The sequence below is a fragment of the Trichomycterus rosablanca genome, chromosome 17 (assembly GCF_030014385.1).
Source record: "Trichomycterus rosablanca isolate fTriRos1 chromosome 17, fTriRos1.hap1, whole genome shotgun sequence".
NCBI lineage: Eukaryota > Metazoa > Chordata > Actinopteri > Siluriformes > Trichomycteridae > Trichomycterus > Trichomycterus rosablanca.
In genome coordinates this window covers 15,379,561-15,523,739 of record NC_086004.1, presented here as the reverse complement: position 1 = coordinate 15,523,739, position 144,179 = coordinate 15,379,561, and the positions used below count along the sequence as shown (strand labels likewise).

At 39.9% G+C, this 144,179-nt stretch overlaps 2 protein-coding genes and 1 long non-coding RNA gene across 4 annotated transcripts; 2 read left to right on the top strand and 1 right to left on the bottom strand.

Moving 5' to 3' along the window:
- Positions 1-30,195: 30,195 nt before the first annotated feature.
- Positions 30,196-141,711, bottom strand: katnb1 (katanin p80 (WD repeat containing) subunit B 1). 2 transcript variants are annotated; one of them, XM_063013093.1, is made up of 20 exons: positions 141,626-141,711; positions 126,514-126,665; positions 126,236-126,366; positions 125,980-126,097; positions 125,785-125,885; positions 125,660-125,701; positions 94,628-94,711; positions 94,392-94,507; positions 86,513-86,581; positions 86,257-86,407; positions 49,489-49,673; positions 48,241-48,392; positions 48,062-48,112; positions 47,903-47,961; positions 47,604-47,807; positions 46,747-46,896; positions 38,106-38,182; positions 33,056-33,130; positions 30,682-30,798; positions 30,196-30,555 (listed from the first exon to the last, which is right to left on the bottom strand). In XM_063013093.1, the coding sequence occupies exons 2-20, from the start codon at positions 126,551-126,553 to the stop codon at positions 30,411-30,413; spliced, it is 2,067 nt and encodes a 688-aa protein (XP_062869163.1). In that variant the 5' UTR covers positions 126,554-126,665; positions 141,626-141,711; the 3' UTR covers positions 30,196-30,410. The 2 variants fall into 2 exon arrangements, with proteins under 2 accessions (XP_062869163.1, XP_062869164.1); XM_063013094.1 differs by lacking the exon at positions 141,626-141,711 and adding an exon at positions 141,170-141,381.
- LOC134331614 (uncharacterized) lies at positions 70,025-71,690 on the top strand. The gene is made up of 2 exons (XM_063013095.1): positions 70,025-70,100; positions 71,421-71,690. The coding sequence occupies exon 2, from the start codon at positions 71,421-71,423 to the stop codon at positions 71,652-71,654; it is 234 nt and encodes a 77-aa protein (XP_062869165.1). The 5' UTR covers positions 70,025-70,100; the 3' UTR covers positions 71,655-71,690.
- Positions 141,712-141,832: 121 nt separating the features above from the next.
- LOC134331588 (uncharacterized) lies at positions 141,833-143,859 on the top strand. The gene is made up of 2 exons (XR_010015139.1): positions 141,833-142,278; positions 142,491-143,859. It is a non-coding gene; the product is annotated as an uncharacterized LOC134331588 (long non-coding RNA).
- Positions 143,860-144,179: the final 320 nt, after the last annotated feature.

Genomic DNA, 144,179 nt, shown 5'->3' with positions numbered 1-144,179 from the left:
TGGGGCCAATAAGTACCCCAACCCCAACAAAGCTGCATGGCAGCTACAACGCAAGCCTCAGTGTACCCTGGAAGACCAAGGCAAGCAACACATTAAATCAAATTGTCAAAATCAAACTGACTATTTATTTACATCAAATTAACATACTACTGTATTTACAACAATAAGATGTATTACACAGAGCAGTAATTTATATTGTATTTATAATTGTATTTATATTGTGTATTTACAGCAACAAAAAGTTTTATTGTGCATAGGGAGTATTGCTGTATTTACAATAGGATATACTCTGTCTATAACAATGACATACTATGTTTTACAATAACAGCCTAAATGTACAACAATATTTATGTGTTGCACTGTCAATATAACTTAGTATGTATTAAATTGACTTGCTCTTAGACGTTTTAAAGTCATGTACTATAAAACACTGGCAATTAAATGCTAATTACTTAATTACTTAAGTAATACTTGTCTCTATCTCACTTAGATTTCATATACCTGGATTTCAGCTTGTAAATCTACGTGATTTAGGATTCAGCTGGGCAGTTATAGCACGGATGCTATTGGAAGAGCAGTGAGGAGGAGATGGGTGATTCGAAGAAGGGTCTATAATGTCCATCTTCCTAATCTGCTATGGTTTGTAAACTCATGTATGTTTAGTTATTTGAAAGATTGTCATCTAGAACTATTTATCAAAAGCACAGCAATAAAAAATACCTTCGAATCACTTGTCTCCTCCTCACTGCTCTTCCAACAGGATCTAAAATTCGTAATCTTTCGTGAACTCGCCACCTTTGCACTCTTAGAGGTTGACTTCTTAAACTCCCTGCAATATACGTCTCACCAGCATTTGGTGTCAATGCAAGAACTTCAAGAATGAGATTGTCCAGATCTGTGTTTGATATTGAGGTATGACTGCCATAATCCAAGAGACCCAACTCTCTTCTGTGATTAAATAATGCGCGCACATTTACACAAAGCATCCGTGCTATAGCTGCCCAGCTGAATACTAAATCACGTAGATTTACAAGCTGAAATCCAGGTATATGAAATCTAAGCGAGAGAGAGACAAGTATTACTTAAGTAATTAAGTAATTAGCATTTAATTAAATGCCAGTGTTTTATAGTACATGACTTTAAAACGTCTAAGAGCAAGTCAATTTAATACATACCAAGTTATGGGTACACGAGTTCATGTCGTGGAGGTCTCCCCCCTTCCTGCCATGGGCCCCAGTGCACTTGCCCCCCCTGTAGTTACACCCCTGTTTCTGGTAGATACATTTTATTGTATTATGGTGTATGAAATGTGATGTGTGTGTTTTTTACGTACAGTACTACTGTGTACTTGTTTAGTCAAGTCAAGTCAACTTTATTTATATAGCGCTTTTTACAATATACATTGTCTCAAAGCAACTTTACAAAATCCAGGACCAACAGATACAAAAACCCCTGTTGAGCAAGCCGAGGGCGACTGTGGCAAGGAAAAACTCCCTGAAAATTACAGGAAGAAACCTTGAGAGGAACCAGACTCAACAGGGCCCATCCTTCTTGGGTGGTCTGGAGGATACTTTAAATAAATACACGATTTACACAAATCATACAAACACAGAATTGAATGATCTAAAAGTCATACAGTGGTAATAAATAGATAAATAAACAATTAAATAATAATAGGGTTGTTATCCGCTCTAGTCTTCAATAAAGTCTGTAGTGATTTCTTGTCGTTGCAATTACTCCAGACCCGTCACATCTGACAGGAGCAGCATCGTTGTCCCGGCAGTCTCGATTTTAATCCTTAACCTCGGTGGGTAAACAGGTTTCCATCAGAATGCCCTCGGGGTAAAACAACAGAGAATGTAGTTAATAATGTACAATGCTAGTTGACAAACAGTTTTACAGAGAGTTTTAGACTCCGGCAGCCCTAATTATTACAGCATAACTAAAAGGGAGAGCGAGCAGGTAACAAGGTCATGAAGGCTTTCACAGGACATCAGCGCCCACCTCTCCTACCCAAACCAGAGTGATTGGACAAGAGAGGCAGAACGACAGCGACCCAACATCCCTGATCACCACAAGTTTCTATGACCAAGAACCCCCAAGCTCTGCGCCTTTGTCTATATTAATCAAAAGCCTGAGAAAATAAATATGTTTTCAGTTTAGACTTAAACATTGAGACTGTGTCCGAATACCGAACAGAGGCAGGAAGATTATTCCAAAGTTGTGGAGCTTTGTAAGAAAATGCTCTTCCACCAGCTTTGGTCTTTTTAATTTTAGGAACTATAAGTAACCCTGCATCTTGTGAACGAAGTGGACGTGCTGGGTTGTAGTAATTAATAAGCTCACTCAGATACTGTGGAGCCAGACCATGTAGCACTTTATAGGTTAGTAAAAGTATTTTGTAATCAATGCGAAATTTAACTGGCAGCCAGTGTAGAGATGATAGAACAGGAGTGATATGATCAAATTTTTTAGTTCTAGTTAGCACTCGAGCTGCTGCATTTTGAACTAACTGGAGTTTGTTTAAGGATCTACCAGAGCATCCAGTTAGAAGAGCATTACAATAATCTAACCGAGAAGTTATAAACGCATGGATCAGTTTTTCGGCGTCATTAACAGATAGTATATTTCTTATTTTAGAGATATTACGCAAATGATAGAAAGCAACTCTAGTAATATTATTAATGTGTGTATCAAAGGAGAGATCTGAATCTATTGTGACACCTAAGTTTTTTACATCTGGGCTGGGAGTAACAGAGAACGTGTTTAAGTTTAGCACCAGGTTAGACAACTTGTCTCTTGCAGCTTTAGAGCCAACAAGTAAAACCTCAGTTTTATCTGAATTAAGTAAAAGAAAATTACACGACATCCAGTTTTTTATGTCGTTTACACAATCTTCTATCTTACTGATTGTGTCAGTATCATTTGGTTTGGCTGATATATACAGCTGTGTGTCATCTGCATAGCAGTGAAAGTTTATGCCATGTTTATGAATAATTTCACCTAGTGGAAGCATATAGAGTGTAAATAATAGCGGTCCAAGTACCGACCCCTGTGGAACACCACACTTTACTTTTGTAGTTTCTGAGCATTTATTATTTACATAAACGAATTGAGAGCGGTCAGTCAAATATGATTGAAACCAAGAGAGTGCGAGTCCTTTAACACCTACTGTATTTTCTAGCCTCTCCAGTAAAATGTTATGATCGACCGTATCAAACGCTGCACTAAGATCTAATAGAACAAGAAAAGAGACACATCCATTATCAGAAGACATTAACAACTCGTTAACTACTCTAATTAATGCGGTTTCGGTACTATGGTTGGGTCTAAATCCTGATTGAAATTTTTCATGAATACAATTTTCATTCAAATAAGAACATAGCTGTTTGGAAACGACTTTTTCTAATATCTTTGAGACAAAAGGAAGGTTTGAAATTGGCCTATAATTAGATAAAACATGTGGATCAAGATTAGGTTTTTTAATCAGGGGTTTAATAACAGCACTTTTAAACAATTTAGGTACATACCCAAGGCTAAGGGATGCATTGATTAATGTAAGCAGGGGCTCTACAATAGCTGGGAGTAAATCTTTAAGTAAACGAGTTGGAACAGGATCGAGTATACACGATGATGACTTCGATGATTTAATCAACACAGTTAGTTCATTTTGGGAGATTGGATTAAAGGAATTTAGTTGGATTAACTCGTTACTATTATCACCAATGCTGCTCGGAGTGAGTCCATACTTAACATTGGCAAGTGACACACTCTGACTCTGAAGTCGTATTTTTTCTATCTTGTCATTAAAGAATTTAAAAAAATCATCACTGGTACAGTCAGGTGGTATATTAGATTCAGTTTCATTGACGTTTTTAGTTAATTTGGACACTGTCTCAAAAAGGAATCTAGGATTGTTTTTATTTTTCTCTATTAGGGATGAATAATATACAGATTTAGCTTTTATAAGTGCATGTTTATACTCAGTTAGAGCATCTTTCCAAGCAATCTTATACACCTCCAGTGTAGTGTGACGCCACTTACGTTCTAATTTCCGTGCTGCTTGTTTAAGTGCGCATGTGTGGTCATTGTACCATGGAGCAAGTTTTTTCTCCCTAATCAGTTTAGTTTTGAGTGGGGCTACGTTATCTAAGGTTGTGCGCAGTACGGTCTCTAGGTTTTGAGTTGCCTGATCTAGTTCTTTAGGTTCTGATGCTGATATATTTGGTAATTCTGGTAGGCAGTTTATGAACGCTGCTGCAGTTGCAGATGTAATAGTGCGCTTACATTTAAAACGATTTGGTTGCTGTATATTATTGGACAGGGACACTTCATATATTAGTAGGGAGTGATCAGAGATTAAGTCATTCTGTGGTATAATTTCCAGGTTGTCTATGTTTATACCATAAGTAAGTATTAAATCTAAGGTATGTTTACAGCGGTGAGTGGGTCCTGTTACATTTTGGGTGATGCCTAAAGATTCTAAAATAGAATCAAACGCAATTTTGAGTGGATTACACTTATCCTCATAATGAATATTAAAGTCACCAACAATTAGAGCTTTCTTAGTTGATAAGACTAATTTAGAAAGAAAATCGGCAAATTCGTTAAGAAATTCTGAGTAAGGACCAGGGGGTCGATAAACAGTAACCAGTTTAAACATACTATTTTTATCAGATGAACATTTATTGGTTATGTCAGAGATAAGAACTTCAAACGAGTTTGTTATGGGAGTTGATTTTACAGTAAGACCTATGTCTTTATCATAAATTGCGGCTATTCCTCCACCACGACCGCTAAGACGTGGCTTATGTTCATAACTGTAACCCGGAGGAGATGCTTCATTTAAACCTAGATACTCATCAGGTCTAGCCCAGGTCTCGGTTAAACACAGGGCACTAAGACAATTATCTGTAATTATTTCATTTACAATTACTGTTTTGCATGCAAGTGACCTGATGTTTAGAAGTCCTAACTTTAGTTTAACTTTACTAGGGTTTTCATGATGCTCATTTAGATTAATTTTAATTAAGTTATTATGACATACTTTTTGATTTTGTTTTGGCTTACACCTGCCACGGTAAACAGACACAGTCTCAATGGTTTGTGACCTAAGGATTCCGGGTGACGTCCGATGGCGACTCGCAGACAGTCGGTTAGGCCTTGACAAGTTTATTATTGTTTATTACAGTAATGTCTATTCTATTATTTGAGATTTAAGGGAAAATATACTTGTTTTATAACAAATAAGACCATTTAATACAGTAAAAAGGTTAGGTAAGGGGTGGTTTGGGAGGTCTGGCACGGATTAATTCTATTTACATTATTTCTTAAAATAGGTTTAACTAACGAACATTTTGACTTAAGAACAGCCATTTGGAAACAATTAAATTTGTCAAAGTCAAGTCAAGGGTCTACTGTATTAGAAATGAACTTCCCCCTAAAAAACATAAAAAAATATTTCCCCTAAAAAAAACACCAACAGCTTATTTACCAACTGCTTTTTATAATTACAGTGGGGCCAATAAGTATTTAGTCAGCCACTGATTGTGCAAGTTCTCCTACTTAGAAAGATGAGAGAGGTCTGTAATTTTCATCATAGGTACACTTCAACTATGAGAGACAAAATGAGAAAAAAAAATCCAGGAAATCACATTGTAGGATTTTTAAAGAATTTATTTGTAAATTATGGTGGAAAATAAGTATTTGGTCACCCACAAACAAGCAATATTTCTGGCTCTCACAGACCTGTAACTTCTTCTTTAAGAAGCTCTTCTGTCCTCCACTCGTTACCTGTATTAATGGCACCTGTTTGACCTCATTATCTGTATAAAAGACACCTGTCCACAGCCTCAAACAGTCAGACTCCAAACTCAACCATGGCCAAGACCAAAGAGCTGTCGAAGGACACCAGGAAGAAAATTGTAGACCTGCACCAGGCTGGGAAGAGTGAATCTACAATAGGCAAGCAGGTTGGTGTGAATAAATCAACTGTGGGAGCAATTGTAAGAAAATGGAAGACATACAAGACCATTGATAATCTCCCTTGATCTGGGGCCCCACGCAAGATCTCATCCCGTGGGGTCAAAATGATCATGAGAACGGTGAGCAAAAATCCCAGAACTACACGGAGGGACCTGATGAATGACCTGCAGAGAGCTGGGACCAAAGTAACAAAGGCTACCATCACTAACACACTATGCCGAGAGGGACTCAAATCCTGCAGTGCCAGGCGTGTCCCCCTGCTTAAGCCAGTACATGTCCAGGCCCGTCTGAAGTTTGCCAGAGAGCATATGGATGATCCAGAAGAGGATTGGGAGAATATCATGTGGTCAGATGAAACCAAAATGTAACTTTTTGGTAAAAACTCAACTCGTCGTGTTTGGAGGAAGAAGAATGCTGAGTTGAACACCATACCTACTGTGAAGCATGGGGGTGGAAACATCATGCTTTGGGGCTGTTTTTCTGCAAAGGGGACAGGACGACTGATCCGTGTTAAGGGAAGAATGAACGGGGCCATGTATCGTGAGATTTTAAGCCATAACCTTCTTCCATCAGTGAGAGCATTGAAGATGGAACGTGGCTGGGTCTTCCAGCATGACAATGATCCCAAACACACCGCTCGGGAAACGAAGGAGTGGCTCCGTAAAAAGCATTTCAAGGTCCTGGAGTGGCCTAGCCAGTCTCCAGACCTCAACCCCATAAAAAATTTGTGGAGGGAGTTGAAAGTCCGTGTTGCCCAGCGACAGCCCCAAAACATCACTGCTCTAGAGGAGATCTGCATGGAGGAATGGGCCAAAATACCAGCCACAGTGTGTGCAAACCTGGTGAAGACTTACAGGAAACGTTTGACCTCTGTCATTGCCAACAAAGGTTATGTTACAAAGTATTGAGTTGAACTTTTGTTACTGACCAAATACTTATTTTCCACCATAATTTACAAATAAATTCTTTAAAAATCCTACAATGTGATTTCCTGGATTTTTTTTTCTCATTTTGTCTCTCATAGTTGAAGTGTACCTATGATGAAAATTACAGACCTCTCTCATCTTTCTAAGTAGGAGAACTTGCACAATCAGTGGCTGACTAAATACTTTTTGGCCCCACTGTAAAACAATGTATTAAAAACAGAAACCAATAAAAGCTTTAAAAAAGGCAGGGACAACAGTGGCCAACATCATTTTCGACTTTGAAAGAAAGAGCCAAGAACCAAACTGAAAGAAAAACAGAACCAAATTGGCCATTTGCCAAATGTATGCAGGTTTTGCACTAACTCGGCCAATTACCAAGAGTGGAGCAAACGCAGCAACTTGAAATCCTTAGAAACTGAAAAAACACCAAGCAAACCGATGAACCAAGTGAACTCTCAACTGCATGGACTGCAACGTGACAAGGTGAGATATGGAGCACTCAAGATTGAGAGTTCCAAACTTCACTTTTTCCTCTCACTTCTTCTTACTGCTAAGAATGTGTATCTCACCTTTTTTAAACAGACTAAGAGATGTGTAGTTTGCAGTAGCCAACCTAAGACTATCTGAGATGAATTCTCAATCTTAGACAGAATCTGAGACAAACTCTCTTAAAATCACAAGATTAAATTGGATATCTTTATTGCCTGCCACCATGCAGATCTTTTGTGAGCCACTTGGTGGTTGCTAAATGGTGTTATAAACTTAGCTTGAACATAAGGATCCTAAAAGTGGCTCACAAAAGATATAGCACATATTAAAGTCAATTTTTAATACAGGCTTTTCCAAGCTCACTTATAACTAAAGAGAGACACCTGCATATTAACATATAAATTCAACACTAAAGTCATTAAATCTATATATAAGGTCCTTTACATGAAAACCAGGGTTACAAAATGCACACTATCTACTACAGTGATAGTAACAAGCATCTTAATTTGAGATACAGATACTTTCAACTCTGCAACTTACAACCTCTGTCGTAATGCTGGCATTAGCAAGCATCAGCTACAGCTATCCTTGTCATCTGGACTATTGAGCCATATATTGAGCTATATCCCAGGAAGCGCTCGAACTGGCATCCTTGCTGCGTTGACCCTGGTGTCCTCCGTGTGATTCTTTGTACTATTGTCCCATCTGTGCTGCCTCAGTCTTGTAAGCCTACCCTAACCCGTAATCGCTTGCTCACTACAGCATTATTTAACTGTCGCTTGCTTACTGATAACGCTGTATTACTCAATGATCGCATTACGCATTATAATGTTGACCTACTCTTTCTGACTGAAACCTGGCAACTACCTAATGAGTACATTCACCTGAACACTGCTGCTCCGACTGGATTTAAACATCTCTCTTCCCTAGGGCTTCTGGTAGAGGAGGTGGCTTCTCCAAGGCTATTGATCTTTGTGTCTGTAACTATCTAGAGGTCTCTTCTTTTGAGTACATGGTGGTTAAGATCCTGTGCCCTAGACCTACCCTCCTCGTTCTCATCTACCGTCCACCCAAAAACTCCTTTTCTGATTTTATGTTTGAATTGTCTGACGTTTGTCAGTTCCTTATCTTCCTCTGTAGTTCTGCTGGGTGATTTTAACATTCACCTGGACTCCAATACTGCCGAACTTTTGTCACTATTAAACTGTTTTAATCTACAACAGCACGTTACCTTTCTACCCACAAACATGGACACATTCTGGACCTCATCTGCTCTACCATTGATACTATCAGTAATGTTAAGGGGCATTCTATTGGTGTTTCTGATCATCTGTTCATAACTTCTTGTCTCTCGCTACCTGCTCTCACTCCATCCTCCAAGACTGTACTCACTCTCACTCCACTGTTAAGTCTTTGTCGTTCTCTGCTACTCTACAGTTCTCTAAGTTATTTTCTATTACTTCACAGCTCTCTCTCGACGAGGCTGTTACACTATGCAATCAGTCACTCATACAATTGGGATCCTTGCGCCAGTCAAAAATAGGTTTGTCCACGTCTCTCACTCCTCTCCTTGGTATACCCCGAAGCTACGAACCCTAAAAACTCAGGGTCGACGGCTTGAACGCCTGTACAAAAAATCTAGGTTGCAGGTCCATGCCTTTATCTTACTTCTGAGTTTAAAAAACCTGGTCAGAATTCTTCTCGTCGTTTTTCTATTGTTAATAGGCTTGTACGCCCTCCTTTTGACTCTCCTGATCTCTGTAACTCCTTTCTAACTTTCTTCCATGACAGTGTCTGACATACAGTGGTGTTCAAAAAAATAGCAGTGATTTTTAAAAAGTGAATAAAGCGCAAAATCATTATAATAACTTTTATTTCCATAAATGCAAATGCACTGAAAATACTACACCTTCAATTCTAAATCAAAACATTAACATAATTTAGCCAGTTTGTGTTAATCCATCATAGAAAGTTAAGAAAAATGAATATTAGGCTGTTAAAAAAAATAGCAGTGCCAGCATTTTTCTTTAAAAACTCAAAAAATTTATGTATAAACTGAAATTTTTTTTGAGGTTTCACTTTAATTTAAATTACTGAACTAATATTTAGTGGCATAACAATTGTTTCTGAGATCTGTGTTGCATGGAGTCGATTAACTTCTGGCACCTCTGAACAGGTATTCCAGTCCAGGATGATTAGACTACATTCCACAGTTCTTTCATTTTTTGGTTTTGCCTCAAAAAAACGCGTTTCAGATATCAGCCCACCAGTTCTCTATGGGATTGAAGTCAGGGGATTGGGCTGGCCACTCTATTACCTCAATCTTGTTTGTCTGTAACCAAGATGTTTTGGGTCATTGTCATGTTGAAACACCCATTTTAAAGACATTTCTTCTTCGACATAGGGAAACATGATCTTCTCAAGTATTTTGATATATTCAAACTGATCCATGATCGCTGGTATGCAATAACCATGTGATAACCATGCGAAAAACATCCCCATATCTTCATTTTGTACCACCATGCTTTACTGTCTTCAAAGTGTACTTTGGCTTGCATTCAGTGCTCGGCGGTCGTCTGACATACTGCCTACGGCCACTAGACCAAAAAAGAACAATTTTGCTTTCATCAGTTCACAGATGTTGAGCCATTTCTCTTTGGACCAGTCAATGTGTTCCTTGGCAAATTTGAACCCATTCAGGACATGTCTTTTTCTTAACAACGGGACTTTGCAAGGAGTTCTTGCTAGTAAATTGGCTTCACTTAATCATCTTCTGTACTCCCTGGTAACTTCAGATGTTCCTAATTCTTTCTGGAGGTGATCATTGGCTAAACCTCTGCCATTTTGGCTATTCTTTGATCCGTTCAAACAGTAGTTCCACACTTTCTTCTACGTCTTTCAGGTTTTGGTTGTCACTTCAAGGCATTTGAGATGATTTTAGCTGAGCAGCCAATAATTTGATGTACTTCTCTGTATGTTTTTCCCTCTACAAACAACTTTTTAATCAAAGTACGCTGTTCATCAGAACAATGTCTGGAACAACCCATTTTACCCAATATTTCAGAAGGAAATGCGCTATGACCAACATGTGCAACATTTGCCTACCTTAAATAAGGGCCAAAATTGACACCCGTTCTTGTGCAGAATGAATGACTTCACCAATTGAACTCCTCACTGCTATTATTTTGAACAACCCCCTTTCAATCAATGCTTCGAATACTCAGAATGAGTGGCATGCATGTCCTAATTGTTGTGTTTGTTTTATTTTCATTACTCTACTACTCAAGTACATTTTTTGCTAAGTAGAAATATCACTTCTACTAAAAACAGTGATTTGTCAGGTTAATGATGTTGGACTGCTATTTTTATGAACACCACTGTATATAGTGAACTTTCAATGCCGAAACTGACTTTCAAAGTGCACTGTCTTGCACTTCTATCTCTTCTTCCTGTTGTTCTTTCTCATGCTTTTCCACTGTTGACGCCTGTACCCTAGAGAGAATGATATCTACATCTAAATCTACTACATCATCTCTTGACCCTGCCCCTACTGCTCTTCTCAAACTCTGCTCTTCTACTTTATCTGTTCCTATCTCCTATTGTTAATCTCTTGCTTTGCTCTGGCCCTGGAAACTTGCCATATTCAGTAATTTCAGGCCCATCTCTAACCTTCCTTTTCTTTCTAAAGTTCTTGAAAGAGTAGTAGCTTCCCAGCTACTTGACTATTTGAACACAAACAATTTATATGAAATCTTTTAGTCTGGTTTCTGTCCTCAACATAGCATTGAGACTGACCTTCTTCTTGCTTCTGACTCTGGTCTTGTCTCTATTCTTCTTCTCCTCTCTCTTCAGCCTTTGAAAAGTGTTGCGATTAAGTTGTGACTGGCAGTGAGTGCGGTGTCAAGCTACAGCCAATGAGAACGCAAGATACGGGGTGAGGGGAAACCCGGGGGAGAAGTTGTGTGGGGCAGGAACATAATAGTTTCTATCAGAATGCATTGGCACACACACAAGCTTTACAGTAATTGAGCTCTTATTGTTCATGGAAAGAAGATGAATAATATTTCTTTACCTCCAATTCTCTCTGCAGGACTGACAATCCATGCTGGTCATGTAAACCAATTTTTCCTTCTTCCTTTACACTGCATATCAGTGCACAAACAACTTTTAATTGCTCGATTCTTGCTGAAGTGCAATTTAAACATTGTAACATCATTTTATCCCTTGTCACTTCTCTCACATGTGTTTTCGTGACAAAATGTAGTTTGGGAGACCAGACAGACTTGTCTGTTATTCTTCCTGGTGATAGATCATGTAGTGTGTGACCCCCTACTGCCGATCAACCGTGTAGTGTGAAAACCCTGAGAACCCTTTACAAGAGATCAAGTTATGTAGTGTAAACTGTACAGTAATCTGAACACTTTGAAAGTGGTGTAGCATACGGTTTAATATACTGTAGATGTGTGTGTGTGTGTGAGTTGAGGTGGGTTTGTTTCAGCCAAATGTCTGGCCTTTGTGACATCTAAAGTAATTAACGTCTTATCTCCTGTTATCTGTTAAAAGGTCCAGATGTTTTGATTTTGTCATCTCTGTAATTGATGTGTAAAAGGTATGAAGTCCAGTCCTTTTTGCCAGTTAGTCCAGCAAATAAAGCATCAATAGTTCTTCATCAGAGAGGCTGTAAAAGACACTGGGGTGTTGCCTATGAGGTGAGAGGAGGGTTTTTTAGTTTGTGTAAACATCACTGAATCTTAGCCCTGGTAATGGACCATAAACAAAGGAGTTTCTGAAAAGGCAAGAGATTGTCCTTGTGTTGTCCATAAACCTTGAAATTGAACTTTTCGGTCAGAAAGCAAACTCAGACACAGGAGATTCTTCTCAGCTGGACTGAAGTTTATTGAAGCACAATTGTGGATTCTCACATACAGCATAAAGACATACCGTAGTAAGAATACATAATCAATTTTACATAGGTCTTTTATACTTCCCTTGGTCCCCCAAATCGTTTAACCCTCTCCCCAAGGCAGGACATTCAAAGAAAGAAGAAGGATGTCATAAAACATGTCACAACCTATGTGGCTGTGTCCCAATGTCTGCTACTCTATCTAATTCTGTCCTTGTGATGACGTGATTACGTGTATTCTTAGCATTTTTCTTCATGGTCTTCAGTTTTCTTTTCATGATCATATATGCACGTTTTGTTCTTTTCCGTGACCCAGGTCATACACAGATAGAAAGAACACTTACTGTGTATATGAAAAATATCTTATATGATTTCAAAAGCTCATTACTCATATTTTGCTATCACATTTCATGGGTATCAGGAACAAAATAAGAAAGGCAAAGGAAACACAAAAACATGGGATTGCTCAAAAATTGTTTTAAGAGAGATCACATGTAAAATGCGAAACATCTAATACTTCAGTCAAAACAGCTTCAAAAGCTTTACTGCTACACGTCATTGGCAGTATTCGCTACATAATCAGAAAACACAAAATCAAGGATCAACCCATTTAAGTCCAGCTTCTTCTTTGCCATCTTTGTGTTGTACAGTCATTGTAGTTATCTCTTCACTCAGAATCTATGGTGCTATGATGGACATTGTTCTCTGTAAAGCAGAGCTTAAACATTGCAAAACACAGGGTAAAAGTAAAATGCACAATAGGATGATAACCAATATAGGAAAAACTGTCTGCAAAATCCATCCATTTCCCAGTTGATTACACCATGAGAACCATGAATTGTCTGCAACTGGTGGTACTGCAATGGAGTTTCTCATGTGTTGAATAATGTTTGTAAAATTGTTGTGCTCATCAGAAATATAAAAGCAGCATTATAAAAAAGCATTTCAGCATTTAGCAGATGCTTTTATCCAAAGCGACTTACATTACAGTTACAGTATACAGTCTGAGCAATTGAGGGTTAAGGGCCTTGCTCAAGGGCCCAAAAGCAGCAATCTGGCAGTGGTGGGGCTTGAACCAGCAACCTTCTGATTACTATATATTGATTAATATAGACAAAGGCGCAGAGCTTGGGGGTTCTTGGTCATAGAAACTTGTGGTGATCAGGGATGTTGGGTCGCTGTCGTTCTGCCTCTCTTGTCCAATCACTCTGGTTTGGGTAGGAGAGGTGGGCGCTGATGTCCTGTGAAAGCCTTCATGACCTTGTTACCTGCTCGCTCTCCCTTTTAGTTATGCTGTAATAATTAGGGCTGCCGGAGTCTAAAACTCTCTGTAAAACTGTTTGTCAACTAGCATTGTACATTATTAACTACATTCTCTGTTGTTTTACCCCGAGGGCATTCTGACGGAAACCTGTTTACCCGCCGAGGTTAAGGATTAAAGTCGAGACTGCCGGGACAACGATGCTGCTCCTGTCAGATGTGACGGGTCTGGAGTAATTGCAACGACAAGAAATCACTACAGACTTTATTGAAGACTAGAGCGGATAACAACTCTATTATTATTTAATTGTTTATTTATCTATTTATTACCACTGTATGACTTTTAGATCATTCAATTCTGTGTTTGTATGATTTGTGTAAATCGTGTATTTATTTAAAGTATCCTCCAGACCACCCAAGAAGGATGGGCCCTGTTGAGTCTGGTTCCTCTCAAGGTTTCTTCCTGTAATTTTCAGGGAGTTTTTCCTTGCCACAGTCGCCCTCGGCTTGCTCAACAGGGGTTTTTGTATCTGTTGGTCCTGGATTTTGTAAAGTTGCTTTGAGACAATGTATATTGTAAAAAGCGCTATATAAATAAAATTGACTTGACTTGACTTGACTACTAGTCCAGTACCTTAACCACTAGGCTACAGCTTTGCACCTGTATTTTTAATTTCTCCGTCCAAATAAGTCTATCTGCTTTATATGTTCATGGTCATCTATGCAGTTATGGGTAACCATATCTACAGTGGCATTAGCTCTAAGGTTCCTGCAGTTAGCAAAATACACATGGCCTTTGGTACAGTACAATTATATCTATCAGTGTCATTTGATACCATGCTGTAACTTACTGGTGACGTGAGTCATCTAGAGGACAATGCGTGGCACACCCAACATTCCTGTTTAATGTCCAACACCTCCCTGTGCATTAGGGAGAGTGCACATGCTAAATTACCTCCACATTTAGACAGAGCCTTTTTTGTATTCATGTTAGTATGCAACAACTGTTATGACAGAAACATTAATTAAAATTAAATTAAAATCAAATTAGAATTAATTAAAAGTTATCTTCCACATCATCCTCAATATTATCACTGGATGTTAGGCCCTCTGCTGTCATGGGTTCTAATAGTGGGTTAACTAACTTAATGGTAACTTGCTGGTATATGTCTGTGCCAGGCACCTCTACAGCACACCGATAAATCCCAGCATCATGTACAAAGACATTTTTTATGCTGACCTGTGCTTGGAATGTATCAGGTACCTTGGTAATCTGGACTTTTTTTTTCTAACGCTTGTTACCCCGCGTGTGTGCTATAACTAAATACCAATCTCTTGGCCCACAAGGATCTCTACACAGATACTGTAGTTCTGGCCACATATCCCGATAATTGTCTAGACACAGTGGACTCTTATCCCCAAAATTACATGTGAATGATGTGCCAGTTCCCTTGGTTAAAGTAACTGTAACTGGGTCCACCTAACCGACAGGATTAACACAAATAGTAAAAATGCCCACGTCATTGTAAAGAAAATCCCCTGAATATCAGGTGTATTGTTTTGAATTTGTTTTAATGTGTGTGTGTGTGTGTGTGTATTGCATCAGTGTTTATTTATTAGCTTCCTTATCTTGTTTCTTAACTGTGTCACTGCTCATCCCACAGGCTGTGTTGGGCACTGAGGCGCTAGAATATGGAGCTGTAGGATTGTCAGACAGTGCTGGTGCTTCTTTGCAGTGGCTCGTGTGGACCCAGGAGGCTCTTCCTTCAACCATTACTGCTGTTTGCATGACTTTTTGAAATGGTCCAGTACACCTTGCTTTGTTCCACCTGGTTCGTCTGAACTCTTTTACCACTACCCAATCACCTGGCCTCAGTTCATGCTGTGGTCCATCAGTGGGTTTGGGCAGAGTGTCTTTCACCTGCCTGTGGATAGATTCCAGAGTAGATGAGAAAGTAGTGCAATACTCAAGCATGAATTCTTCCAGCTGACTGATGTTCACAATGGTTTTGGTCTGTTAGGCCCTATGCCATTGTGGAGAGTTCGGCCATGTTTTTGCCTTTCCCTCATCCTTATCTACATGAGGACTACTGGAAGGACTTTAGTTCATGACATGCCAGTGTCAGCGCATCACTTAGCTAATTCGTTTTTTACAGTGCCAATTTCACATACCACAATCCCTCAGCTGGCTGGGTGGTAGGTGCAATGCTGCCTTAAATCAAATTCCAAATACTGACTCAGGTTTTTTAGTGCTCCAGCTACAAATGGAGTACCATTGTCACTAAAAATCTTAGCTGATAATCCCCATCTGGGAATGATGTCTTTAGCAGTGCTTTTACTACTGTTTCTGCATCTTGTTTAGAAGTTGGGTATGCCTCAACCCATTTTAAAAACATGTCAGCTATGACCAAACAATACTTCTTCCCTTCAATGGGCATCAATTCAATAAAGTCTATCAGCACATGATCAAAGCGTTTTTCAAGAAAGGGGTGTCCAGCTCTAGGGACCTGTAAGCCCCTTCCCACATTGTTTGTGACACACACTAGACATTTGCTGCAAAAAATGAACCAATATTTTGTTAGTGCTGCAATCATCTCCCTTTGGACACATGGTCCTTCCCGTGTGTCAACTTGGCATAATACAGGAATATTTCGGCAGACACTGTTTCCTTTATGGGCAACCTTTTTATTGAACACTGTGGAAGAAAATGTTAATTTATACATAACAAACTATGCGTTGCTTGTAATTATATGACTTCCAGATCCTGTCTTTAAACAATTCCTGTTTTCTACCTAAGTAACATCTGTCAATACGGAAGCGTATTGCTGCCACACAGATAAAAAAAAAAAGCTGTCAGTATGTCATTATAACGAGAAAAGGCTGTCGTTATAACGAGAAAGTATGTCGTTATAACGAGAAAGGATGTCGTTATAACAATGTAAAACGTAACTTTTGTATGTATCGTCTTACCAACATTTGGGCTGTAGGTCGATTCAGGTGGCGATTGGGTAGCGAGGCGAGTACAGTTAGAAATTAGGAAGACTCGATGTTCAACAGTGAAACCACTTTTAATAAGGCACAACTGGTTATAGCTACATACAGCTGACAGTAATAACAGACCGAACAGACAGAACCCGCGCTGCTCTCTTCTTGTCCTCTCCTCACACACACATCCGCTCTCACTCAATCTCAGTCTCCTCCCTCTTCAATGTTAAAAGTTGAACTTACACTTTAGTAGCTTAATAATTCTAAACATTAGTTCTAATAACTGTATATAAAATAACCTTTTATATTCCTTTAACAACCTTTAATTATTGCTCTTACAACAAGAAAGGATGTCGTTATAACAAGAAAAGGATGTCGTTATAACGAGAAAATGATGTCGTTAAAACAAGAAAATGATGTCGTTATAACGAGAAAAGTTCATTACCTTAAATGCTGCATAGCTGACAGAAGCGTATCTGCTGATGAAGAGACAGCTTGCACACATGCATGATGCTGTAGCTTGTGTAACCTTGCAGCTTGGCGTGCCGATCAAGATTCTACTTTAGGAAAAGTGCAACAATGTCTAAACGTACTTTATTATTCAACATTTGTCTGACATTCGGCATTCCGATCTAAATAAGTGGTTGAAAAAACACCTAAGACCTTCTTATTTTATGATTTCTTACACGAATGAAAATAGTCAACATACTACAAAAACAATTTTATGTTAATTTAAGTGGATAAGTGCAGAGTAACTGTTTCCTACGTTTCTCAGTTAGTTTTATGACGGTCCCTAACTTGTTAGATGAAGTGGGAGCTTAATAAACGGTTTCATTATAACCTTTCTTTAGATAAATAGACGTAATCTTAAAATTAACACAAAAATTGTTTTTGTAGTATGTTGACTATTTTCATTCGTGTAAGAAATCATAAAATAAGAAGGTCTTAGGTGTTTTTTCAACCACTTATTTAGATCGGAATGCCGAATGTCAGACAAATGTTGAATATTAAAGTTTAGACATTGTTGCACTTTTCCTAAAGGAGAATCTTGATCGGCACGCCAAGCTGCAAGGTTACACAAGCTACAGCATCCTTCATGTGTGCAAGCTGTCTCTCCATCAGCAGATACGCTTCCGTCAGCTATGCAGCATTTAAGGTAATGAACTTTTCTCGTTATAACAACATCCTTTTCTCGTTTTAACGACATCCTTTCTCGTTATAACGACATACTTTCTCGTTATGACATTTTCTCATTATAACGACATCCTTTTCTCGTTATAACGACATACTGACTGCTTTTTTTTTTATCTGTGTGGCAGCAATACGCTTCCGTAAATGTCAGTCATGCTGACTTGTTTGAATGAGGCGCGATATACCAGCGTGATTGACATATTGGGCACCTCTGATCTAGACTCTCTGTCATAATGAATACTGCTAACCTGAAAGCACGGTTTGTTTATTCTCCACCGTGAAAAAGATTCCGACGTTAAAACATTTGTTCTGCGCTTCATTTCTCCGCCAGTCAGACATGCCCCCCTGTCATGCCATTGCGCCCCCACACACTTAAAGAAACGCTGATTTAAGGTAATGAACTTTTCTTGTTATAACAACATCCTTTTCTGGTTATAACAACATACTTTCTCATTATAACAACATACTTTCTCGTTATAACAACATCCTTTCTCGTTATAACGACATCCTTTCTCGTTGTAATGACATACTTTCTCGTTATTATGACATATTTTCTTATAATAACGACATCCTTTTCTCGTTATATTGACATACTGACGGCTTTTTTTTTTATCTGTGGCAGCAATACGCTTCCGTATGTCAACCTGTGAAATTTCCCACTGTTCCACAAGGACATTTGTCTTCATGTATATAAGTGATCGTTCCCTTTCTTGGGATCGCTCAGCTCAAGTTTCTATGTAAGGCTTATCAGTGTGATCCTTCTCTGCAGACAAGAATAAACTTCTTTTTTACTTCCAGTCTTCAAGGTAATTATTTAAGGGTTTTTCCACCACAATTTGGCACCCCAGACAGGACAGTTCGCTTGGATTTGGGCCTGGCGGACAGACATACTTAAGGACGCTCGTGGAGATCTAAAATTTATCTTCATCCTTTACCTAATTTTTTTTGAGATGTAAGGAAGTATTGTCTGATCGTCAGTGGTCTGCCCTACACTACTGTCCATATTCATTTAGGTGAGAAAGAAGCCTTCTTTGTTTTAGTAATAATTTTGGGATTTAATTGTGATTTAGTTAGTTTTGTGGAACTGGGTATATACGTTGCCCCCTAGAAGCAAACCAGAAACTGGATTTCCAGGGTCGAGACTTTTTTTTTTGGACAGAGGTTTTCAACAAAACTTGGATTTACATTGACGAATGTAACTTAGCAGGGCAACGGCGGATAAGTTTAACATGGGGTGTTCAAATAAATGCATGGTCTGCAGCATTAGCAGCAACAGAAAGTACAAGACATGAAGTCAGACGACCACACCAAAAAGGGAGGAGCAGCAAAAGAGAGAGGAGAGGCAGACACTCCCAGTGCACTAAGACTCTTCCCAGATCTTCCAGTGCCTCCACCACTGGCCTACTCAGTGACCAAAGGCCGCATGTCATCTGCTCTCACAGAAGCGGAGGTGTCTACAGACAAAGCCAACAGACATCAAAGACTACTCCGCCCAAGCTTGACAGCAAGATACATTTGCATATGAACGGACTGAGACCCGGGATTTAAAACATGGTCAAAAACACCTATACTATCTGGCATTCAGACAAGCTGAATCTGATTAAAGCACATGCAGTCCATTCTGAAAAGACCATACATCAACAGGAAGATTAAGGGGAAAAAAAGGGAGCAAGGGACCTGCATGCAGCCAGTCTCACCATGTTTCAGAGCATGTCCATGGATTACAACAGGGTTATGGTGGACATATTGACAGTGGCCCCACTACCGGTCTGGATACGACTGCGGGAGGACTGGACATTTTTCAAAGAACTGCCCAAATAATATCAGTCACATGCTCTTACTGTGGCAAGAAAAGACACATAGTCAAGAACTATTCCTACAGTAATGAAGGGGCCAAATAGCTGAATGTCCAAAAGGCAGACTGAAGGGTGGAGTCTGGTGAAGCAGCCAAGTACAGTATCCTGTAGTTGTACACACACACCCCACCACCTGAAACTATCCCAGTGTACTTCATTGTGTGTTCAATGTTCTACATTTCCTTTCACTCACTTACTATGTCCACGGGACACCCAACTGTGAGAACATTTCTTTAAACCACTTGAGTGTATAGGATTGGGAGTATGACACTTATTGCATCTGTGTCTGATTTTCTGTGTGATGAATGGAAAAGCAACCCTGGTGCAGTAACCAAGGTCACTAAATATATTGTAGGTTTGGCTAGAGAACAAGTCAGTAGTTTTTATATCACCAGATGAGCTACATTGCACAGCACATGTTAGTGAAGGATTACCATGCTTGTAATATGGTACAAAAAATGTTTTAGAGAATTTTTCTTCTAGAAAATATCTATTGGTCTAAAACTAGTGTAGCTTGCTCTGTCCTGGTAATAGCTGTCAAACAGATTTGTTTGATGTACTAGGTTCCGTGCCATGTGTTTCGTTAGCAAGGCCTGAACATTGCAAATGGCAAGAATTGGGCCCTGAGCTTTGTGAAGTTGTTAAGTTACACATGTTAAAGTGGGAATTAACCAGTACATTTTTTACAAACCAGAGTTGGCAAAAAAAAAATCCAACCACAGCTGGTAAAAAAAACAAACCAGAAGGAAGTAATTAAAAGGCTTTTAATTACTGTGCATGCCATTAAAACAGTTTAAATTAACAACCAGGACCGTGGAGATTCTCATCTGCACCGCCTTGCTAGGTCTGTTGCCTACAGACATACAACCAAGGTTGGCAGAGGTGCCAAGCCAGTTGTGGGCTAAGTGAAAAAATGATACTGGGTTCGTAAAGGGCCTGTGAGAATGAAACCTCTGATTTAGTTTGATCGTTGTCCTTTTCAAGCACAGTACCCATTGAAACCTGAAGCAGTCAAAGGCATAACATCACATCTTTTATAGATGTATCATTGGGCCTTATCCAGATGACCGGAGATTTCTCCAAAACCTTTAGGTGGTGAATGCAGCAGTGGTACCTAGGGCCCAGGATGTTCCAAATCTGTACATAATTTTGAGTCAGGTACCACAGATTAGTAAGTGGTTTTTGTTGCTGATTGGGCCAATGCATTTCTCAGTATTCCAATGCATCAAGATAAACAATTTTGGTTTGCATTTTCTTTTAATGTTGCCACTTACACACTCACCAGGTTATGCCAAGCTTATTGCGAATCTCCAACCAGATACAATTAGAATATTTGTTCTAAACTGACCCATGGGAAGCACCATGTGTAAAAAGGGGGGATGATTGATTGCATTACTTATAAAACATTGGTTCACTAGAGCCTTTACTTCTTAAGCACAACAATTATGTCTACAATTTTGTAACAACACTGGCAGAGGCCAAGTGATGGAACAAGTGGCACTTCCCAATGCAATGATAAAATGCTCGATTATTGTGCAAATCTGTCTTCTGCTCTGAATATGATCTAAAGCAGATGATTCCAACACCAGCAACAGAGCCACTAAAAGACGTGAAACCAGGAGACTGAGCAGTGATTAAAACCTTCAGAAGGACGAAATGGAATAAGCAGAGGTGGACTGAACCGTCCCAAGTACAGCTGATGACCTACACAGCAGTGAAAATGATGAGCAAAGCCACATGGATTCACGTTAGCCACTGTAGGAGAATTCCAGAGCCAGTGGAATGACAGTCACAGCCAAAAGATCCTGCATCAGTATCGAGATATTCAAGATCCAGAGTTAACTGGAGCGGATCGAATTTGCCAACCAGACATAACAGATAATGGGGAAGAAATTTTATTAGTAAGGACACTTTAAATGCAAACCAATGACACGTGTTGTTGACAGAACTGACAGTCTCGTGTGAAAGTAGTATTAATATAGTTGTGGTACAAGCGTCTAAGCTTAGAGGGACTTCTCAACATAAAAAAGCTTAAACTGTTCCCAGTCCTTCATTTTTAGATACATAAAAAAGTCTTACTGCTCCAGCCTACAGACGACTGCATCAACAACATTCGGAGAGAGATCACGACTGGAAACCAGAGACACAGGATGACATTTTTAATATGGCCGCGAGAGTTGTGATGTTACATGACATATTAATGAAGCAGTAACTTAGTGTTATAGCAGCTGTATTCAGTGTCATTTTTTTACTTGTTATGCCTGTATACTTTAATTTAGTTTTGCCAACTTCATTAATTTAATTTGATTGTCATAAATAACAAAAAGGAGGGAATGTGAAATTTTTTTTAATTTATACATGATGAAAGATGCATTGCTTGTAATTATACAACTTCCAGATCCTGTCCCACAAGGACATTTGTCTTCATGTACAGTGTATCACAAAAGTGAGTACACCCCTCACATTTCTGCAGATATTTAAGTATATCTTTTTATGGGACAACACTGACAAAATGACACTTTGACACAATGAAAAGTAGTCTGTGTGCAGCTTATATAACAGTGTAAATTTATTCTTCCCTCAAAATAACTCAATATACAGCCATTAATGTCTAAACCACCGGCAACAAAAGTGAGTACACCCCTAAGAGACTACACCCCTAAATGTCCAAATTGAGCACTGCTTGTCATTTTCCCTCCAAAATGTCATGTGATTTGTTAGTGTTACTAGGTCTCAGGTGTGCATAGGGAGCAGGTGTGTTCAATTTAGTAGTACAGCTCTCACACTCTCTCATACTGGTCACTGAAAGTTCCAACATGGCACCTCATGGCAAAGAACTCTCTGAGGATCTTAAAAGACGAATTGTTGCGCTACATGAAGATGGCCAAGGCTACAAGAAGATTGCCAACACCCTGAAACTGAGCTGCAGCACAGTGGCCAAGATCATCCAGCGTTTTAAAAGAGCAGGGTCCACTCAGAACAGACCTCGCGTTGGTCGTCCAAAGAAGCTGAGTGCACGTGCTCAGCGTCACATCCAACTGCTGTCTTTGAAAGATAGGCGCAGGAGTGCTGTCAGCATTGCTGCAGAGATTGAAAAGGTGGGGGGTCAGCCTGTCAGTGCTCAGACCATACGCCGCACACTACATCAAATTGGTCTGCATGGCTGTCACCCCAGAAGGAAGCCTCTTCTGAAGTCTCTACACAAGAAAGCCCGCAAACAGTTTGCTGAAGACATGTCAACAAAGGACATGGATTACTGGAACCATGTCCTATGGTCTGATGAGACCAAGATTAATTTGTTTGGTTCAGATGGTCTCAAGCATGTGTGGCGGCAATCAGGTGAGGAGTACAAAGATAAGTGTGTCATGCCTACAGTCAAGCATGGTGGTGGGAATGCCATGGTCTGGGGCTGCATGAGTGCAGCAGGTGTTGAGGAGTTACATTTCATTGAGGGACACATGAACTCCAATATGTACTGTGAAATACTGAAGCAGAGCATGATCCCCTCCCTCCGGAAACTGGGTCGCAGGGCAGTGTTCCAGCATGATAATGACCCCAAACACACCTCTAAGACGACCACTGCTTTATTGAAGAGGCTGAGCGTAAAGGTGATGGACTGGCCAAGCATGTCTCCAGACCTAAACCCAATAGAACATCTTTGGGGCATCCTCAAGCGGAAGGTGGAGGAGCGCAAAGTCTTGAATATCCGCCAGCTCCGTGATGTCGTCATGGAGGAGTGGAAAAGCATTCCAGTGGCAACCTGTGAAGCTCTGGTAAACTCCATGCCCAGGAGAGTTAAGGCAGTTCTGGGAAATAATGGTGGCCACACAAAATATTGACACTTCAGGAACTTTCACTAAGGGGTGTACTCACTTTTGTTGCCGGTGGTTTAGACATTAATGGCTGTATATTGAGTTATTTTGAGGGAAGAATAAATTTACACTGTTATATAAGCTGCACACAGACTACTTTTCATTGTGTCAAAGTGTCATTTTGTCAGTGTTGTCCCATGAAAAGATATACTTAAATATCTGCAGAAATGTGAGGGGTGTACTCACTTTTGTGATACACTGTATATAAGAGTGCTTGTTCCCTTTCTTGGGATCAATCTGCCCAAGTTTCTATGTGAGGCTTGTCAGTGTGATCCTTCTCTGCAGACAAGAATAAACCTTTTTTCTACTTGCAATCCAGTCTTCAAAGTAATTATTTAAAGGTTTTTCCACCACAACACACAGCCAGAATTTTTCCAAACAGCCTTTTTCTGTGGTGAATCATGATATTGGATGTCAGACAGATCAAGACAGGAGTGACTTCAGTCTGTAAACAAACATGTGAGTCAGCAGGCATAGGTAGCTGGGCAGCTGCCCCTGTAAAATAAGGTTATTAGCATTAGAATGTGCAGCACATTTACAGACAGCAATCTGTTTTGGTAATAGGACTGCATCCAGGAATTCTGGAGCCAGAACTCATTAGAAAGCCTCTCTTCCGCCAAATGCAATCAAAATCATGGACACCGAATACAAATTATAAGCCAGTGTAGATGTTAGCAGATTTGTCAGCAGCCAGCTTACAGGCGGCTATCAGAGCATGTAGTTCAGAAGCTTGGGCTGATAGGCTAGATAAAAAGGATGATACAAGAGTGTCATGTGATGTAACTACAACAAAGCCCACTTGATTCTTGCCTGTTGCAACATTCCTGGATGCAGAGCCATCCACAAACAGCTCTAATTTAGCGTTAGGGATTGGAGTGTCCTTCAGGTCTGGGCTAGGAGAAGAAATGAGATAAGTTAGAGCAACACAATAATGTGGTTTACCATCTTTGTTGACTGGCAAAAGGGTGGCAGGATTAAGCACATTGCAACGTTTGACATTGATGCTGGGCATTTCAGGTAACACACTGTAATATTTGATGCCATCTCTGAGGTCATAAATGTGAGATTCTCTCAGTTAAAAGACAAGAAACTGCACGTGGCACCAAGAGGGTTAAATGAGCAAAACCCAAAAGATCGCGTGATGAAACCACAGCTTTCTCAGCAGCTGCGATTGCACGAAGACACAGAGGAAGTCTTGCAGCCACAGGATCAAGCTAACATAAAAAATAGGTCACTGGCCTCAACCAATCGCCATGAGACTGTAAAAGGACAGAGACCATGTGTCCACCTTTTTAATCAACTGTTTGAACAAAGTTACAGTTTGGATCAACCAAACCCAAGGCAGGTGTGCGTTGTAGTGCGGTTTTCAGTTCAACAAAGGCTTTCTCAGCCTCAGGTGTTCATTGAACATGACTATGGGTCTTCAAGTTCTGCCCATGTGCAATGTCGCGTAATGGAGCCTCAAGTATACAGTAGAATAGAATAGAATAGAATAGAGTATGGATTTGGGACATCAGGTGCTCTGGGAATAACAGCCACATTCACGACTTGCAAGTCCTTGACGAATCTGTAGGTGGCGGACTCTCCCGGGGCAGTATGTTTTTTAACTGGGAATCCTGGGGTCCTTACGCCTGAATCTTGACATACAGGTGCTGGTCATAAAATTAGAATATCATGAAAAAGTTGATTTATTTCAGTAATTCCATTCAAAAAGTGAAACTTGTATATTATATTCATTCATTACACACAGACTGATATATTTCAAATGTTTATTTCTTTTAATGTTGATGATTATAACTGACAACTAATGAAAACCCCAAATTCAGTATCTCAGAAAATTAGAATATTGTGACAAGGTACAATATTGAAGACACCTGGTGCCACACTCTAATCAGCTAATTAACTCAAAAACACCTGCAAAGGCCTTTAAATGGTCTCTCAGTCTAGTTCTGTAGGCTACACAATCATGGGGAAGACTGCTGACTTGTCAGTTGTCCAAAAGACGACCATTGACACCTTGCACAAGGAGGGCAAGACACAAAAGGTCATTGCTAAAGAGGCTGGCTGTTCACAGAGCTCTGTGTCCAAGCACATTAAGAGAGGCGAAGGGAAGGAAAAAGTGTACAAGCAATAGGGATAACCGCACCCTGGAGAGGATTGTGAAACAAAACCCATTCAAAAATGTGGGGGAGATTCACAAAGACTGGACTGCAGCTGGAGTCAGTGCTTCAAGAACCACCACGCACAGATGTATGCAAGACACGGGTTTCAGCTGTCGCATTCCTTGTGTCAAGCCACTCTTGAACAAGAGACAGCGTCAGAAGATCGCCTGGGCTAAAGACAAAAAGGACTGCTGAGTGGTCCAAAGTTATGTTCTCTGATGAAAGTAAATTTTGCATTACCTTTGGAAATCAAGGTCCCAGAGTCTGGAGGAAGAGAGGAGAGGCACAAAATCCACGTTGCTTGAGGTCCAGTGTAAAGTTTCCACAGTCAGTGATGGTTTGGAGTGCCATGTCATCTGCTGGTGTTGGTCCACTGTGTTTTCTGAGGTCCAAGGTCAACGCAGCGGTCTACCAGGAAGTTTTAGAGCACTTCATGCTTCCTGCTGCTGACCAACTTTATGGAGATGCAGATTTCATTTTCCAACAGGACTTGGCACCTGCACACAGTGCCAAAGCTACCAGTACCTGGTTTAAGGACCATGGTATCCCTGTTCTTAATTGGCCAGCAAACTCGCCTGACCTTAACCCCATAGAAAATCTATGGGGTATTGTGAAGAGGAAGATGCGATACGCCAGACCCAACAATTCAGAAGAGCTGAAGGCCACTATCAGAGCAACCTGGGCTCTCATAACACCTGAGCAGTGCCACAGACTGATCGACTCCATGCCACGCCGCATTGCTGCAGTAATCCAGGCAAAAGGAGCCCCAACTAAGTATTGAGTGCTGTACATGCTCATACTTTTCATGTTCATACTTTTCAGTTGGCCAACATTTCTAAAAATCCTTTTTTTGTATTGGTCTTAAGTAATATTCTAATTTTCTGAGATACTGAATTTGGGGTTTTCATTAGTTGTCAGTTATAATCATCAACATTAAAAGAAATAAACATTTGAAATATATCAGTCTGTGTGTAATGAATGAATATAATATACAAGTTTCACTTTTTGAACGGAATTACTGAAATAAATCAACTTTTTCATGATATTCTAATTTTATGACCAGCACCTGTAAAACAATCACCCCAGCTTTTAGTAGTGACTCAAATACTGGTTTTATACTGGTTCCCTCAACAGCTTCAGGTTTTAACAAATATTGTTGAAAAGGCCTGTAGTCAGATATTTAAAAAACCTTTTTAACTCAATGTCTGGCTAATTGTGATTTTAATGGTAAAATGATAAAAATGGTAAAATGGTAACAGTCAGTGTATATTTGTGTTGTAGTTTTTTTTCTGTTTATTTATGAATTTGTCTCCCATTTTTCTCCCAATTTAGCTCAGTCAATCTGTCTTCCACTGCTGGGGATCCCTGATTGCATTTGAGGAGGGTATATTGCTGCTCACCCCTCCTCTGACCCGTGCTCAGTCCTAGCGGACCCATTCTTTTCGCCCATGCTTTCTGCACTGGCGCCTCTATCTGCTAACCATGGTCCTTACACAGCGTTTGAAGACCCCATCCCACCCAGCAGCCGCGGTGGCCAATTATTGTCTGCTGTTATTAGTCCTATTTTATCATCTCTAAACTGGCTGCCAATTAAATTCCGCATTTATTCCAAAATACTTTTTCTAACTTATAAAGCGCTACAAGGTCTGGCTCCACAGTATCTGAGCAAATTCATTGAGCACTACAACCCAGCACATTTACTTTGTTCACAAGGTGCAGGGTTACTTATAGTTCCTAGAATTAAAAATATCACAGCTGGTGGAAGAGCATTTTCTTACAAAGCTGCACAACTTTGGAATAATCTTCATGTCTCTGTTTGGGATGCTGGTGGGGGACGTGGGTGCTAATGTCCTGTAAAATCCTTCATGACTTTGTTGCCTGCTTGCTCACCCTTTTATTTATGCTGTAATAATTAGGGGTGATGGTGTCTCATGCTACTCTCTGCAAAACTGACATTTTACTCTTAACGGTTTCACATTTTAACTACATTTTCTGTTGTTTTACCCCGAGGTGGTTCTGACAGAAACCTGTTTACCCACCCCAGGTTGAAGCCTGCAAGTCGAGATGGCCATGCCAACAATGCTGCTCCTGCTAGATATCAGAGCAGTGCGGCTGCGTGCATTAGGAGAGACCTTATCTCTACCATGCAGCAGACTGTCAATTGCCAGGGAGCCACTGACATTAACAGATGTGCACTCCTTTGTTATCGCTGGTAGACTTTTGTGTTCTTCAGTGGTTCTTCATTCCTTCGCTGTATATTTGCAGTCACTTCGGTTAATATTGTGTATTGTGTAAATTGCTAAAATGTAACTGTAAATAGAAATTGTGTGTTAATTCCTGTATATTGCTGTGCACATTCCTTTTTTTCCTGCTGTAAATATTGCACCCCGGCCATCTCCGTCCACTGTACAACATAAAGTAGTAGTAGTAGAACTTTATTGTCACTATAAATTGCAACAAGTACAATTACAGCGAAAATAGCCATCCTTCCGTCCAACATTCAATATGACAAGGGGGGGGGGGGGGGAGACAGGACGGGAAGACAGGATAAGAAACAAGAAATAATAAACACATTGGGAGGATAGGAGATAAAAAAAAACCAGCAACCAGATTGTGCTCCCTGAGGAGCACATTATGGTAACACGAAAAAAAGCTCCTTAAGCACACAAGCACATGTAAACAAAACATAACATAGTCACACAACCAGCCACGGGTAGGGATGAGGGGATCAAGAGTAACCAACTGCGACAAGCAGCCATCTGGTGATTCGCAGCCAAACCAGCGCGCACTACAGACCTGTCCTGCCGTGTTGGTGGAATTAAGCTAAGAGTGGAAAACGTTGGGTTGGGGGTTGGGGAAATAATCTGTCAGTCATTCATTCCCGTAGCAAAAAGTCTGTACAAAGTTCGCGATAAGATGGCGTTTGCAGCAGTTGCTAACCAGAATGAAAAAACAGTCAGGGAGCAGGGGAGGGTAGATACGAGATAACCATAGCAACAGGTCTTCTGGAGGGATTTCCTATCAGCAAGGCCGAAGCTGATAACAGGAGAAGCCGAATAGCAGATAATGACTAGTTGTTTTGTCTGAGCACTAATACAAATTTAACACAAACTCTCAGAATGAATGCATCTCTGGTTCATCTCATTTCGCAAAGCCGTTAGTTTCTCCAAAATGGAATCCATATTGCGATTAATAACCACAGTCTGAGTTCCAACAGCTCTACCCACCATATCAATCAAATTGGGCAGTTTCTGGGGACCTTTGACAACTGACCCAACTTTTTTAATTTCCCGATACAGCAGGGTAAAGCCTAATCCAATCAGCAAAAACCCCACAATCAAAGTTCCGAATAGGTAAACATCCTCTACGTCCTCCAACGAAAGAGGTGCCAGGCACACGACCCTCCACTTCTCCCACGAGTCCATCGCGTATCCTGCCATCTGCGTTCCATCGGGGCATGTGGGTTCCCCCGAAACCGAACTTCTCGATGAGAAGATGGTGTCAATAGCATTCAGAGACCATTTAACCAATTCCATAATTTGTTCTTTGAGGAGCTGTGCTAAGAAAACCTCTGTAGAGTAGAGTAGACGAGACAAGACGATACAGGAGAAGCCAAGCAGGGAAGATAAGGGAGGAGGGAGAAGTGCGACCGTCTTCCACGAGTACGAGAGAGAAGATAAACTCCCTTTATTAACTTACAAAGACATCACTACACTTGTTACGTCTCAGTTTCATCTGTTCGTTATATTATGTTACGGCCTGACCCTATATGGGATGTAACAGTCTTAAGATGTGCAACAGTATAGGGTTGCCATTGTTTCATTTTTTTGTTTCTAAATTCTCCTTGTTCAAAATTTAAAATAGAAGAAATACTAGACATTATTTAATTAAAAATAACACAAAGGAAATTTTAAGTTTTATCTTTTCATCTTTAATGATTTAGACCATTCCTAATTTAAAGCCTGCAAGACATTTCAAAAATGTTGGGACAAGGCTAATGTAAAATTGGAGATTTTATGGAACTATTAAAAACACTTGTTTTATAACTTTTTAGAAGTTAACAGATAACACTTGATGCTATTATAATTGAGTGTAAAAGGAACATTAAGGAAAGGCTCAGTTTTTTACAATCAGGGATGAGTCAAGGTTCTACTACTTTACAAAAAACTTTGTAAGTGAACATCTTTTTTTTTTTAAGCATGATTTAAAGGATTTTAGTAAAATCCCCATCTACAGTCTATAGCACCATTAACAGATTTAGGGAATTCAGATAAATCACTGACACTGAAACAACATGGACTAATGCAAACTGAAAACTGTTTGTGGTCCATCTTTCAATTTGTTTTTGTAAGAAATGGATGTTTTGTTCTGTGGGCCAAAAAAGGAGCATCCTGACTGTTTTAAATGCAGAGTCCAAAAAAATGCATGGATAGGGTGTAAGGTATAGGGTGTGTTAGTACCAATGGCATGGATAACTTCCATCTGTCCATCCAGCTGTAAATAACAGTAAATTAAAATTGAAACTCAAAATAACTAAAAAAATTACTCAAAAATAATTAGCAAATAATCAATGTCTCTTTTTATTTACATGTTTCTGATTGTTGCAACTTTTTAGAAATTGGGGTTATATTCATAAACCAGTAAATTATATTTATGCGTTTTTTTAAAACAAACAAAAATGTTTTGTTGTTTACCTTATAATTTTAAATGCCCTTACGTGAACTTTGTCTATTTAGATACTAAGACAAATCATTGTTTCTGAGATTAAACTACATTATTAGTTACAATGTTTGTTGCTCCAGTGGGGCCATAAGAAGCTGTAGTTCTTTAAAAGTACTGCCGTGGCGACCAGCTTGCTCTGCCCGGTTCTTTATTATGTTACTAAGGTTCTTCAGCTGTTTATAGCATGACTTACACTTCTGATACCTGTAAAACAAAAAACAATGATGTACACATAACCTACAGAAAGACATTTGCATGAATGTAATAAATGGCAAATATGAAAAATATGACACAGTTGCACTGCTGGGACTGCATGAATGTTGAACTAACCTCTCTTCCCGTGTAATGTCTACTCCAACAGATGGAAGTGCAGTTAATGTGTCTGAGATCAATGGCCAAAAACGTTTTAGAATTATCTTCAAAGACATATATCCAGTCTGCACATAACTAGGGATCATAGAAATGGGAAAAGAGCGACAGAGATCAGCATACCTACAGTGCATTAAATTCATGGAATTCAGACAATTACAGTTGTTGGTTTACAGTTAATTTACTAATTATGTTAAACTACAAAATTCCAAGTTTAATTTGAAGATTTTCACATGTGCGCTTTTCTTTTCTTACTTTTTAATCTGGGAGCCACCGACTGGCTCCACTTGGCTGCATGAAAAACCTCGACATCCAAAGGTGTTACTGGCTATCGTGTTACCCTACCAATAACTGCTGCCATGATTAAAAACTTAGTTTGACAAGCCTTTTTATTCTGTTAGCAAGACTTCATCATTCACATCACTTAATTTCTCCATTGTATTATTCTCCTTATTATTCACTAGGACTTTTAAAAAAAAAACCTTAATTTTACTGCCTGCAGTGGCACAGAGAAGAATGCATTTCCCTTTTGAGCCTGGTCTTACTTTTGTGTAAATAAAATGTGCACATCTAAGAGTGTTTTAACAATAAAACAATAAGTGGTTTTCCACCAAATAATTTAAGCTATTTAAAGTCAACTTGGTGTATGCAAACTTCTGACCCACTGGAATTTTTATATAGTAAATTATAAGTGATTCGTCTGTAAAAATTTATTGGAAAACTTGTTGGTGTCAAATACAAAGTAGATATTCTTAACAAATTGCTAAAACTATAATTTGTCAACAGTGGATCAGTGGAGGGGAATATAACTTTTAATGGCTTCATACACTTGACTCCAGGTACATGTAAACTTATGAGTTTAGCTGTAAATGTTTGCACTTACAGCGGGGAAAATAAGTATTGAACGCATCACTATTTTTCCTAGTACATATATTTCTGATGGGGCTATTGACATGAAATTTTCACCAGATGTTGGTAATAACCCAAGTAATCCACACCAATCAAAACAAATAAGTTCATAAATTAAGTTATGTGTAATAATGTGGAATGACACAGGGAAAACGTATTGAACACATGAAGAAAAGGAGGTGCAGAAAGGCATGGAAAGCCAAAACACCAGGTGAAATCTGTCAGTATTTAGAAAGCCATCTTGCAAATTAATATTAGCTGGTTTAGTCCTAATTGATGGCCTATAAAAAGGTTTTTCATTAACAAGGTGTCACACAAGAAGCATCTTGTGATGGGTCAAAGCAAAGAGCTCTCTCAAGACCTTTGCAACCTTATTGTTGCAAAACATACTGATGGTTACAGACGTATTTCTAAACTTCTGAATGTTCCAGTGAGTACAGTTGGGGCCATTATCCAGAAGTGGAAAAATTATCCATAATTTTACCATAAACTGGCCACAACCAGGTGCTCCTTGCAAGATTTTTGACAGAGGAGAATGGTCAGGACCCCCAAAGGACCACCACAGGCGCACGCTGTAAACTGGCTGGTTGTTTGTAGCCGTTAGCTAAGTAACTGTTTAGTTCGCAAACTTAAAAGTTAATCTTGCGCTTATTATTATTGTAGAGTGTCTAGATTTATATTATCGTTTATCTTAAAATAGTGCTTGTTTTTGAAGTCTGTTACCGGGAAACTTGTGCTACCAAACGTAGCGCGTTTATGTTTGTTTGTTTTTGTTTGTTTTTACACCAGCGCATAAACACCTTTTTCGTCCAGAATTAAAGCCGTTTTCTGTCCGAACGAAGCGCGTTTGTTTTTGTACTCCCACGCATAAACACCTTTTTCGTCCAGAATTAAAGCCGTTTTCTGTCCGAACGAAGCGTGTTCTGTTTGTTTTTGTACTCCAGTGCATCAATGCCTTTTTCGTTGGAATTAAAGCCGTTTTCTGTGACTACCAGCAGAAGCACCGGTGAATCCAACTTAAACAGCACTTCAATGCTTCATTTAAAGCTAAGTACATTTTCTCTGTTATTATAGCCCCTGTTGGTGTTCTGTATCCTTGTGTTGAGTGTGCAATGTTCAGTTATTCTTTCTCCGTCGTTAGTAATAATTTTACATGTGATAAGTGTAGATTAGTAGTTAGTTTGACGGAGAAGGTTTCAGTGTTCAGTGAGTGCTTAGATACAGCTGTAGCAGTCCCGAATGCCGCTAGTTCAGGTATAGAACCCCAGACTCCGGCATTAGAGCCCTCACAGCGGGTGACTGGGTGACATCTCAGTGACATAGTCTTAGGGCAAAATATATTTCTCAGAAATATATTTACTGAGAAATATGTTGATGCGTTCAATACTTATTTTCCCCTGTAGTATCTAAATGCACCATTGCTTACCTTTCATATTTACTCTGCAGAAGTTCTTCAATCTGAGGCAAAATAGAGGTGCAGGTATCCAGTTTCCAAACTGACCTAAATGTTTTAGAACCAGGTGCTTTGTTAATAAAAACAACAACAACAATAATCATCAGCATCACCATATTTTCTGTTTTAAATCTTAATTGACTGATCTCTTGAACAAGGGTCATGCTATTTAGTTTTTCACCGTGATGATAATACACAACTGTATATTAGCCAAGCCAGATGACATCCACACAATTAGTAAGACTGAAACTGTAAATACAAAATCTGAATGCCAAAACACTTTTATTCAACATTCCCCATTTCCAAAAAAGTTGAGCCTTACAAAAGCACAAGGAAAACAGTATTTTTAAAACACAAATTTAAAATGTAATGCCTCCAGCAAATAAATAAATAAAAAGTCAGGACAGAGGCATTTTTACAACATGTACATCACCTTTACTATTACCTATACTACTCCGTTTTCCAAACTAATTTATTGAGAATTAAGGATACCAACTGTTGCTGTTTTGCATGTGGATTTTTTGCAAATTCTTGCTTGGTACAAGATCTTCACTGCTCAACAGTCATATGCATCTATAAATTCCAAAATACACCTAAATGGCATAGCAGGTCAGCATAGCAATAGTCATATAGTCTATGCCCGCTGCCCACATATACAAGTGAGCCCATAATTAATTTTGCTTTATCATGTAAATATATATACACACAACCCCGAATCAGAAAAAGTTTGAACCCAAGATATTTCATGTTTTGTCAGCTCAACTTCATTTCATTTGTTAATATACCATTTTAGAACTGCAACACATTCCAAAAAAAGTTGGGACAGGGGCAATTTAGGGCTAGTAATGAGGTGAAAAAACTAAATAATGATGTGATTCCAAACAGGTGATGTCAACAGGTGATTGTAATCATGGTTTGCTACAAATGCAGCAACAACAACAACCTGTACTGTTTCTTAAGACGTACTGCAGGAAGAATAGAAGACAATCAAACCTGAAACACTAAATTGCTTGGTATCCTCGGTGCAAAAACATATTTAAAGTGTGGTGAAAAGGAATGGCAACATTAAAAAGTGGTAAATGCTTTACTGTCCCAACTTTTTTTGGAATGTATTGCAGGCCTGAAATGCAGGAATGTTTGTTTATTAAAATTAAGTTGACCAGACAAAACATGAAATATCTCAAGTTCATACTGTCTGTAATGAAATAAAAGTATATGTAAATGTAAGAAACTTTTTTCTGATTTGGGGTTGTGTGTGTATATATATACAGTGTATCACAAAAGTGAGTACACCCCTCACATTTCTGCAAATATTTTATTATATCTTTTCATGGGACAACACTATAGAAATAAAACTTGGATATAACTTAGAGTAGTCAGTGTACAACTTGTATAGCAGTGTAGATTTACTGTCTTCTGAAAATAACTCAACACACAGCCATTAATGTCTAAATGGCTGGCAACATAAGTGAGTACACCCCACAGTGAACATTTCCAAATTGTGCCCAAAGTGTCAATATTTTGTGTGACCACCATTATTATCCAGCACTGCCTTAACCCTCCTGGGCATGGAATTCACCAGAGCTGCACAGGTTGCTACTGGAATCCTCTTCCACTCCTCCATGATGACATCACGGAGCTGGTGGATGTTAGACACCTTGAACTCCTCCACCTTCCACTTGAGGATGCGCCACAGGTGCTCAATTGAGTTTAGTCCATCACCTTTACCTTCAGCTTCCTCAGCAAGGCAGTTGTCATCTTGGAGGTTGTGTTTGGGGTCGTTATCCTGTTGGAAAACTGCCATGAGGCCCAGTTTTCGAAGGGAGGGGATCATGCTCTGTTTCAGAATGTCACAGTACATGTTGGAATTCATGTTTCCCTCAATGAATTGCAGCTCCCCAGTGCCAGCAACACTCATGCAGCCCAAGACCATGATGCTACCACCACCATGCTTGACTGTAGGCAAGATACAGTTGTCTTGGTACTTCTCACCAGGGCACCGCCACACATGCTGGACACCATCTGAGCCAAACAAGTTTATCTTGGTCTCGTCAGACCACAGGGCATTCCAGTAATCCATGTTCTTGGACTGCTTGTCTTCAGCAAACTGTTTGCGGGCTTTCTTGTGCGTCAGCTTCCTTCTGGGATGACGACCATGCAGACCGAGTTGATGCAGTGTGCGGCGTATGGTCTGAGCACTGACAGGCTGACCTCCCACGTCTTCAACCTCTGCAGCAATGCTGGCAGCACTCATGTGTCTATTTTTTAAAGCCAACCTCTGGATATGACGCCGAACACGTGGACTCAACTTCTTTGGTCTACCCTGGCGAAGCCTGTTCCGAGTGGAACCTGTCCTGGAAACCGCTGTATGACCTTGGCCACCATGCTGTAGCTCAGTTTCAGGGTGTTAGCAATCTTCTTATAGCCTAGGCCATCTTTGTGGAGAGCAACAATTCTATTTCTCACATCCTCAGAGAGTTCTTTGCCATGAGGTGCCATGTTGAATATCCAGTGGCCAGTATGAGAGAATTGTACCCAAAACACCAAACATTTAACAGCCCTGCTCCCCATTTACACCTGGGACCTTGACACATGACACCAGGGAGGGACAACGACACATTTGGGCACAATTTGGACATGTTCACTGTGGGGTGTACTCACTTATGTTGCCAGCTATTTAGACATTAATGGCTGTGTGTTGAGTTATTTTCAGAAGACAGTAAATCTACACTGCTATACAAGCTGTACACTGACTACTTTCATGTCTATAGTGTTGTCCCATGAAAAGATATAATGAAATATTTGCAGAAATGTGAGGGGTGTACTGATTTTTGTGATACACTGTATATATACAGGGGTTGGACAAAATAACTGAAACACCTGTCATTTTAGTGTGGGAGGTTTCATGGCTAAATTGGACCAGTCTGGTGGCCAATCTTCATTAATTGCACATTGCACCAGTAAGAGCAGAGTGTGAAGGTTCAATTAGCAGGGTAAGAGCACAGTTTTGCTCAAAATATTGCAATGCACACAACATTATGGGTGACATACCAGAGTTCAAAAGAGGACAAATTGTTGGTGCACGTCTTGCTGGCGCATCTGTGACCAAGACAGCAAGTCTTTGTGATGTATCAAGAGCCACGGTATCCAGGGTAATGTCAGCATACCACCAAGAAGGACAAACCACATCCAACAGGATTAACTGTGGACGCAAGAGGAAGCTGTCTGAAAGGGATGTTCGGGTGCTAACCCGGATTGTATCCAAAAAACATAAAACCACGGCTGCCCAAATCACGGCAGAATTAAATGTGCACCTCAACTCTCCTGTTTCCACCAGAACTGTCCGTCGGGAGCTCCACAGGGTCAATATACACGGCCGGGCTGCTATAGCCAAACCTTTGGTCACTCGTGCCAATGCCAAACGTCGGTTTCAATGGTGCAAGGAGCGCAAATCTGGCTGTGGACAATGTGAAACATGTATTGTTCTCTGATGAGTCCACCTTTACTGTTTTCCCCACATCCGGGAGAGTTACGGTGTGGAGAAGCCCCAAAGAAGCGTACCACCCAGACTGTTGCATGCCCAGAGTGAAGCATGGGGGTGGATCAGTGATGGTTTGGGCTGCCATATCATGGCATTCCCTTGGCCCAATACTTGTGCTAGATGGGCGCGTCACTGCCAAGGACTACCGAACCATTCTGGAGGACCATGTGCATCCAATGGCGGTGCCGTGTATCAGGATGACAATGCACCAATACACACAGCAAGACTGGTGAAAGATTGGTTTGATGAACATGAAAGTGAAGTTGAACATCTCCCATGGCCTGCACAGTCACCAGATCTAAATATTATTGAGCCACTTTGGGGTGTTTTGGAGAAGCGAGTCAGGAAACGTTTTCCTCCACCAGCATCACGTAGTGACCTGGCCACTATCCTGCAAGAAGAATGGCTTAAAATCCCTCTGACCACTGTGCAGGACTTGTATATGTCATTTCCAAGACGAATTGACGCTGTATTGGCCGCAAAAGGAGGCCCTACACCATACTAATAAATTATTGTGGTCTAAAACCAGGTGTTTCAGTTATTTTGTCCAACCCCTGTATATATATAGATCAGCCATAACATTAAAACCACCTCCTTGTTTCTACACTCACTGTCCATTTTCTCAGCTCCACTTACCATATAGAAGCACTTTGTAGTTCTACAATTACTGACTGTAGTCCATCTGTTTCTCAGCATACTTTTTTTTAGCCTGCTTTCACTCTGTTCTTTAATGGTAAGAACGACCACAGAGTAGGTATTATTTAGATGGTGGATCATTCTCAGCACTGCAGTGACAATGACATGGTGGTGTGTGTTGTACTGGTATGAGTGAATCAGACAGCAGAGCTGCTGGAGTTTTTAAATACCGTGTCCACTCACTGTCCACTCTATTAGACACACTCCTACCTAGTTGGTTCACCTTGTAGATGTAAAGTCAGAGATGATCGCTCATCTATTGCTGCTGTTTGAGTTGGTCATCTTCTAGACCTTCATCAGTGGTCACAGGACGCTGCCTACGGGCCGCTGTTGGCTGGATTTCTTTGGTTAGTGGACTATTCTCAGTCCAGCAGTGACAGTGAGGTGTTTAAAAACTCCAGCAGCTTCTGTGTCTGATCCACTCATACCAGCACAACACAGACTAACACACCACCATCATGTCAGTGTCACTGCAGTGCTGAGAATGATCCACCACCCAAATAATACCTGCTCTGTGGTGGTCCTGACCATTGAAGAACAAGGTGAAAGCAGGTTAAAAAAATATGCAGAGAAACAGATGGACTACTGTCAGTAATTGTAGAACTACAGAGTGCTCCTATATGATAAGTGGAGCTGATAAAATGGACAGTGAGAGTAGAAACAAGGAGGTGGTTTTAATGTTATGGCTGATCAGTGTATATAATGTATGTGTATGAACAAATAAGAAACATAGGTTTTTCTCTTTTGAGAAACTTTTTGTGTATATGAAGATGTGTTTATGCTTACGGTTTGAGGTTGACTATGTTGAGGATGTCCACCACAATGGACAGATCATTTACGTTCACAGCAGAGTCAAGTGACGTCTGAAACATGCATGACAGAAATGTTATTATCTACTCTTTTCTTTTATATGGGTATGAAAAGGTAACTGTTTGATTTTAATTGCCATTGTATATGTCACACTTCATAATTCAATACAAATTAAGTACAGGCATTGGAAACAAGTAAAATCATAACATGTTCTATAAACAATTTCACTACATTGTAAACAATATCACTATATTTGGACAAATTTAACTTCCCACCGTTTTTTATAGAAATGCTTTCAATACCAAACAATGCTGCACTAAAGTTTTATCTATTCAGAGGTAATGGCTCTCCATGTGGTTCAGAACCACTACAGAGCAGGTATTATTTGGGTGGTGGATCATTCTCAGCACTGCAGTGACACTGACATGGTGGTGGTGTGTTAGTGTGTGTTGTGCTGGTATGAGTGGATAAGACACAGCAGCGCTGATGGAGTTTTTAAACACATCACTGTCCCTGCTAAACTGAGAATAGTCCACCAACCAAAAATATCCAATCAACAGCGCCCTGTAGGCAGCGTCCTGTGACCACTGATAAAAGTCTAGAAGATGACCAACTCAAACAGCAGTAATAGATGAGCGATCGTCTCTTTACATCTACAAGGTGGACCAACTAGGTAGGAGTGTCTAATAGAGTGGACTGTGAGTGGACACGGTATTTAAAAACTCCAGCAGCGCTGCTGTGTCTGATCCACTCATACCAGCACAACACACACTAACACACCACCACCATGTCATTGTCACTGCAGTGCTGAGAATGATCCACCACCTAAATAACACCTACTCTGTGGTGGTCCTGTAGGGGTCCTGACCATTGAAGAACAGCATGAAAGGGGGCTAACAAAGCATGCAGAGAAACAGATGTACTACAGTCCGTAATTGTAGAACTACAAAGTGCTTCTATATGGTAAGTGGAGCTGATGAAATGGACAGTGAGTGTAAAAACAAGGAGGTGCTTTTAATGTTATGGCTGATCGGTGTGTATATACAGTATCACAAAAGTGAGTACACCCCTCACATTTCTGCAAATATTTTATTATATCTTTTCATGGGACAACACTATAGAAATAAAACTTGGATATAACTTAGAGTAGTCAGTGTACAACTTGTATAGCAGTGTAGATTTACTGTCTTCTGAAAAAAAAAAAAAAAAAAAAAAAAAAAAAAAAAAAAAAAAAATATATATATATATATATATATATATATATATATATATATATATATATATATATAAAGTAGTCTAGGCGTTCTCTGGTAAACTTTAGTCTTGCCCTGATGTACCGTTCAAATAAAGCTCAAATGTTTGTGTTTAAATATGTTCAAAAAGACAAAAGTTTTCATTGGGAGTCCTAACTTTTTCACATGACTGTATATATATATATATATATATATATATATATATACAGTGTATCACAAAAGTGAGTACACCCCTCACATTTCTGCAAATATTTCATTATATCTTTTCATGGGACAACACTATAGACATGAAACTTGGATATAACTTAGAGTAGTCAGTGTACAGCTTGTATAGCAGTGTAGATTTACTGTCTTCTGAAAATAACTCAACACACAGCCATTAATGTCTAAATAGCTGGCAACATAAGTGAGTACACCCCACAGTGAACATGTCCAAATTGTGCCCAAATGTGTCGTTGTCCCTCCCTGGTGTCATGTGTCAAGGTACCAGGTGTAAATGGGGAGCAGGGCTGTTAAATTTGGTGTTTTGGGTACAATTCTCTCATACTGGCCACTGGATATTCAACATGGCACCTCATGGCAAATAACTCTCTGAGGATGTGAGAAATAGAATTTTTGCTCTCCACAAAGATGGCCTGGGCTATAAGAAGATTGCTAACACCCTGAAATTGAGCTACAGCATGGTGGCCAAGGTCATACAGCGGTTTTCCAGGACAGGTTCCACTCGGAACAGGCTTCTCCAGGGTCGACCAAAGAAGTTGAGTCCACGTGTTCGGCGTCATATCCAGAGGTTGGCTTTAAAAAATAGACACATGAGTGCTGCCAGCATTGCTGCAGAGGTTGAAGACGTGGGAGGTCAGCCTGTCAGTGCTCAGACCATACGCCGCACACTGCATCAACTCCGTCTGCATGGTCGTCATCCCAGAAGGAAGCTGACGCACAAGAAAGCCCGCAAACAGTTTGCTGAAGACAAGCAGTCCAAGAACATGGATTACTGGAATGCCCTGTGGTCTGACGAGACCAAGATAAACTTGTTTGGCTCAGATGGTGTCCAGCATGTGTGGCGGCGCCCTGGTGAGAAGTACCAAGACAACTGCATCTTGCCTACAGTCAAGCATGGTGGTGGTAGCATCATGGTCTGGGGCTGCATGAGTGCTGCAGGCACTGGGGAGCTGCAGTTCATTGAGGGAAACATGAATTCCAACATGTACTGTGACATTCTGAAACAGAGCATGATCCCCTCCCTTCGAAAACTGGGCCTCATGGCAGTTTTCCAACAGGATAACGACCCCAAACACAACCTCCAAGATGACAACTGCCTTGCTGAGGAAGCTGAAGGTAAAGGTGATGGACTAAACCCAATTGAGCACCTGTGGCGCATCCTCAAGTGGAAGGTGGAGGAGTTCAAGGTGTCTAACATCCACCAGCTCCGTGATGTCATCATGGAGGAGTGGAAGAGGATTCCAGTAGCAACCTGTGCAGCTCTGGTGAATTCCATGCCCAGGAGGGTTAAGGCAGTGCTGGATAATAATGGTGGTCACACAAAATATTGACACTTTGGGCACAATTTGGACATGTTCACTGTGGGGTGTACTCACTTATGTTGCCAGCCATTTAGACATTAATGGCTGTGTGTTGAGTTATTTTCAGAAGACAGTAAATCTACACTGCTATACAAGCTGTACACTGACTACTCTAAGTTATATCCAAGTTTTAGTTCTATAGTGTTGTCCCATGAAAAGATATAATGAAATATTTGCAGAAATGTGAGGGGTGTACTCACTTTTGTGATACACTGTATATATACTGTATATATATACAGGGGTTGGACAAAATAACTGAAACACCTGTCATTTTAGTGTGGGAGGTTTCATTGCTAAATTGGACCAGTCTGGTGGCTAATCTTCATTAATTGCACATTGCACCAGTAAGAGCAGAGTGTGAAGGTTCAATTAGCAGGGTAAGAGCACAGTTTTGCTCAAAATATTGCAATGCACACAACATTATGGGTGACATACCAGAGTTCAAAAGAGGACAAATTGTTGGTGCACGTCTTGCTGGCGCATCTGTGACCAAGACAGCAAGTCTTTGTGATGTATCAAGAGCCACGGTATCCAGGGTAATGTCAGCATACCACCAAGAAGGACAAACCCCATCCAACAGGATTAACTGTGGACGCAAGAGGAAGCTGTCTGAAAGGGATGTTCGGGTGCTAACCCGGATTGTATCCAAAAAACATAAAACCACGGCTGCCCAAATCACGGCAGAATTAAATGTGCACCTCAACTCTCCTGTTTCCACCAGAACTGTCCGTCGGGAGCTCCACAGGGTCGATATACACGGCCGGGCTGCTATAGCCAAACCTTTGGTCACTCGTGCCAATGCCAAACGTCGGTTTCAATGGTGCAAGGAGCGCAAATCTTGGGCTGTGGACAATGTGAAACATGTATTGTTCTCTGATGAGTCCACCTTTACTGTTTTCCCCACATCCGGGAGAGTTACGGTGTGGAGAAGCCCCAAAGAAGCGTACCACCCAGACTGTTGCATGCCCAGAGTGAAGCATGGGGGTGGATCAGTGATGGTTTGGGCTGCCATATCATGGCATTCCCTTGGCCCAATACTTGTGCTAGATGGGCGCGTCACTGCCAAGGACTACCGAACCATTCTGGAGGACCATGTGCATCCAATGGCGGTGCCGTGTATCAGGATGACAATGCACCAATACACACAGCAAGACTGGTGAAAGATTGGTTTGATGAACATGAAAGTGAAGTTGAACATCTCCCATGGCCTGCACAGTCACCAGATCTAAATATTATTGAGCCACTTTGGGGTGTTTTGGAGAAGCGAGTCAGGAAACGTTTTCCTCCACCAGCATCACGTAGTGACCTGGCCACTATCCTGCAAGAAGAATGGCTTAAAATCCCTCTGACCACTGTGCAGGACTTGTATATGTCATTTCCAAGACGAATTGACGCTGTATTGGCCGCAAAAGGAGGCCTTACACCATACTAATAAATTATTGTGGTCTAAAACCAGGTGTTTCAGTTATACAAAATGCACAGTGGTCAGAGGGATTTTAAGCCATTCTTCTTGCAGGATAGTGGCCAGGTCACTACGTGATGCTGGTGGAGGAAAACGTTTCCTGACTCGCTTCTCCAAAACACCCCAAAGTGGCTCAATAATATTTAGATCTGGTGACTGTGCAGGCCATGGGAGATGTTCAACTTCACTTTCATGTTCATCAAACCAATCTTTCACCAGTCTTGCTGTGTGTATTGGTGCATTGTCATCCTGATACACGGCACCGCCTTCAGGATACAATGTTTGAACCATTGGATGCACATGGTCCTCCAGAATGGTTCGGTAGTCCTTGGCAGTGACGCGCCCATCTAGCACAAGTATTGGGCCAAGGGAATGCCATGATATGGCAGCCCAAACCATCACTGATCCACCCCCATGCTTCACTCTGGGCATGCAACAGTCTGGGTGGTACGCTTCTTTGGGGCTTCTCCACACCGTAACTCTCCCGGATGTGGGGAAAACAGTAAAGGTGGACTCATCAGAGAACAATACATGTTTCACATTGTCCAAAGCCCAAGATTTGCGCTCCTTGCACCATTGAAACCAACGTTTGGCATTGGCACGAGTGACCAAAGGTTTGGCTATAGCAGCCCGGCCGTGTATATTGACCCTGTGGAGCTCCCGACGGACAGTTCTGGTGGAAACAGGAGAGTTGAGGTGCACATTTAATTCTGCCGTGATTTGGGCAGCCGTGGTTTTATGTTTTTTGGATACAATCCGGGTTAGCACCCGAACATCCCTTTCAGACAGCTTCCTCTTGCGTCCACAGTTAATCCTGTTGGATGGGGTTTGTCCTTCTTGGTGGCATGCTGACATTACCCTGGATACCGTGGCTCTTGATACATCACAAAGACTTGCTGTCTTGGTCACAGATGCGCCAGCAAGACGTGCACCAACAATTTGTCCTCTTTTGAACTCTGGTATGTCACCCATAATGTTGTGTGCATTGCAATATTTTGAGCAAAACTGTGCTCTTACCCTGCTAATTGAACCTTCACACTCTGCTCTTACTGGTGCAATGTGCAATTAATGAAGATTGGCCACCAGACTGGTCCAATTTAGCCATGAAACCTCCCACACTAAAATGACAGGTGTTTCAGTTATTTTGTCCAACCCCTGTATATATATATATATATATATATATATATATACAGTGTATCACAAAAGTGAGTACACCCCTCACATTTCTGCAAATATTTCATTATATCTTTTCATGGGACAACACTATAGACATGAAACTTGGATATAACTTAGAGTAGTCAGTGTACAGCTTGTATAGCAGTGTAGATTTACTGTCTTCTGAAAATAACTCAACACACAGCCATTAATGTCTAAATAGCTGGCAACATAAGTGAGTACACCCCACAGTGAACATGTCCAAATTGTGCCCAAATGTGTCGTTGTCCCTCCCTGGTGTCATGCGTCAAGGTCCCAGGTGTAAATGGGGAGCAGGGCTGTTAAATTTGGTGTTTTGGGTACAATTCTCTCATACTGGCCACTGGATATTCAACATGGCACCTCATGGCAAAGAACTCTCTGAGGATGTGAGAAATAGAATTGTTGCTCTCCACAAAGATGGCCTGGGCTATAAGAAGATTGCTAACACCCTGAAACTGAGCTACAGCATGGTGGCCAAGGTCATACAGCGGTTTTCCAGGACAGGTTCCACTCGGAACAGGCTTCGCCAGGGTCGACCAAAGAAGTTGAGTCCATGTCTTCGGCGTCATATCCAGAGGTTGGCTTTAAAAAATAGACACATGAGTGCTGCCAGCATTGCTGCAGAGGTTGAAGACGTGGGAGGTCAGCCTGTCAGTGCTCAGACCATACGCCGCACACTGCATCAACTCGGTCTGCATGGTTGTCATCCCAGAAGGAAGCTGACGCACAAGAAAGCCCGCAAACAGTTTGCTGAAGACAAGCAGTCCAAGAACATGGATTACTGGAATGCCCTGTGGTCTGACGAGACCAAGATAAACTTGTTTGGCTCAGATGGTGTCCAGCATGTGTGGCGGCGCCCTGGTGAGAAGTACCAAGACAACTGTATCTTGCCTACAGTCAAGCATGGTGGTGGTAGCATCATGGTCTTGGGCTGCATGAGTGTTGCTGGCACTGGGGAGCTGCAGTTCATTGAGGGAAACATGAATTCCAACATGTACTGTGACATTCTGAAACAGAGCATGATCCCCTCCCTTCGAAAACTGGGCCTCATGGCAGTTTTCCAACAGGATAACGACCCCAAACACAACCTCCAAGATGACAACTGCCTTGCTGAGGAAGCTGAAGGTAAAGGTGATGGACTAAACCCAATTGAGCACCTGTGGCGCATCCTCAAGTGGAAGGTGGAGGAGTTCAAGGTGTCTAACATCCACCAGCTCCGTGATGTTATCATGGAGGAGTGGAAGAGGATTCCAGTAGCGACCTGTGCAGCTCTGGTGAATTCCATGCCCAGGAGGGTTAAGGCAGTGCTGGATAATAATGGTGGTCACACAAAATATTGACACTTTGGGCACAATTTGGACATGTTCACTGTGGGGTGTACTCACTTATGTTGCCAGCCATTTAGACATTAATGGCTGTGTGTTGAGTTATTTTCAGAAGACAGTAAATCTACACTGCTATACAAGTTGTACACTGACTACTCTAACTTATATCCAAGTTTTATTTCTATAGTGTTGTCCCATGAAAAGATATAATAAAATATTTGCAGAAATGTGAGGGGTGTACTCACTTTTGTGATACACTGTATATATAGGCTTTGTAGGCAATCATCAATGTTTTAAACTAAAGGGCAGCTACAGGAATCCAGTGAAGAGAACGCAGCAGTGGGGTGATGTGGCAGCATTTGGGTTGGTTAAAAATCAGCCGAGCAGCTGCATTTTGGATGAGTTGTAAGGGTTTAATAGTGGACATAGGAGGAAGTTGGAGTTGCAGTAGTCCAACCGTGAGATTAGTGACTGGACAAGAATCTGAGTGGCTTCCATGGAGAGAAATGTACGAATCTTCTTGATGTTGTAGAGGAGGATCTGGTCACGTTGGCTACATGAGGAAAGAAGGTCAGCTGGTTATTCAGGACAACACCAAGGTTTCGTACATTATCAGATGGTCTGATCTGGGAGTCATCAAGAGAGATGACTAGGTCTTGGGTTGGACATTGATCTCCAGGAATAAGTGACAGCTCTGTCTTGCTGGAATATATATATGTAGATCTCAGATGGACTGATATACAGTGTAAACATGCTCTGTGGTCAAAGTCCACATTTTGGCTTGTTTTCTTAAAAACATGACTAAAATGAAAAGAACAATCCAGACCTTTTCAACAAAAACGGCAAAAACCAACAACTGTCATGGTAGACTTGTATATGTGTGAAGGTACCATTGATGCAAAGGTTTATATTTCGATTTTAGAGAGACGTCCTGCTATCACTGTGACATCTTTTTCCAGGAAGTATGTGGTTAAGACATGTTTTACATGTAACAACAGTGTGGCTTCATAAACACAGAGTGTGTGTGCTTGACTGGCCAGCCTGCAGTACAGATGTGTCTCCTAATGAAAATTGTATGATGTATCATGAAGTGGAGAATCAGACAATGGTGATCACAAACTGCTGAGCAGCTGATAACTGTTATTAAGCAAGTATAGAGAAAAAATACACTTGCAAAACTGCAACAATTAGTGTTCAAAGGTTTCAACCATTAAAAAGTCTTATTAATAAAAATGCTGTTCGATACACAATGTCCAAATAGTTCAAATGCAAGTGTGTTGCAAGCATTAAATGCTTAATGTGTTTATATTTACAAACAACAATACCAATAAAAAATCTTTACTTTTCTCAGTTAAATAAAGATGCAGGAGAATATCTACACAACCCCAAAACCGGAAAAGGCTATCCAGACCTCTAGTCCAAATGCCAGTGTCTGTCATGATATAGGGTTGGGTCAGTACCATGGCAAATGTAATTAATGCATCTGTGATGGCAGCATACATGCAGAAAAGTACAACAACATTTTAGAGCAACATATGCTGCCTTCAAGACCACATCTTTTCAAGGGACATCCATGCATTTTTCAACAGGACAATGCAAAACCACATGCTGCACACATTACAAAGGCATGGGTGTAAAAGAAGAGAGAACAGGTACTTTTTTGGAATGTGTTGCAGACCTGAAATGGATGAATAGATGTATATTTACAAATTAAATTATGGTGACCAGACAAAACTTAAAATTTGTTTGTGTTTAGCTTTAAACATATACTAATTTGGGGTTGCACACACATATTACCTTGATATCACTGGCAGCCCAGACAGAACGCACTGTGTCAAGGTTTTTCTGTCTGCTTGTCAACATCACACACATAGTGTCGTGTCCTTTTTTGATTTGAGTCAAAGCCTCCTCATCTGACATAACACTAGTCTTTCCACCCAGTGCAGGCTGTTGAACACACAAACTAGATATGTTAATGCTTAACCATTTAACTGATAACCAACATACATGTCATTGTTCAGCAATTGCTGTTGGTAAAAAATTTTTTTTAAATTAATTTCAAACAGCTGAGGGTTGATATGAATTGAACTACAGATTTAATGCAGTGGTAAAGATGCAACACTAAACCTTCAGCTTGCATGTAACAGATGTAACATTAAAACATTAAACCCTGCTTACATAAGAGCATGCTGCAGTTGCAACTTACACAGGGAAATATTTAAATGATATCTTATACATTACAAATAATGTTTAAAAATTATTAACTTTGCACATGTGGATCAGTGTGCTGTTGTACAAAAATGATGTAGATATTTTGCATGATGCCCGAGTATGACGGCAGAATATGCCAATGATATAATAACCACACTAATGTTGTCAGCTTTAAAATGCTGCATCTCCAAAGTTTGCTTGGCATGTTTGCATCATCTTCAGCATTGTCCTGTAATTACCTGCTGCTGAATAGTTTTAATCATCATGTTAATGTTACAGTTCTATATAACTAAAAGTTTTGTTATTCAGTAAAGCATAAAGTCTTGTTGACTAACTTGTGAGTTATCAATTTAAGCAAAGTTCTGTTTTTGTTACAATCTATGCATGCCACAAGGCTAGTTTGTTAATAAACACTGATTCAATGAACTGAGAATTTTTCTTACTGGTAAGAAGTCCAAAAAATGGAGGCCAATAGGCTCATTGCGTGTTGTGGGGATGAAAGCCAGACCAGGGTTGAGTTTAGCCGTAGTTTCAACATGCTTTGAGATTAATGCAGTTGCCAAGGAAAAGGGTTGGGGTGGAGCTGTGTTTACTACTGTGGACTCCATTCGCTGAAAAGGTGTAGAGAAAGCAGCGGGGGCCTTTAGCTAAACACACAAATAAAAATCAACATAAGGTATATGAGCATATCACATAAAAAGAGAAACGTTTATGTAAAAATCTTTATACAAGTGACACCTACTCTATCTGACACTGGAGTAATGATCTCTGTCACTATGCAGGGCTTCACCACAAAGCTTCCTAAAAGGGATAGAATATTTATATCCTCCAATTTAAAATAACTTAGACATTGTTTTAAAGCATTGAAGAATTGACACAACAAAAACACAAATTAACTCACCATCTTCAAGTGGAGCAAAAAAAGGTTTATTCTTTTTGGGAGGTGTGCGTGCTGGGCAGATGAAACAAAAAAAATTAAGATACACAAGCATTGACACAAATATACAATAGATGAGGTGGACCATAAAAAGCTAAATATTTCAATACAATAACAATTTATGCATTTTGTAGCTGTCTTACAAATGGCTTTGTGTGGCTGGAAGATCTCTTTATAGTCATCTTGGTTTGTGATTTCTGCACTGCTTGCTTTCTCGTCATGCTCATCCTCACTGCTGAGGTTATGCCTCTCACTTTCAGGAATGCACTTGTCTCCAGTAACATTCTGTTTCATTCTGGTTACACATACACAGTTAAGAACACAGTTTAAAACATAAAAGATAAAGGAGTGTTCTTACTATCTGACTAAAAGACACTTAGATTAACAGTATATACTACTATCCTAGTCTAGCAAAATGCTGTTATTCTGACAAGGTTTCCTTATTTCTCATCAGAATTAGGAATCAATTTAATAACTAAGTAATTATTTAAATAATACTTAATAATCTATTTCAGTAATAATAATAATAATAATCTAATTCATAACAAATCAGCACTATCTGATGGAGTAAAGTTCTTTATTGTAATTAGTAAGTGAATGGAGTTACTAAGTAGAAGTGAGAGTAAAACAAATCTGTAGGTACAAGATAAATGCTGAGAAATTATAAATGATTTTAACCATGGTGGAACCAGGAAAGCTTTAGAATCTAATTGAAATGCCAAACCAACCACTTCACGAAACACAGAAGACACGAGTCTCTCACAGTTGTCTACTGGAGCTAGCAAAGCTACCTCGCGTCGAACGTTTAAACTGGTCGCAACAGAAGAATGAGGTTGAGGTTCTCTCCCAGGTTTGTTACCTGCTAAAGCTTGTGTAAATACTCATATACTTCTAGTCCAGGTTATAAAATTATAAAATTATTATAAAATAGAAGATGAAAGACTTGTGAGATGTAGTCACAAGGTTTGGACCTTTATGAGAGTAAAAGATTTCTGACCAGTGGATCTGTAGTAAGCCACCGTTCCACTAGACTAGATAAAGTATACCAAAGAAAACCAAAACATTTCTTGCCTTGTCACTTTTTCACATCATCTCAGTTTAAGTAGCAAGAAACAAATGATTGAGTCAATTCTCATAACACATAACATAAATTTTGATGTAATCTAAATTTCATCTGAGTTTGAAGTTAAACATAAATCTAGTTATTAATTTTAATTAAAAAAAATTCAACAAACATGTTATTAAAAAAATAACATGTTTGGTTAAACTGGGACTTATAAGATTGTCTAACTTTTAAAACAATTCAGGACAATAAAAAATAATTTAATTTAAGTTCATAATTTGGAATTTAAATACTACATGAATAGACACAAAAGCATTTTACGACATACGTCTGTCTACTGCAGGTTGTGGTTGGTCGCTCGTAATTACGCCGCAGAGTTGTTCCCTTAGAAGTATGGGCTGAAAAAGGCTGGCCATCCTTAATCAGCACTTGGCTCACAGATCCTGGTTTCTTAACACGTTCTAGATCCACAACATACAAACTTACATTCATCTGGTTGCAGGACACTCCAACCTAACAGGGATAAATATCAAGTTAGATAGGAATGAGGAAAAAAAACTTTGGAATTAACTGAGAAGCATATGTTAAAATGTTTTTGATGCAAAACATTTATTATAAAAACAGAAGTGCAATTTGTAATTTTGTAAAACAGTCATTTTTGAAAGATCACAAAAATAACTCTCTCTGTAATTTCCTGTTAAATTTTGATGACAATTTTATTTGTAGTGACAAGCAGCTGAAACAAAGAGAGTACAACCCCAAATCAGAATAAGTTGGGAAATGGAAAACACAAAAAAGAAAAAAAAAACAATGCGTTTCTTACACTTAATTTAACTTTTATTTTATTGCAGACAGTTTAAACCCAATATATTTTATGTTTTGTCTGGTCAATTTCATTTGTTAATATACGTTCATTCCTGCATTTCAGGCCTGCAACATATTTAAAAAAAAGTTAAGATGGGGGCAATTTAGGGCTAGTAATTAGCTAAGAAAAAAAAAACTATGCAATTTTAAACAGGTCAACAGGTGATTGTAATTATGATTTGGAAGCAGTATCCAAGAAAAAAAAGCAAAGGTGATGTCAATTTCTTTGGCATCTGGGATAGATCATCACATACAGTGTATCACAAAAGTGAGTACACCCCTCACATTTCTGCAGATATTTAAGTATATCTTTTCATGGGACAACACTGACAAAATGACACTTTGACACAATGAAAAGTAGTCTGTGTGCAGCTTATATAACAGTGTAAATTTATTCTTCCCTCAAAATAACTCAATATACAGCCATTAATGTCTAAACCACCGGCAACAAAAGTGAGTACACCCCTTAGTGAAAGTTCCTGAAGTGTCAATATTTTGTGTGGCCACCATTATTTCCCAGAACTGCCTTAACTCTCCTGGGCATGGAGTTTACCAGAGCTTCACAGGTTGCCACTGGAATGCTTTTCCACTCCTCCATGACGACATAACGGAGCTGGCGGATATTCGAGACTTTGCGCTCCTCCACCTTCCGCTTGAGGATGCCCCAAAGATGTTCTATTGGGTTTAGGTCTGGAGACGTGCTTGGCCAGTCCATCACCTTTACCCTCAGCCTCTTCAGTAAAGCAGTGGTCGTCTTAGAGGTGTGTTTGGGGTCATTATCATGCTGGAACACTGCCCTGCGACCCAGTTTCCGGAGGGAGGGGATCATGCTCTGCTTCAGTATTTCACAGTACATATTGGAGTTCATGTGTCCCTCAATGAAATGTAACTCCCCAACACCTGCTGCACTCATGCAGCCCCAGACCATGGCATTCCCACCACCATGCTTGACTGTAGGCATGACACACTTATCTTTGTACTCCTCACCTGATTGCCGCCACACATGCTTGATGACCATCTGAACCAAACAAATTAATCTTGGTCTCATCAGACCATAGGACATGGTTCCAGTAATCCATGTCCTTTGTTGACATGTCTTCAGCAAACTGTTTGCGGGCTTCTTGTGTAGAGACTTCAGAAGAGGCTTCAGTTTCAGGGTGTTGGCAATCTTCTTGTAGCCTTGGCCATCTTCATGTAGTGCAACAATTCGTCTTTTAAGATCCTCAGAGAGTTCTTTGCCATGAGGTGCCATGTTGGAACTTTCAGTGACCAGTATGAGAGAGTGTGAGAGCTGTACTACTAAATTGAACACACCTGCTCCCTATGCACACCTGAGACCTAGTAACACTAACAAATCACATGACATTTTGGAGGGAAAATGACAAGCAGTGCTCAATTTGGACATTTAGGGGTGTAGTCTCTTAGGGGTGTACTCACTTTTGTTGCCAGTGGTTTAGACATTAATGGCTGTATATTGAGTTATTTTGAGGAAAGAATAAATGTACACTGTTATATAAGCTGCACACAGACTACTTTTCTTTGTGTCAAAGTGTCATTTTGTCAGTGTTGTCCCATGAAAAGATATACTTAAATATCTGCAGAAATGTGAGGGGTGTACTCACTTTTGTGATACACTGTAGTTGAAACATATCAGATGAATCAATATTCCAGATTTTTGGGAGAAATGGATGCCATGTGCTTCAGACCAAAAACAAAAAAGACCTTACAGACTGTTATCAGCAACAAGCCCAAAAGCCAAAAACCTCCATTAAAAGCAGCTGCAATGGGCACGCAAGCAGCAGAGCTGAATGTCGATGCAACAGAAGAAATGAGCCTGAAGGCTGTGGTATGTGGTACCAGGACAGTGTCAGCAGGTCTTCCAACTTCTCTAAATTGAGGGGTGGTTTGCCCTATAGTGCCCCTCCAGGGGCCATTTCTTTCGTGTGCACACATGCCTGGATGCCCACATAAATCTTTGGTTAAATTCTACAATTTTCGGGTAAGCAGTCAAAAGATTCAATCAGAGTTGTAAAAACGAGCTTCATTCATGGACATTAACTGTACTGTTACTCCCATATTGGGTGCCAGGGTGGCATGTACTGCAGCTGGTAGAGTGGGTGGTGCACAACAGTATGATTAAGTGACTGTGCACTTTAAACATGGCAATATGGCCAAAAGCTGCCAGAATAAAATAAGTAAAATAAGTATAGAAAGTGGCTGTGAACTAGGAACCATGCACATATTATAAATACATTATGGGTAGGGCCCTACTAAATTCTAAGGAAACTGTGCTTTATTTCAAGGACCTTGTTTTTTTTAAAAACTACAGATTTCATGGATTTTTTCGAAGAAGAACATCACGACAGTCGTTAAATAACACTCTCAAATTAAATGATAGAATACATGAAAACTACAATATACAGCACAGCCTACCTTAACAGTAGGGCTGGGCGATATGGATCACATGTTTGGACTTTATACATTATTTTATGTATACAGTGTATCACAAAAGTGAGTACACCCCTCACATTTCTGCAGATATATATAGTATATCTTTTCATGGGACAACACTGACAAAATGACACTTTGACACAATGAAAAGTAGTCTGTGTGCAGCTTATATAACAGTGTACATTTATTCTTCCCTCAAAATAACTCAATATACAGCCATTAATGTCTAAACCACCGGCAACAAAAGTGAGTACACCCCTAAGAGACTACACCCCTAAATGTCCAAATTGAGCACTGCTTGTCATTTTCCCTCCAAAATGTCATGTGACTCGTTAGTGTTACTAGGTCTCAGGTGTGCATAGGGAGCAGGTGTGTTCAATTTAGTAGTACAGCTCTCACACTCTCTCATACTGGTCACTGAAAGTTCCAACATGGCACCTCATGGCAAAGAACTCTCTGAGGATCTTAAAAGACGAATTGTTGCGCTACATGAAGATGGCCAAGGCTACAAGAAGATTGCCAACACCCTGAAACTGAGCTGCAGCACAGTGGCCAAGATCATCCAGCATTTTAAAAGAGCAGGGTCCACTCAGAACAGACCTCGCGTTGGTCGTCCAAAGAAGCTGAGTGCACGTGCTCAGCGTCACATCCAACTGCTGTCTTTGAAAGATAGGCGCAGGAGTGCTGTCAGCATTGCTGCAGAGATTGAAAAGGTGGGGGGTCAGCCTGTCAGTGCTCAGACCATACGCCGCACACTACATCAAATTGGTCTGCATGGCTGTCACCCCAGAAGGAAGCCTCTTCTGAAGTCTCTACACAAGAAAGCCCGCAAACAGTTTGCTGAAGACATGTCAACAAAGGACATGGATTACTGGAACCATGTCCTATGGTCTGATGAGACCAAGATTAATTTGTTTGGTTCAGATGGTCTCAAGCATGTGTGGCGGCAATCAGGTGAGGAGTACAAAGATAAGTGTGTCATGCCTACAGTCAAGCATGGTGGTGGGAATGCCATGGTCTGGGGCTGCATGAGTGCAGCAGGTGTTGGGGAGTTACATTTCATTGAGGGACACATGAACTCCAATATGTACTGTGAAATACTGAAGCAGAGCATGATCCCCTCCCTCCGGAAACTGGGTCGCAGGGCAGTGTTCCAGCATGATAATGACCCCAAACACACCTCTAAGACGACCACTGCTTTATTGAAGAGGCTGAGGGTAAAGGTGATGGACTGGCCAAGCATGTCTCCAGACCTAAACCCAATAGAACATCTTTGGGGCATCCTCAAGCGGAAGGTGGAGGAGCGCAAAGACTCAAATATCCGCCAGCTCCGTGATGTCGTCACGGAGGAGTGGAAAAGCATTCCAGTGGCAACCTGTGAAGCTCTGGTAAACTCCATGCCCAGGAGAGTTAAGGCAGTTCTGGGAAATAATGGTGGCCACACAAAATATTGACACTTCAGGAACTTTCACTAAGGGGTGTACTCACTTTTGTTGCCGGTGGTTTAGACATTAATGGCTGTATATTGAGTTATTTTGAGGGAAGAATAAATTTACACTGTTATATAAGCTGCACACAGACTACTTTTCATTGTGTCAAAGTGTCATTTTGTCAGTGTTGTCCCATGAAAATATATACTTAAATATCTGCAGAAATGTGAGGGGTGTACTCACTTTTGTGATACACTGTATGTCGCCATAACATTTACATTAATATTTTTTTATACCGTATAGAACTCAGTTCTGTAATACATGCAGAACTAATCGTTCATGTTACTGTGTAACTATTACAACATTTAATGCATTTTAATCAGCGTTCTGCTTCATGCACTTTGAAACGAATAACGACTCGTTTTCTTGTTTTTTAACTTTGGGATTTGAAGTGAAAACGAATGACCAAAGGTACACAGAGCTGGAACCTTTTGTCTGGACTTGTTTTCGGCATTCTCTACAGAATACATTATTCTGCTGCTCATCTGACACTGTGAATTCGAACCATCTCCAAATAATTCCAAAAAGAGTCATTATTTTTCTTTTTAGTAAGCAGCTCCTCTTCGATAGCTTCTGTCATGTCTTGATCCGTCTCCATGCTATCGCTGCCTTCAGGAATTACTGGTGAAGCGGTGGGAAGGGGCGAGTTGTGTTCAGTGAGGGAGAGGGGCGGGGCAGGTGAACATGTGCAGAGACAAACTGGGAGAAGAGAAGGACGAACTGTCGGATCTAACTGGAACGCAACATCTATATCGATATAAGTAGAGATGGGACGATCGATCGGCTATGAATCGGTATCGGCCGATTTTTGATCAAAATATGCTATCGGCAATCGGCCGATATTTCCTAAATGTAGCCGATCCGATCGTGTGATATATAAAAGATCACGTTAAGTTAACAGCTCAGTGGATTGATCCAGACTTTGAGCTACGAAGCACCAACCATCACATCAAAATTCGTCAACAATCGTACAGAAACCATCGTGAAAGCTCTTCATGACCTAAAATAACATCATTAACGTTGTGCATCATACATACGATGTAATTTTGCTGATTGAAATATTTACTTTAAAAAGATAATTCAACCCGGTCACATCTGAGTCGATTCTATCAGCACGTTATATAAACTCCTGGTTCACTTTGGTAAATCGTAAGCGGTTCTTACTTGTGATGTAGATGAGAACAGAAAACGTTACAGAGCCAATCAGAGGCAAAAGTTTATTCATTATCAAATTCGTTAGTTCAGGATCATCTGCTGAACTTTTAGGATCATCAGAAAACTTTTAGACGGAAGGAGTCTGACTCGGTTACAGATCTGTGGTAATAGCAGTTTAATTAAGCTTTTAAATTAAGCTTTTTAATGTAAAAGAGTCACACAAACTGTTATGAAGTATCTGGTGTTTATTTAAAACCACGACATTTAATTAATAACAGTAAACACGGAGAGATAACTGAGAAGAAAAACTTACGCTTCGCATGAAAACGAATCGACTCATGAATCACTTAGCGACACTAAACAGATCATCTCTTAAAGGCACAAACACACACACGCGCGCTGTTGCGTTTGTCTCCGGTTTATCTTCACTGTGAGGCTCTTTTTAAGTTTTTTTTTCAGACTGAACTGGATAACATTAACCCCCCCCCCCCCCCCCCCCCCCCCGATCGGAATCGGCTATCGGCCGATCGCCCTGAAAGGAGATCGGAGATCGAAATCGGTGCCAAAAACCCTGATCGGTACATCTCTAGATATAAGCGATATTGTCTTATCCTATATCGCGTATGAAAATATATCGATATTTTATAAAATCATGTGACATGTCCAGAATAGCAGTGAGTTTGTTAAGAGTCTTCCTTTCAACCACCACCTCAAAGTCATCAAAAGGGCAGCCCAAGAAAGAGCCAGTCCTCCTGATTAGTTTGAGCTTATTTGCATCCTTACTTCTGAACAGGAACTAGGTAGGACGTTTTCCACAGCACCAGTACCCTTTGCTATTAGACCTGCAAAGCCCCCTCTGCCTCAGATGACCACCTTTTCATTTTTCTCTCCGTTAAAGGCTGCCTTAAAACCACAGGCCGGTATGTTGGTGTCAGTAAGACCAGACTGTGGTCAGATATTTCCAGTGGAGGTAGGGCAGATTAATTGTATATATCCTTTACATTTGCATACAGAGGACCATGCACTCTATTCTCCCTGGTTGCAGTTATCAAACGGGTGGAAATTTGGTAGTGTAATGGAAAGTGAAACATGATTAAAATTTCCTGTAAAAGTAACGAATAAAATCGGATGCCGAGTCTGAAGTCTTGCAATAGCCGAGAGTATGATGTCACACCATGTCAGCAGCGGCTGTTGGTGGTATGTAAGGTCTTAGGCTAGTCTCACAGTGAGCCCAGTAAAATGTGCAATTGGAAATATGAACAGGTACTCTCCTTATCTGACAAAACAGCTGCCATTTAAACCTGCAAACATCCAAAAAAGTATGTTTCTGGGGCTGGTGGGGTACCCACCATAGTTTTGTTCGAAGTTATTCGACCTATTATACACCTATCCCTCAAATCAGGGACAAATGTCTGAAACTGAAAAAAATTTAAAAAGACAAAACAAACCTGAAACCAAAACAATAAGATCTAAAACTAGAAACGAGTAAGATCTGAATCTGCATAAAAACTAACAGAAAACTATAAGACCTTAAATATAAAAATAAACCAGAGAGTGAAAAAGAAGAAAAAAAATATTTTAAGAAATTTAGACTTGAATCAAAATTATATTTATCCTAGGAAAAAACATTTTAATACACTTTTATTTTAAATATACTGTTGTATTTTACTGTTTTTTTCAGCTTCAAAGTAGCTAAAATAAAACCATTTACAATAATTTACAGTTGTAACAGTCATGGGTGGCATAACCAATTATTAGGTTTAGGGGGAGAAACTACTTTTTCCACATGTGTGATACAGGTTTAGAATATATCTTTATCTTCAATAAATGAAATTATACTTTTACATCTGCATTTTTGTTTGTCTTTGTCTTGTATTAATATTACTTGGAAGATCCAAAACATTTAAGTTAGTACCAAAAGTATTTACCCCCCACATACATACATAATTACACACAAACACATAACTAACAAAAAGTACTCTTCCCAACACATTCAATCATGCATAAACAGAAACACATAAGTAACCAACAGTTTTCACCGCCCACACACACATAGACTGTATTTCCAGAAGTAGACACCTAACGATGAGCCCGTCTGACATCCCATTTCAAAACCATGGGCAGTAATATAAAGTTGACTTTGAAAAGCAGCTGTAACAGCCTTCCAAAACTTTGGAATATGTCTGTGGGAATTTGAGCCCATTCAGTCAAAAGATATTTTTAGACACTGATGTTAAACAAAAAGATGTGCAGCTGTTGATTCTGTCTGCAAAAAATCTTTTTACAGGCCAGCAGCAGTTTCCACTGAGGACCCTGCTACTCAGTCCGTATTTGCGGCTGCAGTGGCGATAATGGTAAATTCCGAGCATGCTTTCCATACCACATAATTATGTTCAGTTATGCACTCAATACTTGGTTGGGAATCCTTTTGCAGAAATGACTGCTTCAATGCGGCGTGGCATGGAGGCAATCAGCCTGTGGCACTGCTGAGGTGTTATGGAGGCCCAGGATGCTTCGATAGCGGCCTTAAGCTCATCCAGAGTGTTGGGTCTTGTGTCTCTCAACTTTCTCTTCACAATATCCCACAGATTCTCTATGGGGTTCAGGTCAGGAGAGTTGGCAGGCCAATTGAGCACAGTAATACCATGGTCAGTAAACCATTCACCAGTGGTTTTGGCACTGTGAGCAGGTGCCAGGTCGTGCTGAAAAATGAAATCTTCATCTCCATAAAGCTTTTCAGCAGATGGAAGCATGAAGTGCTCCAAAATCTCCTGATAGCTAGCTGCATTGACCCTGCCCTTGATAAAACACAGTGGACCAACACCAGCAGCTGACATGGCACCCCAGACCATCACTGACTGTGGGTACTTGACACTGGACTTCAGGCATTTTGGCATTTCCTTCTCCCCAGTCTTCCTCCAGACTCTGGCACCTTGATTTCCGAATGACATGCAAAATTTGCTTTCATCCGAAAACAGTACTTTGGACCACTGAGCAACAGTCCAGTGCTGCTTCTCTGTAGCCCAGGTCAGGCGCTTCTGACACTGTTTCTGGTTCAAAAGTGGCTTGACCTGGGGAATGCGGCACCTGTAGCCCATTTCCTGCACACGCCTGTGCACGGTGGCTCTGGATGTTTCTACTCCAGACTCAGTCCACTGCTTCCGCAGGTCCCCCAAGGTCTGGAATCGGCCCTTCTCCACAATCTTCCTCAGGGTCCGGTCACCTCTTCTCGTTGTGCAGCGTTTTCTGCCACACTTTTTCCTTCCCACAGACTTCCCACTGAGGTGCCTTGATACAGCACTCTGGGAACAGCCTATTCGTTCAGAAATGTCTTTCTGTGTCTTACCCTCTTGCTTGAGGGTGTCAATGATGGCCTTCTGGACAGCAGTCAGGTCGGCAGTCTTACCCATGATTGCAGTTTTGAGTAATGAACCAGGCTGGGAGTTTTTAAAAGCCTCAGGAATCTTTTGCAGGTGTTTAGAGTTAATTCGTTGATTCAGGTGATTAGGTTAATAGCTCGTTTAGAGAACCTTTTCATGATATGCTAATTTTTTGAGATAGGAATTTTGGGTTTTCATGAGCTGTATGCCAAAATCATCAGTATTAAAACAATAAAAGACCTGAAATATTTCAGTTGGTGTGCAATGAATCTAAAATATATGAAAGTTTAATTTTTATCATTACATTATGGAAAATAATGAACTTTATCACAATATGCTAATTTTTTTAGAAGGACCTGTATATGGTCAGTTGCTTTTAATGGAGTAAGCACACACTGGTGGAACCGGTTATTATAGTGCTTGCAAAGCACTGTACTCTTAAACATTATGCTTATTACAGCAGTGTCTTGATACCTGTGTTATTATAGAGCTAGCAAAGCAATTTAATATCACTCATACTTTTTATTCTTATTATTGTATTGCTTACAAAGCACTACATTGTTTTAGACACGATAATTATTTGATAGTCTGATTATTCTTATTTTTAGTATAACTGCAGTAGGCAATCACACATGCTATCCAATAGTGTATTAAGTAGTGTGATTACAGTAGTAAATCACATTATTGTTATCTGCTAGTCTGGAGTATTGTTATCCAACAGTATATTATTCCTCTTCTTTTTTCCTCTTCCTTTTCTTCCTCTTTTCCTGAAAGATTTTTGACTGCTAACTTGTCCAGCGGTTTTTGAGATATCAACACAGGAACAACGCCAAAATGTTCAGTCTCTTCAAGAAAGATGCTTGTATACAGCTTTTGGATATGCCCATTTGTTCAACTGCCACGTCTGTTTTTTTTTTATCCCCTTTGTTGTCCCACTCACTCAAATTCATTTTTTAAGTCACATTTCCTCACATATGTAGTGGTGCCTTCAAACTCAACGTCAACTGGTTCTGGGACTGGTGTTGAGTATAAAAGGTGTTGAGTTTCAAGGTATTTTTTTCCCCCATAAAGATGTATAGGAAACCTGTTAATGTGTTCCATGGTCCCGTGGACATATATTTTAGGCTTATGTAAAATAATGGGGTAGGTTTTGACACTTATACACTGAAAATGACACAAATATAATCTACAACCCCAAATCAGGAAAAGTTGGGACAGCATGGAAAATGCAAATAATAATAATAAAAAAAAAAAAACACAGAGCTTCTTACATTTACTTTGACTTTTATTTTATTGCAGACAGGATGAACCTGAAATTTTTCATGTTTTGTCTGGTCAACTTCATTTCATTTATTAATAAACATTTCAAAAAAAGTTGGGACAATAAAGCATTTACCACTTTGTAATGGTTTCTTTTCACCACACTTAAAAGACCTTTTGGCACTGAGGATACCAAGTGATTTAATGTTTTAGGTTTCATTTTATCCCATTTTTCCTGCCAACACATCTTAAGATGTGCAACAGTACAGGGTCGACGTTCTCCACACATTCTCTATTAGAGACAGGTCAGGATTGCAGGCATGGACGTCCCTGAAAAAGATGTCTTGAAGGCAGCATATGTTGCTCTCAATGTACTTTTCTGCATTAATGCTGCCATCACAGAAGTGTAAATTACCTTTGCCAAGGGCACTGACACAGCCCCATACCATGACAGATCATGGTTTTTGGACTTGTTGCTGATAACAGTTTGGATGGTCCTTTTCGCCTTTGGCACACAGTGTCCATTTTTTTCAAAAAAAATTCATTCATGTGACCACAATACATGTTTCCACTGTGTGATGGTCCATCCTAGATGCCTCAGAGCCCAGAGAAGTCGACACCACTTCTGGACATGGTAAACATAAGGCTTTTATGCACAGTAAGGTTTTAAGGAGCATTTGTGCATGCAACTCCGTATTGTAGTGCTTGACAAAGGTTTGCTAAAGTAATCCCTTGCCTATTTGGTTATATCTGCTATTGTTGAGTGGCGGATCTTGATGCAGTGCCGTCTGAGGGATCGAAGATCACAGGCGTTCAGCTTAAGCTTGCGCCCTTGAATCATTTAATGATGTTATGCACTGTAGAGGGAGAAATATGCAAATCCCTTCCAATCTTTCTTTGAGGTTCATTGTTTGTAAACATTTCAATAATTCTCACGCATTTGTTGACAAACCGGAGATCCCCTGGCCATCTTTGCTCATCAAAGACTCAGCCTTTCAAAGATGCTGCTTTTGTACCAAACCATGATTACAATCACCTGTTGACATCACATCATTATTTAGTTTTTTTACCTCATTACTAGCCCTAAATTGCCCCCGTCCCAACTTTTTTTGGATTGTGTTGCAGGCCTGAAATGCAGGAATGAATGTTTATTAAACCGTCTGCAATCAAATAAAAGTCAAATGTCAATGTAAGGAACACTGCATTTTTATTTTATTTGCATTTTCCATACTGTCCCAACTTTTTCTGATTTGGGGTTGTAAAAACACAAATAAAAAGCTGATTCTTACAATTTCTCAGAATTCTGAGCTATAACAAGTTTAAAAGTGAAAAAGTGAGGAAAATCCAGCTAAACACATAAATGTGGACACTTTCAGAGTGAATCTGATGGTTATTCCACACAAATGCGGTTTCGTCTCATGCACACTTTGATGAGGTATTACCGCACCGCTCAAGCCGAGCACTGAACAAAGTGACTGTTCATTGTTAGATTGAAATAAATAAATAATAAAAAAAAAAAAAAACTGAACACTTTGAGTTTAAGGAAAACGTAGAGTTTAAGGGTACAAATTTCTCGACGAAGGGCGTTAAGTTTCAAAGAATTTGAGTATAGGGGACGTTGAGTTACAAGGTACCAATGTACATTCACTAGTGTGATGCAAAGTTTTTGTCCCCACATACACACACACACAATCATGACGTGAGCAAAAGTACTGACACCCAAATACATGCACATACGCACAAACACATACACACACACACACACACACACAATCATGACGTGAGCAAAAGTACTGACACCCAAATACATGCACATACGCACAAACACATACACACACACACAGTACACATCGACCAAAACTATGTCTACACATTCACCTGCATGAACAAAGTATTTTAATGCCACTAACTACATGCTTGCACACACACACACACACACACACACACACACACACACACACACACACACACACACACAGTGACCCACCTGAGCAAAGTATTCACACATTCACCAACATTGCTGAACAGTATTGAACACACACACACACACACACACACACACACACACACACACACACACACACACACACACACGCACAGTCACACGCATGACCAAAAGTATTCAGTGGCTACCAACTACAGGGGTTGGACAAAATAACTGAAACACCTGGTTTTAGACCACAATCATTTATTAGTATGGTGTAGGGCCTCCTTTTGTGGCCAATACAGCGTCAATTGGTCTTGGAAATGACATATACAAGTCCTGCACAGTGGTCAGAGGGATTTTAAGCCATTCTTCTTGCAGGATAGTGGCCAGGTCACTACGTGATGCTGGTGGAGGAAAACGTTTCCTGACTCGCTTCTCCAAAACACCCCAAAGTGGCTCAATAATATTTAGATCTGGTGACTGTGCAGGCCATGGGAGATGTTCAACTTCACTTTCATGTTCATCAAACCAATCTTTCACCAGTCTTGCTGTGTGTATTGGTGCATTGTCATCCTGATACACGGCACCGCCATTGGATGCACATGGTCCTCCAGAATGGTTCGGTAGTCCTTGGCAGTGACGTGCCCATCTAGCACAAGTATTGGGCCAAGGGAATGCCATGATATGGCAGCCCAAACCATCACTGATCCACCCCCATGCTTCACTCTGGGCATGCAACAGTCTGGGTGGTACGCTTCTTTGGGGCTTCTCCACACCGTAACTCTCCCGGATGTGGGGAAAACAGTAAAGGTGGACTCATCAGAGAACAATACATGTTTCACATTGTCCACAGCCCAAGATTTGCGCTCCTTGCACCATTGAAACCGACGTTTGGCATTGGCACGAGTGACCAAAGGTTTGGCTATAGCAGCCCGGCCGTGTATATTGACCCTGTGGAGCTCCCGACGGACAGTTCTGGTGGAAACAGGAGAGTTGAGGTGCACATTTAATTCTGCCGTGATTTGGGCAGCCGTGGTTTTATGTTTTTTGGATACAATCCGGGTTAGCACCCGAACATCCCTTTCAGACAGCTTCCTCTTGCGTCCACAGTTAATCCTGTTGGATGTGGTTTGTCCTTCTTGGTGGTATGCTGACATTACCCTGGATACCGTGGCTCTTGATACATCACAAAGACTTGCTGTCTTGGTCACAGATGCGCCAGCAAGACGTGCACCAACAATTTGTCCTCTTTTGAACTCTGGTATGTCACCCATAATGTTGTGTGCATTGCAATATTTTCAGCAAAACTGTGCTCTTATCCTGCTAATTGAACCTTCACACTCTGCTCTTACTGGTGCAATGTGCAATTAATGAAGATTGGCCACCAGACTGGTCCAATTTAGCCATGAAACCTCCCACACTAAAATGACAGGTGTTTCAGTTATTTTGTCCAACCCCTGTACATGCTTTCACAAACACACACAGTCACCTGTCTGAGAAAGTATTCAGACCCACACCAACTGCATGCTTGTGCACACACACAATTACCTGCCTGAGCACAATTATTTACACCCTCAACAAATACATGATTGCGCACACACAATCACCTATTTGAGCAAAAGTATTCACATTCCCACCAAATACATACACAGAATATTACAAATCTTACCAAAAGTATTAACCCCCCACATACTTTGCTCAGCTGCAATCACACCTGCATTAATATTATTATTAATAAGACGAACGGATAACAATAATAAATTGCAGTAGACAATCACACTACTGTTATTCATTAGTGTGACTGCAGTAGGCAATCACACTATTGTTATCCATTAGTCCTATTATGTGATAGCTCAGTGGTTAAGGTACTGGACTAGTAAACAAAAGGTTGCCGGTTCAAGCCCCGCCACCACCAAGTTGCCACTGTTGGGTCCCTGAGCAAGGCCCTTAACTCTCAATTGTTCCGCTCATTGTGTAAGTCGCTTTGGATAAAAGCGTCTGCTAAATGCTGAAAATGTAAATGTAAAATGTAAATATTATTATTATTATTGTTGTTGATATTATCATAAATATTATTATTTCACCCGTTTTGGCCGGCTTTCTTCATCCGAAATCGACGCCAGTCCAACTCCAAAAACGGCCATCACATTGATGACACCATAGTGTCTTTTTATATCCTGTTTATATCCAACATACTTGTGCACAAACACCTGCATGGCCAAATGTATTTTGACCCCGCCAAATGCATGCTTGAATATACACAGTTAATTCCCTGAGCAAAAGTATTCATACCCCCACCAACTACATGACCAAATGCATTTGGACACCACCAACTGAGTGACCAAAAGTATTCTGATCCCACCAACTACATGCTTGCACACACACATCTGCCTGAGCAAAAGTATTTAATTTCACATATTTCATCAAAAGTATTCAACCTCCCACATATTTTACCACTGCTGAGCTGCAATTACTCTTGCCTTTCCATTAAAAAATTAACATATCTAGTTATTATTGTAATCTTACCCATTTTTGTCTGGCTTAGTCATCCCCAATTTTTGAGATATTGACACTGTTACACCTCTAAAACATATGTCCCGTTGACGACACCATGGCTTGTATAAAGCGCTTTTGGATATTTGTGGCCATTTCCCAGAATTGCCCATTTTTTATCCCCTTTTTGTCACTTTTTAAATGCACATCAATCTACTGTACTTCTGCAACAGATAGATACTGTTTCAGATATGCTATCTTAGGGAAGGCCATCCAGCCTCGCCCACATACAGTATCTCACAAAAGTGAGTACACCCCTCACATTTTTGCAAATATTTTATTATATCTTTTCATGGGACAACACTATAGAAATGAAACTTGGGTATAACTTAGAGTAGTCAGTGTACAGCTTTGTATAGCAGTGTAGATTTACTGTCTTCTGAAAATAACTCAACACACAGCCATTAATGTCTAAATAGCTGGCAACATAAGTGAGTACACCCCACAGTGAACATGTCCAAATTGTGCCCAAATGTGTCGTTGTCCCTCCATGGTGTCATGTGTCAAGGTCCCAGGTGTGAATGGGGAGCAGGGCTGTTAAATTTGGTGTTTTGGGTACAATTCTCTCATACTGGCCACTGGATATTCAACATGGCACCTCATGGCAAAGAACTCTCTGAGGATGTGAGAAATAGAATTGTTGCTCTCCACAAAGATGGCCTAGGCTATAAGAAGATTGCTAACACCCTGAAACTGAGCTACAGCATGGTGGCCAAGGTCATACAGTGGTTTTCCAGGACAGGTTCCACTCGGAACAGGCTTCGCCAGGGTCGACCAAAGAAGTTGAGTCCACGTGTTCAGCGTCATATCCAGAGGTTGGCTTTAAAAAATAGACACATGAGTGCTGCCAGCGTTGCTGCAGAGGTTAAAGAAGTGGGAGGTCAGCCTGTCAGTGCTCAGACCATACGCCGCACACTGCATCAACTCGGTCTGCATGGTCGTCATCCCAGAAGGAAGGTGACGCACAAGAAAGCCCGCAAACAGTTTGCTGAAGACAAGCAGTCCAAGAACATGGATTACTGAAATGCCCTGGGGTCTGACGAGACCAAGATAAACTTGTTGGGCTCAGATGGTGTCCAGCATGTGTGGCGGCGCCCTGGTGAGGAGTACCAAGACAACTCTCTCTTGCCTACAGTCAAGCATGGTGGTGGTAGCATCATGGTCTTGGGCTGCATGAGTGCTGCCGGCACTGTGGTTCATTGAGGGAAACATGAATTCCAACATGTACTGTGACATTCTGAAGCAGAGCATGATCCCCTCCCTTTTGGAAAACTGGGCCGCATGGCAGTTTTCCAACATGATAACAACCACAAACACACCTCCAAGATGACAACTGCCTTGCTGAGGAAGCTGAAGGTAAAGGTGATGGACTTAACCCAATTGAGCACCTGTGGGGCATCCTCAAGTGGAAGGTGGAGGAGTTCAAGGTGTCTAACATCCACCAGCTCCGTGATGTCATCATGGAGGAGTGGAAGAGGATTCCAGTAGCAACCTGTGCAGCTCTGGTGAATTCCATGCCCAAGAGGGTTAAGGCAGTGCTAGATAATAATGGTGATCACACAAAATATTGATGCTTTGGGCACAATTTGGACATGTTCACTGTGGGGTGTACTCACATGTTGCCAGCTATTTAGACATTAATGGCTGTGTGTTGAGTTATTTTCAGAAGACAGTAAATCTATACTGTTATACAAGCTGTACACTGACTACTCTAAGTTATATCCAAGTTTCATTTCTGTAGTGTTGTCCCATGAAAAGATATAATGAAATATTTGCAAAAATGTGAGGGGTGTACTCACTTTTGTGAGATACTGTACATACTTCCATACACCCTAGTAACAAAAAAAAAAAAAACTCTTACAACAACCTGTTAGCATTTGCACCCTTACCAAATACCACATATCTCACCAACATTATTTAACACCCAACACATACTCTCTAAGTGCTGTGCAGCAATTACACTTTTTTTTCAGGAAATGCACCACTCTACTTAACATTAATAGTGTGACTGCACTTTTCACCCACTTCTTTCACCCATTTACTCCCATTCATTCACCATAGCAACCACCTAAAATATCTTTTATTACAGTTTATTACAGTGGTACCTCGAAACTTAACGTCAATTAGTTCTGGGAGTAGCGTAAGTTTAAAAAGCTAAAGATAATTTTTTCCATAAGGATGTATGGAAAATCTGTTAATGCATTCCATGGTCCTGTGGAACTGCATATATTTCAATATATGAATATTATATTATATATATTAATAATAATATTTATAATATAATATTATTTATTTAAAGTAAAACAGACAGCATAAATGTGAACAAAGCAACTGTCGCGCACACTTCGAGTTTAGGGTAAAAGTCGAGTTTAAAAGCACACATTTTTCAACGAAGGGCATCGAGTTTCAAAGATTTCGAGTTTAGGGAACGTCGAGTTACAAGATACTACTGTACAGATACTACTGTACACTACTGTGTTTTTCATAAGCAAGGCAAGTGTTCTAACTGTTGCAAACATTTTTATGACCTACACAGCCAAGTATTTTGCGTTTGTGATGGATTAACTCTGCCCGCTTTGCTGCTATTGTCTATGCCATATTGTCTTTGCTTTGTTGACTTTATTCAGAAAGACTGACATTACTGAGAAAGAAGCACGAGCTGGGTGAAAAAAAGATTCATTTACATTTACATTTTTGGCATTGAGCAGACGCCTTTATCCAAACCGACTTTCATTACAGGTGCAGTATACAGTCTGAGCAATTGAGGGATAAGGGCCTTGCTCAAGGGCCCAACAGTAGCAACCTGGCAGTAGTGAGGCTTGAACCAGTGACCTTCTGATTACTAGTCCAGTACCTTAACCACTAGGCTACGGCTTGCCCCCGTAGTGTAATGCTAGAAGCCAGTCAACAAACACGTAAATTAATGTTTAGAGATATTAGGCTACAGGGTGTTGGATCAACGTAATTCTATGAGCAGTTGGCGTAACTCAAAAAGACTAATGCAAAACGTTGCCTTAATTTTTTTTGTTGACCCAATGTTTCATTGTGCAGCTTGATTTATTTCATATTCATTCAACTTGAAAATCTCTGTTGATGTTGACAGTTATTAAGTTATGTTATTTAAAAATGCTTTTTACTAATTTATGAAAAGCTAATCCACCAAACTTAAAATATTGTGTTGGATCAACGCAATTCTACGAGCAGTTGGCATAACTCAAAAAGACTAATGCAAAACGCTGATTTTATTTTTTTTGTTTTGTTTTATTTTTCAGAGTGTATGGCATTACACACATAATTCCATATGAGCAACAAATTATGCACTTCCACCAACTATGTGCTTGCACACAAATAAACACATATCTGAGCAACAGTATTCATACCCTTTCCCATATACATACTTGCATACACCCTAGGAACCAAAAGAACACTATAGCAATCACCTACCAGCAACCACCAGAAACACATTTAGCAACCAGCAACCATTTAGCAACTACTTAGTAACCGTTGTAAACTACAGTATGCGTTGTCAATCACATAGCTACACCTTAGAAACAGCATAAACACACCATAACAATTAACCCGTTATCATAGTAACCACCCAGCAACACCTTAGCAACAATCCCCTATAGCCTACAAGCCACTTAGCAACACCTTAGAAACCACCCAGAAACACCTTAGTAACCACTTAATTCACCATGGCAACTGTCTAGCAACATCTTAACAACCACCTAGCCACAGCTTAGCAACCTTGGCACACCTTGGCAACTGTGTTACAAAACCTTAGCAGCCAGCCAGCAACAATTAGCGTGTTAGCATTTAAACCACCTCCACAGCAACCATCTAGCAACACCATTTTGCACAATATTAGTCATTGCCTAGCATCCCTTTACAACAACAACTTCTTACCAAAGTAACTATCTAGCAATACCTTAGCAGCCACTTAAGAAAACTTGTAACAATCAAAAAGTACACCTAGGCAAAAACTTGCACACACATAATCAACTGTCCGGCCAGTAGGTAAAGGAGGATGAGGACTGATAACAGTTTGATTGCTTTGGCTGCACAAAGCTTCTCAGTGACAACCACAAGAGCTGTTTATATGGCATGTGCTGCCTTGAAGCCAGACTGATACTGATCATGGAGGTCATTCTAAATAAAAAAAGGGATAGCTGATTGTAGACAGCCCGTTCAAGAATTTTTTGATAGAAAAGAGAGAAGTGATAATGGTCTGTTGTTGTTTATGTTTGTGATGTCTAGTGTAGGTTTCTTAAGAAGGAGGGTGACCTGTGCCTTTTTGAAGGTTGTAGAGACAACACCCAATGTTAAGGAGTCGTAGTAAAGTGGGGTGACAGTGAGGTCAGGAGGTGAGGAGGAATGGCTAAAGACCAGGTACAGAAGATTGCCTCCATTGTGTGTCAGAGAGATGTTATTGAAGATGAGGTCAAAGGATGAAAGGAGAAAAAAAGAACGAGAAGACTGGAGCTTGAAGGAAGGTTAGATGAGTCCCAGGGACTCAGAAGAATATCCAGCTCTTCTATGAAGTCTCGCAGCCTCTTCAATTCAAAGGATATGTTAAGATGAAGAAGGTTATCAGGGGTAAAGTAAGATGACGCAAAGGCTGAGGTTAAGTCAGATTTTTGTACAGCTGTTTGACGTTCCAGAACCCACCTACCACCACTGTTTGAGATTGCAGTAACAGTTGGGAAAGATTAGGTTACTGGCATTACCATGATGTGACCAAGTCTGCGAGGCCTGTGAGATATAAGCACTAGTATGAGTAAGTAGCACATGCTGCAGTGGAGAAAACCTAGAAAACTAAGAAGTAAGAGTAAGTACTTACCTACTAACTAAAAGTTGTTTTGTTAGGAAATAATAGATTATGCAAGACAGTGATATTATAAACACTTAGAACTGGTTAAAATTAGACCAATAATCAATTTATACTAAGCTAAGCCCTGCTCCCAATTGATCAGAAACTAGTTCTTACAATAGACACCTGAAACCAACTAATCAGCAGAGACCTTACCACACAAAATACTACATAATCAGGAGAAATCACAGACGAGTCTGTCTGGTCTCCCAAACTGTTTTGCCACGAAAACACACGTGAGTTTGTTTGTTTGTTTATTAGGATTTAAACTTTATGTTTTTACACTTTGGTTACATTCATGACAGGAAAGATGTTACTCATTACACAAGATTCATTAAATCACAAGGTTATATCAAACACAGTCATGGACAATTTAATATCTCCAATTTACCTCACTTGCATGTTTTTGGACTGTGGGAGGAAACCAGAGCACCCGGAGTAAACCCACGCAGACACGGGGAGAACACGCAAACTCCATACAGAAAGGACCTGGACCGCCCCACCTGGGGATCGAACCCAAGACTTTCTTGCTGTGAGGCGACAGTGCTATCCATTTAGCCACCGTGCCGCCCAAACACACGTGAGAAGTGACAAGGGGTATAATTATACCAAGTGTGAGATGTGTTTTTTCTTTACAAAAATGAATGTTAGTTACTTACACAGTAAGATTCTAGCAGTTAAAACAATAAGTATGTTTAACCCTTTACAGCCGGCCCATTCAAATTTCGAAACAATAATTTCGATGGCTTGAAGCCTTATATCTCCGCCGTCCAATCACTGATTGTAAATCTGAAAACTGCCCCAGGTAGCTGACAACCCAGGCTAAAAGGCAATGTTATTGGTCAAGCGGTTTGTGTCGTGGCTGGTTTGCATATTTAATGAGAAGGCGGAGAATAAATTTTTTTCATTCGCCCCGCCCTCACACGGAGCGCTGCTGAGACAGTCGACTGGATAACAACACAGAAAGAGAAATTCTGTCAGTGAAATAAGGTAAGATTTATTTTAAAACTGTTTATTAGTGTTATTACTTTTCATTTCTACTCAGAAAACTTGGCTTTAATGGTAAAATTGTAATATTATTAGTGTTTACGCTTCGGAAAAGCCGAGGTGATTCTGAGAGTTGCGTTCTAAGTTTAGTCAGTCAGGTGCTCTGCTCTCCTTTCTGAATCGATTGTAATGTTTTTTATGTCCATCTAGATGGAAATAAATACGTGTGGAGAGTTTATCAGATACCTTTTTAGTCTCGTTTGTTTAGTAGTTTGTAAAGTATGCAGCAGTTTTACACAAATAAGTGATTAGTAGTGAACCTAAGCTAAGCTAAGCTACCGGAGCTGTTTGTTGCATCCTGCAGCCATGTGGTTTGAAAAGGCTGCTAAAGGCTGCTCTCAAACTCCAAAGTTAGATTTTATGCATGTAATCTTGAAATCAGTTATAGCTTACTTGTTTTACTTCAATACTGTCTAAAGTCTGCTTAGAAATCACCTTAGCTTTGCTCATAATATCATTACATTTTGCATTGCATGCATTTAGCATGACTGGCTAAAGTAAGCTGAGGCAGAAAGCATAAAGGTGTGGATAATATGTCAGTCTGGGCAATTTATAACCTTTATTTCCATGGTATATTTTATCTGTGGTAATTTGTACTTATAACAGAGAAATATTATTTTATCTATAAAATATTTCTGTCAAATTTGCATCATTTTCTAAAAAATTGCTGCATTTATTTGAAAGAGACTAAAGTATGCTATGCTACCATATAGGTGCATATAGGTAGATAACAAGTCAGTCTGGGCAATTTATAACTTCTTTTTTTACCATAATATATTTTTTTCTGTGGTAATTCTTACTTGTATCAGTGAAATATAGTTTTATCTATAAAATATTTCTGTCAGATTTGCATAATTTTCTAATGTATTGCAAGAGATATTTGAAAGGGACTAAAATATGGTATCAAACTTTTTTTGAAAGCTTTTTTTGAAAGCATACAGGTGCATAACATTTCAGTCTGTGACTATTTACAACATTTTAAATATAACCATAGAATCAAGTTTTGTCTTGTATTTATTGCTCCTCTTAGATAATTATTGTTTCATGTGTAAACCATGTGCCAGATTTGAGAAACTTTTGTCATATGTATTGGTTCAGTGTACTTGAGTTTACTTCTAAACATGAGCCTGTGGACATTAGCTTCTCTGGCAAAAACATATAGAGTATTTGTGATTGAATTCTACATATATGTAATTATTTTTTAAAATAACATCACTGTCACCACCTTTATTCACTGTAATCTCTTTCTTTTATTATTCTGAGATGGATGGAGACAAGGCTCAATATTCACGCCTTATGGAGTCTCTGAAGAGGAGACAGCGGCTAGGCCCTGACGAGCTTAGACTTATTGCTGAACATGACAGCGATGAAGATCATGAAGGCATGACCATTGAAGAGGAGGACTTCATGGACATGGAGCTCCTGGATGAAGGGGAAGAAGAGGATGAAGAGGAGCAAGATGAGCAGAGGGATCAACCAACAACCTCCTATCGGTAAATGCATGTATTCCAATAGTGTGTATTTGTAAATGTGTGTGTGTACATACTGTATATGCTGACAATAAATGTCAGCATTTGCACCCACACACACAATCAGGGCTGCCAACAAAAAGTTAAAATTAACAAAAGAGTACAAACTGAGATTATGATTTTTACTAATGTTTGCTTTCTTTTATGGGTTTGGTTAGTCTTTCTTGTCCCATGTCAGGTAGGAAGCGGAAACGCTTTCCTGACTCTGTATCCTTTCCTTCCTATGCTGATGTAGACACAGAAGCACCAAAGCCCATACCATTTAATCCCTCTCGTCCAGTAGGCATAGATCTGGGAAGTGTGCGTAGGGCTGTATGGTCAGCCACAAGTACCTTGCGTGAAATAGACTTCTTCAAGTTGTTTTTCACGTACACCATCGTTGCCGAGATTTGCCAGTTTACAAACTCTAAGGGGTGGGAGCTTGTACTGAATAGGCCGTCTTATGCGAACCATCATGGGGCATGGGAAGAAGTGACCCCGGATGAATTCTACCGGTTTCTTGGGCTCCTTATTTACATGGGTTTCACGTCCCTGCACAGCATTCACAGATATTGGGGAACCAAATCTCTTCAGGGTTCATGGGCCAAGTTATTCATGTCCCGTGACCGTTTCAAGGAATTGATGGCAGCCCTCCATGTTGTAGATCCTGCCACAGAAAATAATCTTGATCATCTTAGGAAGTTGCGTTACCTGATGGACCACCTCAAAACCAAGTGTCAGCAGCTTTTCCAGGCTAATGAAAATCTGAGCATAGACGAGAGAATGGTAAAATCAAAAGGTCGATCAGGATTCAAGCAGTATATGAAGGGCAAACCTACTCGCTGGGGTTTCAAATTGTGGGTAATTGCAACTTCAAATTCGGGATATACCTTAGACTTTGATGTTTACACAGGCAGTCTTGATGGGCGCATAACTGATTTGGCTATAAAAGTGATCGAAGACCTTGTGCAACCATTTAAAAATCAAGGTCACACAGTTTGGTTTGACAACTTCTATACATCACCAACTGTTATGGTCTGACTTAAGGAGTGGGGAATCAATGCTTGTGGGACATGTAGGATTAATCGTAAGAAATTCCCAGTGGATTTCAAAGATGTCAAGAAATGGGAGCGGCAAGCTAACCGTGGTGATATGAGGTGGTGTAGAATTGACGGAAATGTCTTAGTTGTTCAGTGGAAGGACACACGAGCAGTTACATGCCTCTCTAATTTCCACAATGCTAATGATTCATCAGAGGTTTCTAGGATGGTAAAGAATGGTGCCACGTGGGACAGGAAAGTAATCCGTCAACCAGCTGTAGTAAAGGACTACAATAAACACATGGGAGGTGTTGACAGATCTGATCAAATGTTAAACACATACAATCTGCTTCAGAAAACTCAAAAGTGGTGGAAAACACTTTTCTTCCATTTTGTGGACATAGCCGTCGTTAATAGTTTCATTTTGTTTCAGGACTGGCATCATTCCAATCCAGCATCACGTTATGGGTTTAGTTCAGCAGGCTACAGCCAGATAAACTTTAGGGAAAATCTGTCGCGCCAACTTGCAGACATTTCTGTCGATTCAATTTTGCCATCTCAGCTTTCAGTAGCTCCAACCACTTCCTCATCGTTTTACGTCACCCACATTCCTCAGATAGAGCAAGTATCAAGAAATTGCTGGCTTTGCTACAAAAAATTCAAAAAAGAAAATAAAACAAATATTGCATGCATGGCTCCTGAGTGCCAAGGTAGAAGATTTTGTTTAGTTGGCAATCGAAACTGTTTTCAGTCTTGGCATTCTAGCAAAGGAGTTTCGCAGTTAGACCTACACAGGGCTTCTGTCTTCTACTGTCTCATCCTTCCTCAATCCCTGTGTTTGTGTATATGTTCTTTGTTTCTCTTTCTCTTCACAGGTCAAAGTTCAGTGTGCATTGTTCATTGGAAGGAGGTAATTTGAGGTAATTATCCATTGTGCATTGTCTGTTAAATATTTTGTAGTGAATTTTTGGCAAAATGGCTTAGATGAGATTTGATATCCTGTTGCCTCAAAACTGTTTACTGAATTGTTCAATGATTATCCTGAACAAATAATTGCTTTTTCTTGTATTGTTGAATTGGATTATTTGAGAGTTTGTTTTATGGAGTGATGTTCTTCAATAGTGCTGAACTATATTGTATTGTTGTTTTGAAATTATTTATAGAATGAGAAGTGTATATAATTCTAATAAAAATCTTTAATGTTTTTGAACTATACACTGTTGTTAGAGTGCTTATTTTGTCAAATACATTTTATCTGCTGTCTTATTTCAAAAATATGGATGTTGACAATTTAGTAATAATTAAGAAAAAAGTACACTTTCATTGGTTTATAGTGTATGCTGACATTGGTAAAAAGTGAGGTAAAAAAGGAGCTACACGAACATTCTAAATTGCTAAATGACACCTTCTGCTAAATTGATCATAACTTTTGAATAGAAGATGATAGATTCAAAATTATTTTATTGACAAATGGCTCACAAAATTGCAAAAATTTCATATGTTCTATATTGTTCTCTATATTGCACAGAAATGTGTTAAAAATGTAAGTATTTATGAATTAAATAAAAAACGAGAGATTTTTTTAGGTTGATTTTGAAGGTTTTTTGTAAACATTTATTATATTACACTTGAAAAACATTGTGTTTCATATAATTTTAAAGAACTGATTCTCCTGGTTATAATGGTGTGTGTATATGCAGGGTTTTTTTTCATAAAAGTACACTTTCATTGGTTTATAGTGTATGCTGACATTGGTAAAAAGTGAGGTAAAAAAGGAGCTACACGAACATTCTAAATTGCTAAATGACACCTTCTGCTAAATTGATCATAACTTTTGAATAGAAGATGATAGATTCAAAATTATTTTCTTGACAAATGGCTCACAAAATTGTTTTATATTTAATTATATTTATAATTATTTCATATACTCTATATTTTTCTCTAAATTGCACAGAAATGTGTTAAAAATGTAAGTATTTATGTATGAAATAAAAATTGAGAGTTTTTTTAGGTTGATTTTGAAGGATTTTTGTATAGATTAGTTTATATTACACTTAAATAACCATACTGAGTTTTATATCATTTTAAAGAACTGATTCTTCTGGTTATAATGGTGTGTATATATAGTCTATGCTATGTACGGTATTTACACAATAAGGTTTTTTCTATGACCATGTTACATAGTGTCCGAAAATGGATTGTTCCACTCTGGCATGAAAGGGTTAAACAAGAAGCTTACATTAACCAGGAGTAGAAAATGTAAACAAATGGAAGACAGCAGCACTTAGCAATAGAATACCCTAGCAACCACTTGTTTACCGGTAAGCACTTAACCATACTTAAGCAATCATATGAAACACCCCAGCAAACAGCTGGAGCACCCTAGCAACCACGTTTGTTGCCATAGCAACTACACAGCGATAACTTAGCACCCTCATAAAAAAACTCCAGCAACCATTTAGAATACCACAACTAACAGCTAGAATTACCCTCTGGTAAACCATAGCAACCAATTAGCAGCATTATTGCAACTCCCTGGAATATCATAACAACCAGTTAGCCACTCAGACAGGATTACACTTTTTAACTCTTTGTAACATAGTGCAAACAAAACCTTAGCAGCCAGCCAGCAACAATTAGCGTGTTAGCATTTAAACCACCTCCACAGCAACCACCTAGCAACAGCATTTGGCACAATCTTAGTAATTGCCTAGCATCCCTTTAACAACAACTTCTTACCACAGTAACTATCTAGCAATACCTTATCAGTCACTTCAGAAACCAGTTAGCCACTCAAACAGGATTACTTCTTTAACTCGTTGTAACACAGTGCAAGCACTATCAGGGCTCTAGAGTGCGACCAATTTGATCGCACATGCGACCTAATTTCTCAATGGTGCGACTAAAAAAAATCTGAGGTCGCACCGGTACGACCAGCCGTTCAAGGGGAAAAAAAGTCTCCGCTACTCTGAAAGTCTCCCTGTGGTACAACAGACACACATCAGGCCCAAATCATGGTCTAAACCAATCAGAGACAGTGAAGGGCGGGACAATATTGTAGCGGCGATATGTGAGCGACATTCAGCTCAGCCAATCAGAATGCAGCACCAGGTTTATACATGTGCGTTTCGACGTTCAGTTTTGTATATGAGACTCGCCGGACAGTCCCAGCATTAAAGTTCGGTTTCTGGAGCTAGACAGTGAAGTCTACCTTGTCGTGTGCTTTTATTCCCACACCTCCATCACCACACAGCAAGAGACCTGTAACATCCCGGACAGTGGTGAGCCGACCCTCTAGTAGCAATAGGCTAATGCTAGCGGTAAAGTGCGGCGATAGCGAAAGTAAAAACACCACAATATTTTCGTTAAGTAAAATATAAAAATAACTAAAAGACAGTGAAATATTAGAATAAGTGTACCGCAGTAAGTGCACCGCAAGTGATTTTGGGAATCTGTGTAAAAGATCCAGTTAAGCCGATAATATAATGCACTGTATTTAAGATTACACTCTAACACTCTAGAGCCCCATACACACACACACACACACACACACACACACAAATATATACAGTGTATCACAAAAGTGAGTACACCCCTCACATTTCTGCAGATATTTAAGTATATCTTTTCATGGGACAACACTGACAAAATGACACTTTGACACAATGAAAAGTAGTCTGTGTGCAGCTTATATAACAGTGTAAATTTATTCTTCCCTCAAAATAACTCAATATACAGCCATTAATGTCTAAACCACCGGCAACAAAAGTGAGTACACCCCTAAGAGACTACACCCCTAAATGTCCAAATTGAGCACTGCTTGTAATTTTCCCTCCAAAATGTCATGTGATTTGTTAGTGTTACTAGGTCTCAGGTGTGCATAGGGAGCAGGTGTGTTCAATTTAGTAGTACAGCTCTCACACTCTCTCATACTGGTCACTGAAAGTTCCAACATGGCACCTCATGGCAAAGAACTCTCTGAGGATCTTAAAAGACGAATTGTTGCGCTACATGAAGATGGCCAAGGCTACAAGAAGATTGCCAACACCCTGAAACTGAGCTGCAGCACAGTGGCCAAGATCATCCAGCGTTTTAAAAGAGCAGGGTCCACTCAGAACAGACCTCGCGTTGGTCGTCCAAAGAAGCTGAGTGCACGTGCTCAGCGTCACATCCAACTGCTGTCTTCGAAAGATAGGCGCAGGAGTGCTGTCAGCATTGCTGCAGAGATTGAAAAGGTGGGGGGTCAGCCTGTCAGTGCTCAGACCATACGCCGCACACTACATCGAATTGGTCTGCATGGCTGTCACCCCAGAAGGAAGCCTCTTCTGAAGTCTCTACACAAGAAAGCCCGCAAACAGTTTGCTGAAGACATGTCAACAAAGGACATGGATTACTGGAACCATGTCCTATGGTCTGATGAGACCAAGATTAATTTGTTTGGTTCAGATGGTCTCAAGCATGTGTGGCGGCAATCAGGTGAGGAGTACAAAGATAAGTGTGTCATGCCTACAGTCAAGCATGGTGGTGGGAATGCCATGGTCTGGGGCTGCATGAGTGCAGCAGGTGTTGGGGAGTTACATTTCATTGAGGGACACATGAACTCCAATATGTACTGTGAAATACTGAAGCAGAGCATGATCCCCTCCCTCCGGAAACTGGGTCGCAGGGCAGTGTTCCAGCATGATAATGACCCCAAACACACCTCTAAGACGACCACTGCTTTATTGAAGAGGCTGAGGGTAAAGGTGATGGACTGGCCAAGCATGTCTCCAGACCTAAACCCAATCGAACATTTTTGGGGCATCCTCAAGCGGAAGGTGGAGGAGTGCAAAGTCTCGTATATCCGCCAGCTCCGTGATGTCGTCATGGAGGAGTGGAAAAGCATTCCAGTGGCAACCTGTGAAGCTCTGGTAAACTCCATGCCCAGGAGAGTTAAGGCAGTTCTGGGAAATAATGGTGGCCACACAAAATATTGACACTTCAGGAACTTTCACTAAGGGGTGTACTCACTTTTGTTGCCGGTGGTTTAGACATTAATGGCTGTATATTGAGTTATTTTGAGGGAAGAATAAATTTACACTGTTATATAAGCTGCACACAGACTACTTTTCATTGTGTCAAAGTGTCATTTTGTCAGTGTTGTCCCATGAAAAGATATACTTAAATATCTGCAGAAATGTGAGGGGTGTACTCACTTTTGTGATACACTGTATATACATATAATTTTAAATATACACACACATATAAATAGATAGACACACATACATACACACATTTACTCTATTATTATTGTTATAATTTTTATAATAGTGTACTATAATTAGACTATAATACTATAATTAACTGTAAAGACCATGGGAAGACCATGGCCGGCAATAGTGTATTTGAGACTGGTTCTAATACATTTCGAATTGAAAGGCTGAAAAGCACAATGCATCTATAAAACACATTACGTGCCCCAATAAATGCACTGCCCAAGTGTCCCCTCTCCCCACTGCCTTTCAGCGGCAGGCAGCAGCAAACAGATCATCAGACGAGGCCATGTTGACCATATTGTTAGTTAATCATTTACAAGTCAATATTGCCTATATGGACAGCGAAAAAAAAGTGAACCTGTAAAACTGCGGTGTTAAATGCGATGCGGTCGAAAATTAGGGTGCACCTAACTTTTGTGCTGGTGCACCTAAGAAAAAAAGTTAGGCGCACCAGTGCAACCAGTGCAAAAAGTTAGTCTAGAGCCCTGACTATGTAGTCCCTTTAGAAAAGAGTAAAGAGAAAAGACAGAAAAGATATGCTAGGCAATTACTAAGATTTGCAAGACTATTTATCCTTCTACTTTCATACAACTGTGCAATTAATATAGCCTAAACCGCTTAATGTACAAAATCGTTCAAACATCTATGCGTTAAATATTACACCATGACCTGTGCTATGCATTTTTAAAGATGATATTTACTTAAGTAAAAATTTCTCATTACAATGCAGAAGGAATGTTCAGAATACAAACATAACTACATACCTAACCAAAAGTAATAAATCCCCTACATACACACATGAATACACACTAACATAATTAATACAAAAGTATTCAACCCCACACAAACATACTAACATACACACAATCACATAACTGATCAAAAGTATTCAACCTGATTTTCTAAGGTATAAATGTATGAAGACTTAGGGTAATCTGCACTTACTTAAAATTACCACTATCAACGAGAAAATAACTAAACATTACACACTTGGAAACAGAGCTGTTGCATAAGCCCTTATTCAAGTAAGATACTTAGAATGATTGGTTAAAGTGCTGTTTGGAATGGGTCCTCTAAGGCAGGGGTTTTCAACCTGACATTACGAGATTTTTTTTTTTTTTTTTTTTTTTTTTTTTTTATCTAAAGCAATTTATTTTCACCCTCAGGAGACATATTTGATTAGTCTCGCTGACCACGCACACACGCATGTTTAATGTTATTCAGTTCAGTCTGAAAAAAGGACTGTTGTACTGTTATTAATGAATGCTGCAGTTTTAAATAAACACCAGCTAATATAGAACATTTTGTGTGACTCGCTTTCCTTACTATGGAGGACGAAAAATGACATGAGTATAAATAAATAAATGCACAAATAAATAATGCAATAAATAAATAAATAAACTAATAAATACATTTTTGTCATGAAAAAGGACATATTTAAATAAAATGGCTTGAATCTATTTCTATATTTCCATACATCAGATTTTATTTGGGCTGTTTCTGTATTTCTACATTTATTTATTTATACATTTATTTATTTCTGTATTTATACATTTCTGCATTTATTTATTTATTTCTGTATTTCCACATTTCTGCATTTATTTATTTATGTATTTCTGTGTCTGTACGTTAATAAGGTAGGCGGTCCTATCCCCACTCTACAGCAGGATTGGTTAGCGAGTTGCAATCGATTCGACTCTGCTACTAATGCCTTGGCCCTATACAGCGGCTGCGTTCCAGGCTGGCGCATTGCTAGCAACAAGCTACAAGTTGTCGATGTTCATTCATTTTAAGCAGTCCTATGTTACTGATGGCGATTTTTTTACGAGTCACTGCAAATGATTTAAGATCATTAGCGAATGATTTTGAGAGCCACGTGCCAAATGACTACCTTCTGTTTCATCTGGAAAAAGTAACTGATGGTTTAGTTCAGCTCAGTGCTGATATGGATGTGGACATTGACCTAACTGTGTTAGACAGTCTTCAAGAAGTCGCCGCCAACTTCACATTCTCTCAGAGACAGAGGAAGCGAACGTTGGACGTCCATCCAACATTTTACCTGCGCATATAATCACAGCGGTCACGCCATCCGCACTTTAAAAAAGCTCGCTCACGCTACTTGCGCTTTATTTTTTACTGCGCGTCTAAACCGTATGTAGGTAATACAGCTGCGAAGATGAAATTCATTTTCATTCATTTCATTTTCAGCATTTAGCAGACGCTTTTATCCAAAGCGACTTACACAATGAGCTGAACACAATGAGCAATTGAGGGTTAAGGGCCTTGCTCAAGGACCCAACAGTGGCAACTGGCCACTGAAATCATCTCTTTACAGCTTAATATACATTACTACCGAGTTCTGATGCACATAAAGTGTAGCAGAAACAAAAGTGTGTTGCAATCTATGTATAGAGCAATCTAAAAAGTTAGAAATTCAGACCTCTTTTATGAAAAAAGTGTGTATTTGTTTGTGTACAGACCGCCATTTAAGATCAATACAATTAAATTAACAAATCAAATTGTTATCAAGTGCCACCCATACTGTCATAAAGAACACTTAGTCTAGTACTCATGGTGTGATTTTGGGACATTTTTACTGTAGGAATCTGAAATAATGGGATGGCAAACTTATATAAAGTGTCTATTCAGTTGTTTTTAAACCACTTTTTGAAGACCAATAAAAAAAGAAAATCAAATGTTTATCAAATGCCACCTCTAGATTCATGAAGTACATTTAGTCCAGTACTATATATTTAGACTTTGGGATAATTTTACTGTAGAAATTTGATATAATAAGGTGGCAAACTTGTAATTAGTAACTGGAAATCAACACATGAGCACTACGATAAGTGTTCATCGTGGTTATTGGGGTGTAATTTTACACTTTACATAAGTTTGCCATCACATTAAACCAGATTCCTACGGTAAAATTGTCGCAAAATAAGTAAATAAGTACTAGAGTAAGTGTTCTTTTTAAATGTTGAAGTGGCATTTGATAACAATTTGCTTGTTTTTATTGATCTTAACACAACCGAATAGACACTTTATGTATGTTTGCCATTGCATTACTCCAAATTTCTAAAGTAACAATGTAAAAAAAAAAAATACAACATAAGTAATAGAGTAGGTATTCTTCGTGATCACAGTAGTGCCATGTGAAAACAATTTGATTTGCTAATTTTATTGATCCTCAAATAGTGGTCTGTACACAACCAAATTGACATTTTACATAAGTTTGTCATACCATCAATTCAAAATCCTACAGTATAATTGTCCCAATGTAACATGGTAAATATTAGAGTAAGTGTTTTTCATGAAATTATGGGTGGCACTTGATAATTTGATTAGTTAATTTTATTAATCTTCAACAATTGGTCTGTAGAAAACAGAACTGACATTTACACAAGTGTGTTATCACATTACTCCAAAGTCCTACAGTAAAAATGTCCCAAAATCACACCATGAGTACTAGACTAAGTGTTCTTCATGACAGTATGGGTGGCACTTGATGATAATTTGATTTGTTAATTTTATTGGTCTTTAAATGTGGTGTAAACTGAACTGAATTGACATTTTACATAGGTTTGCCATGCCATTATTTCAAATTCCTACAGTAAAAATGTCCCAAAATCACACCATGAGTACTAGACTAAGTGTTCTTTATGACAGTATGGGTGGCACTTGATAACAATTTGATTTGTTAATTTCATTGTATTGATCTTAAATAGCGGTCTGTACACAAACAAATACACACTTTTTTCATAAGAGGTCTGAATTTCTTACTTTTTAGATTGCTCTATACATAGATTGTAACACACTTTTGTTTCTGCAACACTTTATGTGCATCAGAACTCGGTAGTAATGTACAGGTCCTTCTCAAAAAATTAGCATATTGTGATAAAGTTCATTATTTTCCATAATGTAATGATAAAAATTTAACTTTCATATATTTTAGATTCATTGCACACCAACTGAAATATTTCAGGTCTTTTATTGTTTTAATACTGATGATTTTGGCATACAGCTCATGAAAACCCAAAATTCCTATCTCAAAAAATTAGCATATCATGAAAAGGTTCTCTAAACGAGCTATTAACCTAATCATCTGAATCAACGAATTAACTCTAAACACCTGCAAAAGATTCCTGAGGCTTTTAAAAACTCCCAGCCTGGTTCATTACTCAAAACTGCAATCATGGGTAAGACTGCCGACCTGACTGCTGTCCAGAAGGCCATCATTGACACCCTCAAGCAAGAGGGTAAGACACAGAAAGAAATTTCTGAACGAATAGGCTGTTCCCAGAGTGCTGTATCAAGGCACCTCAGTGGGAAGTCTGTGGGAAGGAAAAAGTGTGGCAGAAAACGCTGCACAACGAGAAGAGGTGACCGGACCCTGAGGAAGATTGTGGAGAAGGGCCGATTCCAGACCTTGGGGGACCTGCGGAAGCAGTGGACTGAGTCTGGAGTAGAAACATCCAGAGCCACCGTGCACAGGCGTGTGCAGGAAATGGGCTACAGGTGCCGCATTCCCCAGGTCAAGCCACTTTTGAACCAGAAACAGCGGCAGAAGCGCCTGACCTGGGCTACAGAGAAGCAGCACTGGACTGTTGCTCAGTGGTCCAAAGTACTGTTTTCGGATGAAAGCAAATTTTGCATGTCATTCGGAAATCAAGGTGCCAGAGTCTGGAGGAAGACTGGGGAGAAGGAAATGCCAAAATGCCTGAAGTCCAGTGTCAAGTACCCACAGTCAGTGATGGTCTGGGGTGCCATGTCAGCTGCTGGTGTTGGTCCACTGTGTTTTACATTTACATTTACAGCATTTAGCAGACGCTCTTATCCAGAGCGACTTACAGAAGTGCTTCCATAGTGAACATTTCATTCCTTAAGTTTAGATAGACAACAGTCGAAGAACACAACTCTGCTAAAACCTGTTAGAACCAAAGTGCCTTTTTTTTTTCTTTTTTTTTTTAAATGGAAAAGATTGGAATAAAGTGTTAGTAAATAAGTACAAATCAGCCTATCACCCAGTGTTTTATCAAGGGCAGGGTCAATGCAGCTAGCTATCAGGAGATTTTGGAGCACTTCATGCTTCCATCTGCTGAAAAGCTTTATGGAGATGAAGATTTCATTTTTCAGCACGACCTGGCACCTGCTCACAGTGCCAAAACCACTGGTGAATGGTTTACTGACCATGGTATTACTGTGCTCAATTGGCCTGCCAACTCTCCTGACCTGAACCCCATAGAGAATCTGTGGGATATTGTGAAGAGAAAGTTGAGAGACACAAGACCCAACACTCTGGATGAGCTTAAGGCCGCTATCGAAGCATCCTGGGCCTCCATAACACCTCAGCAGTGCCACAGGCTGATTGCCTCCATGCCACGCCGCATTGAAGCAGTCATTTCTGCAAAAGGATTCCCGACCAAGTATTGAGTGCATAACTGAACATAATTATTTGAAGGTTGACTTTTTTTGTATTAAAAACACTTTTCTTTTATTGGTCGGATGAAATATGCTAATTTTTTGAGATAGGAATTTTGGGTTTTCATGAGCTGTATGCCAAAATCATCAGTATTAAAACAATAAAAGACCTGAAATATTTCAGTTGGTGTGCAATGAATCTAAAATATATGAAAGTTTAATTTTTATCATTACATTATGGAAAATAATGAACTTTATCACAATATGCTAATTTTTTTAGAAGAACCTGTATATTAAGCTGTAAAGAGATGATTTCATCTTAGCAGCTGTATTACCGTATAATACGGTTTAGACGCGCAGTAAAAAATAAAGCATAGGTAGCGTGAGCGAGCTTTTTAAAATTGCAGATGGCGTGACCGCGGTGATTATATGCGGAGGTAAAATGTTGGATGGACGTCCAACGTTCGCTTCCTCTGTCTCTGAGAGAAAGTGAAGTTGGCGGCGACTTCTTGAAGACTGTCTAACACAGTTAGGTCAATGTCCACATCCATATCAGCACTGAGCTGAACTAAACCATCAGTTACTCTTTCCAGATGAAACAAGGTAGTCATTTGGCGCGTGGCTCTCAAAATCATTCGCTAATGATCTTAAATCATTTGCAGTGACTCGTAAAAAAAAATCGTCATCAGTAACACAGGACTGCTTAAAATGAACGAACATCGACAACTTGTAGCTTGTTGCTAGCAATGCGCCAGCCTGGAACGCAGCCGCTGTATAGGGCCAAGGCATTAGTAGCAGAGTCGAATCGATTGCAACTCGCTAACCAATCCTGCTGTAGAGTGAGGATAGGACCGCCTACCTTATTAACGTACAGACACAGAAATACATAAATAAATAAATGCAGAAATGTGGAAATACAGAAATAAATAAATAAATGCAGAAATGTATAAGTACAGGAATAAATAAATGTATAAATAAATTTAGAAATACAGAAACAGCCCAAATAAAATCTGATGTATGGAAATATAGAAATTTTATTTAAATATGTCCTTTTTCATGACAAAAATGTATTTATTAGTTTATTTATTGCATTATTTATTTGTGCATTTATTTATTTATACTTACGTCATTTTTCATCCTCCATACCTTACAGATGGGAGCCTTAATTAAACTGGCTGTTACCACAAAACAGTAACCAAGTCAGACTTGTTCTGTCCATGGAGCTAAAAGTTAGCTCACCTGAGTTTTCTGTCAGTCAAAGCAGATTATCCTGAACTAGTGAACTTAGCATTGATGTACTTTTGCCTCTACTTGGCTCTTAAAGTAATGTTTTCTGCTCTCATCTACATCAAAAGCAAGTACCGGTTATGATTTACGACTAGTTGAATTTCTATAATGTGCTCAAAGAATATGTTCAGCCGTCGCAGTAAAAAGGATATAGCTATCAATATTTAAATTAGCAATATTGCATCGTATGTATGATGTGCACAACGTTAATTATATTATTTTAGCTTGTCAAGAGCTTTCGCAGTGGTTTCTGTGCAATGGTTGATGGGGGGGCAGTGCGGGGGTATGGGTGGGGGGGGCAGTTCAAGGTCTGCACACGAAGGGGGGCACATGTTCAAAAAGGTTGAAAACCCCTGCTCTAAGGGTTTTGCTGGTAATCTCAATAACTTTAATACCAGACCGAAAAGCATGTTAATGCAGTAGAGAAAAACTAAAAAAAAACTTGGCTAGTTCAGACACCAGTAGCATGAGATTCTCTGCAACAGATTTCAAACAAGGCTAACATTATCTATTTTTAGATAATAATAACAAGTGCAGGATATAAACTAAAATGTATCTAGCTAGCGGCTAATGGCTACAAACAACCAGTTACAGACGAGTTACCAATTAACTAATGTTTGCATGACTTTTTCCTCTTAAACTTTCTCAGACGATTAAGCATAGATAACTAGAATGCTTCTAAAACATAAACAGCGACAACACTGTAAGAATGTAACTCCTAGAGAAAATTTTTTACAAATAAATAAAAATTAATCACTATATTAGTTCACATAATTTTTCACCCCAAGAACACAGAGCTAATCTGCTTATGTTAGGGTTTTCAGGGGTTTGAACTAAACAAGGCAATCAGTTAATACTAAGCAAAGCTCGGTTAACCTAAACAGCCATACGTTCTAAAAGGCTTAGTTTAATAATAATTGTAAAGTTTTTTCCATTTCAAATGAGCATATTTCTCATTAAGTAAAATGCTTAAACCACTATCATAGACATCATATATATGACATCTTATTTTTGGGACAATGCAATAAAAAATTAAGTTTCTGTACTAGTTGACACTTCATATTGTTTGCCATCTCAGCAACACAATGACAAAGTCAACTGGCCTATCTTTTAATGTCAGACGCATAATGTTTAAGTAACTTATTAATGTCCCTGGTTTTAAACATATATTGAACATAAAACAGACTGTAAGTATTGTTCTTCATTTAGTATGATGCATGTATATGCATATTTTATGCACCTTTCATCAAATTTTCTGCGTTTTGATGAAAAAGACAAACCATATCTATTATAAATTGAAGCATTTAGCCAAACTGTTAGTCTTATTTAGCCATACAAATTTTGACTACCAAGCTCCCCCGCTTCCCTCGATTTAAAGTAATTTACAGGATACGCAAAAGCTACGTAGTCTTAATGATGCTAAATAATCTTATGATTAAAATATTTGCTTAGATAATTTTAAAGAGTTAGTCTGAATTTTATCAATACAGAAACAAAAGAAACAAAACAGAATACAGAAATCTAAAAAGCACAATATCCATTTATTTAATGAGAATAAAAAAGTAATTACTGTCTGAAAGTAGAATACCATTTGATTGCTGCAGATGGCAAAGTCAGTCACTTTTCCCCAGCCCACATGTACCATATCAAAGCAGCGATCTGGCTCCCAGCCATATACACGCAACATGTCATCAGAGCCACTGTACAGGCAGCTCCCATCAGGACTAAACAAAACACATCTACAAAGACAAAAAGAGAAAGACTAAATGGTAAACTGCAAAGATATGGCATATTGGGTAAATGTGTTTTATTTTTAAATAAATTTCAAAAATGTCTATTTAAACCTTGCAGGTGTGTCGCTCTCTGATGAGCCAATTATCTTGAATTTTTCCAAATCCCACAGCTTAATGGTCCTGCCAAAATAACATTAAAAACGTAATTAGTTTTTTTGTTACACAGTAAAAAAACAACTTCATGTGAATGTAATTAATTAAATGCTTGTTATATGCCCTACAATTTCTGATAAATTGCCTATGTAAAAATAATTTTTTTAAGGCTTTTTTTTTCAACTTAATGTAATTTTTTTACATTTCTATTTATATATAATATAATTAAATTGAACAGGCAAAATGTACAAGTTATTCCTTTTTTACTTTTGTGAGCTAAATAAGGGTTTAAAAGAATTATCTATACTTGAAATGGGGCAAATGTATAGGGATGCCTACAAATGACATCCTATTCTAAATCCATAGGCATGAATATGGATTTGGTCCCCCTTTGCATCCAGAAACGCATTTGTGGGGTCAGACACTGAAGTTAGGCAAGAGGGCCTGGCTCGCAAATCTCTGTTCTGCTTCATAGCAAAGTTGTTGGACTGGGCTGAGGTTTAGGGCTGGGCGATATGACTAAAAAACTCAAATCTGCTCGAATATCGATATGCTTTAGAGAAGTGGCGATATATGATACGATATGATTAAAATATTAAATGATATGATGAGAACATTAAAGTATTAAAGTATCAGTATTTATTTGTAACACCAAAAGAGCATGCTATTATAACTGTACTTATCATTTGGTATTTCTAGGTTATATTTAAAATAATACACTGCCTGGCCAAAAAAAAGGTCACCACCTGGATTTAACTAAGCAAATAGGTAAGAGCCTCCCATTGGATAATTACTGCATGGGTGATTATGTTTCAGCTGGCAACAAGTTATTTAACCCTAACTGATGCAGTGAGTAGCTTCTCATTTGTTAAACAACCATGTAGAAAGACACATCCTGTGGTCGTGGAAAAGATGTTAATCTGTTTCAGAAGGGTCAAATTATTGGCATGCATCAAGCAGAGAAAACATCTGAGGAGATTGCTGAAACTACTAAAATCGGGTTAAGAACTGTCCAACGCATTATTAAAAAGTGGAAGGACAGTGGGGAAACATCATCTTTGAGGAAGGAATGTGGTCAGAAAAAAATCTTGAATGATCATGATCGGCGATCACTTAAACGTTTGGTGAAATCAAATTGTAGAAAAACTACAGTAGAACTCAGGGATATGTTTAATAGTGAAAGTGAGAGCATTTCCACACGCACAATGCAAAGGGAACTCAAGGGATTGAGACTAAACAGCTGTGTAGCCTTAAGAAAACCACTTGTTAGTGAGGCTAACCTGCAAAAACGGCTTCAACTTGCTAGGGAGCATAAAGATTGGACTCTGGAGCAATGGAAGAAGGTCATGTGGTCTGATGAGTCCAGATTTACCCTGTTTCAGAGTGATGGGCGCATCAGGGTAAGAAGAGAGGTGGCTGAAGTGATGCACCCATCATGCCTAGTGCCTACCGTACAAGCCTGGGGGCAGTGCTATGATCTGGGGTTGCTGCAGTTGGTCAGTTCTAGGTTCAGCAACGTTATGTGCCCAAAGAATGAGGTCAGCTGACTACCTGAATATACCGAACGACCCGGTTATTCCATCAATGGATTTTTTCTTCCCTGATGGCACAGGCAAATTCCAAGATGACAATGCCAGGATTCATCACGCTCAAATTGAAAGAGTGGTTCAGGGAGCATGAAACATAATTTTCACACATGGATTGGCCACCACAGAGTCCAGACCTGAACCCCATTGAGAATCTTTGGGATGTGCTGGAGAAGACTTTGTGCAGTGGTCCAAATCTCCCATCATCAATACAAGATCTTGGGGAAAAATCTATGCAACTCTGGACAGAAATAAATGTTGTGACATTGCAAAAGCTTGTGGAAACGATGCCACAGCGAATGCGTGCCGTAATCCGCTAAAGGCAGTCCAACAAAATATTAGAGTGTGTGACCTTTTTTTTGGCCAGGCAGTGTATAAAGTCATAAGACAATTGCACACCCAGCATACAGTTTGTAACTTGAGTAAGGTCCATTGCTTCTAACATTAAGACAATTCTGTAGGCCCTACTTAAATAAAAAGTAGTTTTTGTACAAAAAAATTAAAGATAATAAAACAGTAAGCAATATAAGATTAATATAAAAAGGAGCAGGGAGAGCTTTTTAACTGAGCCGTTTGTTTCTCCACGCGTTATTTAACTAGCTCAGCAAACTGCAGTGGATGATGTTTGAGATGATAAAATAAATGTGTCATGCTGCTACTTTTAATTACAATGTTTTACCATAAATTACGCATAATTTGCACAAAACTTTACTATGTTGCGCATCATCCCTGCAGAAACCAAACACACACAACCGACCCATGTACGGTCCTTTTTAATTAGATTTACGTTTTTTTCCATTGTTGACTGATTTAACATTGCGCCCGGTTCTTCAGGAAAAAATAGTGGCAACACGGTGAAAATGTTGAGCCATGTGTTAGCAAAGAAAAAGGCTGTGAGACCATGAACAAGTAAGATAGACCTTACTGTGCGCGATAAACATAGTAAAAATTGCTACAGCGGCATACGCGTGTGCGCATGTGTGAGCGGGCATAGAGAGAGCAAGTTGCATAGTTCTTTTGTGAGGTTTTAACCGTACTCACATGGTAACCTGGGCATCCGAGGCATACTCGATTTAACAAATATGGTCATTTTCAATATTGTGTAAAAAATACTATCGGATGTATCAATATTTTGTGATATACCGCCCAGCCCTAGTAGAGGACAGGGCTGTGTGCAGGTCAGTCAAGTTCTTCAACACCAAACTCACCCAACCATGCCTTTATGGACCTTGTCCCAGTTCTTTATTTTAACCACTTGTAAGAAAAATAATTTGACCATTAACCACTAAATCAAGCAGCTTACCAAATTCATTTGATTCAAATTACTTTTACTTATGGGTGATATAGGTTTTAAATCTTTATCTTCAATAAATGTAATGACCATATAAAAGCTGCATTTTGTGTTTACTCAGGTAGTCTTAATCTTATATTCAATTTAGTTTAAACACACGCACACACACACACAAACACAAACACACAAGATAAACCAGAGACATTCACTTTCAGCAAACCGGAAGTAGTGCAGGATTTCAAAGTACAAATTTACTTCCAAAAGTGTTGAAAAAAGATAACAAACTTAAATAAACACAGACAGTAATGGTTTGCAAATACTAACCTGTATTCAATTAAAAACAACTCAGACACGATTTGTAGCGTTTTAACTGATTACACACATTTTAATTTGGATGGCTGAAACACATACATTTTGTTATCATACAAAAACTGAGGACACCAATTGCTGTAAATGTGAAAGTAGAATTTCTTTTCTTATGATTGCCCAATAACACATTTGACCAGCTTAACAGTACCCCTCACCATTAATGAAGCCTTCCCAGATGTGCAAATTAGCCATGGTACTGGCATTAACACACCCCTACAATATGTTAATTCATTAACAATTTTGTGTGTTTCTTTGCCATTCAGGATGCTGGTGTGGGCAATCGTAGAGAGGTAGTGATTCCTGACTTGATGGTATACCTCTCTGAGAATGCTGAGAACTTCATTACAAATTACCAGGTTAGTGTGGTACATGTGTTAAGTCTTTGGAGGTGCAGTCATTAGCATGTAATGAGAAGACCAGTGGGGAAAAGAATTTGCAAGCAATATCATATAATAAGTTTTTTCTTTTTGTTTATTTTAGGACATTGAACTCAATCCTAATGACCTGAAACACCACACACTGCAGATGGCAGTCCTTCAGAAGTAAGGATTGTTTTGGAGGGTGTGCAATTGGTTGCAAAGTAAAATCAACACATTTTTACAGTGCACTAAATAAAAATGTACTTGCATTTGTAGATTCAGCACAAAATGTTACTAACATTACACGCACATATGTTTTCGGATTATACTCCAATTTTGTGAATTGCACTTAAAGAAAATGTAGTTGTTAAACTGTTGGACTTTTTACACACTTAACCCATTCTCGCTTGTAAATGCCATGCATAATTCTTTTATACATGATAGCATTACCCCCTTTACTTGTTTACTTTCCAGTCTTACACTGCCTCTGTACATTTTTCTGCGCTGCAAACATTACATTAGATATTAGCATATATTTACAAAAAAATCAAGTTAATAAAAAAGAAAAGTTTACATCCCTTATGTTGCATGTACATGATGGTTTACAATACATGTAAATAATAATAATAATACATTTTATTTGTAACGCACTTTACATTTGAAAACAAATCTCAAAGTGCTACAGAAAAAAAAAAGAAATATAAAAACAAATATAAACATAGCATTATGAGACATACATCATAAAATCAGCGGTTATCTAACAGTCATAACATCTGTTAAAAAGAAACGTTTTTAGACCCTTTTTAAAACTCTCAATCGTCTGTGGTGCCCTCAGATGGTTGGGAAGGGCATTCCATAGACGAGGAGCAGCAGAACAGAAAGCCCGATCACCCATGGTACTTAGTTTAGTTCTGGGAATGTGGAGAAGATTTGATTTTGCAGAACGGAGCGATCGCGATGACATTTTAGGGGTAAGAAGTTCTTTCATGTAGGGCGGTGCATTTCCATAGATGCACTGATATGTAAGGAGAGAAATTTTATATTCTATCCTTGCAGAGACAGGGAGCCAGTGGAGTGAATGAAGGATAGGTGTAATGTGCTCGTGTTTCCGTACTCTCAGCAGGATCCGTGCAGCACTATTCTGGATATATTGTAATCTCTGGAGACTCTTGGTAGAAATCCCGATGAGAAGTGCATTGCAGTAATCCAGCCTGGAGGAAACAAAAGCGTGAACCAGCTTTTCAGCATCTGAGACGGTGATGGTAGGACGAAGTTTGGCAATGTTTCTGAGATGATGAAAGGAGGTCTTGCATAGATGTTTAATATTGGCTTCAAAAGTGAGTTGAGGGTCAAGTTTTATGCCAAGATTGATAACAGTTGAAGAGGGAGAAATAGTATGACCAGCCAGTGTAATACTGGTTATAGGGGATGACTGGGTCTGGAGTGAGGTGCCAACCAACATCACTTCAGTTTTTGCACTATTTAGCTGAAGAAAGTTGTGTTTCATCCACAAACTTATCTCCTTCAGGCAGGCAGAGAGTATTGAAAGAGATGCTGATGAAGATGATGATGTGGGAGCAGCAGAATGGAGGGAATTTGTGTCAATTTTCATGTAAAGTTGTATATCATCAGCGAAGCAGTGAAATGAAACTCCATAGCACTTTATAATTTGGCCAAGGGGAAGCATGTATAGGGTGAAAAGGACGGGGCCCAGGACTGACCCCTGGGGGACTCCGCATGTCACAGCATATGACTGGGACCTTGCATTTCCAATAGAGATGTACTCTGTTCTGTCGGTAAGATAGGACTGAAACCAAGCCAGAGCAGCATCAGCGAGTCCAATGGTGTGGTATAACCGGCGTAAGAGCATACCATGGTCAATGGTGTCAAATGCTGCCGATAAATCAAGGAGGACAAGGTGAGCCAGCGTCAGCCATCATCAGAAGGTCATTGGTAACTTTAACCAAGGCCGTTTCTGTGCTATGAGCAGAGCGGAAACCAGACTGAAATTTTTCAAAAAGGTTGTTGTGTTTAAGGTGATCCTGGAGATAAGTGTCAACTACTTTTTCCAATACCTTAGAGAGAAAAGGAAGATTGGAGATAGGCCTATAATTTGCCAAAACTTCAGGATCAAGTGCTGGTTTTTTTAGAAGTGGTCTAATTATGGCAGTTTTTAGAGAAGGTGGAACATAGCCAGCTTGGAGGGAGTAATTTACTACAGTTGTAATCAGAGTACTTATAGTAACGGTGTGCACTTTTACTAGAGCAGTAGGAAAGGGGTCCAGGGCACAGGTGGAGGATTTCATCTTCCTGATAATGTCTTCAATCTGTTGTTGTGAGACTTCTGGGAAACAGTTAAGGGGCTGGGAAACCTCTGCCTGTGTATAAAAAAAGAGTCTGCACTTGTAGAGAGTTGGTGCTAGAGAGATCAGAGCGGATTGAGTCAATTTTTGTTTTGAAATAAGTCAAAGTTATTACAGCGCTCTTCTGTAGCTGTAGTGATTGCGGGGACCTGTGGGTTGAGGAGATGATTGATAGTGGAGAATAACTGTTTAGAATTCCCTGGACTGTTGTTAATGATGCTTGAATAAAATTGTGAGCGAGCCTCTCTAAGGGACCTTGAGTATGCCTTCTGATGTTCCCGATAGGCCAACTTGTGGACGGTGAGACTGGAGGCTTTGCAGCAACGCTCGAGGGCACGCCCAGCTGTCTTCATTTTCCGTAGTTCATTAGTGAACCAGGGGGCTGAGCAGGAGAAGGTGACTGTCTTGGTTTTAACAGGGGCATGGAGATCCAAAATGTTGCTTAGTGTTCTATTATAGAAATCCACTGCATCACTGACTGATGTAAAGTTTCCAGGAGGATTTGAATGAAGAAGATGCCGTAGATCAGCTGTCATGGTTTCTTGGTTAATATTTTTCAAATTCCTAAAACAAATTTGGCGTTTGGGCCTAGGGAGAGGTGCAAGAAATGGCAGATCCATAGACACCACCTTATGATCGGACACACCCAGATCAAAAACAGATAGTTTGTTGACAGTGGTGGAACCAGTAATAACTAAATCAAGAGTGTGCCCCCTAGTATGCGTGGGGACATTAACAAGCTGCTTGAGATTAAAACAGTCAATTGTTTGCAGAAATTCAACTGCTGAGCAACAGGAGGGTGTGTCAACATGAATGTTAAAGTCCCCTAGTATTATAATGTTGGCAGAAGAAGTACAGAATGATGAGAGAAGGTTGTACATCTCAGAGAAGAAAGAATGGTTATATTTAGGAGGTCGATAAATGAGCAAAATTGTCACAGGGAAAGGGGGTTTACATCTGAATGCCAAACATTCAAAAGAAGACAGCTCGGGTATAGGCAAAGTAAACAGATCCAAATCACTCCGGTAGATAACAGCCAGGCCACCACCACGACCAGTGCTCCGGGCTTTCTGAAGATAACAATAGCCAGGAGGACACGTCTCATTTAAAACAGAAAAAACCTCTGGTTGATGCCAGGTTTCTGTGAGACACATTAAATCCAGATATTTGTCCAGGATATGGTCGTGTATGAAATGAGATTTGTTTGTTAATGATTGTACATTAAACAGTTCAATTTTGAGATTAGATGATGCAGTGAATCTCGGTATCGGTCGAAGCAGATGAAAATCCACTCCGCGTTTCCCATCCCACTCCATGGACAGCGTTGTCATGGAGACCACACCGCTACTAGTGTGCAAGGCAGCAGTGCTCTGATGACGAAACAATCTTTCTCCGGGAGCCCCTGTGAATATAACGAGGCCGGCGAAGGAGTCCAAGCTGTTTGATGACTAGAATACACGATGGAGTAGTGCAATTGTTGAACTTCATCAGCTGGTCAACGGAATAGTTCAACATTGTGCCGATTCCAGGAAAACTCATCCACCGTTCGCCACCAGCCACAGACGCGATGCACAGTAGAAAGAACAAAAAGTATCAAAAGAACAAATAAAAGTATCAAAAGTAACATAAAAAGAAATAGAGCCACATGAGTGTGTAAAAAGATGAAAATGAAAGAAAAAAACGATAAAAATACAATAAAATACGGTAACTGTAGCGGCAGCCAAATGCGCCAGCGTCCACCATCACCATGACAACCCAGAGAGAGTCAATAAATCAGTAAATGACAGTTTATATATCACCAAGTGTTTCAGATTTGTTTTTGTACATTGCTGCAAGTTTAAAATGTAAATAAATAATAATAGTTAATACCTGTCAATACTCCCAGAAGCCAAAAGGTACTCATTAGGATGGAACTGGACAACATTAACTGCTGATGTATGTGCTGTAAATTCTGTAATCATCTTCCCAGCTGTTAGATCCCATAGCTAAAGTAGAAAGCAAGAAAAAGGTTTTATTTAAAAAAAAAAAAAAAAAAGAAGGAAAAAAAAAAAACACAGCCTACATGGTAAATACAAACAATTATACATTAAATACAGTTTGCTTGCCTTAACTGTGCTGTCATCACTGGCTGAAGCAAGCCACTTTCCATCAGGACTAAATGCTAGACAACGTATTGCTTGAGTATGACCCTTTAACACAGCAATGTAAACAAACAGAAAAGATATTGAAATTAGTAAACAAAGTACAAAAAATGTGGTGGTGCAAGTGGAAAAAAAAAACATACAACAGAGGAAAATATATGGGGGTATTGCAGAAGAATTAGCTCAAGATATGATCTGGAAAATGATGGTTCTTTCAATAATTTGAAGTCACTTTCCAATAGTTTTTAGATCAGAATAACCAGTTTAAGGATTCAGCCAGTGGTTTATGGATATGTCTTGATGCATGCTCAATAATCCAGGTACACAAATCCATAAAGTTGAATAAGTTTATCTAGACACAGAGTTTGGTGTGGAGATACGTTTTGTCACTCATCCAAGTAACTTAGTCAGTCTGAGCTCGGTCTTCATGCAAATCAACTTCATATAGGGTATTCACCACCAGCTTAGACTGAAGGATGAGTGACGGTACATATCTCCACACCAAACTCTGTGTCCAGATAACTGATTCAACTTTTGCAGGCTATATTTCATGTTTTTTTTCTGCTGAAAAAAACATTTCATTTGTTAATATACCTCCATTCCTGCATTTCAGGCCTGCAACTCATTCCAAAAAAAGTCGGGACTTGGGCAATTTAAGGCTAGTAATGAGGTGAAAAAACTAAATAATGATGTGATTCCAAACAGGTTATGTCAACAGGTGATTGGTTTGGGACAAAAGCAGGATCCAGGAAAAGTCTTTGATGAGCAAAGATGGCCAGAGGATCTCCAGTTTGTCAACAAATGCATAAGAAAATTATTGAAATGTTTACAAACAATGAACCTCAAAGAAAGATTGGAAGGGATTTGCATATTTCTCCCTCTACAGTGCATAATATAATTAAAAGATTTAAGGAATCGAGAGGAATTTCAGTACGTAAAGGCCAAGGGTGCAAGCTTAAGCTGAACGCCCGTGATCTTCGATCCCTCAGATGGCACTGCATCAAGAGCCGCCACTCAACAATAGCTGATATAACACATGGGCAAGGGATTACTTTGGCAAACCTTTGTCAAGCACTACAATACAAAGTTACATGCACACATGCCACTTAAAACCTTACTGTGCAAAAAAGAAGCCTTATGTTCACCATGTCCAGAAGGGCACGAAGGCATTTAGGATGGACCATCACACAGTGGAAACGTGTATTATGGTCAGATGAATCAGCATTCCAGGTCTTTTTGGAAGAAATGGACGCTGTGTGCTCTGCGAAAGACGAAAAGAACCATCCAGACTGTTCTCAGCAACAAGTCCAAAAGCCAGGCTCTGTCATGGTATGGGGCTGTGTCAGTGGCCTTGGCAAAGGTCATTAACACTTCTGTAATGGCAGCATTAATGCAGAAATATGCTGCCTTCAAGATGTCATGTTTTCCAGGGACGTCCATGCATTTTTCAACAGGACAATGCAAAACCACATGCTGCACACAAAGGCATGGCTGTGTGAGAAGAGGGTACGGGTACTGAACTGACCTGCCTGCAGTACTGACCTGTCCCCAATAGAGAATGTGTGGAGAATTTTGAAATGAAAAAATGCGACAACGATGACCTGTTGCACATCTTAAGACATGTTTGCAGGAAGAATGGGACAAAATAAAAGCTGAAAAACTAAATCACTTGGTATCCTCGGTGCCAAAACGTCTTTTAAGTGTGGTGAAAAGGAATGGCAACATTACAAAGTGGTAAATGCTTTACTGTCCCAACTTTTTTTGGAATGTGTTGCAGACCTGAAATGCAGGAATGGATGTATATTAATATATGAAATGAAGTTAAGCAGACAAAACATGAAATATATCAGGTTCAGACTGTCTGCAATGAAATAAAAGTCAAAGTAAATGTAAGATACTCTGTTGTTTTATTATTTGCATTTTCCATGCTGTCTCAACTTTTTCTGATTTGGGGTTGTACTTTAGAAGTGCAAATTTTTTTGTTCTGTCAACAACAGCAAGTCATCCATGCCCTGTAGTAACCAAGCATTCACACATTCAGTCAGACAGTCATGTGGAAGCAGCACAATGTCTAAAATCAGACAAGAATATGGTTAAACAACTTGTTCTTTTCTGACAGAAAAACAACTCGATGAAGTCTTCTTTTCTTACACTTATCTATGCTTGCCAGAATTTAATCACACAAGATGTAAAGAATCCAAGGGGTCGATTTTTATTAGCTCTTGGTGCAGCATTTGATACTGTATTATGTTTTAAAAGATAGGCTAGAAAATACAGTAGATTTATTATTATTAAAACTGATAGGATTGTGTAACCAAATGTTGTTACTTTGTTCTTCCTTCTAATTCAGATTCAGATAAGTTGTCTAACCTGGTGTTAAACTTTGATGCTTTCTCTGACACCCAGCTCATTTAAAAAAAAAAATGGGTGTAACAATTGATTCAGACCTCATGGTCTGTCCCACCTGCTAACGGGGGTTTATCTGATATATAGGAATATCTAATGATGCTTGGTGTGAGACCTTTTAAGAAAACCCCAAAACATCAGTCAGATAAAATATATTGAGGCTGCACCACAAAATGCAAACCACTCATTAGCAGTAAGAATCAGAAGGCCAAAATGAAATTTACAAAGAAGTACAGAGATTAAGGTGCAAAAGTTCTGAAACAGAGCTTTATGGACTGATAAAACCAAGATGAACCTTTACCGAAGTTATGGAAAGGCCAAAGCGTGGAGGAAGAAAGGATCTGTTAATGATTTAAAACTCACAAGCTCATCTGTAAAACATGGTATGGGCTTGCATGGCTTTTTCTAAAACAAGCTCATAATTTTGATGGTATAACTCATTTCGGTAGCAGCAGAAAGATTTCACAAGTTTACAGAAACAAGGTTTGACAATGTACAGAGAAACACATACAAATTATTTGGGAAGAACTTTATATTGGGATTATATACAGTGTATCACAAAAGTGAGTACACCCCTCACATTTCTGCAGATATTTAAGTATATCTTTTCATGGGACAACACTGACAAAATGACACTTTGACACAATGAAAAGTAGTCTGTGTGCAGCTTATATAACAGTGTAAATTTATTCTTCCCTCAAAATAACTCAATATACAGCCATTAATGTCTAAACCACCGGCAACAAAAGTGAGTACACCCCTAAGAGACTACACCCCTAAATGTCCAAATTGAGCACTGCTTGTCATTTTCCCTCCAAAATGTCATGTGATTTGTAAGTGTTACTAGGTCTCAGGTGTGCATAGGGAGCAGGTGTGTTCAATTTAGTAGTGAGAGCTTCACACTCTCTCATACTGGTCACTGAAAGTTCCAACATGGCAAAGAACTCTCTGAGGATCTTAAAAGACGAATTGTTGCGCTACATGAAGATGGCCAAGGCTACAAGAAGATTGCCAACACCCTGAAACTGAGCTGCAGCACAGTGGCCAAGATCATCCAGCGTTTTAAAAGAGCAGGGTCCACTCAGAACAGACCTCGCGTTGGTCGTCCAAAGAAGCTGAGTGCACGTGCTCAGCGTCACATCCAACTGCTGTCTTTGAAAGATAGGCGCAGGAGTGCTGTCAGCATTGCTGCAGAGATTGAAATGGTGGGGGGTCAGCCTGTCAGTGCTCAGACCATACGCCGCACACTACATCAAATTGGTCTGCATGGCTGTCACCCCAGAAGGAAGCCTCTTCTGAAGTCTCTACACAAGAAAGCCCGCAAACAGTTTGCTGAAGACATGTCAACAAAGGACATGGATTACTGGAACCATGTCCTATGGTCTGATGAGACCAAGATTAATTTGTTTGGTTCAGATGGTCTCAAGCATGTGTGGCGGCAATCAGGTGAGGAGTACAAAGATAAGTGTGTCATGCCTACAGTCAAGCATGGTGGTGGAAATGCCATGGTCTGGGGCTGCATGAGTGCAGCAGGTGTTGGGGAGTTACATTTCATTGAGGGACACATGAACTCCAATATGTACTGTGAAATACTGAAGCAGAGCATGATCCCCTCCCTCCGGAAACTGGGTCGCAGGGCAGTGTTCCAGCATGATAATGACCTCAAACACACCTCTAAGACGACCACTGCTTTATTGAAGAGGCTGAGGGTAAAGGTGATGGACTGGCCAAGCATGTCTCCAGACCTAAACCCAATAGAACATCTTTAGGGCATCCTCAAGCGGAAGGTGGAGGAGCGCAAAGTCTCGAATATCCACCAGCTCCGTGATGTCGTCATGGAGGAGTGGAAAAGCATTCCAGTGGCAACCTGTGAAGCTCTGGTAAACTCCATGCCCAGGAGAGTTAAGGCAGTTCTGGGAAATAATGGTGGCCACACAAAATATTGACACTTCAGGAACTTTCACTAAGGGGTGTACTCACTTTTGTTGCCAGTGGTTTAGACATTAATGGCTGTATATTGAGTTATTTTGAGGGAAGAATAAATTTACACTGTTATATAAGCTGCACACAGACTACTTTTCATTGTGTCAAAGTGTCATTTTGTCAGTGTTGTCCCATGAAAAGATATACTTAAATATCTGCAGAAATGTGAGGGGTGTACTCACTTTTGATATACAGTGTATCACAAAAGTGAGTACACCCCTCACATTTCTGCAAATATTTTATTATATCTTTTCATGGGACAACACTATAGAAATAAAACTTGGATATAACTTAGAGTAGTCAGTGTACAACTTGTATAGCAGTGTAGATTTACTGTCTTCTGAAAATAACTCAACACACAGTGAACATGTCCAAATTGTGCCCAAAGTGTCAATATTTTGTTTGACCACCATTATTATCCAGCACTGCCTTAACCCTCCTGGGCATGGAATTCACCAGAGCTGCACAGGTTGCTACTGGAATCCTCTTCCACTCCTCCATGATGACATCACGGAGCTGGTGGATGTTAGACACCTTGAACTCCTCCACCTTCCACTTGAGGATGCGCCACAGGTGCTCAATTGGGTTTAGTCCATCACCTTTACCTTCAGCTTCCTCAGCAAGGCAGTTGTCATCTTGGAGGTTGTGTTTGGGGTCGTTATCCTGTTGGAAAACTGCCATGAGGCCCAGTTTTCGAAGGGAGGGGATCATGCTCTGTTTCAGAATGTCACAGTACATGTTGGAATTCATGTTTCCCTCAATGAACTGAAGCTCCCCAGTGCCAGCAACACTCATGCAGCCCAAGACCATGATGCTACCACCACCATGCTTGACTGTAGGCAAGATACAGTTGTCTTGGTACTTCTCACCAGGGCGCCGCCACACATGCTGGACACCATCTGAGCCAAACAAGTTTATCTTGGTCTCGTCAGACCACAGGGCATTCCAGTAATCCATGTTCTTGGACTGCTTGTCTTCAGCAAACTGTTTGCGGGCTTTCTTGTGCGTCAGCTTCCTTCTGGGATGACGACCATGCAGACCGAGTTGATGCAGTGTGCGGCGTATGGTCTGAGCACTGACAGGCTGACCTCCCACGTCTTCAATCTCTGCAGCAATGCTGGCAGCACTCATGTGTCTATTTTTTAAAGCCAACCTCTGGATATGACGCCGAACACGTGGACTCAACTTCTTTGGTCGACCCTGGTGAAGCCTGTTCCGAGTGGAACCTGTCCTGGAAAACCGCTGTATGACCTTGGCCACCATGCTGTAGCTCAGTTTCAGGGTGTTAGCAATCTTCTTATAGCCCAGGCCATCTTTGTGGAGAGCAACAATTCTATTTCTCACATCCTCAGAGAGTTCTTTGCCATGAGGTGCCATGTTGAATATCCAGTGGCCAGTATGAGAGAATTGTACCCAAAACACCAAATTTAACAGCCCTGCTCCCCATTTACACCTGGGACCTTGACACATGACACCAGGGAGGGACAACGACACATTTGGGCACAATTTGGACATGTTCACTGTGGGGTGTACTCACTTATGTTGCCAGCTATTTAGACATTAATGGCTGTGTGTTGAGTTATTTTCAGAAGACAGTAAATCTACACTGCTATACAAGCTGTACACTGACTACTCTAAGTTATATCCAAGTTTCATGTCTATAGTGTTGTCCCATGAAAAGATATAATCAAATATTTGCAGAAATGTGAGGGGTGTACTCACTTTTGTGATACACTGTATATACATACAGTGGGGAAAATAAGTATTTGATCCCCTGCTGATTTTGTAAGTTTACCCCCTTACAAAGACTTGAACAGTCTATAATTTTTATGGAAGGTTTATTTTAACAGAGAGAGACAGAATATCAACAAAAGATCCAGAAAAAAAATTTAAATAAAGGGTTTAAATTAATTTGTATTTAATTAAGGGAAATAAGTATTTGATCCCCTACCAACCAGCAAGAATTCTGACCCCCACAGACCGGTTATGTGCCCATGAGGCACACAAATTAGTCCTGTCCCTGTATAAAAGACTCCTGTCACAGAATCAGTTTCTTCCTTTCAAATCTCTCGACCACCATGGGCAAGACCAAAGAACTATCAAAGGACGTCAGGGACAAGATTGTAGACCTGCACAAGGCTGGAATGGGTTACAAGACCATCAGCAAGAAGCTTGGTGAGAAAGAGACCACTGTTGGTGCGATCATTCGAAAATGGAAGAAATACATGATCACAGTCAATCGCCCTCGCTCTGGAGCTCCATGCAAGATCTCGCCTCGTGGGGTAAGAATGATTCTGAGAAAGGTAAGGTCAGTCCAGAATTACACGGGAGGAGCTTGTCAATGATCTCAAGGGAGCTGGGAGCACAGTCACCAAGAAAACCATTAGTAACACACTTCGCCGTAATGGATTAAGATCCTGCAGTGCCCGCAAAGTCCCTCTGCTCAAGAAGGCTCATGTACAGGTCCGTCTGAAGTTTGCCAATGAACACCTGAATGATTCTGAGAAAGCTTGGGAGAATGTGATATGGTCAGATGAGACCAAAATTGAGCTCTTTGGCATCAACTCCACTCGCCGTGTTTGGAGGCAGAGAAATGCCCAGTGGGGATGGTGTTCTTGGGGTCATATCCAGCATTTCTCTGCTCCCAGCTCCCATGAGATCATTAACAAGGTCCTCCCATGTAATTCTGGACTGACCTCACCTTTCTCAGAATCATTCTTACCTCACGAGGCGAGATCTTGCATGAAGCTCCAGAGCGAGGGCGATTGACTGTGATCTTGTAATTCTTCCATTTTCGAATTATCGTGCCAACAGTGGTCTCTTTCTCACCAAGCTTCTTGCTGATGGTCTTGTAGCCCATTCCAGCCTTTTGAAGGTCTACAATCTTGTCCCTGACGTCCTTTGATAGCTCTTTGGTCTTGCCCATGGTGGTCGAGAGATTTGAAAGGAAGAAACTGATTCTGTGACAGGAGTCTTTAATACAGGGACAGGACTAATTTGTGTGCCTTTTGTGCACATAACCGGTCTGTGGGGGTCAGAATTCTTGCTGGTTGGTAGGAGATCAAATACTTATTTCCCTTAATTAAATACAAATTAATTTATAACTTTTATTTAATGTTTTTTTTCTGGATTTATTGTTGATATTCTGTCTCTCTCTGTTAAAATAAACCTTCCATAAAAATTATGGACTGTTCAAGTCTTTGTAAGGGGGTAAACTTACTAAATCAGCAGGGGATCAAATACTTATTTTCCTCACTGTATGTATATATATATATATACAGTATATATACAGTGTATCACAGAAGTGAGTACACCCCTCACATTTCTGCAGATATTTAAGTATATCTTTTTATGGGACAACACTGACAAAATGACTGTGTGCAGCTTAAATAACAGTGTAAATTTATTCTTCCCTCAAAATAACTCAATATACAGCCATTAATGTCTAAACCACCGGCAACAAAAGTGAGTACACCCCTAAGTAAAAGTTCCTGAAGTGTCAATATTTTGTGTGGCCACCATTATTTCCCAGAACTGCCTTAACTCTCCTGGGCATGGAGTTTACCAGAGCTTCACAGGTTGCCACTGGAATGCTTTTCCACTCCTCCATGACGACATCACGGAGCTGGCGGATATTCGAGACTTTGCGCTCCTCCACCTTCCGCTTGAGGATGCCCCAAAGATGTTCTATTGGGTTTAGGTCTGGAGACATGCTTGGCCAGTCCATCACCTTTACCCTCAGCCTCTTCAATAAAGCAGTGGTCATCTTAGAGGTGTGTTTGGGGTCATTATCATGCTGGAACACTGCCCTGCGACCCAGTTTCCGGAGGGAGGGGATCATGCTCTGCTTCAGTATTTCACAGTACATATTGGAGTTCATGTGTCCCTCAATGAAATGTAACTCCCCAACACCTGCTGCACTCATGCAGCCCCAGACCATGGCATTCCCACCACCATGCTTGACTGTAGGCATGACGCACTTATCTTTGTACTCCTCACCTGATTGCCGCCACACATGCTTGAGACCATCTGAACCAAACAAATTAATCTTGGTCTCATCAGACCATAGGACATGGTTCCAGTAATCCATGTCCTTTGTTGACATGTCTTCAGCAAACTGTTTGCGGGCTTTCTTGTGTAGAGACTTCAGAAGAGGCTTCCTTCTGGGGTGACAGCCATGCAGACCAATTTGATGTAGTGTGCGGCGCATGGTCTGAGCACTGACAGGCTGACCCCCCACCTTTTCAATCTCTGCAGCAATGCTGACAGCACTCCCGCGCCTATCTTTCAAAGACAGCAGTTGGATGTGACGCTGAGCACGTGCACTCAGCTTCTTTGGACGACCAACGCGAGGTCTGTTCTGAGTGGACCCTGCTCTTTTAAAACGCTGGATGATCTTGGCCACTGTGCTGCAGCTCAGTTTCAGGGTGTTGGCAATCTTCTTGTAGCCTTGGCCATCTTCATGTAGCGCAACAATTCGTCTTTTAAGACCTTTCAGTGCCCAGTATGAGAGAGTGTGAGAGCTGTACTACTAAATTGAACACACCTGCTCCCTATGCACACCTGAGACCTAGTAACACTAACGAGTCACATGACATTTTGGAGGGAAAATGACAAGCAGTGCTCAATTTGGACATTTAGGGGTGTAGTCTCTTAGGGGTGTACTCACTTTTGTTGCCGGTGGTTTAGACATTAATGGCTGTATATTAAGTTATTTTGAGGGAAGAATAAATTTACACTGTTATATAAGCTGCACAGACTACTTTTCATTGTGTCAAAGTCTCATTTTGTCCCATAAAAAAAGATATACTTAAATATTTGCAGAAATGTGAGGGGTGTACTCACTTTTGTGATACACTGTATATACAGTGGGGTCAAAAAGTATTTAGTCAGCCACTGATTGTGCAAGTTCTCCTACTTAGAAAGATGAGAGAGGTCTGTAATTTTCATCATAGGTACACTTCAACTATGAGAGACAAAATGAGAAAAAAAAATCCAGGAAATCACATTGTAGGATTTTTAAAGAATTTATTTGTAAATTATGGTGGAAAATAAGTATTTGGTCAATAACAAAAGTTCAACTCAATACTTTGTAACATAACCTTTGTTGGCAATGACAGAGGTCAAACATTTCCTGTAAGTCTTCACCAGGTTTGCACACACTGTAGCTGGTATGTTGGCCCATTCCTCCATGCAGATCTCCTCTAGAGCAGTGATGTTTTGGGGCTGTCGCTGGGCAACACGGACTCCACAAATTTTCTATGGGGTTGAGGTCTGGAGACTGGTTAGGCCACTCCAGGACCTTGAAATGCTTTTCACTCCTTCGTTGCCCGAGCAGTGTGTTTGGGATCATCGTCATGCTGGAAGACCCAGCCACGTTCCATCTTCAATGCTCTCACTGATGGAAGGAGGTTTTGGCTTAAAATCTCACGATGCATGGCCCCGTTCATTCTTCCCTTAACACGGATCAGTCGTCCTGTCCCCTTTGCAGAAAAACAGCCCCAAAGCATGATGTTTCCACCCCCATGATTCACAGTAGGTATGGTGTTCTTGGGATGAAACTCAGCATTGTTTTTCCTCCAAACATGACGAGTTGAGTTTTTACCAAAAAGTTTCATCTGACCACATGATATTTTCCCAATCCTCTTCTGGATCATCCATATGCTCTCTGGCAAACTTCAGATGGGCCTGGACATGTACTGGCTTAAGCAGGGGGACACTGTAGGATTTGAGTCCCTCTCAGCGTAGTGTGTTACTGATGGTAGCCTTTGTACTTTGGTCCAAGCTCTCTGCAGGTCATTCATCAGGTCCCTCTGTGTAGATCTGGGATTTTTGCTCACCGTTCTCATGATCATTTTGACCCCACGGGATGAGATATTGCATGAGGCACCAGATCAAGGGAGATCATCAATGGTCTTGTATGTCTTCCATTTTCTTACAATTGCTCCCACAGTTGATTTATTCACACCAACCTGCCTAGTGCAGGTCTACAATTTTCTTCCTGGTGTCCTTCGACAGCTCTTTGGTATTGGCTATGGTTGAGTTTGGAGTCTGACTGTTTGAGGCTGTGGACAGGTGTCTTTTATACAGATCAAGAGGTCAAACAGGTGCCATTAATACAGGTAACGAGTGAAGGACAGAAGAGCTTCTTAAAGAAGAAGTTACAGGTCTGTGAGAGCCAGAAATCTTGCTTGTTTGTGGGTGACCAAATACTTATTTTCCACCATAATTTACAAATAAATTCTTTAAAAATCCTACAATGTGATTTCCTGGATTTTATTTTCTCATTTTGCCTCTCATAGTTGAAGTGTACCTATGATGGAAATTACAGACCTCTCTCATCTTTCTAAGTAGGAGAACTTGAACAATCAGTGGCTGACTAAATACTTTTTGGCCCCACTGTATGTATGTATGTATGTATGTATGTATGTATGTATGTATGTATGTATGTATGTATGTATGTATGTATGTATGTAGGGCTCCTTTTGCCTAGGTTACTGCAGCAATGCGGCGTGGCATGGAGTCCATCAGTCTGTGGCACTGCTCAGGTGTTATGAGAGCCCAGGTTGCTCTGATAGTGGCCTTCAGCTCTTCTGAATTGTTGGGTCTGGCGTATCGCATCCTCCTCTTCACAATACCCCATAGATTTTCTATGGGGTTAAGGTCAGGCGAGTTTGCTGGCCAATTAAGAACAGCGATACCATGGTCCTTAAACCAGGTACTGGTAGCTTTGGCACTGTGTGCAGGTGCAAAGTCCTGTTGGAAAATGAAATCTGCATCTCCATAAAGTTGGTCAGCAGCAGGAAGCATGAAGTGCTCTAAAACTTCCTGGTAGACCGCTGCGTTGACCTTGGACCTCAGAAAACACAGTGGACCAACACCAGCAGATGACATGGCACTCCAAACCATCACTGACTGTGGAAACTTTACACTGGACCTCAAGCAACGCGGATTCTGTGCCTCTCCTCTCTTCCTCCAGACTCTGGGACCTTGATTTCCAAAGGTAATGCAAAATGTACTTTCATCAGAGAACATAACTTTGGACCACTCAGCAGTCCTTTTTGTCTTTAGCCCAGGCGAGACGCTTCTGACGCTGTCTCTTGTTCAAGAGTGGCTTGACACAAGGAATGCAACAGCTGAAACCCATGTCTTGCATACGTCTGTGCGTGGTGGTTCTTGAAGCACTGATTCCAGCTGCAGTCCAGTCTTTGTGAATCTCCCCCACATTTTTGAATGGGTTTTGTTTCACAATCCTCTCCAGGGTGCAGTTATCCCTATTGCTTGTACACTTTTCTCTACCACATCTTTTCCTTCCCTTCACCTCTCTATTAATGTGCTTGGACACAGAGCTCTGTGAACAGCCAGCCTCTTTAGCAATGACCTTTTGTGTCTTGCCCTCCTTGTGCAAGGTGTCAATGGTTGTCTTTTGAACAACTGTCAAGTCAGCAGTCTTCCCCATGATTGTGTAGCCTACAGAACTAGACTGAGAGACCATTTAAAGGCCTTTGCAGGTGTTTTGAGTTAATTAGCTGATTAGAGTGTGGCACCAGGTGTCTTCAATATTGTACCTTGTCACAATATTCTAATTTTCTGAGATACTGAATTTGGGTTTTCATTAGTTGTCAGTTATAATCATCAACATTAAAAGAAATAAACATTTGAAATATATCAGTCTGTGTGTAATGAATGAATATAATATACAAGTTTCACTTTTTGAATGGAATTACTGAAATAAATCAACTTTTTCTTGATATTCTAATTTTATGACCAGCACCAGTATATATATAATTGGGAGGGACAGTGGTTGCCTAGTAGGTAGAGCTTAAGCCTGCTACAGGGGTGCCGTACAATGGCTGACCCTGCGCTCTGACCCCAGCTTCCAAACAAAAAAAGAATTTCATTAAACTGTACACCTGTATATGTATATATAACAAATAAAGGCATTCTATTTTATCCCATTCTATAGCAAAATAATGCAGCAAGACAATGATCCAAAACACACTGCCAAGTCAACAACAGAAAAGTGAAAGGTTTTAGACTGTCCAAGACACTAGACCTTAACCCAATTGAGCATACAATCAACACAAACAAACAACAACTTAAAGAGGCTGCAGTAAAAGCTTGGAAAAGCATGCCAAAAAAGATTTCTTTTTTATGTAGGTCATCAAGACTTATTGCAAGAAAGGAAAAATTTCTCATATTAAGTGTTATTAATTTACTTCAGGATGTGTAAAACATATCCAAAATAAGCATATAAATTGATAACGGGTGAGAATATCATGACTGGGAATAAAAAGAGAATTAGTCTTTGAAAGCAAAGATAACGGCTCACCACTTTGGGCCAAAGTTGATCAGATTTCCTAAAAGAAATAATCATAAAAATAATTGAGGTTTGTTCAAAATCTACAATACATAATGGTGTGGAAAACTTTCAGAAAATCTGGTGAGATCTCAGTCCGTTTACGTTAAGACTGGAAATAACTGTTAAACGTGCTTGTCCCTCAAGACCACAGATGATAAGATAAGATAAGACTTTATTGATCCCCTTAGGGAAATTAACTTGTTACAGCAGTATGAAAACAGGAAAAACAGAAAGAAATACAACTAAGTAAAAAATATTGCACACATAGTGTGTAGTTATTTACTCTAAAAAAAATCTAAAAAATAATATATACATTAGAAATATGCAAAATATATTAGGTTATTGCACTTATTGTAAATAAATTACATATTGCACTTGTTATTACACCATGAACATGAAAGATTAAGTATGAGTGATATTATTATATATTATTACTGTTGTAAGCTCTGATGGCTGTGGGAATAAAGGACCTGCGGTAGCGTACAGATCATGCTACTGTGATACATATATTCACGTGTTTAGGATTGATTGCAAAACCAATGCCACTTAACAGTCTGAAGCTGCATTAAGATACAGAATAAACCACTTTAAAGCAAAAAGAAAGCTATCAATTATATGCAGAAATGCTGTAGGGTTCTCTATGCCTGATCTTAAATTGACTGAAAGACAGAGGAAAAATGCTGCCAGGTAAGTTGATGGTTCAACTTTTTTTTTTTCCAGGAAAAACAGATGTCAAGCTATGGGAGCCAAAAACGAAAAGGACCATCGTTTTATTACCAGTAAAAAGGTACATACGAAAAAAAAAAACAATCTGTTATGGTATGGAATGAATTGGTGATGAAAATGTGTGAAAGTATCATTGCCTTGGAGGCGCATATTGTGTGTATATACATACACATACATACACAAGGTTTTTGTGATGGGTAAAAATAAAAAACTTACAATAATGTGGTCTGATTTTTAGACCTCACCCCCACCCACAAAAATGTTTTTTATTTGAATTGTACAGATCAAGTGCAGAAAACATTTTGAAATGATTCATATGTACTACTCAAAAGAGATAGGAGAAACCACAGAAACCACATTAGATTTCGCTAAACATATAGAACATTCAAGACAAAAAACTTTACTGTTAATAATTTAGCAAGAAGTTGAGAACAAAATGATATAACAACTGTGGCACTACTTAGCAGTGTTGGAAGCACTAATACATAATGCCCCACAAATTCATGATTTGATTCAGGACTGGGAAATATGAGGGACAGTCATTAATGCCTTTATCATCCAAGAACTACCTACACACTCTGACCAAACAAGACCAGGCATTGTCCTGCATCACAAGGAGCCCAGACATGGCACCAGTGTAATAGCTCTGAAGACTTCATCCAGATACTTAACAGCAGTCAGGGTACAGTTGGCTATCACATGGAGGTTTGTGCAACCCTGCTAGGACATGCCTTCGCAGACCATCACTAACCTACTGCCTAACTGGTCATTCTGTATGATGTTGCAGGCAGCATAACATTCACCATGTTAGTTTGGCCAGAAGCATGAACACCAGTTCAATTTTGAAAAGCTCTGGCAATGCACCCCCTGTTCGTCCTCACACAAAAAGAGCAGATATCAGCCCTGCTTCTGGGTTGATGTCCTTATATGGCCCTGTTCAGCTCTCCATGTATAATGGCACATGCCCTGGTATCTCCTCCATACCGCAGCATACGGACAAACACTACTAGACTATGCAACAGCTTCATTCCACAAGCCAACAGACTCCTGAACTCAAGTCTAAACTGATGGACCCTGAGACACACACACACACACACACATATATATACACTGATCACCCATAACATTAAAACCACCTGCTTGTTTCTACACTCACTGTCCATTTTATCAGCTCCACTTACCATATAGGAGCACTTTGTAGTTCTACAATTACTGAAAGTAGTCCATCTGTTTCTCTGCATGCTTTGTAAGCACCTTTCATGCTGTTCTTCAATGGTCAAGACCCCCACAAAACCACCACAGAGCAGGTATTATTTGGGTGGTGGGTCATTCTCAGCACTGCAGTGACAATGACATGGTGGTGGTGTGTTTGTGTGTGTTGTGCTGGTTTGAGTGGATGAGCAATGCTGATGGAGTTTTAAAATGTCATGTCCACTCACTGTCCACTATATTAGACACTCCTATCTAGTTGGTTCACCTTGTAGATGTAAAGTCAGAGACGATCGATCAATCTATTGCTGCTGTTTGAGTTCATCAGCTGTCACAGGACGCTGCCCACGGGGCACTGTTGGCTGGATATATTTTTGGTTGGTGGACTATTCTCAGTCCAGCACTGACAGTGAGGTGTTTATATATATAAAAAAAAAAAAAAAAAAAAAAAAAAAAAAAAAAAAAAAAAACATCAGCATTGCTGTGTCTTATCCACTAATACCAGCACAACACACACTAACACACCACCACCATGTCAGTGTCACTGCAGTGCTGAGAATGATCCACCACCTGAATAATACCTACTCTGTATTGGTCCTGACCATTGCAGAACAGCATGAAAAGGAAGCTAACAAAGCATGCAGAGAAAAAGATGGACTACAGTAAGTAGTTGTAGAACTACAAAGTGCTTCTGTATGGTAAGTGGAGCTGATAAAATGGACAGTGAGTGTAGAAACAAGGAGGTGGTTTTAATGTCATGGCTGATCAGTGTAAATATATACGGTATGTAATGTGTATGTATATATATATATATATATATATATATATATATATATATATATATATATATATATATATATATATATATATATATATATACAGTGTATCACAAAAGTGAGTACACCCCTCACATTTCTGCAGATATTTAAGTATATCTTTTCATGGGACAACACTGACAAAATGACACTTTGACACAATGAAAAGTAGTCTGTGTGCAGCTTATATAACAGTGTAAATTTATTCTTCCCTCAAAATAACTCAATATACAGCCATTAATGTCTAAACCACCGGCAACAAAAGTGAGTACACCCCTTAGTAAAAGTTCCTGAAGTGTCAATATTTTGTGTGGCCACCATTATTTCCCAGAACTACCTTAACTCTCCTGGGCATGGAGTTTACCAGAGCTTCAGGTTGCCACTGGAATGCTTTTCCACTCCTCCATGACGACATCACGGAGCTGGCGGATATTCGAGACTTTGCGCTCCTCCACCTTCCGCTTGAGGATGCCCCAAAGATGTTCTATTGGGTTTAGGTCTGGAGACATGCTTGGCCAGTCCATCACCTTTACCCTCAGCCTCTTCAATAAAGCAGTGGTCGTCTTAGAGGTGTGTTTGGGGTCATTATCATGCTGGAACACTGCCCTGCGACCCAGTTTCCGGAGGGAGGGGATCATGCTCTGCTTCAGTATTTCACAGTACATATTGGAGTTCATGTGTCCCTCAATGAAATGTAACTCCCCAACACCTGCTGCACTCATGCAGCCCCAGACCATGGCATTCCCACCACCATGCTTGACTGTAGGCATGACACACTTATCTTTGTACTCCTCACCTGATTGCCGCCACACATGCTCGAGACCATCTGAACCAAACAAATTAATCTTGGTCTCATCAGACCATAGGACATGGTTCCAGTAATCCATGTCCTTTGTTGACATGTCTTCAGCAAACTGTTTGCGGGCTTTCTTGTGTAGAGACTTCAGAAGAGGCTTCCTTCTGGGGTGACAGCCATGCAGACCAATTTGATGTAGTGTGCGGCGTATGGTCTGAGCACTGACAGGCTGACCCCCCACCTTTTCAATCTCTGCAGCAATGCTGACAGCACTCCTGCGCCTATCTTTCAAAGACAGCAGTTGGATGTGACGCTGAGCACGTGCACTCAGCTTCTTTGGACGACCAACGCGAGGTCTGTTCTGAGTGGACCCTGCTCTTTTAAAACGCTGGATGATCTTGGCCACTGTGCTGCAGCTCAGTTTCAGGGTGTTGGCAATCTTCTTGTAGCCTTGGCCATCTTCATGTAGCGCAACAATTCGTCTTTTAAGATCCTCAGAGAGTTCTTTGCCATGAGGTGCCATGTTGGAACTTTCAGTGACCAGTATGAGAGAGTGTGAGTGCTGTACTACTAAATTGAACACACCTGCTCCCTATGCACACCTGAGACCTACTAACACTAACAAATCACATGACATTTTGGAGGGAAAATGACAAGCAGTGCTCAATTTGGACATTTAGGGGTGTAGTCTCTTATGGGTGTACTCACTTTTGTTGCCGGTGGTTTAGACATTAATGGCTGTATATTGAGTTATTTTGAGGGAAGAATAAATTTACACTGTTATATAAGCTGCACACAGACTACTTTTCATTGTGTCAGTGTCATTTTGTCAGTGTTGTCCCATGAAAAGATATACTTAAATATCTGCAGAAATGTGAGGGGTGTACTCACTTTTGTGATACACTGTATATACAGGGGTTGGACAAAATAACTGAAACACCTGTCATTTTAGTGTGGGAGGTTTCATGGCTAAATTGGACCAGTCTGGTGGCCAATCTTCATTAATTGCACATTGCACCAGTAAGAGCAGAGTGTGAAGGTTCAATTAGCAGGGTAAGAGCACAGTTTTGCTCAAAATATTGCAATGCACACAACATTATGGGTGACATACCAGAGTTCAAAAGAGGACAAATTGTTGGTGCACGTCTTGCTGGCGCATCTGTGACCAAGACAGCAAGTCTTTGTGATGTATCAAGAGCCACGGTATCCAGGGTAATGTCAGCATACCACCAAGAAGGACAAACCACATCCAACAGGATTAACTGTGGACGCAAGAGGAAGCTGTCTGAAAGGGATGTTCGGGTGCTAACCCGGATTGTTTTCAAAAAACATAAAACCACGGCTGCCCAAATCACGGCAGAATTAAATGTGCACCTCAACTCTCCTGTTTCCACCAGAACTGTCCGTCGGGAGCTCCACAGGGTCAATATACACGGCCGGGCTGCTATAGCCAAACCTTTGGTCACTCGTGCCAATGCCAAACGTTGGTTTCAATGGTGCAAGGAGCGCAAATCTTGGGCTGTGGACAATGTGAAACATGTATTGTTCTCTGATGAGTCCACCTTTACTGTTTTCCCCACATCCGGGAGAGTTACGGTGTGGAGAAGCCCCAAAGAAGCGTACCACCCAGACTGTTGCATGCCCAGAGTGAAGCATGGGGGTGGATCAGTGATGGTTTGGGCTGCCCTTGGCATTCCCTTGGCCCAATACTTGTGCTAGATGGGCGCGTCACTGCCAAGGACTACCGAACCATTCTGGAGGACCATGTGCATCCAATGGCGGTGCCGTGTATCAGGATGACAATGCACCAATACACACAGCAAGACTGGTGAAAGATTGGTTTGATGAACATGAAAGTGAAGTTGAACATCTCCCATGGCCTGCACAGTCACCAGATCTAAATATTATTGAACCACTTTGGGGTGTTTTGGAGAAGCGAAACCAGCATCACGTATTGACCTGGCCACTATCCTGCAAGAAGAATGGCTTAAAATCCCTCTGACCACTGTGCAGGACTTGTATATGTCATTTCCAAGACGAATTGACGCTGTATTATATATACAGTGTATCACAAAAGTGAGTACACCCCTCACATTTCTGCAAATATTTTATTATATCTTTTCATGGGACAACACTATAGACATGAAACTTGGATATAACTTAGAGTAGTCAGTGTACAACTTGTATAGCAGTGTAGATTTACTGTCTTCTGAAAATAACTCAACACACAGCCATTAATGTCTAAATGGCTGGCAACATAAGTGAGTACACCCCACAGTGAACATGTCCAAATTGTGCCCAAAGTGTCAATATTTTGTGTGACCACCATTATTATCCAGCACTGCCTTAACCCTCCTGGGCATGGAATTCACCAGAGCTGCACAGGTTGCTACTGGAATCCTCTTCCACTCCTCCATGATGACATCACGGAGCTGGTGGATGTTAGACACCTTGAACTCCTCCACCTTCCACTTGAGGATGCGCCACAGGTGCTCAATTGGGTTTAGTCCATCACCTTTACCTTCAGCTTCCTCAGCAAGGCAGTTGTCATCTTGGAGGTTGTGTTTGGGGTCGTTATCCTGTTGGAAAACTGCCATGAGGCCCAGTTTTCGAAGGGAGGGGATCATGCTCTGTTTCAGAATGTCACAGTACATGTTGGAATTCATGTTTCCCTCAATGAACTGCAGCTCCCCAGTGCCAGCAACACTCATGCAGCCCAAGACCATGATGCTACCACCACCATGCTTGACTGTAGGCAAGATACAGTTGTCTTGGTACTTCTCACCAGGGCGCCGCCACACATGCTGGACACCATCTGAGCCAAACAAGTTTATCTTGGTCTCGTCAGACCACAGGGCATTCCAGTAATCCATGTTCTTGGACTGCTTGTCTTCAGCAAACTGTTTGCGGGCTTTCTTGTGCGTCAGCTTCCTTCTGGGATGACGACCATGCAGACCGAGTTGATGCAGTGTGCGGCGTATGGTCTGAGCACTGACAGGCTGACCTCCCACGTCTTCAACCTCTGCAGCAATGCTGGCAGCACTCATGTGTCTATTTTTTAAAGCCAACCTCTGGATATGACGCCGAACACGTGGACTCAACTTCTTTGGTCGACCCTGGCGAAGCCTGTTCCGAGTGGAACCTGTCCTGGAAAACCGCTGTATGACCTTGGCCACCATGCTGTAGCTCAGTTTCAGGGTGTTAGCAATCTTCTTATAGCCCAGGCCATCTTTGTGGAGAGCAACAATTCTATTTCTCACATCCTCAGAGAGTTCTTTGCCATGAGGTGCCATGTTGAATATCCAGTGGCCAGTATGAGAGAATTGTACCCAAAACACCAAATTTAAAAGCCCTGCTCCCCATTTACACCTGGGACCTTGACACATGACACCAGGGAGGGACAACGACACATTTGGGCACAATTTGGACATGTTCACTGTGGGGTGTACTCACTTATGTTGCCAGCTATTTAGACATTAATGGCTGTGTGTTGAGTTATTTTCAGAAGACAGTAAATCTACACTGCTATACAAGTTGTACACTGACTACTCTAAGTTATATCCAAGTTTCATGTCTATAGTGTTGTCCCATGAAAAGATATAATAAAATATTTGCAGAAATTTGAGGGGTGTACTCACTTTTGTGATACACTGTATATATATATACAGTGTATCACAAAAGTGAGTACACCCCTCACATTTCTGCAGATATTTAAGTATATCTTTTCATGGGACAACACTGACAAAATGACACTTCGACACAATGAAAAGTAGTCTGTGTGCAGCTTATATAACAGTGTAAATTTATTCTTCCCTCAAAATAACTCAATATACAGCCATTAATGTCTAAACCACCGGCAACAAAAGTGAGTACACCCCTAAGAGACTACACCCCTAAATGTCCAAATTGAGCACTGCTTGTCATTTTCCCTCCAAAATTTCATGTGATTTGTTAGTGTTACTAGGTCTCAGGTGTGCATAGGGAGCAGGTGTGTTCAATTTAGTAGTACAGCTCTCACACTCTCTCATACTGGTCACTGAAAGTTCCAACATGGCACCTCATGGCAAAGAACTCTCTGAGGATCTTAAAAGACGAATTGTTGCGCTACATGAAGATGGCCAAGGCTACAAGAAGATGGCCAACACCCTGAAACTGAGCTGCAGCACAGTGGCCAAGATCATCCAGCGTTTTAAAAGAGCAGGGTCCACTCAAAACAGACCTCGCGTTGGTCGTCCAAAGAAGCTGAGTGCACGTGCTCAGCGTCACATCCAACTGCTGTCTTTGAAAGATAGGCGCAGGAGTGCTGTCAGCATTGCTGCAGAGATTGAAAAGGTGGGGGGTCAGCCTGTCAGTGCTCAGACCATACGCCGCACACTACATCAAATTGGTCTGCATGGCTGTCACCCCAGAAGGAAGCCTCTTCTGAAGTCTCTACACAAGAAAGCCCGCAAACAGTTTGCTGAAGACATGTCAACAAAGGACATGGATTACTGGAACCATGTCCTATGGTCTGATGAGACCAAGATTAATTTGTTTGGTTCAGATGGTCTCAAGCATGTGTGGCGGCAATCAGGTGAGGAGTACAAAGATAAGTGTGTCATGCCTACAGTCAAGCATGGTGGTGGGAATGCCATGGTCTGGGGCTGCATGAGTGCAGCAGGTGTTGGGGAGTTACATTTCATTGAGGGACACATGAACTCCAATATGTACTGTGAAATACTGAAGCAGAGCATGATCCCCTCCCTCCGGAAACTGGGTCGCAGGGCAGTGTTCCAGCATGATAATGACCCCAAACACACCTCTAAGACGACCACTGCTTTATTGAAGAGGCTGAGGGTAAAGGTGATGGACTGGCCAAGCATGTCTCCAGACCTAAACCCAATAGAACATCTTTGGGGCATCCTCAAGCGGAAGGTGGAGGAGCGCAAAGTCTCGAATATCCGCCAGCTCCGTGATGTCGTCATGGAGGAGTGGAAAAGCATTGCAGTGGCAACCTGTGAAGCTCTGGTAAACTCCATGCCCAGGAGAGTTAAGGCAGTTCTGGGAAATAATGGTGGCCACACAAAATATTGACACTTCAGGAACTTTCACTAAGGGGTGTACTCACTTTTGTTGCCGGTGGTTTAGACATTAATGGCTGTATATTGAGTTATTTTGAGGGAAGAATAAATTTACACTGTTATATAAGCTGCACACAGACTACTTTCCATTGTGTCAAAGTGTCATTTTGTCAGTGTTGTCCCATGAAAAGATATACTTAAATATCTGCAGAAATGTGAGGGGTGTACTCACTTTTGTGATACACTGTATATATATATAAAATAAAAATGATGTATATGGAATGAAACTGATATATATGGAATGAAACTCGATATATATTGAATGAAAACTGATATATATAAAATGAAACTCAATATAGTATATGAAATGAAACGATATATATGGAATGAAAACTTATATATATAAAATGAAACTTGATATACATGGAATGAAACTCGAAATATATGGAATGAAAACTGATATATACAGTGTATCACAAAAGTGAGTACACCCCTCACATTTCTGCAAATATTTCATTATATCTTTTCATGGGACAACACTATAGACATGAAACTTGGATATAACTTAGAGTAGTCAGTGTACAGCTTGTATAGCAGTGTAGATTTACTGTCTTCTGAAAATAACTCAACACACAGCCATTAATGTCTAAATAGCTGGCAACATAAGTGAGTACACCCCACAGTGAACATGTCCAAATTGTGCCCAAATGTGTCGTTGTCCCTCCCTGGTGTCATGTGTCAAGGTCCCAGGTGTAAATGAGGAGCAGGGCTGTTAAATTTGGTGTTTTGGGTACAATTCTCTCATACTGGCCACTGGATATTCAACATGGCACCTCATGGCAAAGAACTCTCTGAGGATGTGAGAAATAGAATTGTTGCTCTCCACAAAGATGGCCTGGGCTATAAGAAGATTGCTAACACCCTGAAACTGAGCTACAGCATGGTGGCCAAGGTCATACAGCGGTTTTCCAGGACAGGTTCCACTCGGAACAGGCTTCGCCAGGGTCGACCAAAGAAGTTGAGTCCACGTGTTCGGCGTCATATCCAGAGGTTGGCTTTAAAAAATAGACACATGAGTGCTGCCAGCATTGCTGCAGAGGTTGAAGACGTGGGAGGTCAGCCTGTCAGTGCTCAGACCATACGCCGCACACTGCATCAACTCGGTCTGCATGGTCGTCATCCCAGAAGGAAGCTGACGCACAAGAAAGCCCGCAAACAGTTTGCTGAAGACAAGCAGTCCAAGAACATGGATTACTGGAATGCCCTGTGGTCTGACGAGACCAAGATAAACTTGTTTGGCTCAGATGGTGTCCAGCATGTGTGGCGGCGCCCTGGTGAGAAGTACCAAGACAACTGTATCTTGCCTACAGTCAAGCATGGTGGTGGTAGCATCATGGTCTTGGGCTGCATGAGTGTTGCTGGCACTGGGGAGCTGCAGTTCATTGAGGGAAACATGAATTCCAACATGTACTGTGACATTCTGAAACATAGAGCATGATCCCCTCCCTTCGAAAACTGGGCCTCATGGCAGTTTTCCAACAGGATAATGACCCCAAACACAACCTCCAAGATGACAACTGCCTTGCTGAGGAAGCTGAAGGTAAAGGTGATGGACTAAACCCAATTGAGCACCTGTGGCGCATCCTCAAGTGGAAGGTGGAGGAGTTCAAGGTGTCTAACATCCACCAGCTCCGCGATGTCATCATGGAGGAGTGGAAGAGGATTCCAGTAGCAACCTGTGCAGCTCTGGTGAATTCCATGCCCAGGAGGGTTAAGGCAGTGCTGGATAATAATGGTGGTCACACAAAATATTGACACTTTGGGCACAATTTGGACATGTTCACTGTGGGGTGTACTCACTTATGTTGCCAGCCATTTAGACATTAATGGCTGTGTGTTGAGTTATTTTCAGAAGACAGTAAATCTACACTGCTATACAAGTTGTACACTGACTACTCTAAGTTATATCCAAGTTTCATGTCTATAGTGTTGTCCCATGAAAAGATATAATAAAATATTTGCAGAAATGTGAGGGGTGTACTCACTTTTGTGATACACTGTATATAATTAAACTATATATATATGGATGAAACTCGGTATATATAAAATGAAACTCGATATACATGGAATGAAACAATGTACAGTATATGGAATGAAAACTGATATATATAAAATGAAACTCAATATATATGGAATGAAACCAGGCCCCCCCCCCCCTTAGTTTTTAACTTCAAATCCTAATATTAAAAAGGTTTTAGTTTTCTTTTGTTTCAAATAACAAACACAAATTGATAGTAATAACGTGACGACATGTCCCCCGTTCTGACTTGTGTCTGACATACTTTTTCCATGCCCTTGTAATTCACACAAGAACTATTTATACTTAATAAAACAGCTATTCTAAGAAAAAAGGACGTTGTTTTCTAACGTCTCACCGTCATCACAATATTAAAGTATACAGTACTTTAATATTAAAGATAGAGCAAATATATGCACATCAAAAATACAAACACAAAAGTCAGAACAACAGGGGACGCGCCGTCATTATTACTATTACCGTTATTATTACTATTTCAACATGTGTGCTTGATTTCAGCGCATGCACGCGCTTGAGCGTTTATTTCTGGTTGAACTGATGAAACACAAAATGCTGATTTCGGAAAATTAAAATACAAGCCGTTTATCAATTTGTGTGTGTTTGTTATTTTAAATGAAACTGAAAACTGATACCTTTTAAATTTTGGGATTTGAAGTGAAAAACTAATGACAAAAGGTACATGGTAGGGGTGGGCGATATAATATCGTTCACGATAATACTGGTATAGTAGTAAATTCGATATGGTTTTTGCCATTGTTAGCAAACGTGCGTCACTCGCTCTCAAGCACGTAACAGTGAAATAATGGACAGAGAGTAGTACCGGAGTTAGCACTGAGGACAAACTAGTCCCTAAAAGCCGAGCTACATCACTAGTGTGGAAGTTTTTCAGATACAGAAGGTCGGACAAAACGTGCAAAAATACTGTAACAACAAAAGGTGGAAACACATCAACTTTATTTCAGCACCTAAAGCAAAAGCACCCGTGTGAGTACAAGGAGTGTCAGTCACTGCGTGAGTCTGAGAATGATGTGAGGCCAAAAACTGTGTCAGTGAACGAACATAAAATACACAGGTTATTATCTGAGAACGTTTAAAACACAAAAGCACTAAGCGGAACGCTTTCCTTCGCGTATGAGCATGGAAACTGAATCACTGAGTCAATGAGTCACAAACGACTCTTATCTATGGTAATGATTCATTAGTTTTGCTCACTCCGGTTCAAGAGATTCAGATGTATAAACCAATCAGAGCTTCGGATTCAGATTCTGGGCGGAATTTCAAGCTCTCTTTTCATTGGTTGCTGTATAATTGACAGATATTCATTTTGCAATGATAGCAAAGCATGATCAAATATTAATCTGAATTTTTTTCGATGCTCATTTATTTGAAGTAAAACTGACAGTATAAATGTGATTGTGAGATTCTGCTGGTTTGTTTAATATAAATGTTGTCAATATGAATACAAACACAGCCTGTAATAATACAAAAAACACTGTAATTAGTCAGAATTTATCAGAACTAGGGTTGGGCGGTATGACGGTATTACGGTATACAGCGATATTCAAAAATGGCGACGGTATTTTTTAAATGTGAAGCGCCAAATTTCTGCTTCAGGTTTACCTTGAAAACTGAGACTTTAGGACATGCGCGCATCCACAGTAAGGGAGGGGTGGGAGGGGTAGGCGGTTGGAGCTCTGATTGGCTGTGGGGTGCTCACTGGTGTAAGCTGATAACACAGAGAGACGAGTGAAAAGCCACACTGGCTAGCGTTAGCTGTGAGCTAACAAGCAGAAACTGAAAAATCAACATTTTTTATCAGTTCAACCGGAAATTAACACAAGCGCGTGCATGCGCGGACATGTACTTATTTACTAAATATATCTTCAGTGTAAATCGAGCACAAGGGTTGAGAATAAGGAGCAAACAGTAATAATGTTACGCCCAATCCGCTGTTCTGACTCTTGTCTGCCATAGATTTTCCTGCCTACAGTGTATCACAAAAGTGAGTACACCCCTCACATTTCTGCAAATATTTTATTATATCTTTTCATGGGACAACACTATAGAAATAAAACTTGGATATAACTTAGAGTAGTCAGTGTACAACTTGTATAGCAGTGTAGATTTACTGTCTTCTGAAAATAACTCAACACACAGCCATTAATGTCTAAATGGCTGGCAACATAAGTGAGTACACCCCACAGTGAACATGTCCAAATTGTGCCCAAAGTGTCAATATTTTGTGTGACCACCATTATTATCCAGCACTGCCTTAACCCTTCTGGGCATGGAATTCACCAGAGCTGCACAGGTTGCTACTGGAATCCTCTTCCACTCCTCCATGATGACATCACGGAGATGGTGGATGTTAGACACCTTGAACTCCTCCACCTTCCACTTGAGGATGCGCCACAGGTGCTCAATTGGGTTTAGTCCATCACCTTTACCTTCAGCTTCCTCAGCAAGGCAGTTTTCATCTTGGAGGTTGTGTTTGGGGTCGTTATCCTGTTGGAAAACTGCCATGAGGCCCAGTTTTCGAAGGGAGGGGATCATGCTCCGTTTCAAAATGTCACAGTACATGTTGGAATTCATGTTTCCCTCAATGAACCGCAGCTCCCCAGTGCCAGCAACACTCATGCAGCCCAAGACCATGATGCTACCACCACCATGCTTGACTGTAGGCAAGATACAGTTGTCTTGGTACTTCTCACCAGGGCGCCGCCACACATGCTGGACACCATCTGAGCCAAACAAGTTTATCTTGGTCTCGTCAGACCACAGGGCATTCCAGTAATCCATGTTCTTGGACTGCTTGTCTTCAGCAAACTGTTTGCGGGCTTTCTTGTGCGTCAGCTTCCTTCTGGGATGACGACCATGCAGACCGAGTTGATGCAGTGTGCGACGTATGGTCTGAGCACTGACAGGCTGACCTCCCACATCTTCAACCTCTGCAGCAATGCTGGCAGCACTCATGTGTCTATTTTTTAAAGCCAACCTCTGGATATGACGCCGAACACGTGGACTCAACTTCTTTGGTCGACCCTGGCGAAGCCTGTTCCGAGTGGAACCTGTCCTGGAAAACCGCTGTATGACCTTGGCCACCATGCTGTAGCTCAGTTTCAGGGTGTTAGCAATCTTCTTATAGCCCAGGCCATCTTTGTGGAAAGCAACAATTCTATTTCTCACATCCTCAGAGAGTTCTTTGCCACGAGGTGCCATGTTGACTATCCAGTGGCCAGTATGAGAGAATTGTACCCAAAACACCAAATGTAACAGCCCTGCTCCCCATTTACACCTGGGACCTTGACACATGACACCAGGGAGGGACAACGACACATTTGGGCACAATTTGGACATGTTCACTGTGGGGTGTACTCACTTATGTTGCCAGCTATTTAGACATTAATGGCTGTGTGTTGAGTTATTTTCAGAAGACAGTAAATCTACACTGCTATACAAGCTGTACACTGACTACTCTAACTTATATCCAAGTTTCATGTCTATAGTGTTGTCCCATGAAAATATATAATGAAATATTTGCAGAAATGTGAGGGGTGTACTCACTTTTGTGATACACTGTATGTAAGAACTATTTTTTCCTAAATAAAAGCACTATATTAAGAAAAAAGAATGTCTCACCTGTCGTGTAATGTGAATTATAAAATATATTGTCTGGTGTGTAGGGAAGAGATCGGATTTGTACCGTTTCTGTGCTCGAGTTGTTTTGCACGGAGCTTGTGTGACATTTAAAGTGTGCGTTCTCGTTAACCACTCAAATGTTTGGACTTTGAATTATTTTAACATTACTTTACACACCGTCATCGCATCGCATAAACATTTACATTCATATTTTACACACACACCCCCCCCCCCCCCCCAACCCGCCCAACCCACTACAATGTTTTGTGTTTTTAAGATAACTTATAAACAATATAAGGTAAAACACTGGTAGTGGCCTGCCATTGTACTTTAAGTTTACATTATATCGTATCGTAAATCGCCACTTCTCAAAAGCATACCGAGATATGAGGGTTTTTTTTTAGCCATATTGCTCAGCCCTACTCAAAGTGATGCTTAATTTAATGAACATTTAGTAACATGCAGAACAAAAGTGTTTTTAAAAAAAACTTTTTTAGTTTTCATTCCATATTTAACAAGTTTCATTATATATACTGGTGCTGGTCATAAAATTAGAATATCATATTTAAGTTGATTTATTTCAGTAATTCCATTCAAAAAGTGAAACTTGTATATTATATTCATTCATTACACACAGACTGATATATTTCAAATGTTTATTTCTTTTAATGTTGATGATTATAACTGACAACTAATGAAAACCCAAATTCAGTATCTCAGAAAATTAGAATATTACTTAAGACCAATACAAAAAAAGGATTTTTAGAAATGTTGGCCAACTGAAAAGTATGAACATGAAAAGTATGAGCATGTACAGCACTCAATACTTAGTTGGGGCTCCTTTTGCCTGGATTACTGCAGCAATGCGGCGTGGCATGGAGTCGATCAGTCTGTGGCACTGCTCAGGTGTTATGAGAGCCCAGGTTGCTCTGATAGTGGCCTTCAGCTCTTCTGAATTGTTGGGTCTGGCGTATCGCATCCTCCTCTTCACAATACCCCATAGATTTTCTATGGGGTTAAGGTCAGGCAAGTTTGCTGGCCAATTAAGAACAGGGATACCATGGTCCTTAAACCAGGTACTGGTAGCTTTGGCACTGTGTGCAGGTGCCAAGTCCTGTTGGAAAATGAAATCTGCATCTTCATAAAGTTGGTCAGCAGCAGGAAGCATGAAGTGCTCTAAAACTTCCTGGTAGACGGCTGCGTTGACCTTGGACCTCAGAAAACACAGTGGACCAACACCAGCAGATGACATGGCACTCCAAACCATCACTGACTGTGGAAACTTTACACTGGACCTCAAGCAACGTGGATTCTGTGCCTCTCCTCTCTTCCTCCAGACTCTGGGACCTTGATTTCCAAAGGTAATGCAAAATTTACTTTCATCAGAGAACATAACTTTGGAACACTCAGCAGCAGTCCAGTCTTTTTTGTCTTTAGCCCAGGCGAGACGCTTCTGACGCTGTCTTGTTCAAGAGTGGCTTGACACAAGGAATGCGACAGCTGAAACCCATGTCTTGCATACGTCTGTGCATGGTGGTTCTTGAAGCACTGACTCCAGCTGCAGTCCAGTCTTTGTGAATCTCCCCCACATTTTTGAATGGGTTTTGTTTCACAATCCTCTCCAGGGTGCGGTTATCCCTATTGCTTGTACACTTTTTTCTACCACATCTTTTCCTTCCCTTCGCCTCTCTATTAATGTGAGCCCTGTGAACAGCCAGCCTCTTTAGCAATGACCTTTTGTGTCTTGCCCTCCTTGTGCAAGGTGTCAATGGTTGTCTTTTGAACAACTGTAAAGTCAGCAGTCTTCCCCATGATTGTGTAGCCTACAGAACTAGACTGAGAGACCATTTAAAGGCCTTTGCAGGTGTTTTGAGTTAATTAGCTGATTAGAGTGTGGCACCAGGTGTCTTCAATATTGTACCTTGTCACAATATTCTAATTTTCTGAGATACTGAATTTGGGGTTTTTATTAGTTGTCAGTTATAATCATCAACATTAAAAGAAATAAACATTTGAAATATATCAGTCTGTGTGTAATGAATGAATATAATATACAAGTTTCACTTTTTGAATGGAAATACTGAAATAAATCAACTTTTTCATGATATTCTAATTTTATGACCAGCACCTTTTGTTATTGACCAAATACTTATTTTCCACCATAATTTACACACGCACACTCACACGCACACGCGCACACACACACACACACACACACACACCCAAATCAGAAAAAGTTGGGACAGCATAATAATATAAAAAAAAAAAAAACCACAGGGTTTCTTACATTTACTTTGACTTTTATTGCATTGCAGACATGATGAACCCGAGATATTTCATGTTTCGTCTGGTCAGCTTCATTTTATTTATTAATAAACATCCCTTTCAGGCCTGCAAAACAATTCCCAAAAAAGTTGGGACAGTAAAGCATTTACCACTTTGTAATGTTGCCATTCCTTTTCACCACACTTAAAAGACGTTTTGGCATCGAGGATACCAAGCAATTTAGTGTTTCAGGTTTTATTTTGTACCGTTCTTCCTGCAAACATGTCTTAAGATGTGCAACAGTACAGGGTCGCCGTTGTCGCATTTTTCATTTCAAAATTCTCCACACATACTCTATTGGGGACAGGTCAGGACTGCAGACAGGCCAGTTCAGTACCTGTACCCTCTTTTTCCGCAGCCATGCCTTTGTAATGTGCGCAGCATGTGCTTTTGCATTGTCTCGGGCAGTGACACAGCCCCATACCATGACAGACCCTGGTTTTTGGACTTGTTACTGATAACAGTCTGGATGGTCTTTTTCATCTTTGGGCCAGAACACACAAAAAAAAAAAAAAAAAAAAAAAAAAAAAAAAAAAAAAAAAAAAAAAAAAAAAACTGGAATGCTGATTCATGTGACCACAATACACATTTCCACTGTGTGATGCTTCATCCTAGATGCCTCTGAGCCCAGAGAAGTTGACACTGCTTCTGGACATGGTTAACATAAGGCTTCTTTTGTAGACAGTAAAGTGGCATTTGTACGTCACTCCGTACTGTAGTGCTTGACAAAGGTTTGCCAAAATAATCCCTTGCCCATGTGGTTATATCAGCTATTGTTGAGTGGTGGTTCTTGATGCAGTGCCATCTGAAGGATAAAAGGTCATGGGTGTTTAGCTTAAGTCTGTGCCCTTGGCCTTTACGCACTGAAATTCCTCCTGATTCCTTGAATCAATTAATTATATTATGCACTGTAGAGGGAGAAATATGCAAATCCCTTCCAATCTTTCTTTGAGGTATTGTTTTTAAACATTTCAATCAAATTTTCTCACACATTTGTTGACAAACTGGAGATCCTCTGCCCATCTTTGCTCATCAAAGACTCAGCCTTTCCAGGATGCGCTTTTGTGCCAAACCATGATTACAATCACTTGTTGAAATCACCTGTTTGGAATCACATCATTATTTAGTTTTTTCACCTCATTACTAGCCCTAAACTGCCCCCGTCCCAACTTTTTTTGGAATGTGTTGCAGGCCTGAAATGCAGGAATGGAGGTATATTAACAAATGAAATGAAGTTGAGCAGACAAAACATGAAATATCTCACGTTCAAATTGTCTGCAATCAAATACAAGTCAAAGGGGTTGTAGATGATTGGCCATGTGGAATATAGTTATTTAGCATAAGACGGTTACAACATGAAAACAGAAATGTATGATAAAACATTCTATTGGATTGCTTTTTGCTGTTACAAATAACACTCAAGTCACAGTATAATTGGAAAAACCCTAATAAAAAACATTGTTAAATGGTAGACTATTAGCCTTCACACATATACAAAACAGCTTCAAAAACGGAACTGGTTTAAATTAGCCTTCACACATATACAATCACCATTAGGAGACAACATAAGAACTTACCTTATACCTGAACACACAGCCTTTCCTCCTCACATCCCATAGCTATAAAGAAAAACAAGATAGTGATACACCATACGAAAACAATTTAAAGTTAAAATCTACAAGGATGTAAGTGTGAAAGAGACCTTAATATTAGTATCCACAGAACCAGAGGCCAAGTATTCTCCAAAGGGGTGAAAGTCTACACTGCAGACATTAGCCTTGTGACCAATCAATGTACGCAGTACTAAAAACCAAGCATACAACATTTGTAAACTTAATAAAAGTTAATTTTCTTATTTTATTTCATTTCTCAATACAACAACCAACATTAAACACACTTTTGACAGCTTCCAGGTCCCAGACACGCAGAGAACCTGACTGAGAGCCAGCTACCACCTGCTCCTCTGAGGTACTAAAATGAACACACTCCACCGGACTAGTGTGGCCCGTCAAACTCTATGCACAAGGACAGAAAAGAATGCCAAATTGTAAATCTTATAACAAATTCAATACATAAAACAAATTAAAAATAGGTACTAATTTAGTCATTAGCATTCTATGGTATAAAAATGTGATCTTGAGGTAGAGCACTACCATAATGCAATTAGATTTGTTGACAGCCCAGATGTTAACGCGGCAGTCCTCTCCCCCAGTAGCCAGCAAGCGACTTGATGATTTACCCAATGCCAGTGAAGACACATTACTTGGGTGGGCCACCATGTCTTCTAAGCATAACATAAAGTATTTGTTAATACAAACAAAGGCCAACATTAAACAGATGAAAAGTTTAAGTGTAAAACATTTTAATATTTCAGATTGAGAACTAACCAACTAAATACTTATAATAGCCAAGTATGAAAGGATGTACTCACGTAGTTTCCATGAAATAGTTTTCATGCCAGCCAGAGCCATTGTGAATATGAAAGTAATCTATGATGAACAATGCCTTGTCTGCTTTATACTAAATTGAATATTTTGTCATTATTGTGCAAATCAGTAGTCAGTTAACACTCCCTTGTCATCTCTGTAAATAAAATAAAAAAATCTTAGATATGAAAAATACAAAAAACATAATTTTTAATTTTAGCTATAAACTCTTTACAACAAACTAATTTATAACTAATTTGCTTTGTTTTTATAACAAGTACAACAACAGTGTTTTACATAATCAGTCAAAAAAAATCTACCTTGTTTGCATGCATACCCATTTATATTTACAGTACATCAAAATCAGTGCACATACATGTATTTAATATGGCTTAGAACATTAAAAAGAATAAATAATTTTTAGTAGAAATGATCTAGAAAAATATTTATAGCTTCACATTTACTGTGTGTAAAATACATTATATTTACCTTAAACTTGTTTAGTGTACAAGTTCATTGTTTTTTTTGTTTTTTTACCCCTTTTTCTCCCCTTTTAGCGCATCCAATTGTTCAATTAGCATCATGCTTCCTCTCTGTCTATGCCGAACCCTGCCCTGACGGAGGTGATTGAAGCTAACCCGTATCCCCTCCGAAACACGAGCAGCAGCCAGATGCATCTTTGCCACCCACACATTGACGAGTTTGGCGCCACCTAGCGTTGCATGCGGAGAGACACACCCTAAGGGCACCCTCTCCCATCTCTGTGTAAGCGCCTCCAATCAGCCGGCAGAGAACGCAATCGCATTCTGACAGAGAGAGACCCACATCCGGTTCTTTGTCCCACCCCCCACATGAGCAACCGGCCAATCGCTGCTCATATAGCCACTCAGCTTCGAACCGGTAAAGCAAGGCTGGATTCGATACCACGCTCTCAGAATCCAGCCCTGGTTGCAGCGCGTTTCTTTTTACCGCTGCGCCACCTGAGCGGCCCCAAGTTCATTGTTATGTTGGTAATTTGTTGCTTGGTAGTTTATACAATTATTATGACAATAAATACAATATGTTTAAATGAAAATGTCCCTACATGATCTACAGAGGTAAAAAGCAACCCACAACAAAAGTACATTAATGCACACTAGGGATGAATTGGATGAACACTTTGCATTACCCATTAAACAACAAGCTTATGAAATCCCATCAAAATAATGTTGTGTTTCATATCAACAAGTCTTTAAGTAAATGAAAAACATGAATGAATGTTGTGAGCAGAAGTAGCTAAGGATTTTAAATGTAGTTATTATGAAAAGTAGGCAGTAAGCAGTATAATAATAATACGTTTTTCTGTTCGGGTTGGAATGGCAGAACCTTTTCTAAATGACAATGCAAGCAATCAGCTTGTGCATGTGCACTGAGGGTGGACAATAAAAGTATACATACAACAATCAGTACCTGCCAAGGGGTGGGACTAAGACATGGGCCAAATTGTGATGGCTAGACAACTGGGTTGGAGAATCTGCAACAAGTCTTGTGGGGTGTACTTCCACAAAACTTGTGCTTGGTACCTACCAGACTGCATCACAGCTTGCTACAAACCAGTAAATGTGCCCATGCTGACCTCTTGTCCATCACCAAAGGAAGTGTTTTACAACATGTGGAATGGTTTGGATTTTATGTTATGGGTGATTTAGTGAAAACTAGTTACCACATATTTTAATTTATTTTCTATATTTAACCAATTTTGTTTGCAGCACTTTTGAAATAAAGTGTTTCTGAATGCTGCATTCCTGGTTATGTATTTGTGTTCTCCCTTATTGCTGTTGTGTTCTCAGTTTTTGTTTGCTCTGTAAATGTTGTTGTGTGTGATGTGTGTGTGGGGCCACCATAATCATCTGTCTTCTATGACTTGACGCTGCTTCCAGCTTGACACTTTCCATAATCAAACAAGTAGAGCTGCGTTTTAGTGGTTCTTAAATTACATATGACCATTTTACAGTAGACCCCTGAACATTTTTCCATCACTTAACAACCAAGGACTTCATAGCCGGACTACAGAACGCATGCCACTCTTGATCAAAAAGCACAGAAATGGTTGACTGAAGTAAACTAGAAGGAATTTGGTTAGACCTGCAAAATTCTAGGGAGCAATGAATAACAACTTGAAATGTTTTGCCATATGGATCGGAGGTTTGTCTGGTGCAAGAAAGGTAAGGCCTATGACAAAAAAAAAATACTATCTCCATGGTCTGTCATGGAGGTGGATAAGTAATGTTTTTCTGTGGCATGAACTGGCAATCTTGACTGTGTGACTAGCATCAGGGATTCACTGATATAGCAAGGCATTATGAGAAGTTATGAACTGTTGTGAAATTGAACCTTGGTGTTAAATGGTCTTTCCAGCAAGACAATGATCCCAAGCACACATAGTCAAACATGGTGGTGGACGGTCGGAGTCAACTTGTTTGTGATGTCACGTGTTTTGCGAATGGGGTTAATAGATTGATGGAATCCAGTGTATATAGGCACAGAAAAGTTACCAGTCATTATCTAGCAGTTACTAACAAAGATATAAAAGGATATTCAACAAATGACATTAAACATTTTTTATGCTACTAAATTAATAACCTTATATATTTTGACCAATATTTTATAAGAAAACTTAAAACATACAGATAATTCAAATTAAAAGATTTTTAGTTTGTTCATTAGGATTTTAACATCATGTTTTACTCTTTGGCCACATTCATGACAGGAACAGTAGTCACTCATCACACAAGGCTCATCAGTTCACAAGGCCATATCGAACACAGTCCTGGACAATTCAGCATCTCCAATTTACCTCACTTGCATGTCTTTGGACTGTGGGAGGAAACCGGAGCACCCGGAGGAAACCCATGAGGACACAGGGAGAACATGCAAACTCCACACAGAAAGGACGCGGACCACCCCACCTGGGGATCGAACCCAGGACCTTCTTGCTGTGAGGCGACAGTGCTACCCACTTAGCCACCGTGCCACCCTTCTCTTAAGTTTTATCATGAAAAAGAACTTTTAATTTAGTTTTAGAAATCACTAAAATCCCAAGACTGTTATAATGGCAAATTATATAATTGCAGCATTAAATTCCATAAAATCCACAATTATTGGCACTCCAGTTAGGGCTTAATGGTTAACATATAACCGTCCAATTCCGATTTTGCCTGATTTCTATGTAGGGCCCTACAAAATTTACAGGAAAAGTTGCTTAATTTCACAGACATGGTTTGTTAAAAATCTAACAAACTGTCGTTAAATTACACTCATAAATTGAATGATAGAATAAATGAAAGCTACAATACAATTAAATGTAAACCTAGAACATCCAGTGACTGTTTCAAAGTTGAAAATTCTCATCCATATTTTTACACCACCACCAACACCACCAACGTCCACAGCGTCCACAGAACTGAATTGGGAGTTTTCCAAACTCAGTTACCTAGGTAGTGTTTTTGGCCGCTTTAGAGCTAGACATCTTGGACATTTTGACTAAGCAATTGCTAAATTAATTGGTGTAGGGTTGATAGGACTGCCTTAAAGTGCAAATTTACCAGTAAATGTATGACACTTAAATGCTTTGTGAATGAAAAATGTTAAATCGCTAATCACAAACCTGACATTTTGAATTTCATAGCAAATTGCATATTACACGAGAAACGGCTAATTTCACGGTCTGTGACGAGATTTTCATGGCCGTGAATTAGGTAAGGCCTCAATTATAGGACAAACCTTTTCTTTTCACAAACTCACAAATAAAATAAAGAGCTAAATTTTTTACTTTTCCAAAAGAAAACAAGTACACCAGGTAATACAAACAAAAATCAGGATTGTAGCAGGCTGCATGTGTGGCATGATAGGAGTTTAAACAATTCTTGTAGCGCAAAGTGCATCTTGAGCTCTGGTAATGTATCAAATTTCTAAAGCCTGTGTCATTGACTACAAAAATGTTTGGTTTTTCAGTGCCATGAATTCCTTTATTTACCTTGTTACTGCTTTCGTCTTGTCATTGCAAAGGAAAAAATAGCAGGGACTGTTGGCTTGTGCCTGGGTCTGCGCTCTCGCTAGCTTTAGATTTAACGTCTTTGCATTTGTTCACTTTGTCAAATTCCACATATTCAGCGAGGTGATGCTGTTTATTAAATTAGTTGTTCCGAATGACTTCAGTGTTGTTACTCCACTGCCTACCTTCGCTGTGTGTGTGTGCATGCACGTGTAAATGTGGGCAGCACAGAATCGGTTATATGAGACTAATTGGCCTGTCACCGATTATGGTCGATCACACTGAAAATCAGCCAAATCGGTGCATCTCTAGTATAAACCAAAAATATTTCATGTTTTGTCTGGTGAACTTCATTTCATTTATTATCATCCATCCTTGCACTTTAGGCCTGCAACACATTGAAAAAAGCATTGGGACAGTAACTTATTTACCACTTTGTTGTTGCAATACCTTCTCACAATACTTAAAAAACTTTTTGGCACTGAAAATACCAACCAATGTTAATAAATAAATGAACAAGATGTCTTTAAAGCAAGGTATGTTGCTCTAAAACCATACTTTTTCCGCATTAATGCTGCCATACACAACCCCATACCATGACAAACCCAAGCTTGTTGCTGATAACATTTTGGGTGGTCCTTTTTGTCTTCGTTCTCATTTATTCAAAAAAAGCAATACTGAAATACTGATTCGTTTGACCACAATAGGACTTTCCACTGTGTGATTGCCCATCCCAGATGCCTGAGCCTAAAGTGACCAGAGAACTTGGCGCCACTTGCACATGGTTAACATGGTTTTTTGCACGTAAAGTTTTAAGTGGCATTTGTGAATGGAACTCCGAACTTGATTAAGGTTTGCCAAAGTAATCTTTTGCCCAGGTGGTCATATCAGCTATTGATAATTGAGATTACAGGTGTTCAGCTTAGGCTTGCACACTTGCCTCTTAGGCACTGAAATTCCTCCAGATTATTTCCAGCACTATAGAAAAAGAAATATGCAAACTCCCTCCAGTTTGTCTTTGAGGAATATAGTTTAACATTTCAATCATTTTCTCACACATCTGATGACAAACTGGAGATCTTCTAACCAACTTTGCTTCTTAAAGACTTTTGTGGAAACTTCTGTATTTTAAATCATGATAACAATCACCCATCAACATCACCTGTTTGGGGGAATGTGTTGCAGGCCCAAAGTCATCTGAGATAAAAACTAAAGACATGTTCTCCACGTTTCAACTTGTTTTGGATAAAATGCACCCAAGATGATAAAAACTACAAAAAGTGCAAAAACAGCATTTGATAACATGGTGGTGCTTCAGCTCCCATGGTATGAGTGGTCATATATGTGAAGGCACACTTGATGCAGAGGCCTATATTGGTATTTTGGAGAGACATGCTGCCATAAGGATAACATCTTTTTTCAGAAAGTCAGGTCTATTCTAGTAGGACAATGCCGGGCCTTACTCTGCACAATTTACAACAGCAAGACTGCATAGACACAAAGTATAAGTGCTTGACTGGCCTGTCTGCAGTACAGACCTGTCACTGTCTAAAGAGGAGAATCAGACAGCAGCAACACATACTGTTAAGCAGCTTAGGTATTGTATACAGTAAGAAATTTCCACTTGGAAAACTGAAACAATTAGTATCTTAAATTCCAAATGATTAAAAAATATAATGAAAAGAATAGATGATGTGATGCAGTGGTAAACAGGCCTATGTCCCAGCTTTTTTGAGCGTTTTTCAAGCATTAACTTCTACAGTAGCTTATATTTAACAAATAGAATTAAAGTTTGTCATTGAAAACACTGAAAATTTTTTCTTTGTCTCTTTTTCTTTTAAACAAAGGTGCAAAAGGTTGAATTAAATTAGAGATTTCTGTTTTTATTGCATTGTTGAAAGTGTCCCAACCTTTCTGGAAAAGGGGTTTGTAATTTTATCTACTCTAGATGCAAATGATTGTTGTCACAAAAAAGAGGTGGTCATTTTATTAGAATAAATATAGGAAGCATTAAAGTGCCAGTTTGAAAATTCTATTGGATTGAATTAGGGCTGCTACTAATGACTTTTTTCTATCAATAAATCTATTAAATATTTTACAGATTAATCAATTCATCTAAATAATAAATTTTTCTCTAAAAATTCAGCATCTCTTTAAGCTTCTTTTATTTTAACAACAAACTGTATGTCATTAATACGGTACAAAACAAAAGGTAAACAGGGTTTATAAATAGTGCAAAGCTATAGTTTTAAAGTGACACCAGCATAATCAAAATGAAGGCTTCATATTTTAGTAGTGCAATGCAAAAAATCCAAATTTCTATTAAATCTGTAATCAAATTCAAATTAGTTTTCCATATTAAACAAAGTGCAACATATTAGAGTGCAAAACTCAATATTTAAACTGACACCTCAAACATCATAAAAATAAACAAAATGATGGGCAACTCCCAAAGTCTCTTTTCAAGTTTGTAAAGTCTGCATATTTAACAAAGTGCAACGTAACATGCACTTTTGAGTACATATGTGTATATACAGTCATGTGAAAAGTTAGGACACCCCATGAAAACTTTTGTCGTTTTGAACATATTTAAACATATGGACATTTGGGCTTTGTTTGGACAGCACTGAGAGATGGAGCTTATATAACTAAACAACTAAAAAATTACTTTTAAACATAAGTTGTAGGGCTGGGCGATATATCGAGATTTTATAATATATCGATATATTTTCATACGCGATATAAGATAAGACAATATCGCATATATCGATATAGATGTTGCATTCCAATTAGATCCGACAGTTCGACTTTCTCTTCTCCCAGTTTGTCTCTGCACATGTTCACCTGCCCCGCCTCTCTCCCTCACTGAACACAACTCGCCCCTCCCCACCGCTTCACCAGTAATTCCTGCAGGCAGCGATAGCATGGAGACGGATAAAGATATGACAGAAGCTATCGAAGAGGAGCTGCTTAGTAAAAAGAATAATAATGGCTCAATTATTTGGAGATGGTTCGGATTCAAAGTGTCAGATGAGCAGCAGAATAATGTATTCTGTAGAGAATGCCGAAAACAAGTCCAGACAAAAGGTTCCAGCTCCGTGTACCTTTCGTTTTTCACTTCAAATACCAAAGTTGAAAAACAAGAAAACGAGTCGTTATTCGTTTCAAAAACCAATATAAACATACAAGCGCATGCACGGGCTGACATGCACGTTAGTTTATACTGGAGGATATCCCGACGTCTGAGACTAATTTATTTATTTATCTTCTATTATAGTATTTCTTGTTCTCGGCCAATAAACATCCAAAAATTTATAAAATTGCATGAACTAACTCTGCAGTAAACAAGGAGCAAACAGCAATTAAACAACAAATAAATCTGTTAAATAATGATAAAGTGCATGAAGCAGAACGCTGATTAAAATGCATTATATATTGTAATATTTACACAGTAACATGTACGATTAGTTCTGCCTGTATTACAGAACTGAGTTCTATACGGTAAAAAAATATATTAATGTAAATGTTAATGTTGTGGCGACTGATGTAAAACAATGTATAAAGTCCAAACATGTGAGGGGGGGTTTAACGAGAACGCTATATTTAATGTCACACAAGCTCAGTGCAAAACACGCAAGCTCACACAAGCTCACACAAGCACAGCCGGAAACGGTCAATTTCTGTTATCTTCCCTACACACTCGCTCCCTGCGCCCTATAGTACACTTAACATTCTTAAAGGGCCAGACAATATATTTGTAATTCACATTACACGACAGGTGAGACGTGAGACGTGAAACTTTTTCTTACAATAGTTATTTTTTTTCTTAAGGAAAAATAGTTCTTGTGTGAAGCTTTCCCAGCATGAATATTAATAAAAGTGCCTGTAAAAAATTTGGAACATGTAGCTTCACAGAAGTGTCTTTTTGTTATTACCTTATGGGATGAAAAAATATCGAGATATATATCATATATCGCCATTCAGCTAAAATATATCGAGATATTATTTTTGATCCATATCGCCCAGCCCTAATAAGTTGTATAATGTAATGAACAAAAATGGACATTTATTGTGAGGAAAAAGTTAGGACACCCGCACATTTATTACTACTTAAAATGTCTAAAATTAGAATCCAGTGCACCACATCAGCTGCAATGATTAGACCATCGTTAGAGGACATTGGAGTTTTAATTAAACCTCAGACATTAGTTTGGTTTGCTCTTGATTGTTGAAGTGAGTGTTATCACCATGGTGAGATCTAAAGAGCTCTCTGAGGCCTTCAGAAAGAAGGTTGTAGATGCATATAGAGTCTGGGAGGGGATTTAAAAGATCTCAAACCAATTAGAAATCAGCCATTCCACTGTATAGTGGACAGCAGACAGCAAGATGTGTAAAGAAGTCTCCAATAGCCCTACAGGTAGCTCTTGCCACAGTTGATGTCAAGGTACATGCATCTACCATCAGAAAGAGACTGCACAAGTTTGATTTTCATGAGAGATGGCACAGAGGAAACCCTTGCTAAAGTTTGCCAGAGAACACCTAGACAAAGACCAGCACTTCTGGAACAATGTGCTTTGGGACAGATGAATCCAAAGTTGAATTATTTGGGCACAGTAACAGAAGACATGTTTGGCGCAAACCAAACACAGCATTTGGGCACAAGAACCTCATACCCACTGTGAAGCATGGAGGTGGAAATGTCATGGTTTGGGGCTGCTTTGCAGCAGGACCTGGCAGGCTCTCCATTATAGAATCCACAATGAACTCTTTACTGTATGAGAGGGTGCTTGAGGAAAATGTAAGACCATCTGTCCAAAAACTGAAGCAGAGGTGGACCATGCAGCATGACAACAACACAAAACATTCCAGTAAATCCACCAAGAAATGGCTCAAACGAAAGAAATGGAGAGTTCTGGAATGGCCAAGTCAAAGTGTGGATCTTAATCCTATTGAGATGCTGTGGAATGATTTGAAACAGGCTGTGCACGCAAGCAACTCCTCAAACCTCACACAGCTGAAGAAATTCTGCATGGAGGAGTGGGAAAAATTTTCTCCCAGTCGATGTCAGAGATTGGTAGATGGTTATAGAAAATGTCTAATTGAAGTTATTTCAGCCAAAGGGGGAAATACCAGCTATTAAAGCATAGGGTGTCCTAACATTGTCCTCACAATAAATTTTTGTTCATTACATTTTACAACTTGGGTTTAAAAGTATTTTTTTCAGTTTCATTTGTTTAGTTACATAAGCTCCATCTCTCAATACTGTTCAAATGAAGCTCAAATGTCCATATGTTTACATATGTTCAAAAAGACAAAGGTTCTCATGGGGTGTCCTAACTATTTTACATGTATATATACAGTGTATCACAAAAGTGAGTACACCCCTCACATTTCTGCAAATATTTCATTATATCTTTTCATGGGACAACACTATAGACATGAAACTTGGATATAACTTAGAGTAGTCAGTGTACAGCTTGTATAGCAGTGTAGATTTACTGTCTTCTGAAAATAACTCAACACACAGCCATTAATGTCTAAATAGCTGGCAACATAAGTGAGTACACCCCACAGTGAACATGTCCAAATTTTGCCCAGTGTCTATATTTTGTGTGACCACCATTATTATCCAGCACTGCCTTAACCCTCTTGGGCATGGAATTCACCAGAGCTGCACAGGTTGCTACTGGAATCCTCTTCCACTCCTCCATGATGACATCACGGAGCTGGTGGATGTTAGACACCTTGAACTCCTCCACCTTCCACTTGAGGATGCGCCACAGGTGCTCAATTGGGTTTAGTCCATCACCTTTACCTTCAGCTTCCTCAGCAAGGCAGTTGTCATCTTGGAGGTTGTGTTTGGGGTCGTTATCCTGTTGGAAAACTGCCATGAGGCCCAGTTTTCGAAGGGAGGGGATCATGCTCTGTTTCAGAATGTCACAGTACATGTTGGAATTCATGTTTCCCTCAATGAACTGCAGCTCCCCAGTGCCAGCAACACTCATGCAGCCCAAGACCATGATGCTACCACCACCATGCTTGACTGTAGGCAAGAGACAGTTGTCTTGGTACTTCTCACCAGGGCGCCGCCACACATGCTGGACACCATCTGAGCCAAACAAGTTTATCTTGGTCTCGTCAGACCACAGGGCATTCCAGTAATCCATGTTCTTGGACTGCTTGTCTTCAGCAAACTGTTTGCTGGCTTTCTTGTGCGTCAGCTTCCTTCTGGGATGACGACCATGCAGACCGAGTTGATGCAGTGTGCGGTGTATGGTCTGAGCACTGACAGGCTGACCTCCCATGTCTTCAACCTCTGCAGCAATGCTGGCAGCACTCATGTGTCTATTTTTTAAAGCCAACCTCTGGATATGACGCCGAACACGTGGACTCAACTTCTTTGGTCGACCCTGGCGAAGCCTGTTCCGAGTGGAACCTGTCCTGGAAAACCGCTGTATGACCTTGGCCACCATGCTGTAGCTCAGTTTCAGGGTGTTAGCAATCTTCTTATAGCCCAGGCCATCTTTGTGGAGAGCAACAATTCTATTTCTCACATCCTCAGAGAGTTCTTTGCCATGAGGTGCCATGTTGAATATCCAGTGGCCAGTATGAGAGAATTGTACCCAAAACACCAAATTTAACAGCCCTGCTCCCCATTTACACCTGGGACCTTGACACATGACACCAGGGAGGGACAACGACACATTTGGGCACAATTTGGACATGTTCACTGTGGGGTGTACTCACTTATGTTGCCAGCTATTTAGACATTAATGGCTGTGTGTTGAGTTATTTTCAGAAGACAGTAAATCTACACTGCTATACAAGCTGTACACTGACTACTCTAAGTTATATCCAAGTTTCATGTCTATAGTGTTGTCCCATGAAAAGATATAATGAAATATTTGCAGAAATGTGAGGGATGTACTCACTTCTGTGATACACTGTATACTGATCAGGCGTTGGTTCCCCTTTTCAGGTATATACTGATCAGGTGTTGATTCCCCTTTTGCTGCCAAAACAGCCCTGACCCGTCAAGGCATGGACTCCACTAGACCACTAAAAGTGTGCTGTGGTATCTGGCACCAAGATGTTAGCAGCAGATCCTCCTGTAAGTGGCAGGGCACATTATCCTTCTGAAAGAGGCCACAGCCATCAGGGAATACCGTTTTCATGAAAGGGTGTACATGGTCTGCAACAATGCTTAGGTAGGTGGTACGTGTCAAAAAAAACATCCACATGGATGGCAGGACCCAAGATTTCCCAGCAGAACATTGCCCAAAGCATCACACTGCCGGCTTGCCTTTCTTCCCATAGTGCATCCTGGTGCCATGCGTTCCCCAGGTAAGCGACGCACACGCACCCGGCCATTCACGTGATGTAAAAAAAAACGTGATTCTTCAGACCAGGCCACCTTCCTCCACTGTTCCGTGGTCCAGTTTCGACACTCACATGCCCACTGTTGGCGCTTTCGAGGGGTCAGCATGGGCACCCTGACTGGTCTGCGGCTATGCAGCCACATACGCAACAAACTGTGATGCACTGTGTATTCTGACACTTTTCTACCAGAACCAGCATTAACTTCTTCAAGTTTCAGCTACAGTAGCTCGTCTATTGGCCAGCCTTCTCTCCCCACGTGCATCTATGAGCCTTGGCCACCCATGACCCTGTTGCCGGTTTACCACTGTTTCTTCCTTGGACCACTTTTGATAGATACTGACCACTGCAGACCGGAAACACCTACAAGAGCTGCAGTTTTGGAGATGCTCTGACCCAGTCGTCTAGCCATTACAATTTAGCCCTTGTCAAACTCACTCAAATCCTCAAATCGCATCAACTTTAAAGATAAAATGTTCACTTGCTGCCTAATATATCCCACCCACTAACAGGTGCCGTGATGAAGAGATAATCAGTGTTATTCACTTCACCTGTCAGTGGTCATAATGTTATGCCTTGTCAGGGGGGAGGGGGTGATATTTATATATATGCTATAGCCTGTAAATCATTTCATTTTCCTTGTACTACATCGATGTAAAAATACATCTACACCAAGCTATAACCATTTTAAGGTATATGTTTTTAAGTAGAATATTAATACTATATTAATAGTTCCTGTGACATGCAGTGATAAAATAAAACTGTCACAGCACTTTGAATTTGAGGCCTAGTGTTTTTCTGATGAGACATTTGACAACACGGTAGTGATGTGAAAAGTAGACTGTATTTAAAATGCGCCACTATCATATGCTTAATGTATCTCTTTTTAATGGTCAAGTAAAGAAGTGTGGGGGACTTTTCCCCACAAAAGAAACCCAAGTCCATGCACACCCCAGATGGCTGCTGAGCTTTCTAACAGCATCCTTCAGATGATTGTTAAGACAAAAGAGTATTACTTAAACTGCACCATTTTTTACTGTAAAACATTTTTTTTTTATTTTGGACTGGTGGTATTTATCCCAAAAGTGACTTTACAATGTTGTTGCTAAATGTATTGCTCTATTAGGGCTGCAACGATTAGTCGACGTAGTCGATAACGTCGACTATAAAAATTTGTCGATGTGGAATTTCATTGTCGACTAGTCGTTATTGATGCAATGCACTAAAGGAACTGCAGGGGGCGCAGCATCGCTTCCATGGCGCAGCGGGGAGTTTATGAAGACAGAGAGGCAAAGATAGAGAGACTGAAACTTTCTAAAGTATTTCAGCCAAAATAACCCAAAGAAACGAGCTGGACGCAGACACTACAGAGCAGAGTTATGGTTTCACGCCGGCACTGCGGTGAAACGCCTTGCAGCTGTGATGAGCAGCATTATTACGGTAAGTTTTTACACCGCTTTGTGCTTTAACCAACGTAGTTAATGTTTGTTAATGCTAGAGTACTTGTCGGAAAACTATCTAAGAGTTCGCTATTTTTCAGGTTTGTTTGCTAGCTAACGCATTAAGTGCAATAGTTAATCAGTCATTTATATGAGTAATGTTATATGCCTTAACATTATAGCCTAACGTTACCCTGTCTCGTCTTCCATATTTTTTGCTCTCGTTAATAAGAGCATTCATTCTAAATAATAAGCCCTCCCACTTAATGATAGCTAGTTAGCTCAGCAGATAATTCAGTTAAGATATTTAACCTGTTATGGTTTAGTTGGCATAGCCAGTACACTATTTGTAATAAACTATGATACATAGCCTTCAGTTTGTGATCATTAATACAGCTTTCTCTTTTGTGCTTTCTATTAATAGCACTAAGCAATGGCGTGTGGATGAGAAGAGAAGAGTTTCATGCACCCCTCAGATGGCTGAGGTCTTCACAGACAGCATTCACATGTTTCTCAACCACATGTTATAAATGTTTTTGGCTTCCAGAGTGATAACTTCTGAAACATAACAGTTTCTAATGCTGTCCAAAGCTTTCTTATTTCATTGAATTTTTTTTATTGTGATTGTGTATTAATGTTTCAAATATATTTAATTAAACTATCAAGCTTAAGTTTCATATTCATGTTTCATGGGTCATTATTTTAATTTGATATTGGAACTTAAATAACATAACAGGGTTTTATGTTAAGGCAGAGATGGAGGGTATGACATAAATAATCGCTGACTAGTCGACTAATCGAAAAAAATAATCGTCAGATTAGTCGACTACTAAAATAATCGTTAGTTGCAGCCCTATGCACTATATTCTTTTACTTGAATTTTACAAGCTCTTGCTTAAATTTTATTGCAGATTTCATGTTTGGCATTATATCAAAGGTAGCTTTTAACACAGGTATTTTTTTTGGAGAAAATTACCCTGAAGTGCATATTGTGTTAAAAGAAGATTAAAGAAAATATTGAAAATTAAGATGATTTTTTCATTATTTTGGGTAAATTATTTGAGTGCACACATAAACCCATTTAAAATAATCAATAAATTAGATTAATCAAAAAATAATTATTAGATTCACTGATAAAAAAATGCAGCCGTACTCAAGTTTATGAATTGTATGTTTTACAGTATGTTGTGGTTATGTATTTTATAATATTTCAGTATACTTTAATTATGTATACCTTATATTTATATTCCTATTTGTATTCTAACAAAAGTATCTAGGGTGTCTGACCCTGACTTGTTATGAAAACGTTTTGTATGAGGAAGTACCAGTACCTATAAGACCTGGTTTCTGAGAAACAATTTACAATGCTGTGAAATAATAAAGAAAATTAGGTAACTAAAAGTGAGTAAAATAAAACTGATAATTAAGGAGTCAATCCAGTTCCAGTTCAACTCAGTTTGTTAATGGTTTGTGAAAGCCTTAAAACTTATTCTTCAGGAGCTCCAAGTGTCGTGGCGAGTTATTTTGTCTTGCTAAATTTATCATTATCAATTTTAAATTAGAAATAAATGTGTTTTTTTTTAAGTTCTATTTTTGAGTTGGTAAAGTTTTTATTCTACACTGTTAAACGTTTTTGAATGGGTGCTAGCCGCATCCTAGCAACTTCCTATAACATGGCAACTGATCTTTTTAACCTTTTCGACGAATTAGTTTATGATATTCACATGAGGCACAATCTACGCTATGTTTGTCTATTTCATTCACCTTACATTCACCTAACATGCATTCTTAATTCATATTGCATATTCCTACCTGTCTTTAGATTCCCCATCTCGGCTTAACACTCATTTGCACCGCACAAAATGCAAAACATGGAATCCCTGGCCTGAATAAACAGAACCAATTGTTCGTAGCAGAGTTAAATCATACTGCTACACATTTTTAGTTTGAACGCGAATATTCATATAATATAAATAAACAATCACACCAGACTCGCTAATCCACACAAAAACTAGTAGCGCAACGGCTAACAACAATACAGCGAGCCAGCAGGGCAAGTTCTAAATTATTTTGTATTGGCTAACTAGAGCACTAAATACGGCGTAGAAACCATTACTTAGTACCCTATGTAGACGGTACTAGCAATTGGGATTCGGCCAACGAAAAAATCAGGTCTCTTAACAACAACTTTTGCAAAAATAGTTATTTTTAAACGTTAGTCGATCACAGTTTAATTATAGTTTTTTAGCGTTATAAGTATATACCTACTTTTAATACTTAAGGCTTGGTCGGTAAGAAGTACAGGGAGGGCATACTTTCTTATTCTTTCACGATTTAAGACGGTTTACATTTAATGTTGAGGTGTATTACCGCCACCTACTGAACTTAAGTGTGGACACATTTGCAGTCGAAAGTAATCGGGGCCCTTTTCACATTTCCGGGTTTGGAATGCGGAAGTAAAAAATAGCAGGGTAAACAGTGCAGCTTAGCCGTACCGGTAAAATGGAGCAGCATAGCAAGTGCTACTGTAGCGGACCTTTTTGCTCTAAGAATAAAAGAAAACATCCACATTGAAATTTTCACGACTTACCCAAAAATGTACATTTACGCCTTAAATGGATTACTGCAATTAGGAGAGAAGAAGGTGCCAAATGTACTATTCTGCGTGGCAGTACGTATGTGTGTAGCCTGCACTTCAAGCCTGAGGAGGTGTATGTGAAAGAGGGAGCGAGCAGAGTTAGACTTAGAAAGGGATCGGTTCCATCGGGATCGTCAGGCACCATACAAGAGGGCAAGTACTCGCCTCGGTTTTAACACTGAAGCCGCAACGGGAGAGAGAGACGAGCAGGAACCGGGAGCTATGCTAAATGAGCCTATGGCTAATGTTATGGAGCATGATTACTGGCATCCTCCGTCTCCCGGTGAGTAACATTACAACTAAATATACCAATATAACAGTCTAAAGGTACTATATTTATCTGAATAACAGTGTAAAGATGCAATACTTCCTGAATAACAGTCTAAAGAGTCTAGAATATAGCCTGAATGACTGTCCAGCACATCTTTTGACTTCATTTTAGATATTTAATGTAAAAGAATATCGTAATGTAATGTGTTCCTTCTTTTGTCACAGGTGCAGTGGATGCTGCATCTGCAAGGATACAGGAGCTGGAGCACAAGGTGATGGAGCTGGAGAATGAAATAAAGCAGATTCTGTTTCTGACAGACCAACCTAAGCTGAATTATTTCAATAATAATAACAATTCAATAAGTCATTTTCAGGTTCTAAAATATTTCAGTTCAGATTCATGTATTTTTTCTAATTTACTTTGTACAAAACTCTGCTTACATGCTTAAACCTTTTCATCACTTTTCTCAACCACTCAGGGCCATAGCTAATGATCTGGGGCCATTAACATCGTATGTAAATAGGCATGTAAAAAATCTGGGTGTCATTTTTGATCCCGCTCTTAAGTTTGAGAAACAAGTTAATGCTGTTGTGAGAGCTAGTTTCTTTCAACTTAGGAACATTGCTTAAATTAAAAGTATCCTTTCTTTTAATGATTTGGAAACAGTAGTGCATGCTTTTATTTCCTCGCGTATCGATTTTTGCAATTCACTGTACTTGGGAATCAGTCAGTCAAGCTTGTCACGTCTACAGCTGGTTCAAAATGCAGCCGCGAGGCTCCTGACCGGTACCAAGAAAAGGGAGAGCATTACCCCCATACTTGCATCATTGCATTGGTTACCAGTCAAATATAGGATAGAATTTAAAGTTCTATTATTAGTTTTTAAGGCTTTACATGGCTTGGCTCCGAGCTATATCGTTGACCTTCTCTGTGTTTACTCCACTCCATGAGCTCTACGATCCTCTAACCAACTGCTCTTAGCTATTCCACGTTCTCAAATGAGGTTTAAGGGTGACAGGGCCTTTTCTGTAGCTGCCCCAAGACTCTGGAATAGTCTTCCACTTTTCATAAAGGAGTCCCACACAATAGATGCCTTTAAGTCAAATTAAAAAACTTATTTGTTTTCTTTGGCATTTGAGTCTTCTTAATGAATACATTTTTAATATTTTTTGGGTTGTCATAGCCATCTTTGTTTTAGTGGTTTTATTTGATTTATATGTTGGTGCGTATGTATGTTATTTTGTATGTATGTTAATGATTTGTTAAATGTTATATGCATAGTTGAGTGTTATTTATACTTGATTTTAATGTACAGCACTTTGGTTGTCTTTTAAATGTGCTATAGAAATAAAGGTGACTTGACTTGACTCTCCCTCAAGCAAATATGGTTTCTCTATGGTTAGTTGTTCAGGTGTTATGGTTATTGTCTAGAGGATGTTTTTGTATGTTGATGTTGCTTCTGTTGAAACAACACTGGATATGGAAAAATGTTTCATGAATTAAGATGATCATTTTAATGAATTTAAGTAATTCAAGTTTGCATACTTTTATAAATATTTACTAATATAATAAATCAAATACATTTTAACCTTCTTTTACTCTGCCTTTTGTTTGTTTGTCAATTCAGTTACGGTTATTAAAACAAATGCATTCTTTAGAACACAATATTAATATTGTCTCAGTGAACATGTTTATTTTTGAAGTGCATTTAAGGGTAAAATGTTTCTTTTTGTGCACTTAACAAAAACAAATTACTACAAACAAATGTCTAAATATATTCTCAGTGCTGGTTTAGGTACATTTTTTAAGGCAAAATTCAATATTTCAACAAACATTATGCAGAGACGCAGTGAACTCCATTACAGCGGCGCTTTGTTTACCCTGCTAAATGAAACCGGAAATACGTCATCGGG

Coding starts and splice junctions, on each gene's coding strand:
- LOC134331614 (XM_063013095.1), top strand. CDS start 71,421: ATGGATGGAGACAAGGCTCAATATTCACGCCTTATGGAGTCTCTGAAG.
- katnb1 (XM_063013093.1), bottom strand. CDS start 126,553: ATGGCTCTGGCTGGCATGAAAACTATTTCATGGAAACTAC. Junction 126,367..126,513: donor AACTATTTCATGGAAACTAC/GTGAGTACATCC, acceptor TGTTATGCTTAG/AAGACATGGTGGCCCACCCA. Junction 47,962..48,061: donor TTTTGCTCCACTTGAAGATG/GTGAGTTAATTT, acceptor TATCCCTTTTAG/GAAGCTTTGTGGTGAAGCCC.